Genomic DNA, 101,516 nt, shown 5'->3' with positions numbered 1-101,516 from the left:
AGAAACACTCAAAAGTAGACGTGTTGTATGTAGATTTGTTTTTAGGCATTGACCCCATTCTCATTACAGTCCTAAAACCAATAAATGGGAATGCTGAAAGTGGTCTTAGAAGTGACCTTCCAAACCAGTTTGGAAAACCTTGCAATGTGGTTTATGAGGACACAACCCATGTTCACACTTATTGGTTGCACTACTTGTAGAATGCAAATGCTGCAGATTCAAATTTTGTGCAAAACCTGTGATGATGTGACCCCATTAAGAGCATTCCCTCATACTGTAGAGCGCTTAGAGACTTCTGATAAAGTAAGTGTTAAGCGCTATATAAGCAAGTATAATTATTATTATTATTCCCGTAGCAACAAGACCACTTTGCATGAAGTGGTTCTGGAAACCAGTTCAGGGGATAGTGACGAGAATGCGACCGTCCAATCCGTTCTCCCGAATTGGTTCAAGAAAGTGGAGCGAGAACGGGGTCATTGAGTTGGTTTGTTTGTTTTATTTTTATTTAATGATAACAATATACATTATCAAAAGTACTTACATTGTTTGTTTGAGTGACCATGTAATTCCCCAAACTAGTTGTTGAACAAATTATATCAATGAATCTATGCCAAGGCTCTGAATGATTTTGATTGGTGGAGTGGTAACCACTATCTCCATCTTGTTTTCATTAGCTTGTCCATTTACATTCAGAATGGTGTAAACTTGTGATTATTAATACCCTACTGGCTCCTCAAAACACTCTATTTTCTCATTGATACCTTGCATAGACAATACACACAACAATGCACTATAACTTCTCTAGTGAATGATACACAATCTATTTTGCAATATATTTAATTGCAATATTATTTTATATAAACATTCCAACCAGTTTAATCTGAATGATCAAAATTGCAAATACATTTAGTAGTAGCGGTATGAATTCATAATGTGAATTGCATTTCAGGTCCGTGTTTATTACATGTATGTATGTTTCAAACACTGTTTTGCCTTCTAAAATGAAGTCTAAACACATCCTGAACCAGTCATTTCAATCCTTCAGTGTTGTGTATGCTACCTTGACTGACGAGTCAAGTGGATGAGTAATAGCTAAAGAGGGCTGCGGATTTAATCCATTATTCAAAGAAGATTCTTTCAGAATAAAGATGAATTTGTGCATCACATCAAGGTTTCCATCAACATACTTTATTCTTTGAACAATGAAAAGATGTATTGAGCATTGCAAAAATGTGATTTGTTCAAGAGTTTAAATATTTGCCCCTTTGCACTCATAAGCATTCGGGTAATTCTTAATCTTCTAGCAATGTCCTATCATTAAGAATGTCTTTAAAAGAAAGAAAGAAGTTGTTGCTCTAAAGCCCACCATGCTGATCTGGTGAATTAATTATTTTCTGCTCTTTAACTAGCCCACTATTTCACTCAAATTGTTAGCCCAAAATATTGTAGACTTATTCCAAGAATAGCCTGTGAAACCTAATTTAGCCTGCTCTTTTGCCAAGCATCTTCCTCAGACCAAAATGAATTAGCCTTATCCCATAATGGTATGCAGCACAAGCATCATAATGCATGTGTTCTGGACTTGAGCTTGAAGTTCAAACTTAATTTTGATGAAGACTTGATGCAAACACCAGCTCCCTTCAGCATTAAAGCAGGGTTGAGCAACCACTTTGTTCAGGTAAAGATATACCTTTGGAGAAATCTTTCATTTCTTGTGACTGGAACATTATCTGGATCCTTGACAAAGCTAGCATCTCAGGCTATCCCCATAGTCCCATTCTCTGACAAGGAATGCCTCTAGTGCTCTCCTAATTGCATCATCACCATTGTCCAGCTTGTGCATCATAAGCAGAGTTCCTTCCGGTTCCCTCATGGCATCTCCTTTCTCAATGGGAACTCTGAAGATGAACAAATTAAAGTTCAATCATGCCGCTGCTGCTAGCGGAAAAAGGGCAAGGTTTTCAAGAGTTAGGTAATAATGATGTGCTGTCCGTTTTTTCATGAATCATGATCATGCTTAACCTTCTCTGAGAGCTCATCTTTTCATAAAGATTACAAATAGACATAGCTCCTAAAAAACTATACAGTAGGCATAAGGGTAGGAGTACAAATATGGAAATTAAGAGAGATTGAAGGAGATGCTATTATCATTTTGTTTATGCACGTAGAGATGTTAGCACAATTGTAAAGGAATTGATATTAAAACTTTGTATTAACTTGCGTCAAACCTGGCAGGTCATCTATACGGTACTGCTCTCTAGGAATTCTACAGGAATAACCATCGTTTCTGGGGATTTATTTATCAGTTTCTGAGATTTTACTATCATCCATGTATTGGTGAGTGGAGCCAACACAGTTCAGCGGAACAACCAAAATACAGAGACTGAAGCACAATTGAATTTGTACAGGAATGGATATTAAAAGTATGGCAGGTCATCTATAAGATATTGCTCGTTAAGAATATACTTGCAAGTACGGTAACTTTTTTGAAATGAATGATATTACATACTGAATTACCTGAAATTGAAAAGTAAAAAATAAATCAGATAAAATGTTCACAAAGGCTACAAATGAGAGAGAGGTAGACAGAAACACTGCAAGCCAGATTTAGATTTACACAAACGACACAATATGTTTAATGTGTATATTTCTTTCATCCATCCCGAAGTATGGCCATCCTCATTCCAAATGAAAATTTTGCAGTACTTCATTCATTATTCAAGAAATACATTTTCAAAGGTGGAATTTCAGTTCACATTTCTTGATTTATTTGCAGTAGAACTAGTTTGATAGGTATGAAATGATTTTGATATTATAAATAAGGATGATATTCAAAATGAAATACACTCAAGATCCACAAATACAGTATTATTTATATTTATTCAGGGAGGGGACGAGGGGGAACTATCCCTCTGTTTCCACTGCCTACTTCTATGATGTAATTTGATCTGTTGAAAATGAAGTTTAAACCATGTCCAACCCTACAAAATGATTTGTTTTTCTGAAATCCCTTTGCCTTTGGAATGGTCATCTTGGTCAACAGAGAGATGCCATATTAAAGCAATCAGTGTTCTGCCAGTCATATCAATACTGTCATTCCAAATGTCACCACTGCTTTCTATGCAACCTCTACAGCAATTATAGAAAGACCAATGTCAAATGAGCAAACCACAATCACTAATTTGATTGAAGCCACATTGATACAGCAGCAACCCCCCTGCTTCCATCCTCATTAGAACTATCCACCATTCTCAAAATCATCCCACCAATCAGTGATAAAGATTGATGGGAAATAGGAAGCAGGTCAAATTTCTCTTTGCGTTTTTATTATTTATTCAAGTTTCCCTTCATACCTGTCTGCAAGTCTTTGTTATTATTTTTATTGTTGTGGGGAAACTTTGTGGTTGATCATGCACACCAAAGTCAGTCACTCAGTTGTTTATGTATCTTTTCCTTGCAATTCTCAAATATTAAAATAACAAACAAAAGTGTTGGTGATCATGCCCAATGTCATGTTATTTTGTGACATCAGAGACAAGCAGCTTTTCCAAAAAAAAAATAAAAGGGATTTTTTTTTGAGTGGATATATAATCAGACACGTCATTTCTATGCCCCTTCTTTATATAATTATTGGCATATTCCATTAAAATATTGAATTCATAGAATTCATATAACATGATATATGGGGGATCTGCTTACCACATCACAAATTAAAATCTTTAAAAATTCTTAACTCTCTTAGATGGATTTTCATCACACTTTCACCAATAATTTTCTCTTATTTTTATCTTTCATTTAAACCAACTTCAGTCATGGTGAATTTTCCCTTTAATGAGATAAGGCCTATCCATCTATTCACCAACATTCCCTTATCTTGTTCTCTCTCCCTCTCTCTCTTTCTCTCTGCAGACATATATCTGTCTCTGTCCTAATCTCCAATTACTCTCTCTTATCTTCTCCTAGTCATTACCCTAAGCTTTACAAACACAATTAGCATGTTAGCCTCCACCATGAGGACATACCCCCAGGGGTCACTCAGCCCTGACCTCATAAGGTCATATACCTACTAGTCTGAATTCAAGACCTCGGTAACCTGACTCCTTGATCTCCTGGAACCAGGTGGTGGCTGTGACCAGTTCACCATAGAAGCTCACTTGTTAGAATGGAAATATTTGTATTCCCTTGAAAATTGCTTTCATGTTTTTTTTTTTCTTGAAGAAGTGCTTGTTACTAAAAATGGTGTGGGCATATTATTATCAGCCATAAATATGTAACATATTTGTAATGGCTTGCCCAACCCTACAGACAATTGTATCAATAAGTGTCTGGTATTAAATGTAAAAAGCAGCTTGATAGGCCTACGTAACATGATTTTTATGCTTCCCTTGTTATCTCATATTCCAAAACCAAGTTTGTTTTGTATATTACTGATATTTTTTTGATTGTTATGACAATAACAAACTCCATCATGATTTTAGAGAAGGCATGAAAAACATACAGTCCTGTCTGTCTGCAGAATTTGGCAGTAAATCAGAAAATTTGAAGAGAAATAATTGTTTAATCTGTTGCAGCCAGGTGATCTAATTACATGACACCTTTTGTCACCTGACCAATCAAAACATAAAATTAAAAGCAATGTGTGAGCTTACAGACAGCTGGAATACAACTTTGTTCATTGGATCTGTTGTCAAGATATATTTGGGAGGAAGAAATTGACTTGGCAGTGAGAAATTTGAAATCTCAAGTGCCATTTTTCCTCAATTTTTTGGTACACATCTATTTCTACTTCTCCATAGATTCTTATAAAGCCACCTTGTAGTACCATTGTAAAGGAGTATGTTTCTTGAATTGTTGATGCATAAGACAACAAGGTACATGCAAGTCATATGTAGGACAAAGGTCAAGTTAGTTGCACCCCAGATGGATAGCATGCCAGCACATCTTCAAGATTTTAAAAAGGCACTCTTCATTTTCCACACTAGACCTGCCAAATATAGTATGATTATACACCAGTCAGTGGAGTGTATTTGATCAGAAGGTACACAACAAAAACTGTGGTGTTAACCGGTGTACACAGAGGACCACACCAGTTATTTTACACCAGTGTTAAATTGGTGGTGTTAGTTTTACACCTATAGGTGTTATTACAACACCTATGGTTGCTACATTTACACTCTTTGGTGTTATGTTCAATGTCTAGGGTGTTATTTTAACACCTCAGGGTGTGATCCTCTATTAACACCAATTGGTGTCAGTTTTAACACCACAGTTTTTACAGTGTAGGAAGGAAGAAGAAGGAAGATAAGAGACAATACCAATATAAGGAAGAAGGGAGGGGGGTGAGTCAGATTGTTTTTGTCCAGGTACCAGGCTATGTACACGAAGCTTTTATTTGTTTGGGTTTTTTTCCTCCTTTTCATTGGTCAACCTGTATCTTTTGTCAAGAAATAATAAAAAGCTACATGTAACTTCATGTATGGACAAGAGTAGTTTGTATAATGTTGATCACTTCTTCAAAGTAGGCCAATGGCAATTAGTCTTAGGAGCTTTTGTATCCTGATTAACCAAGATGGTTGACCAAAGCTTTGGGCTTACAACTGTCTTAAAGGACTAATCTTGTAGTAGTACATCTGCAGGTTGAGGAGTGAGGCTTATATAGGCCTTTTGTGTGTCCAGATACTGCGAGATGACTGCACACACCCCCTGATTAAAACTACACGCACTGTACACACAAACAAAGCCTGCATGCGAAACTGAATGAGGGATCCCTGTTCTATAGAGCGTCAGTGTTTTGGTCATTTCTTCAGCGAACAGAGGAGAGATCGAGAGTGACTGTGTGCACTGTTGTATGCAAAGGACGGTCATGCATCCATATGAGCTGATAGAGGAGCTTGCATTCGACGGGTGAAAGTATTTGGGAAGGAAGTTACAAATAGCGCGGTTCATGTTCATGGCCGGCCAGGCATTCTACATGGTGTAAAACACAGTTACTCTATCTAGGCCCTCTGCATAGGTAGTGCAGCTATAGACGTACTCTGCACACCAAAGCCAATCTGTACGGTATATGGAGGTGTAGGATGAGAAAGTGATCTACTGATGTAGCTTGTACAGCCATTGTGAATTTTGTGGATATACCTAGTGAAGCTGAGTGCTTCTTTGTGGTGAAATGAAGCTGTGATTTTTTCCTTCCTGTGTTTGCTGTAGGCCCTATTAATTGGAAACTTCCCTACAACAACATGGAGGAGATTAGTCAAACCAACGTTGAATTGTAAGTTTTAGGGTTCTTTTCTGTTCTGATTTAGTCTGCAAAAGGCAATTATTGTGCCTTGATAATAGTTTAGAGAATAACATTCAGCACAGTACTTGTCTTTTTTTACTACATTGATACAAATGATAATGTCAAAGGCCCTCTAGCTTTTCTCTGTTTTGTAGGCCTATAACTACTAAAGCTAGGGTAAATACAGGTTAGTATAGATAAGTATACTAATACTGACCCAGCAATATGTGTGAGTGAGGTAAATATGAGGGACCTGCAAAGTGTATTTTTTTCTGTGACAACTCAAAATTATATACCATAAAATGAACAATCAATATGTCAATACACCAGACGTTGGCCTGTACCTTGACCTGTAGCTGTAGAAGAAGAAGTCGTAATTGTTACAGTGTTACCTAAAAATGAAGACATAGGCCTGATTGTTTCTGTTATTTCACACCTAAAATGATAAGAAATAGCAAAGATTTTACAAGTAAAATTGTTTTTGAAATATTGTAATCATGAAATATAATAATATAAAAGTATGTTTTTTTTTCAATCATTGTCATCTCATCTTATTTCTCAGGGCTTAATTCAAGTATGTTTCTAGGCATTTTATAAATGGTGATTCTATTGAAATATATATATACGATGGAACTATAAAGCATTGCATTACACGTAAATCCTACCCAACTTTGCCATAATAGCCAACTCATTGATAGTGAGTATCAGCAGAAAGACAACAAGACAAGTTAGAAATAAGTCTGTTTCATGTTTTTTCTGTCATGTCATACCAGTCCCAGGAAAGAATCTTCAGAAGGTCAAGTCAATTTTCAACTAAAGATAATAATCAACCTTTTAAATGGTGGCCTCAACAGAAAGACAAGATAGCCATGGTGTAATAGGCAAAGGGGTGACACAACATTTGCTCTGGGCTTTATTTTGTCTAGTAATATATGTTTAGGTTTTTATTTATTTTGAGGTACTTCCTTAACGAATTACCTGCAAATATAAACTTGTCATCCATTGAAATGAATGAAAAACATTGCTTGCATATTATTAGAAATGTAAAGGCTTTATAATAATTTGGTGACACGAAAGTCCATGCAAAGACAATTTAAGCAATCAGCCTCCGGTGTCTTCGAGTGCCTGATTGTTTCCTTTTCCTTCCACCTTCACAGTTTAAAAAGAACTCCTTACTATTGTTATCCATTGTAACATATGCAAACAAACCAGTCACCCACAAAGCATCTTCAAAACAAGTAGCAAAGTCAACAGAAAAGGATGAAAAGAATTTTTAGTCAAATTGAAAAAAATGGCTCAATGATGCGTAGAGATGTTAATAGTTCAGCCGAAAGTGAGGTTGTTCTTTGTTGTGGTTTGGTGTGCTGTTTATAGGTAGAGAGGTTATTGTGTTATGGTTCCATAAGCATTGGAGTGTGAACAGTGCTATTATTATGGGGTGTATGGTGAGTGAGTGGTGAGTGTCTCATAATGTCTCTTTGTTAACAAGTGAGAGTAATACCTTGGTCACATTTGTTCTACGGCAGCCATAAGGCGAGTCGAAAACAACTGTTTTATCAATTGTTTGTACCAGCTACATATAGGTGGTTTTAGTAAAAATAAATAAAACGGCTGTTTTCGACTCGCCGTACGGCCGCCGTAGAGCAAATGTGACCATGGTATCAGCTATGGTAAAAGTGACATTTTTTGTAAATTTTAAGTTTGAAAAATAGTTATCACTTTCAGTAATTGAAATAGTGATACCTCATTTTAAATAAGTATAGGCATAATGTGAAGTTTTTACATTATTTTATAAATGTTACAGACAGTATATTGGCTGATTTATCTTTAAAACACATAAATGGAATTTAACCAGGACCAGGACTGATCCCTGTACAGAAGTCAATGGGGGAAATTTACCACCAGCTAAAATCAATTTTACGAGACTGATTTGGGATCTCTTGGAAAAAACTTAACTAGTCCCTTGTCCCTAACCCCCCCCCCCCCCCATAGTTCACAAAGACCCTGAAGGTTGTCTCACAAAGATGTTTTTTTTTTCTTCATTCATTGTGTTATATCCCTACCTCATAATACATGCTTGGTGTAGCCAGTAGCATAGTGAGCAACAAGTTTTGAGGGGGAATAACAAGGGCTTGGGGATAGGACCTGAGTTAGTTAAAATTTTGACCTTTTTTAAATGAAATTCCTATTTTGTGATAGATTTTGACATAATCAGAAAATTACCTTTTTAATCTTTTGTTTCTTCCTATTCATTATGTCCTCCCCCCTTTTTCTTTTTCTTTTTTCTGTGAAAGCAGTTTCGTCATGTTATACTTCATTTCCGAGAATAAGAGCATATATACGGGCTTTTAAGCAATTAACAGATGAATGAATTACTAGTAGTCTGTTATTTCAAGTACTGCCTAGTTCTTTAACTTTATGCAATAAGTGCAAATATTATGTCTATGAACATAGTTCTTGCAACCTGAAGTGCATGTGAAATATATTGTAAACATAGGCTAATTTATGTCAGCTGTACAAAGTCTGCTTAATTTGAGCGAGTAGACTTTGTTTTGTTGACATGCACTGATTCACGCCATAGAGTTACGTTTTATAACACATTTTTTTTCTGTTGGATAAGTTCAACATGTTCACCTGTTAGCCTTGTTCAGAAATGTTGTAACAAAGTTCAGCATAGAGTTTGATAGTGTTCAGCTGTGATGACACTAATCACTCTTCTTCAAGGACTTTTCTTTTTTCTATTATTCCTCTTACTTTGACCTTTTTGTGCAGCATGATATTTGATAGTTAGTATGGTTTGTTTTATTAAAGTTAGTTTTACTTGACCCAATAGTTTTACTTGACCATCTAACCAAAAAATCCGATGCTCTAGCATTGTGCGTTGGCGTGCCTCACCCCTCTATTCAGTGCAGGTGTGAATGCAGTTGGAAAAACACTCCGTCCATCGGAAAGGACACAAATGTTGGTCCCGTGTATAGGAGAGTCACAACCTATGCACTTTAACACCAATACACTATTTGTCAAAGAGTATGGTGTTCACCCTGTGTATTGCACCTGCCAGATCCCGGTACAATACTGCAAGAATCTTCAGGATTGAAGGAGGCAGTCAGTGTATCTTGAAGAATTTGAAAGAAGAAATAGGCCTGAAGTTTTTAGTTTCAGAGCTCTGATTGGAAATACTATATAGTATATGCCAAGTTTTTTTTGATGTGTTCTTACCTAGTCAGAAATCTGACTGACAGACATAGGTCAAAGTTCATGTTTGGCAAAGAGGTGTCATGCTGTTGTGAGTAGTGAGCGATTGGGTTTCCATCCTGTTGCACTTTCGGTGCTTAAGTTTTCTTGTAACTTCATGGTCCAACTTTCAAAACGCAGTGGCTCTTCAAATAGTACTTTCTTGTTTACAAAGTAGCCTGTTATTTCAGATAGCATTTCTTTTTTTTTTATTAGGTACATGTACTGTATACCAGTATCAAGAATTTTGTTGTCTTTATTTTTCATCCTTGACTTACATATGTAAGTGTGTTTGGGAAATCCACTAGGCACGTTGCTCAGGATAATAAAGTGCAGAATCTACCTTTTTCATCTCCTGATAATGAATGCTTTGTGTGATTGACCATAGAATAAACTTTCAAGGTTCTTGTCCTCTGAAAGGGAAACCTACGTGTACTCCCCCTTCCCCTTCGAACCAAATATGCCACTGATTCTGTATACATTCATAAGAAAGTTTGTATTAGATGACTGTCTTATAGACTTGTCTGGAGCATTGTGGCACTGTTGATTAGTCTTCTGCCTTTAAAAACAGAGGGTCGTGGGTTTGAATCCCTGCCATGGCGTAATTTCCTTCAGAAAGAAATTTATCCACACTGTGCTGCACTCAACCCAGGTTAGGTTAATGGGTACCCGGTAGGAAGAAATTCCTTGAATGCATTGAGCGCCTAGGCAGCCCAGCTAAAGCAGAGGTAATAATAATAATAGCAGGGCCTGCTGGGAGAACAGTTTTCGGAACTGAAGTGGCTTCCCTGGGTAAATATGCCTATATTATTGTTATTATTCTTGTCTCATGTTTGATGTATGTGGAGTAGTGGGGAAAGCACATCAAATAAAGATTAAAGAGTAAATATACATGGTAAAAAAGGTAGACCTTGGACACCTATTTGTACAAGTGGCTGTACAAGCCTACATTACATGTACATTCTAGGCCATTGTGAATAGATACAGCAGATGATAGGCAACATAAAAAGAAATGAAATCATGTTTAACTACCTGTATGGAGCAAAATCATTCATTATGCAGCCTAACCGTCTCTAGCTCAATCAAAGCCTTTAGATAAATTTGTTTTGTGAATAATATTAGCTTTGTTCAGACGTTGGTTCCCACTCAAAGAGTAAAATTTTATTATGCATGGATTAAAACTTCAAAGATGTTTGTCTTATTTCTTGACCCAGTGTCCACTTAGACTAGTATACCATGACCTCACACTCCCAGGGGCCAGTGCTATAGTACCTTCCGGAAGTGGAAGCACTGTATACATTGACCTTGTGATTGTTTCAAAATTTGTAATTTAAAAGAGAGCTAGACCCATGTTTTACACGAGGTCGTAAGGTCATAGATACTGTGGAGTGCTGGTACTAAGCACGTCCACATGGGCAATTTACTCTGACCAGATAGTTGAGATAGCGAGATATTCCTGGACAAAACCATCAGTATCTTGGTCAGAGGAAGGTCAAAGGAACTTACCCCGACCTCTGTCCAGACCGTCCTCTGTCCAGAACTCTGACATTTCCTCCGAATGGGCTTCCTCCAACCTTTCCTGTGACCTTACTCCAACAAAACAAAAAACCTGCATTTGAACAAGGCTATAAAGAAAAAAATAATTGTAAACCCTCTGTATATTTCGGGCATGATATTCTTCCAACTAAAATTGGAATTCCGATTTTTTTTTTCCAGATTTGTTTTTTACAATTTTTTTCAAATTTTCTTTTACATGAATTCCTTTGCCCAAGAACATTCTCATTTTATTTTTCACTGCTTTGTAAAGTGAAATGATAAAACTATCATGCAGACTCGCCTTTAAAAATCGCTTTCAATTTGTTTACTGTGCAAGAGCTTATAACTCTGACCGGGACGCCTTGGACTTCGGCGGTGACTTAGCAGCCCTTGGCTATTATTTTTAAAAAAATTCAGAGGGGAATATCATGCGTGATATTGAAAGAAGTATAACAGTTAGAATAATGTCATCCAGTAATAATGATCTAGTGGTTAAATGATCTGTAGGCAGTTTGGTCAATAATTTGCTGTTCTATAATATTTTTTATCAAAATAGTTGATGCTACAGTGCTTTGATGCAGATTTAATTTGTCATGATTTAAGTTCTGGTACAATACTTGTTTCTTGCATCATATTTGTCTATTCCTACATCATTGCTTTATCACAATGAAGAAAGGATAGTGGACTGCAATGATAAAAACCACCATATGGTTGATCAAGCACATTGAATAATGTCTATTACCGCAATGACAACAAAGTATGTGTATTGGAGTGTAGAACAGTAATTACACTGTCTGTAACTAATCAATCATGCATAAAAATATGTTTGTTTTATGGATTGTACTGAAACAATTTTGATTTAAGGTAACTTACAGACAAGGGATGTGTTAATAAAAAGTGCCTCAACAACCTTTCTGCTTGTAGAATCAAGTCAATTGATTTAGCCCATTTTAGTGTGATCCTTTCTACAAAATGACAATCATAGTTTATAAACAACAGCATATCATGGTTGAAGTTCTGAGTATGCAAAGACATACTTAGGCCCTACATATATGTCTTTATAGTCTAATAGTAATAATGCAATCAATAAGACCCTTGCATTGCTTTTGTTTCATTGTTCATATATACACGTATAATCACAGTTTTTATACACGTAGTACTCATAATTCACTTTCTTATTCATTCAGCACAAGATTCTGGTGTTATTCCCTTCCATTAGATGTACATAGATTCTCACATTCAGGAATGAATGAAAACCATCTCAGACTTGGCTCAATATGATACTGGACAGGAAGTTCTTGGATTAAAATGGGTTAACGTTTCTCAAATCAATTAATTCCTTAGCTATATACTCAGTGAAGCCAGACCATATCATACACATGAATCCTACATTGTACTGTATGTCTGTAGGCATATACTCATGTAGCTTATATTACACTGTTTATGAGCTTTGACATGAACAATCTATGTTGATGGTAATCCAGATTTTTGTTAATTATTTTTTTTATCTTGTCTACCAATTTTAGTGTTTTATAGATGAGCTTATAATTGGTATTTTCCAGAATTCTATTCCGATTGAAAAATATCACTCTTTTACAAAGTGACTGAGACCCCTGGTGTTCATGTAATTAGATATAGTTTCTGAAATGCCTACCAAGGGTTTTATTTCAAATATTGAAATAATATATTTGAATTCTGAACAAAACCTTGCATAACTTAGAATGGTAGAACTTAAATTGATATAAATAATTGCCCCAGTTTCCTTTGAAGTGCAACGCTATGAGCATCAGAAAAACATCCAAACCTTGAATGTGATTATCTCAAAATCATGTTTGTTATGGACCGATATTTAAATCATTGAAATATACTGTAATACTCAGGAGTCAATCCGATGTCATTATGTCAGTAGCTTTGAATTTGGCATCCTCCCCACCCCCCCCCCCTCCTGTTTTACTTGGTGCCCACAATGTAATTTTTAATTATCTTTCAACTAAAAACATATTAATAACACTTTAGTTAAGGCTTATTCTAAAAGTAGCAGAATTAAGACATCTTTGAATTCGTAATACCAAAGATTACATCACCAGCACTCTGGGGCCCATTTCGTGAAGAATAACAACTATTGTAAATTTCGATTATCTTATACTTGAATTTGATTGATTGCTGAGCCATAGTATTCAGTTCTGTGAAGTATTTTCAGTTTTCACATACATGTAGATTCACATCTAATATTGCCATTGCCTCTTTTCTATTTTTAAGATTTTCAAAACAAATAGGGCCTTTATACTGAAAAATGTAAATACTAGTATAGTAGAAGAGAAAAAGAACATTCAATGTACTGTACATGTACCTGTATGTATCCTTGAACTTCAGATTTTACATGAATATTGTGAATGTTGTGGTCACATAGACATTATGGCCCGTATTCTGAAGTCGGGTTTAACTTAAACTCAGGTTTAAAGTTGTGGTTTAAGTATGGAGAGCCAATTGTTAAATAAATCACTAACAGTAGAGATATCATACTTCAGCTCATTTGGCTCTGAAATCATTCAAAATTGTCCAGGAAGTATAAATACATGATTGTCTTTAAGATCGATGAATAAGGAAAGAGCACAGTAAACATAAGAAACATACAACTAAATAAAAATGTTGACACTTTTGGCTTCCCATAATTTTAGCACAGAGTTAGACCATGGTCTAAGTTAAACCCGACTTCAGAATACGGGCCAATAAATCTGTAAGCCTATGCCTGGCTCAGCTCAGGCAGAGGATGTTTATGTATATGCTCTTATGGCTCTATAATAAATTTCTGGTGTTAATTGGTTAAAACTTTGCTTGCCAAACTGACAGCTCGATTTATTCATCGCATCAATCAGGTTTGCTTCACAGGTGGTCACGCAAAAAAACAGTATTAACAGATAAAATAGTCTAATTATCTGTTCCATATATTATTTCAATGTCCCCATTCACAGGCACAATTAGATAATCCAGTGAATAAAAAGCAACTGATAGTTTGGATAAATTTCATAATCTTTTTGTTAATATTTTCATTAGTCTATACAGCACACTGATGTCCAAATCTTTCAAATGTGCTGTTGATGCTTACATTTAGCTCTCAGGAGATAGGAGATCCAAACTTTTTTTCAACTGTTTTATGAAGCACCCCCCCCCCTATGCGACCAGTTTTATGACACTCCCCTTCTCATTATTGATAGTGACATTAAAGAGAAATGCCAGTAGTTGCAGTAAACACTGATTTCATGAGAAAGTCTGTAAAACCAGGCTTAATTGTCAGAATATCATCGAGGATCTAGATCTGGTACATAAACTGAACTTTGTGAAATCTTGAAATCTACGCTGAAAAAATTTCACACTGTAGATCACCAACACAGATAGGCACACGTGGAACAGTGTATTATTATTGCTGGTATAAAGACCCGACGGAAGTGACAGAATCACCGCTTATTTTACTTATTTCACTTATTTCTCAGCAATTACACAATTTCTTCCAGAATCCTTTGGCACATATTTTTTATTCATACAAACAGACACTTGGGTGGTCATTATATTAGATTCTGTAAATAGTAATTTTGAGATTGTTACCAAAACTGGAATTTATCTTTAAAACAACATAGCCAAATATTTCATACATATACCTTCTGTTGCATTTTTAAAGGAATGTTACTATGCATATCATGAGCTATGCACTGTACTTGAAAGAGGAATATATTCAAACTGAAAAAAAAAATCTTAGAAAAAAAAGGAAAATCACAAAGGGTTTGATACTGTAATTTACATCAGTTAGGTTTTAGATTCTCTCCCAAATATACTAGCAATTTACTAACAAATCCATATTGTATGCATATAATTTGAATAATGATTTTTGGGGGACTGTCAGACATACCATGAAGCAACTTACATGTATGCAAACTGGTATTTAATAAAGTTGTAAGGTGTACCTTGTTATTAGGTTATCAGGAAAAAAGCTTCCATATACATGTATGTGAATCAGTTATTACACAGGACTATTGTGGCTTAATGAAATATTACATCAATAAATCGTCAAACTCTTGTATTTTGTTTTTTTTCTGTGACTTTCTACAGGGCTTACTCGTTAGTAGACTCATCAAGGGTTTCTACATTCCTCATATCAATACTACTCATTGTCTATGGAAGTTTCAGGTAAGCATACTCTTGATTAATATTAGTGGGGGGGGGTTCTCCACCTGGGCCCCATTGCATAAAGGTTACCATTATGGTAACTTTGCCATCCAGTGGTATCTTTCATGAAATCCTTAATTGTTACACTGTAAAAACTGCGGTGTTAAAACTGACAACAATTGGTGTTAATAGAGGACCACACCCTGAGGTGTTAAAATTACACCCTAGAGATTAAACGTAACACCAAAGAGTGTAAATGTAACAACAAAAGGTGTTGTAATAACACCTATAGGTGTAAAACTAACACCACCAATTTAACATGGGTGTAAAATAACTGGTGTGGTCCTCTATGTACACCAGTTAACACCACAGTTTTTGTTGTGTACCATGGTAGTTACCATTGGTTGGCAAATTTACTATAATAGTAACTTTTATGCAGCAGGGCCCTGGGGGTTTTCACAAAGATTGAAGTGTGATAAACACCAAAGTGAACATGTTAATGCAATCTGATTGGTGGATATGGAGTTGTGCATGTCCCGTACCCTTGAACTGGCCAACTAGACAATGCGTTATATACCACTTCACGCAACTGAAATATAAGTGTGAAGCTAATACCTCGGTCACATCTGCTCTATGGCAGCCTTACGGAGAGACGAAAACAGCCGTTTTATTCATTTTTTATTCAAACACCTATTTGTAGCTATTACAAAAAATGTTAAAACAGCTGTTTTCGACTCGCCGTACTTTCGCCGTAGAGCAAATTATGTGACCGAGGTATAAGTCACACTGAAATCTTTGTGAAACATCACCCAAATTATGGTGATGCTGGAGGTGGTGGTTTAAATAAATTTATCATTATGATGATTACAAAGGTAATTAAATAATTTTAATGATTTTTCTTGCCTGGATAGCAAAACTGAGACATTCATGTAGGCCCTGATTTTTCAGCAGCAGTAGCCACATTGAAACCTGAAACAAGGTTAAGTTTTTGAAATATTTCTTTTAAAATATTTATATGTCTTGGAATCTGGACGTACGGATAATCAATTTTCACTGAAAATTTGGCTGAAGTTTCAGGTCATGTGACCAAGATCAATGGTCCCAGACCATGTGTATCAATATCAAAATTTGAACAAGGTTAACAGTTCGACTTTTGAAGATAATTTAAAAATTATTCCTCACTATTCCATAATGGTCGCAAACCAGCAAATGAATTAATTTAACATCTGGGGCTGTCTTACAATGAGTTGTGATTGATCCGATCAATCGCAACTATGGAAAGCCAGTCATGTCAACATCTAAAATACATGTTTGTTCAAAATATTTTTTATGAATGACCATGTAATTCATATATTCACTGTTTTCTTGACAATGCAGTACAATTCTCTTTGTATTTAAAGGACAATGAGCAAATTTCCTGAAGAAAAATTATGGATTTCCATAAGATTGATCAGATCAATTGTAACTCTTTGCATGACAAGGCCTATGTCACGAGGAGAAGGTCAATGGCCATTTTGGGATCAAAGAATTAACCAAAGATTAATATTATTAATTTTCAAGATAATTCATGAATCATATGTCTTTATTTATTTTGCATGAAATAATAAACCATAAAACCACAAAATATAGTTCATAGTGAGGAGAAAGAAAGAATGGATCTCGTACTGATGTATTATGAGTGCATGTCAAACTGAAACTACCCATGTTTGTCAGCAGGTGTGAAGGAGACATATTATGAATACTTTATTGATGCTAAATCAGGGAGGCTCATGCTCATCTATATCATCTAATGATTTGCCCAGATGTCTAATTCTTAACCTTGACTAAAATGTGTTTTGTGTAAATATTGAGCTGATTGTCAAATTTACAATATAATGTGTAATGAACATGTTTTGGTTCAAAATATTGATTTTTTTTTACAAATCTTGTTTTACTCATGCAATGTAGTAAGTGCAAATGTGTGCATGGTCTTTTTTTAAACTGACTTTTGAAAGCAAGATTGTATTTGTAAAAAAAAAACCTTCGGCAAGAGCATAAAGAACAGGAAACCACAACCTTCTCCTAATTTCTGTATTTATGAGGCTGTTCTCACTACGTTCCTAAAACTAGTTTACTGGAAACTAGTTTAACGCGTAGTGAGAATGGTCAAAGCGGTCTTGGAAGCGATCTTCCAAACCAGTTTGGAAAACCACCTCGCGATGTAGTTTTCAAGATTGCTTTGCCTCGTTATACTGGTTTTAGCGTAAGTGAGGACACAACCGTTCTTCGGGAAGCGATCTTTGCATATTTTGAGCGCGCTACTCCACACGACAGGTCTAGAATGCCTATGCTGCGGTTTCGAATTTCGCGCGAAACGTGTCACCCCACTGAGAGCGTTTCCATAGCAACAAGAGCACTTTACGTGAAGTGATTTTGAAAACCACTTTTGTGTGATCAAGTGGGAACGCTAGCAAAGTGATCTTCCAAAGTGGTTTCCTGAATCGGTTTCCAGTAAACTAGTTTTAGAAAGCGTAATGAGAACGGCCTCTATGATATCTATAAAATTCATAATATGGCATGATAATTTGGAATAAGCAATGTTTCTCCAGAAATAGAATATGTCGTCTGAGATACATGGTTGTGGGGTTTTATGTCTTCAAGTTAAACCTGTTTGATATGACATGATTTTCATTAATTAGTGATTAATGAAGTTAGACTAGAGGTTGCTAATAAATAAACAATGAATGTGATGATACCATGGTGATATTGTGTACTGCTGATCAGTTATTATTATTCATTAGATACATGTACATTATGCACGCTTCTACTACGTGTGATGAAAGGGGGAGGTACTAGTCACATGGTCTCAATCAACCACTCACCTCTTGATATAATGATGTCTTCAGCTGCCAGCTGGAAACGTTTCATTTCATTAAGCTCTAAGTTTCATCTCCATGGCAACCAATGATCATGTCACCAAGTCTGAGACATGGATTAATGTTCATTTTAATTTGAGAGAAATGTTCCAATGGGGTTTCCTGGGAGAAATTTCTTAGATGATTATTTTCTGGGACTTGAGATTCGTGTGAATATTATAAAAGATACAGCGCCACCATTGACCACCTACCGCTGACCCGTCCCGCCACCAATTCGACGTCTGCATTCACTCCATAAGTACCCCCGTGCTCGTTTAGCATCCTTCACTCCTGAAGACGGACAGTCAACCTCCCCGAAACGTCAAGTAACCTCTATTCAAATTCATGATATATATTCATCAATTGCAAGACAACTGTTTCCAAGAGAATTATCTATGATCTAACTGTTCCATACACAATAATGCAGTCAAATCACAATCGTATCCCAAAATTTAAATACAAGTTTTCTTCAAAAATCATTCTAATTGGTCTGAAGCTGTGGAATTGTTTAGGTTCTGATATTAAAAGTTGCCCTACACTGTCTAGGTTTAAAATTTGTTACTCATAGGATAAAATTGTATACCCCCTGATTCTATTTTTAATTCATGAATGAAATTGTTTTTCTTTGTCTGATTATTTGTTTATGATCAATTAAATGTCTATATGTTGGGAACAAGCCATTGATAGTCCTCATGCTTTTGTTTGTCCCTCCACTTTTTGATTTAAAAAAAGAGTGAAGTGGATTTTGATTTATAAGATTATGTTTTTATGTAAATTACTTTTAACTGAGGTAAGACTGACTTTGAAGTCATCATTTACATGTAGCTCCTTTGCAAAATAACCATTGGAGTAGCCAGTCTCTTTCTTTTTTCTTTGTTTCTTTTTCTTTATTACCTCAATCAGAGAGCTTTGCTCATTTAAAGGCTTCAGAAATAAGAACATTTGAATAGAATGTTTTGTGAATTGCGAACGTTTACTTTTTGGAGTGGATTTAAACCCATTTTAATTCATAAAACTATGTTTTCATGTGAAGTATCTTTAACTGAGGTAAAAGACTGACTTTGAAGTCAGCATTGAGCTCCTTTGCAACATGACTTACTGGAGTAGCCATTCTCTTCCTTCCTTTCTTTCTTTCTCTCTTTCTCTCTCCTTTATTTCTATTTCTCTCTTTCTCTATTTCTATTTCTCTCTCTTTATTACCTCTCAGTTACAGATACTGAAGTTATTTTTGCCAACTTAAGGAATATTTCGTAAAATACAAATGATATTTTTATTCTAAGATTATGTTTTATCTTTAACTGAGGTAAAAGACTGACTTTGAGGTTAACATTTAGTTCCTATGCAACATGATTTATTGGAGTAGTCAGTCTTTCTTTTTTTCTCTGTTTGTTTCATTGGTTATTTCTTTTTTGTTACCTCGATCAGGTACAGATACTGAAGTTAGCTTTGCTAAATTAAAGATTGTTTTGTGAAATACGAACAATATATTTCGTCAAAGAGCAAAGTGGATTTTAATTCATTCAATTATGTTTTTATGTGAAGTATCTTTAACTGAGGTAAAAGACTGACTTTGAAGTCAGCATTTAGCTCCTTTGCAACATGACTTATTGGAGTAGCCATTCTCTTCCTTTCCTTCTTTCTCTTCTATTTCTCTATTTCTTTATTACCTCAATCGGTTACAGATACTGAAGTTAGCTTTGCTAAATTAAAGATTGTTTTGTGAAATACAAATATTTTTATTCTAAGATTATGTTTTTATGTGAAGTATCTTTAACTGAGGTAAAAGACTGACTTTGAAGTCAGCATTGAGCTCCTTTGCAACATGACTTATTGGACTAGCCATTCTCTTCCTTTCGTTCTTTTTTCTTCTATTTCTCAATTTCAATTTCTTCATTACCAAGATCAGATACAGATACTGTAGTCAGCATTGCTTATAATGTGAAGATTGTTTTCTAAAATACAAATAATATTTTTATTCTAAGATTGTGTTTTTATGTGAAGTACATGTATCTTTAACTGAGGTAAAAGACTGACTTTGAAATCATCATTTAGCTCCTTTGCAACATGACTTATTGGAGTAGCCATTCTCTTCCTTTCTTTCTTTATCTCTTTTCTATTTCTTTCTCTTTTCTATTTCTTCGTTACCTAGATCGGTTACAGATACTGTAGTTATATAGCTTTGCTAAATTAAAGATTGTTTTGTGAAATACGAATGATATATTTCGTCAAAGAGTAAAGTGGATTTTAATTCATTAAATTATGTTTTCATGTGAAGTATCTTTAACTGAGGTAAAAGACTGACTTTGAAGTCAGCATTTATCTCCTTTGCATTATGACTTACTGGTGTAGCCATTCTCTTCCTTTCTTTCTTTCTTTCTTTCTTTCTCTCTTTATCTCTTTTCTATTTCTTTATTACCTAGATCAGTTACAGATACTGAAGTTAGCTTTGCTAACTTTGAGATTTTTTTGTGAAATACGAATGATATTTTTGTCTAAGAGTGAAGTTGATTTTATTTCATAAAACTATGTTTTCATGTGAAGTATCTTTAACCATGTTAACTGAGGTAAAAGACTGACTTTGAAGTCAGCATTGAGCTCCTTTGCAACATGACTTATTGGAGTAGCCATTCTCTTCCTTTCCTTATTTCTCTTCTATTTCTCTATTTCTATTTCTTTATTACCTCAATCGGTTACAGATACTGAAGTTAGCTTTGATAAATTAAAGATTGTTTTGTAAAATACAAATGATATTTTTATTCTAAGATTATGTTTTTATGTGAAGTATCTTTAACTGAGGTAAAAGACTGACTTTGAAGTCAGCATTTAGCTCCTTTGCAACAGGACTTATTAAAGGAGCCAGTCTCTTCCTTTCCTTCTTTCTCTCTCTTCTATTTCTCTATTTCTATTTATTACCTAGATCGGATACAGATACTGTGGTTAGCATTGCTTATAATGTGGAGATTGTTTTATGAAATACGAAGGATATATTTCGTCAAAGAGTAAAGTGGATTTTAATTCATTAAATTATGTCTTCATGTGAAGTATCTTTAACTGAGGTAAAAGACTGACTTTGAAGTCTGCATTTAGCTCCTTTGCAACATGACTTACTGGAGTAGCCATTCTCTTCCTTTCCTTCTTTCTTTCTCTCTTTATCTCTTTTCTATTTCTTTATTACCTAGATCGGTTACAGATACTGAAGTTAGCTTTGCTAACTTTGAGATTTTTTTGTAAAATACGAACGATACATTTCATCAAAGAGAAAAGTGGATTTTAATTCATTCAATTATGTTTTCATGTGAAGTATCTTTAACTGAGGTAAAAGACTGACTTTGAAGTCAGCATTTAGCTCCTTTGCAATATGACTTACTGGAGTAGCCATTCTCTTCCTTCCTTTCTTTCTTTCTCTCTTTATCTCTTTTCTATTTCTTTATTACCTAGATCGGTTACAGATACTGAAGTTAGCTTTGCTAACTTTGAGATTTTTTTGTAAAATACGAACGATATATTTCATCAAAGAGAAAAGTGGATTTTAATTCATACAATTATGTTTTTATGTGAAGTATCTTTAACTGAGGTAAAAGACTGACTTTGAAGTCAGCATTGAGCTCCTTTGCAACATGACTTATTGGAGTAGCCATTCTCTTCCTTTCTTTCTTTCTCTTCTATTTCTCTATTTCTATTTCTTTATTACCTCAATCGGTTACAGATACTGAAGTTAGCTTTGCTAACTTTGAGATTTTTTTGTAAAATACGAACGATATATTTCATCAAAGAGAAAAGTGGATTTTAATTCATAAAATTATGTTTTCATGTGAAGTATCTTTAACTGAGGTAAGACTGACTTTGAAGTCAGCATTTAGTTCCTTTGCAACATGACTTATTGGAGTAGCCATTCTATTCCTTTTTTTTCTTTCTTCTATTTCTCTATTTCTATTTCTTTATTACCAAGATCAGATACAGATATTGTAGTTAGCATTGCTTATAATTTGAAGATTGTTTTGTGAAATACAAATTATATTTTTATTCTAAGATTATGTTTTATATGAAGTATCTTTAACTGAGGTAAGACTGACTTTGAAGTCAGCATTGAGCTCCTTTGCAACATGACTTATTGGAGTAGCCATTCTCTTCCTTTTTTTTCTTTCTTCTATTTCTCAATTTCTATTTCTTTACTACCAAGATCAGATACAGATACTGTGGTTAGTATTGTTATAATGTAAAGATTGTTTTGTGACATACAAACAATAATTTAATTCTAGGAGTAAAGTGGATTTTAACTCATAAAATTATGTTTCCATGTGAAATAACTTTAACTTAGGTACTTTTGAAGTCAGCATTGAGCTCCTTTGCAACATGACTTATTGGAGTAGCCTTTCTCTTCCTTTCTTTTTTCTTTCTATTTCTTCATTGCCAAGATCAGATACAGATACTGTAGTTAGCATTGCTCATAATGTAAAGATTGTTTTGTGAAATACAAATGATATTTTTATTCTAAGATTATGTTTTTATGTGAAGTATCTTTAACTGAGGTAAAAGACCGACTTTGAAGTCAGCATTTAGCTCCTTTGCAATATGGCTTACTGGTGTAGCCATTCTCTTTCTTTCTCTCTTTATCTCTTTTCTATTTCTTTATTACCTAGATCGGTTACAGATACTGAAGTTAGCTTTGCTAACTTTGAGATTTTTTTTGTGAAATAAAAACAATATTTTTGTCTAAGAGTGAAGTTGATTTTATTTCATAAAACTATGTTTTCATGTGAAGTATCTTTAACTGAGGTAAGACTGACTTTGAAGTCAGCATTTAGTTCCTTTGCAACATGACTTATTGGAGTAGCCATTCTCTTCCTTTTTTTTCTTTCTTCTATTTCTCAATTTCTATTTCTTTATTACCAAGATCAGATACAGATACTGTGGTTAGTATTGCTTATAATGTAAAGATTGTTTTGTGAAATACAAATAATATTTTTATTCTAAGATTATGTTTTTAGGTGAAGTATCTTTAACTGAGGTAAAAGACTGACTTTGAAGTCAGCATTGAGCTCCTTTGCAACATGACTTACTGGAGTAGCCATTCTCTTCCTTCCTTTCTTTCTTTCTCTCTTTCTCTCTCCTTTATTTCTATTTCTCTCTTTCTCTATTTCTATTTCTCTCTCTTTATTACCTCTCAGTTACAGATACTGAAGTTATTTTTGCCAACTTAAGGAATATTTCGTAAAATACAAATGATATTTTTATTCTAAGATTATGTTTTATCTTTAACTGAGGTAAAAGACTGACTTTGAGGTTAACATTTAGTTCCTATGCAACATGATTTATTGGAGTAGTCAGTCTTTCTTTTTTTCTCTGTTTGTTTCATTGGTTATTTCTTTTTTGTTACCTCGATCAGGTACAGATACTGAAGTTAGCTTTGCTAAATTAAAGATTGTTTTGTGAAATACGAACAATATATTTCGTCAAAGAGCAAAGTGGATTTTAATTCATTCAATTATGTTTTTATGTGAAGTATCTTTAACTGAGGTAAAAGACTGACTTTGAAGTCAGCATTTAGCTCCTTTGCAACATGACTTATTGGAGTAGCCATTCTCTTCCTTTCCTTCTTTCTCTTCTATTTCTCTATTTCTTTATTACCTCAATCGGTTACAGATACTGAAGTTAGCTTTGCTAAATTAAAGATTGTTTTGTGAAATACAAATATTTTTATTCTAAGATTATGTTTTTATGTGAAGTATCTTTAACTGAGGTAAAAGACTGACTTTGAAGTCAGCATTGAGCTCCTTTGCAACATGACTTATTGGACTAGCCATTCTCTTCCTTTCGTTCTTTTTTCTTCTATTTCTCAATTTCAATTTCTTCATTACCAAGATCAGATACAGATACTGTAGTCAGCATTGCTTATAATGTGAAGATTGTTTTCTAAAATACAAATAATATTTTTATTCTAAGATTGTGTTTTTATGTGAAGTACATGTATCTTTAACTGAGGTAAAAGACTGACTTTGAAATCATCATTTAGCTCCTTTGCAACATGACTTATTGGAGTAGCCATTCTCTTCCTTTCTTTCTTTCTTTATCTCTTTTCTATTTCTTTCTCTTTTCTATTTCTTCGTTACCTAGATCGGTTACAGATACTGTAGTTATATAGCTTTGCTAAATTAAAGATTGTTTTGTGAAATACGAATGATATATTTCGTCAAAGAGTAAAGTGGATTTTAATTCATTAAATTATGTTTTCATGTGAAGTATCTTTAACTGAGGTAAAAGACTGACTTTGAAGTCAGCATTTATCTCCTTTGCATTATGACTTACTGGTGTAGCCATTCTCTTCCTTTCTTTCTTTCTTTCTTTCTCTCTTTATCTCTTTTCTATTTCTTTATTACCTAGATCAGTTACAGATACTGAAGTTAGCTTTGCTAACTTTGAGATTTTTTTGTGAAATACGAATGATATTTTTGTCTAAGAGTGAAGTTGATTTTATTTCATAAAACTATGTTTTCATGTGAAGTATCTTTAACCATGTTAACTGAGGTAAAAGACTGACTTTGAAGTCAGCATTGAGCTCCTTTGCAACATGACTTATTGGAGTAGCCATTCTCTTCCTTTCCTTATTTCTCTTCTATTTCTCTATTTCTATTTCTTTATTACCTCAATCGGTTACAGATACTGAAGTTAGCTTTGATAAATTAAAGATTGTTTTGTAAAATACAAATGATATTTTTATTCTAAGATTATGTTTTTATGTGAAGTATCTTTAACTGAGGTAAAAGACTGACTTTGAAGTCAGCATTTAGCTCCTTTGCAACAGGACTTATTAAAGGAGCCAGTCTCTTCCTTTCCTTCTTTCTCTCTCTTCTATTTCTCTATTTCTATTTATTACCTAGATCGGATACAGATACTGTGGTTAGCATTGCTTATAATGTGGAGATTGTTTTATGAAATACGAAGGATATATTTCGTCAAAGAGTAAAGTGGATTTTAATTCATTAAATTATGTCTTCATGTGAAGTATCTTTAACTGAGGTAAAAGACTGACTTTGAAGTCTGCATTTAGCTCCTTTGCAACATGACTTACTGGAGTAGCCATTCTCTTCCTTTCCTTCTTTCTTTCTCTCTTTATCTCTTTTCTATTTCTTTATTACCTAGATCGGTTACAGATACTGAAGTTAGCTTTGCTAACTTTGAGATTTTTTTGTAAAATACGAACGATACATTTCATCAAAGAGAAAAGTGGATTTTAATTCATTCAATTATGTTTTCATGTGAAGTATCTTTAACTGAGGTAAAAGACTGACTTTGAAGTCAGCATTTAGCTCCTTTGCAATATGACTTACTGGAGTAGCCATTCTCTTCCTTCCTTTCTTTCTTTCTCTCTTTATCTCTTTTCTATTTCTTTATTACCTAGATCGGTTACAGATACTGAAGTTAGCTTTGCTAACTTTGAGATTTTTTTGTAAAATACGAACGATATATTTCATCAAAGAGAAAAGTGGATTTTAATTCATTCAATTATGTTTTCATGTGAAGTATCTTTAACTGAGGTAAAAGACTGACTTTGAAGTCAGCATTTAGCTCCTTTGCAATATGACTTACTGGAGTAGCCATTCTCTTCCTTCCTTTCTTTCTTTCTCTCTTTATCTCTTTTCTATTTCTTTATTACCTAGATCGGTTACAGATACTGAAGTTAGCTTTGATAAATTAAAGATTGTTTTGTGAAATACGAACGATATATTTCATCAAAGAGAAAAGTGGATTTTAATTCATAAAATTATGTTTTCATGTGAAGTATCTTTAACTGAGGTAAGACTGACTTTGAAGTCAGCATTTAGTTCCTTTGCAACATGACTTATTGGAGTAGCCATTCTATTCCTTTTTTTTCTTTCTTCTATTTCTCTATTTCTCTATGTAGCTTAATATACATGTATTTTAATATAGTTTTATTCAATATGTTTAGTACCAAATTAATACCATGTAATGATATATGTATATTTAATGTTTATCACAATGTAGCACAATACTTAGTTTAATGTAGAATAGTATTTTATTTTTCATTGAAAACCATATTAATAATTTGATCTCGTTTGTAATGGATAATTCTTTTGTTAAGCGCATAGAGATTACCAATATTATGCGCTATATAAGTACAATATTATTATTATTATTATTATTTCTATTTCTTTATTACCAAGATCAGATACAGATATTGTAGTTAGCATTGCTTATAATTTGAAGATTGTTTTGTGAAATACAAATTATATTTTTATTCTAAGATTATGTTTTATATGAAGTATCTTTAACTGAGGTAAGACTGACTTTGAAGTCAGCATTGAGCTCCTTTGCAACATGACTTATTGGAGTAGCCATTCTCTTCCTTTTTTTTCTTTCTTCTATTTCTCAATTTCTATTTCTTTACTACCAAGATCAGATACAGATACTGTGGTTAGTATTGTTATAATGTAAAGATTGTTTTGTGACATACAAACAATAATTTAATTCTAGGAGTAAAGTGGATTTTAACTCATAAAATTATGTTTCCATGTGAAATAACTTTAACTTAGGTACTTTTGAAGTCAGCATTGAGCTCCTTTGCAACATGACTTATTGGAGTAGCCTATCTCTTCCTTTCTTTTTTCTTTCTATTTCTTCATTGCCAAGATCAGATACAGATACTGTAGTTAGCATTGCTCATAATGTAAAGATTGTTTTGTGAAATACAAATGATATTTTTATTCTAAGATTATGTTTTTATGTGAAGTATCTTTAACTGAGGTAAAAGACCGACTTTGAAGTCAGCATTTAGCTCCTTTGCAATATGGCTTACTGGTGTAGCCATTCTCTTTCTTTCTCTCTTTATCTCTTTTCTATTTCTTTATTACCTAGATCGGTTACAGATACTGAAGTTAGCTTTGCTAACTTTGAGATTTTTTTTGTGAAATAAAAACAATATTTTTGTCTAAGAGTGAAGTTGATTTTATTTCATAAAACTATGTTTTCATGTGAAGTATCTTTGACTGAGGAAAGACTGACTTTGAAGTCAGCATTTAGTTCCTTTGCAACATGACTTATTGGAGTAGCCATTCTCTTCCTTTTTTTTCTTTCTTCTATTTCTCAATTTCTATTTCTTTATTACCAAGATCAGATACAGATACTGTGGTTAGTATTGCTTATAATGTAAAGATTGTTTTGTGAAATACAAATAATATTTTTATTCTAAGATTATGTTTTTAGGTGAAGTATCTTTAACTGAGGTAAAAGACTGACTTTGAAGTCAGCATTGAGCTCCTTTGCAACATGACTTATTGGAGTAGCCATTCTCTTCCTTTCTTTCTTTCTTTGTCTCTTTTCTATTTCTTTCTCTTTTCTATTTCTTCATTACCTAGATCGGTTACAGATACTGTAGTTATATAACTTTGCTAAATTAAAGATTGTTTTGTGAAATACGAACAATATATTTCATCAAAGAGAAAAGTGGATTTTAATTCATAAAATTATGTTTTCATGTGAAGTATCTTTAACTGAGGTAAGACTGACTTTGAAGTCAGCATTGAGCTCCTTTGCAACATGACTTACTGGAGTAGCCATTCTCTTCCTTTCCTTCTTCTATTTCTCTATTTCTATTTCTTTATTACCAAGATCGGATACAGATACTTTGGTTAGCATTGCTCATAATGTAAAGATTGTTTTGTGAAATACAAATGATATTTTTATTCTAAGATTATGTTTTTATGTGAAGTATCTTTAACTGAGGTAAAAGACTGACTTTGAAGTCAGCATTTAGTTCCTTTGCAACATGACTTATTGGAGTAGCCATTCTATTCCTTTCTTTTTTTCTTTCTTCTATTTCTCTATTTCTATTTCTTTATTACCTAGATCAGATACAGATACTGAAGTTAGCATTGCTCATAATGTAAAGATTGTTTTGTGAAATACAAATGATATTGTTATTCTAAGATTATGTTTTCATGTGAAGTATCTTTAACTGAGGTAAAAGACTGACTTTGAAGTCAGCATTGAGCTCCTTTGCAACATGACTTATTGGAGATTTGGATAGTCAACTATTGTGTGTTCAAACTTGGGCTCTTAGTTAAAATACAATAGGGTTGCCATGGGTACTGATACACATAGAACATTAAAATACAATTTATACATGTACATAATACTTAAACATTACAGAAACAGACAAAGGCATTATAAACATGTAAAATCTCCAGTGAAAGAAAAAAAAAACTCAAACCACCACTTGGGTTGGTTAAAGAAGAAAACTCTGAAAAAGATGGCAGTAACTATAACAACAGCATACTGGTCCGTGAACAAAGTAGCATCAAAAGTCAAAAGTTCTGAAGAAGTTCAAAACTGTAAGTCAGTCTTGAAGTCTAGAGAAAATCTACAGTTACATTTGTAGATCACTGATGAATATTCTTGAAATGCCTTTCTCTTTCAATTTGAGAACTATGTTTACTACCTGCACAACAATTTTGGTGGATACAAGTCTATCTTTATGGAGAGGAAGAAACATTTACCGTATCACAACCTCACTATCACTTTCAGAATTTGTCTAGCATTCAATGTTTTAGCATGAAATTTTGGATTACAGGAAGGTTCAAGAAACAAAGAAAATGGCAAAAAAAAATTTCAGTTTTTTTTACGGCTTCATGCTGTCTCGTGTGTGGTGGTATCTTATGAAAGCAATTAAGAAAGAAATAGTTGCCGCGTGGGCAGCGAAATTATTTTTCCCACCACAGTTGTGGAGATCAATATGAATATTCATGATTCCGTCTTCGGAATAAGACTACACATGCGCATGGTCTTGCCGTTTGACATAAATGAATCAGCACCCTAAAATTGCCAGTACCCTGTAGGCCTAGCCGAGGCCTTAGACCTAGATCTACATCTAGATCCAATTCTTAAACACTTATCAAATTGCCCTTAATGACAAGGCAAAATGTTAGGCTAGGCTATGGCTATAGCCTAAGCTAGGGCATTAACTTTATCTCAAACTTGTTTTATCTGCCTGCGGCCGACCAGAACTGGTAAGTTCAGAATTAGGCTAACCAGTCTGGTTAGCCTAATTCTGAACTTTACGTTTACTTACGTTAAACCGATGAGCTTGGTAGCCTTGGTTTGTGGGCTGTAATTTCATAACCGGACTATAACCACAACGCATGCTCTCACTCTAGCTTGGCTGTGACAAAATATTACCCAGTATGCTTGGCGTCTGTTTGGACTTTGCCAGGGAACTTTGCTACTTTGAATCAATGACTTGAGAATAAAGTTTAAAGCACTTTCATGAAGGTAGGTGCATAAATTTTATGGACAATTCTTGATTAAGATTGTAATAATCACTTCCCATTTACTCGCGGCTCATACCCCTCTAAACGACATTGCCCTTGGCGGCTACGCTTGGCCACCCAATGTGTTGTGAACTGGCAGACGTCTATGGTCCATGTTCGGAAGGGGTTACGACGGGCTGCTAATTATTATTAGAGTCTTTCTCTAGCCTTGTCATAAAAAATATGTTGGCGATATAAAATAAACCAAAACTGATTTCCCTTTTAATAACCTTCGTTTAGGGGGAAAAGGACTTGGTTTTTTTTTCAGGCCGACCTATCACCTTGGATAAACCGCACCCTACTTTAAAAAAAAGGTGCGGTTAATAGACCGTTACTTACTTACGGGTAATGATTATACAGTAACTCTGTAGTTATGGTACATATATCTATGTAGGTCTGATGATCCAATCAAGAATCAAGATTTCTATGGTATTTATTTAATATTGATAACAGAAAATTAATGAAATATGGCCTAGAAGTAGTGAAAAAAGGAAACGTCTATTTGTTTTCTTGAAATTGACATTTTACCATCCCATTTTCAATGAAATTGAGCCTGCCCCTTTGTTCATTGTGCTTTAAACACATAAGCAAGTTAATCAATTATAAAAACGAGGATATTCTTCTTTTATTAACACATTGGACTATTGTTTCTAAGCACTTTTATTCTGGTCATTAGAGTCTGGTTTACCTGTCCATGTATTTTTCTTGATCCTGAATTGTAAACAGTGCATATGACCTCGATCTCCTTGGCTTTTCCTTCCTGCCTTCACTTTACCTTCTTCCTGATATAGGCCTATAACTGTCTTCAATGCAGTAATCATTGACCATTCACTGGGGCAGCAAATATATTATACAGCTATGGAAATAATAAAAAAAATATTTGAAGTATTACTAATGAAACCGTTTAGTGCTGTACATATAAATGCCCTATGAATACAGTAAAATGTTTTTTACGTGGTGCCAGTTTGTGACTAGCATGTTAAAATGGAAACTTTCCTCCAAGTTTTTGAAGGATTATCCAGTAGACTCCTACTTCAAACGTGCTATTAATTAGTATTGATTCATGTACCATTTGACAAGACAGTTGAAAAGATATATTGCTAAAGTTGATATACCAATCTAATGTACATGTATTCATAGATTGTGATTACCAATGTATCTTTAATGGGAAATTGAGATTGTTCGGAGGAATTCAACATATGTCATCTATGGCAGCAATGTACAAGTAGTCATAATAAATAAATATGAATATAGAGAATCATTTATATAGAACACAATGTTTTGATTATATTTGGTGTCATAAAACTACATACTGAAATCGTTGCATTGTGGGTACATAATCTGCTTCGAGCTCAATTTGATACTTTTCATTATGGCTGTGGATTACAAGTATTCTTTACTTTTATTTTTCAGATCTCTAAATATGGACCAAGAAGAGAAAGATAGATAAAGTATTCTTTACTTTTATTTTTCAGATCTCTAAATATGGACCAAGAAGAGAAAGATAGATTACAGAAAGAAGAGAAGGATAACACATTAACGGGGCAGCCCCCAGGCAATCCACAGCAAGCTGAAAATGGTAAGTGGATTAGAGCCTTGCATTAGAGGTAGAAGAATTTAGAGATATCATTTCAATTCTAAGCTGGTAAAATCTTGTTAGTTGTTTTTCTTGCAGCTTTTTGTCAATATTAATGATGTTTTCCAATATAACAAAAAATTGCTATGGTTATTCTACTACAATCTAAATCATTTTCATTATTGTTTGTTGAACTCTGGACTAAGATACAAATCCTTCTTTTTTGGTAAATCTAAGATCATTTGAACTCAAAACCTGAATTTTGCTGGGTGGTAAATGTCGGTCAATTCAGATGCATTTTAGATACATTAAGGTCAGACTGTGACGGTACCAGTTTCTATTTCCAGATTTGAAAATTTGCAATATATACTTTAAATGGAATGTTGTATTTTGAAACATTGTTTGTAATTTGTCATTTTTTAAGGGAGATTTTATAAAAGCTTTTTATTATCTTTAAATTATTTGTCACATGCTTGATAGATACCTTTTTTGAAAAAAAATATTGTATGTGCTAGATTGACATACACAAGGTGCTACTTTTGTTACTTCAAAGGCTATTATGAGTTTTCATTGGGACAAATTTTCTTGAAAAACAGTGATCAATTTCTATATACTTCTCGAGTATTGGATGCGATACAGATTATGAGAAATTGTTGTTAAAGTCGAAACAGGATTGTCAACCATAATCAGTGTTGATCAGGTTGTGAAACTAGAGAAAGGAAATCCAAACTGCTACTGTTAAATTATCACAATTTTTCATCAAAGTCAGTAGAAATTAATATGATAGGGAGATCAGTGGCTGGTTTTTATCTTTTATTCTTTTTTATCTGGAAGATCACTTTTGTTGCGACAAAACACCATTTTGAAAATTTGGACTGATGGTGAAGGACACCAATAGCTGATCTCATTATTTGATAAAAGTATTTTGTATTACTTGCCAGAGAAAACCAAATTTCTGTGTAATTATTTGTTTGCAGAGACTAAAATAAAGCATCTTGTATCATGTATAAAATCATATCACACAAAGAAAAGTGATTGGCTTTGTTTTTTATGTAATTATGTGCAAATGCTTTGGAAACCGTAAGATTTCTGTATTGAAATCATTAGGATCATTGTCACGAACATTGTTTTCATCACCATAATTTTCTTCTTTGTCTTCATCGAAAGTTGGTCCAAAGTGCTGAACACATATTCATTAGAAGCTGCAAAATTGTCAGAATATTAATGATAATATTTAGAGTCATGTAGCACTTCTTTAGATTACAAGGTGGCTTTTATCAGTAGGCCTGGGACTTTCGGGTTTTTTTCTCTTCGGGTACCCGTGGCAATTTTCGGGCGGGTACCCGAAAATCATTTCGCTTGAAATATGACCGGTGGAAAAACCCCATTGGTGACGTCATCAAGCCAATGCGATGCAAGCCAATTATGAATGAAATTATAGCAAGCATGCGCATTGCAAGCCTCCCGTGCGCCACGCAGTATTCCATCGAAACAAGTCTGCAATACTCTGTCACCTCGTACCAAAATCGACCTAGAATTCCACTTTTCTATATTTTATATGAATTATGAAAGGTATTCTCAGAGGATCTATTTTCTCACCGATAGCGCACAGGTAAGCAAATTTTTATCACTTCTTGCTTTTCCGTCAAAATCTTACGAAGTAGCGTCGATATTACATCGTGTTCGTGAGTTTGTAGAATCTATCGCTACGTGAACAAAGTCAATTGATTTCCGGGTTTCGGAGTGTCAAATGCGCCAGCCAATCACGATCGTGTTACCATTTTCGGTTTATGATGAACTGAAAATGGTATCAAGAACGTGATTGGCTGGCGCCTCGTATGCTCCGAAACCCGGAAATCAATTGACTTTGTTCACGTAGCGATAGATTCTACAAACTCACAAACACGATGCAACATCGACGCTACTTCGTAAGATTTTGACGGAAAAGCAAGAAGTAATAAAAATTTGCTTACCCGTGCGCTAGCGGTGAGAAAATAGATCCTCTGAGAATACATTTCATAATTCATATGAAATAAAGGAAAGTGGAATTCTAGGTCGATTTTGGTACGAGGTGAAAGAGTATTGCAGACTTGTTTTGACGGAATACTGCGTGGGCTGAGGCTTGCAATGCGCATGCTTACTATATTTCATTCATAAATTGGCTCGCGTCGCAGTGGCTGGATGACGTCACTGCGCTGCAAAAGAAACATGGCGACGATTGAACGATCTCAGTCACATCATCACTTGAAAAACTAGTAGATATTTCGAGGGTAATTGGTGAGATTCAAAATGAGACTTGTGTACTTTTGTGATGAGTTTACAATCGTGTCTTACACTACGCAATACAAATCAAATGTACGTTATACTGGTGAGCAATTTTCGGGTATCGGGTATTGATTTTTCTACCCGGGTACCCGAGGCTTCCGGGCGGGACCCGGGTACCCGGGTTTTAGTCCCAGCCCTATTTATCAGCATGGTTATTGTCCCGGGGGGGCCACTTACATTGACGAGTGGATACCATGCGCGACCAAAAAAACACGTAAAAAGGATGTCTTTTTCACGACAGGGCACGTTACGTACGTAACGTGATTAGGGTGTCAAAAACACAAAATTTATGAAAAAAGGGTATCTATTTCGCTAGGAAAATTACGTGTTTAGGGTCGAATTTGCGGGGATGATCAAACAAAATTAAAATGTTTTATAAAGGATGTCCTTTTTGCCCCAACACTTCGTGTTTAGAATCCGATTTGCGCGAGGTGTAGAAGGTTGGGTTGTACTAAACCAAATAAGGTAAAACCGACGACCGAAGGACCCCTAACAATAAAACATTCCCGTACTTGTTTAGGGGTTCATTTCAGGGAATATTTGCCGAGAGTATATCGTTTTGTGTCCAATACTTGTTAAGGGTTGGGTTTCACACGCCAATACTTGTTAAGGGGTGCATTTTCAGAATATGGAAATTACGTGTTTAGGGTGCTTTTCGAGACCCCATGGTCGCGCATGGTATCCACTCGTGAATGGAAGTGGCCCCCCCGGGGTTATTGTACAATACCTTAGGGTATCATTATACTTTATTTCACAGAAGATGAGTCTTAATCAAAATGAAGTACTTAGATCTATCTTGCTTCAAGGTGGATTAGCTTCAGTTTGCATCACGTCTCCATCAGAAACTAAGTCAGACCCAAGTCTGAACTTTCAGATCAAGCCTGAAATTGGTACATATTCAAATGTGTGCAGCACAGACTTGGGGAGGGGGGAGTGAAACAGTTGTTCATCCCCCTCCCTGAACTTATGTTCATCCCTTGAATTTTGCCAGTGATTTTTACAGGATCAGTGTTTGGTCTGGTAAAAAAAGTTCGGAAAATGGCAGGCTCTACTTGTGAAGAAATTCAAAAGAGTTTTGAGTGTGCAAGAAGCTAGATCAGAAAATAGGCCTGATTCACTGCCCTTTCACACAGTAAAAAAATAATTTGGATGATCATTGCAGTGAAAAATATTTAGCACATGTGGAACCATACAAACTAGAGCCTGATCAGAATCATGGATGCTAATACACCTATCAATTGTAAGACGCACCCCTTGACCCCCGGGAATGGTGCGTCATGGGTGGGTCATTTACCAACAAATTAGTGACTCAGGGTACCGTCATGGAGGCAATTGGTCAGTCAGAGCATGGAGAATAGGTGCGTCATAGTCAGTCATTTTACCGGGGTGCGTCATAAAGCCTCAGCATGGTACGAACGGCTCTGTCCACGCACTTTACTCACGTCGTCGGGCGTTTGTATTTAAACCCTGCATGCTCATCGGGATGCTCATCCTTGGATTAAAATCTTGTCTTGAATTTTCTGTCACCTTGCATAAGAAGTTATTTCACTTTTCTTTAGATCCATTTTTATATATCCAGCCCGCAAGCCCGCACGATTGCTTAGGATGAAAAACAAGTTTTTCTTGCAGCGCGCGTCTCGTACGTCGTTCCTCTCAGATCAAAAACTGATTATCTTGGGGGGGGGGGGTGTTCTTTGCAAAGGACGTCTTTCGTGTTGCGGATTTATGATGCGCCGTAGGACATTGGTTTTTTTTTAATGCCTGCCAACATATTTTATTCATTTGTTGGTGAACAAAAACCGTTGCTTAATAATACCGTATTTGCCGGCGTAAAGGCCCCACCCCCATTTTGCGAATCATCTTTGAAAAAAAAATGCATGACAGAATACCCGGCGAAGTCGGAAAAAATCTTGGTTGGAAAATTGTTCAACAATCGCCGCGGAATGGGAAATAATAAACACGCATGCTGTAATTCTTCTTACTGTTTCATCTTTTTCGGAAGGCGACGCAAGGAAAATAATCCACCATCGACGTGAAGAAAGGGCCGATCGAGGTAATCAAGCGCTGCGGATGAAAACAAGAGCTGCGGAGGTAAACAAGCGCTGCGGAGGTAAACAAGAGTGGCGGAGATAAACAAGCGCTGCGACAGTAAACAAGCTCGGCGAATATATTTTATTTCTTTCAATTAACGTCTTCTTTTCATACAAATAAAGTTGAAGGTCAAGTCCACCTCAGAAAATGTTGATTTGAATCAATTGAGAAAAATCAGACAAGCACAATGCTGAAGATTTCATCAAAATTGGATGTAAAATAAGAAAGTTATGACATTTCAAAGTTTCGCTTATTTTTAACAAAACAGTTATAATATATGAATGAGCCAGTTACATCCAAATGAGAGAGTTGATGATGTCACTCACTCATTATTTCTTTTGTTTTGTATTGTTTGAATTATACAATATTTCAATTTTTACGAATTTGACGATTAGGACTTCCTTGCCTGAAACACAAAATGTTAAAATAATGGAATTCCACGTGTTCGGGGAGGAATGAAACTTCATTTCACATGACAATGACGAGAAAATAAAAATATTTCATATTTCAAACAATAAAAAACAAAAGAAATAGTGAGTGAATAACATCATGGACTCTCTCATTTGGATGTAGCTGGCTGTTCATATATCTTTTTTGTGAAATGAAGCGAAACTTTGAAATGTCATATTAACTTTCTTATTTTACATCCGATTTTGATGAAATTTTCAGTGTTATGCTTGTTGAATTTTTCTCTTTTTATTCAAATCAAAGTTTTTTTGGGGGGGTGGACTTGTCCTTTAAATAAATACGCAAGCACGGGCAGTGTTTCAATGTTTTTTTTTTTATTGAAGTCGGTGATGTCACATGAGATAAATAATCTACAAGATGTACTGACATGCCATTGATTGAGTTTGCCGTGCCCGTTTGGGCATTTAGCATTACCTGCCAACAATCCGCTAGCATTGAGTGGGTTCAGAAGAGGGCTCTGCGTATCATTGCCTGGCCAAATGTCTTGACATACATTTAACTTCTACAAAGTATGAATGTGTCATCTCTTAAAGACAGACGGAGTGAGCTTCTTGAAGGATTTGCACGCTCGTTGCTAAAATCGAAACGACATCACCACTTCTTGCCTGAAACCCGTAGGGTTAGAACTGGTCTTTCCATAAGAAATGCACATCATCTTGAGATTCCTCAGACTAGAACAAAAAGATACCAACAGTCGCCAATCCCCCACTTTGTGCAATTGTTGAACTCTGTAATATAATGTAATTTTATATGCAGCTTTATTTTTTTAGCAACTGTAACACTTTTTGTACTCCACTTTGTTTATCTTTAATCTTATTGATTTTATTTTATGTTTGTCACCTTTTTATTCCAATGTTCTTTTTTTTACTTACTTGAGTTCCACTTACATGTAATACGACTATTCGATATGTAATTCTGCCCAACTTCAATGATTTTTTGGTTCATTTATTTATTTTTTACTATAAAGCATATACTGTACCAGTCACATTTCTTTGACTACCTATTTGCCTGTTTCGGCCGGAGAACATTGGATTCATTGCACTGAATTTGCTGTTCTCTGGTTTAGGCAGGTAAACATGGTAAACGGGTGGTCAAGGGATTGTGACTGGTGGTGTACTATCTACAGCATATCACATGGTTAATTCCAGAAGTTCATACCAATTTATTGTAACATCGTATTTATTTCGCTTTTGTTTTATGACTGTCATACAAGGCTCAAACTAATTGGAAATTGCAATTATTCACAACATTGATTTGGTTTATATTTTTATAGGACTTATATATTATTTAATTTGTCTTGCTATTTACAATTTTTTATATCATGTACATATTTTTCTTGTTTTAAATATGATATTTTAAAAGTGTAACTTAATTTATATATGCTTTTAATACTTGCAACTTTGCTGATGTGATTTTGACGATGATAGTTTTACAATGTTATAATTTCAATCAATAATCTTTTTTTGAGATTGTCCAAATTATTTTCTCTGGCTTTATTTGTTGATTATTTGTCAAGCACTAGAATTGTGATGTAATCTTTTAATAATATACATGTACATCTTTACTTTGTAAATATGATAATATGAGTCTTCGGACTTTTGTCATGTACCATTTTCACAATAAAACCAGAATTGAATTGAATTGAATAAATAACGAGTGAGAGAGAGGTAAAGACCAAGTGAAATAAAGACATTGGCGGCGGAAGCCCAAAGAATTAGAGGGGGTCTACCTTAGTGATGGACAAATGTAAGTAAAATAATTTCACAAGCAAAAAAAAAAAGGTCATCAACCTAAATTTTAGGGGGGGGGAGGACAAGAGACATTTTAGGGGTCCACCAGAATTTAGGGAGGGGGATGCAGGAAACAAAATTGACAAGCAAAAAAAAAGTTATGAACTAAAAATTTAGGGGGATCGTCCCCCATCTCAATTTTTTTGGGGACCTGCCCCCCGCCTATGAATAAAAAAGATGAACCCCGGGGGGCCACTTACATTGACGAGTGGATACCATGCGCGACCAAAAAAAACGTAAAAAGGATGTCTTTTTCACGATAGGGCACGTTACGTACGTAACGTGATAAGGGTGTCAAAAACACAAAAATAAGGAAAAAGGGTATCTATTTCGCTAGGAAAAATACGTGTTTAGGGTCGAATTTGCGGGGATGATAAAACAAAATTAAAATGCTTTGTAAAGGATATCCTTTTTGCCCCAACACTTCGTGTTTAGATAGAGTCTGATTTGCGCGAGGTGTAGGAGGTGGGGTCGTACATTAGGTAAAGCCGACGACCAAAGAACCCGTAACAATAAAACATTCCTGTACTTAATTGTTTAAGGGTTCATTTCAGGGAATATTTGCCAAGAGTATCGTTTGTTTCCAATACTTGTTAAGGGTAGGGTTTCACCATGGAGCTAACAGAGAAGGGGTGCATTTTCAGAATATGGAAATTACGGTGTTTAGGGTGCTTTCGAAACCCCATGGTCGCGCATGGTATCAACTCATGAATGGAAGTGCCCCCCCCCCCCGGAGATGAACACTGATTCTTTCTTGGAAGTTTACGTGGCCTTGAAAAAGACCGTTATTAATTCACGCACAAAGCAATTGTAATTGACATACCTTGTCATGTTCCCTCGGTCTCTTTCAGCGGGAAAATATTGAAGGCGGCATGATTCTTTTTTATACTTACGCTATTTTTCCACCTGCAATAGAATATTAAATTGCATGCAAACTTCGTGTATCACCGTGTCATCTTTATCGTCGCAAAAAAATCGTGTATACTATCATCATTTACTATTGTCAACATAAACGTGCTCTATCATCATCATCTTCGTCGCCATCATAATAATCCATAATGCCTAACCAGTAAAAATCTAAATCACTCATCTCAATGTTGTAACTTTAATTATCATTTTATGGCAATTCGTTGACACAATATCATTGTCACCATTTGCATTATCATCACATAATTCATCCAAAATATTTGTATTCACAACCAACCAGCCAATCATCACCACTACCGCCATTTCCCGCAGCAGACCACAGCACACATCGCAAGGTAGGTTTTTATTATTATTTATTGGCCGATGAGACTTGGAGATGCAAAACAAAAGAAAAGATCAAAAGGTAAATATTTTCATTTTATTTTCCATTACGATCGATGACGATGTAAAAATAAATTTAAAAATGTAGAACGAGGTGCTGCTAATCTTCCTGGCTCCTGCAAGGAAGATAAAAATGATAACATGTTAAATCAATGTTCCACATAATTTCATAAATAGTAATGACATTCATTTCAATTAGATGGGTTGTTGTCATAAGTCTACCAATACATATTGCAAACGTACTATTACACATGCTATTGCCGGGGAATGCCGGCCCCAGACCCCCAGACAGAGTCAGATCGCTTGAGTTGCACGGTCTCTGAGCTCTGCTACGTTATATGGAAACAAATTTAGACCTAAATAGAATTTAATTTGAAAAGTAAGTTATCACGTACCGGTACTGAAATGTTTTCTTAGTTAAGTCATGCTTTTTACTATTTCATCCTATAAACGCGCTGTTTTAACTACCATTACAATGGAAGCGTCACTGTAGTCCCAAACGTACGCATACGTGCTGTGTTGACCACGTATTCAGTGTTGCCATCAATCTCCATCCCCAAATTTTCAATATTTGGGGATTTTGAGAAGCCTTTGGGGATGAAAAAAAATTATTTGGGATTAAAAGAAATTTGGGGATTTTTCATGCAATTTAGGGTATTTTTGAAGGTTTTGATGAAAAGCACCGATTCGTTATTTTTCAGTAATATGATGCTAAAATACATGAGATATATCACTCTTATGCTAAAATATGTAGATCATCCGCAATTCAACCGATGAATTAATTTTACATTGAACTTCATTGGTTGAAAATATGCGGTAAATGGTGGGGTTGCCAATCTACTTTGAATCGAAACCTAAAAAAAAGAAAAAAAATCTGCTGTGTGTTGTATGAACACATCAACTAATTTGGGGCAACAACCATGATAAATATCCTCACTTTTTCATAAATTATTGTGATTTAAATAATTTGGGGATTTAGGTTCCAATTTGGGGATTTTTCGAGTGCCATTTGGGGATTTTATTCAGCTCGGACCTAGTACTGGCAACATCACGGTATTCAGCGTTCGCGGGACACGGCTTTTGACTATCGTCACGTATAGGCCGCACCCCGACTTTGCTTCTTTTTCTCATCAAAAAATAGTGCTGCCTATACTATAGACGCCGGCAAATACGGTAGTTCATGATTAAAATGCGATACCAAAGACAGTCCTTTCAAAGACCCTCTCGTGCATTCGCCCCCTGAATGGGTATTATTCCATAGTACTTTGCAAGGTTCCTTCGCGAGAGATGTACGTACAGTACAGCGGCACGTTCGTGCCGCGCCCGCGGAGATTTACTTGACGGAGTGCGTCATAGAGACAGTCGATGGTCAGTCAAAATCCAGCACTGGTGCGTCATATTTTTTCGTCCAGGCACAGTCATCGTAAGAAAAGGTCCGTCACAGTCGAGACACACAGGTGCGTCATGGTACATGAAAATCCGACTCACATCTGACAAGTGACGCACCATCCCCGGGGGTCAAGGGGTGCGTCTTACAATTGATAGGTGTATAATCACAATCACAAATTCAAATTCTACTCCAAAACATCTTTTGGGGGGCGGAGCTTACATGACCTTTCAAGCACTTCCATAGATAATACAATTGTCATGCACTCATCGTACTTTGTATTTACAATTAATGTTGTAAGTTAGAGCAATTACGGGATCGGAGTTCGGTTCGGAAGTTTTGCTCCTAAAATCGGAATCGGTTGGGATATCGGAAAAAAAAAAAAAATACATTAAAATTTGTATGTGGCCAGCGCGTGGACAAATGCTGCACGCTACACTGATTGTAGAATTTGTTTTGATCTCCGACAAAAGCGGAGGAAGAAGATGATGAGTTGTTTTGATCTCGGACATAATCGGAGGAAGGAAAATAAGAAAATGACGTTCCAGCGCGCGACACTACCGCTGATCAACGATAGGCCTCTTCTCTACAACATCGTGGTGAAAGCGGAGTCCGTCGTGAACTTTTAGAGGCTGCATTACTTACCAAAAAAGACGCACTATCATCCAAAGTTGTTTACGATGATATTCACCTTCTCTACAATATCGTAGTGATGGCGGAGGTAATCGTAAACTCTAAGAGGTCGCATGACCTCCCGAAAAAGACGCATTATTATCCAAAGTTGTTTACCATGATATTCACCTTCTCTACAACATCGCGGTGATGGCGGCATCCGTCGTGAACTTTTAGAGGTCGCATTACTTACCGAAAAGGACGCACTACTATCCAAAGTTGTTTACCATGATATTCACCTTCTCTACAACATCGTAGTGATGGCAGAGATAATAGTAGACTCTTAAAGGTCGCATGACCTCCCGAAAAAGACGCATTATTATCCAGAGTTGTTTACCATGATATTCACCTTCTCTACAACATCGTAGTGATGGCGGAGGTAATCGTAAACTCTGAAAGGTCGCATGACCTCCCGAAAAAGACGCATTATTATCCAAAGTTGTTTACCATGATATTCACCTTCTCTACAACATCGTAGTGATGGCGGAGGTAATCGTAATCTCATAAAGGTCGCATGTCCTCCCGAAAAAGACGCATTATTATCCAGAGTTGTTTACGATGATATTCACCTTCTCTACAATATGGTAGTGATGGCGGAGGTAATCGTAAACTCTTAGAGGACATATAGTCAGATAGTTGTAAATATTACCGCGCATGTCAGCGTGTTCAACTAAATCTTATTTGCCTCCGCTTAAGATCTTTTCGTTGTTTTTCTTCCTCCATTTTTGTCGGAGATCAAAACAAATTATCACCAATTATCATCATCATCGTTTTGTTCTTCCCCGATTATGTCAGACATTATGAAAAATACAAGACATTTGGCTACCTCCTGCTCGTACGCACGGGCGTCCGTCGATATAACACATGATATTTTTATGAAAATATGCACCCTTTTTCTTAAAAGTTGATGGAGAGGGGGAAAAATTAATCGTATCAAGTCGGGGTATTCAGTAATGAGTACAGGAGAAACTATATTTCACTGATTTTCATGATTCATTCCATTTGATTAACTCATCTATTCGTGTTTTGGGGCTAATCTTTCCCTTACGCATTGCTTTTTGGCAGAAGTTCTATGGAAAATGCACCTTTTTTCACACAAACTTTGAGACACTCTGTATTCATTCCCCCATTGCTCGAGAATGAATGGGCAGTTAACGACGGGGTTAAAGATTTATTGAGGAACGGAATGTATATTTCATGAAAATGAAAGCCATTTTCCCATTGGATATCTTCAATACGTGTTTTTTACTAGATGAAGTTAGTTGTCGAATAGGCTGTCCTGGCATTTGAGGTCTCTATCGGTGACGTCACTCAGGATCGTCATGCCTGAACCATCGGCCGGGCAGGGGTCGCAATGGTAGTATGATTTATGGATAATGCACTCGATATATACAATAATCTTGTCCACCCGTTCAAATGAATGTGAAACTCATATAATTTTCATCAGAGCATTCAACATGAGTACTGTAGTACACATTTCTTTGTTATAAGTGAATTAAAGTCCCTCCAGTGAGTTTGATCACACCTTTTGCGAAAATGTATCACCCCTACGTTGTAACACAGTCAGCTGTTTGCACTCAGGGTCACTCCGTGACCTGTGTGTGCGTTCAAGAGTTGTACACGATTTTCTGTCTCATTTAGGCAGAAATCTTTCATAATGATCAAAACAAATCATAATCTTCTCCACCTGCCTTTCCGCTAATATCGGAGATAAAAACAAATCATAATTTTCTTCCCCTTTATCTTCTTTTCCTTCCACCGCTTTTGTCTGAGATCAAAACAAATCACCAGCGCATTTTGACAGCAAACATGTCGCCACATGTTTTTTTTTTGTCTTGTTATGTTTTGGTTTTTCCGATCCGATTTTTTCCCCACTGGTCAAAAATCGGAGTTCGGAAAAATGCAGAAAAAAGGGGAAAATCGGATCGGGAATTGGAATAAAAATCTGTTACAGCATTATTTACAATGCAAACTTTGATTGACAAGTCACCAAGGACACATACCACCTTTGCTCTGGAATTCAAATTACAGTGAGCGTGTGAAAGTTCTGATGATTCCAAAAATGAATTACAATCATTATTACAATGATGATTCAAGATTCACGTGTGAAAAGACCCATTCACTGATCAGGCTAATTCCTTGCATCAACAATAGCGAGCTAGGGCCTCATCTTCATTCTGCTGAAGATGAGTATGATTATCTTGCAAAACCCAAGAGTATAATCTCAGCCTCACTATAATCATTGTACTCATATTCACATATTGATCCAGAGGCAGTGCAATTGCAATTTTTCAGTTTCTCATATACAATTTAGTATCAAGGGAAATATCATGCCTTCATACATTATTTGCATCAGAGATTGGATACACTTCACATTATTTACGTTTGTTACACCAATGGTTTGTCATCATTGATGTTGAGAATTTGATTACCTTTGATAAATTATGTTTTAAATTGTCTTGATGTCAGTGGTAGATGCAGCCGGCCGGGTTAGGGGATTGCCACCCTCTCCCTTCCAAAGAAAAACTTGTAACATTTTTGTTTTTAGACGATAGAAAAGTATGTCAAATAGCCCTGCAAATTCAAACTATGCCATTATTTCTCTGTGCAGTTTGCTTGATTTCCCTCATGATAATAACATCCCTACATGTAGTGCTGCAAGTCGGGCAGCATGTTCGGGTTCGGTTCGGACTTTTGTGTCTGGTGAAACTGGGCATTGTGGAGTGAGCCTGTAATCCAAGCTACGTGGGGAAGTTACAAATTGATGCAGAGGTTTGAGGTTCGAACCCTGGTCACATCTTTCAGATGGTGATGTTAAAGGTCGGTCCCAGACGTAAATAATCATATCTGATTGATACACTTCTGACAAAAAAACCCTCAAATACACACTCTCTTGGTGATTTTCATCTCCTTGTCTTGTGTGTTACATAACACAAAACAGTTAATTTATTTTTTACATTTGATTTATTTTTTATGATACCCGTCATATGCAACGTAATCTCATAATGTATCATTTTATTTTCTCTCTCAGTTCACAGTATAGATGCAACTCAAGCGATGTTCCTACCTATAGGGGCTTCTTTCTCTCTCCTTGTTATGTTCTTCTTCTTTGACTCAATGCAGATGGTCTTTGCAGTCTGTACGGCAGGTAGGTCAACTCTTGGGATGTTGCTTTTAGTTTCAAAGAATCCCTAAACATGCATCACCTTCTTACTGATGAGTAGCGAAGCTTGCAAACAAAGCAAATATTACTTCCAAGTGTTTGTAAAGGTTGCAAGACAGTTTGTATCAACAGTTTTTATTGTCAAAGGGAATACTACTTTAATTAACTTTGATTAATATTGATATTTTGTTCATTATTTAAAAAGTACATCTCTAAGTGTCAAGGATTTAAATAAATCCAGATAGGCTGTGCATACAGTAGTGACCAGCCAAATTTTTAATTTACTTTAAATCTTAAAAGACTCAAATTCATATCTCTTAGATTTATATTCAAATGGACAAGGGTTAAATCTTATTCTAATATTCGACTGGTCACTATTCACAACCAATTTGGGTTTAAATCCTTGACATTTAGAGTGTATTTTAAATAAAGTTAAATGAACTTGTGGGAGATTGTTATTTGATATTACAAATGATACTAAATAATTAAAATGTTTCCAAGTGTATGAGTATGATCTTGATATTGATATTTTATCATGGTTTCATAAAACTATCATATATTCATTTCCTTATTCCTTAAAGCTGTTATGTAAATGAACTATGTGTCAATTCAATTAGATGTTTGTACATGTATGCACATGTATTCACATGCATATTACTTTAGATCTCCACATGTTTCAAAGTTTATTTCTGCATTTCCGTAAAAAAGACAATTTAGAGCAAAAGCATATCTCTAAAGAACCCCCCCCCCCCAAAAAAAAAGATATTTTTTGAAAGCTTAGGTACAAAAAATGACAGGGTACACCAGTGATCTACAAAAACTGAAAAAGCAATGAATACAATATACATTGTAAAAATATGGTGAGACCATAAGAAAGAATAGGAGAAAAAAAAACACTACAAGCAAAAGATGAATTCAAGTAAAACAAAGAAAATACATGAAACAAACTAGAACAAGTGCTTTCTGTTATTTTACAGTTATATATCGAAATTAAAACACTTGAAGTAAGCAAGATCTATCTCCAGTCCAAACACCTAAACTTCATCTAATAATCCTGCTTTCAAGATCATGAACCAAATCCATCTAAAATCAGGTCCGTTTTTAGAACAAACTTCCCGCCTCATGCCAAGCTTATACAGATTGTGAAACAAAAAGAAGAAATTAGGTTATGGTGGATGTCTGGTAAGTGGATACTTAACAAAGAGCCTATCTCAAGGCATGTGACACTTGCATAATATACCCAGTCCATCAACTTATCTCAGCTGTTCAAATCAAGCACCAGATTGAGTTTCACTCCATTTCTATGTTCTTCTTGTGTGGTGTTCACGTTCTAACCTTTCTCTCACACATGTCACAGATGCGTGTCAAATACCTTGTTCACATGCCCTTCATTTAAGTTATATCTGGTTAACTATAAAGCAATAAGTACAATTAAGGCCTACATGAATTTTTCAATTGTTTATTAAATTAATTTTAGAGTAACATAGAAGTCTATTGCTTCTGCACCCCAAATATATTTAAGTGAGATCCCCCTTCTATATATTCTTTCAGGACCAGAAGGTTTAAAACAAGTTCAGCTTAAAGCTCTTGAATCATAGATGCGTCCTTGTAATATTTAAAATGTAACTTTCAAGTTTAATCACTGACCCTATGGTTTATATCTGTGTGAATCTCACTTATCCAGCTTTAAGCAGAGATATGTCTCAAGTTTCCAGATAATATGCATTCAGTATGTGTGTGACTGCCTTTTCGTTCGTAAACCCTTTCAGACCCTTCCCCTGCCCCATCATAGTCATACATAACACCATTTGTTAAAGGTAAAGTGCCCCCCTCCCTACTTTCTGTACCTTGACATTGGTAGCCAGGTTGTTAGGCATGGTAAGAAATTAATACTAAGTTTACTATCCAATATCAATTAATAAGTGTTTGGTACCACAAAATCATAAAATAGCCTTAAAATGAGACATTCTGAAGCTTTTAGACATGCACTCATCCTAGTAAAATTGCATGAATGACCAGGGGACTGTTGCAGAAAGAGTTGCGTTTAAAAGCAAGTCAAAAAAATCAGTCGCAAGTCCTAAATGCGTGCTGTTGATTGGTTGAAAATCATGTTGCGATTGATTGCAACTCTTTCTGCAACGGGCCATTCAAATTCTTCATTGTGGAAAGGAATTTAATGAAATAACATGAATATTTGAAATATTCAGATAGTATTCCTATAAAGAAGTGATTCTGTCTGTAGAAGACAATTGTTCATGTTCATGAATGTGTCTGAGTGAGAGATGGTCCAATTGCCTTTGACACTTGATAGACTGTACTATTTGTTGGTGTATTAGTACTAGGTGTTGGAACATAGTGCAGTTGCCATTTCATGAATGTTAGATGATTCATCATAGTCAGTTCACATGACGTTTTGTTCCTGCTTCCTGCCACTCAAGTGATCCTCTTGATGAAATAGCTTTTTTGGGAAAAGGTCAAGTGTCATTGGGTTTATGCTGCTCACAACTCTGCCTTGATGGTCATTTAAAGAGAAATTCCATTGATATAATGAGAAAGTCTGTAAAACAAGGCTGAATTGTCAGTATATCATCGAGGATCTAGATCTGGTACAGTTACATTAACTGAACGTTGTGAAATCTTGAAATCTACGCTGAAAAATGTTCACACCGAAGATCCCCAACACAGATAAGCGTACGTGGGACAATGTATACTTATTGGTTAGAGCGTCGGGCCCGATGCTCTATCTGAATCCTGTGCTTATTTGCTGATTTCTCAGCAATTACACAATTTCTTCCAGAATCCTTTGGCACATGCGTTTTATTTATACAAACAGACACTTTGGTGGTCATGTCATTGGATTCTATACGAACTCATTTTGATATCGTTACCAAAACTAGCATTTACCTTTAACTATGATGGTCATTTTCTTCCATTAGTGGTTAGCAATTTATGTGAGGGCTTTTATTAAAGGAATGGTCCAGGCTGAAAATATTTATATCTTAATACATAGAGTAGAATTCACTGAGCAAAATGCCGAAATTTCATGAAAATCGGATATCAAATACCTAGTGAAAACAGTCGTCATGAATATTCATTAGGTGGGCTGATGATGTCATTTTTTCATTATTTCATACTTGTATGAAGAATATGTCCCCCTTATAATGAAATTAGTTGCAGCAATAAATATCTAATGAACTAAGTCAGTTGTCAATCCAATTTTTCTAGTTCTTGGAGAAAAAAATTGACTAAACCAAATTTCATATAATAAAATACAAAAGAACAAGTGGAGATGTGACATCAGCCCACCTACTGAATATTCATGACGACTGTTTTTACAAAATATTGCTAAACTTTAAAATTCAATAACTTTGTTATTTTTTATCCGATTTTGATGAAATTTTCGGCATTTTGCTCAGTGAATTCTCCTCTATTTATTAAGCTGTAAATACTTTCAGCCCGGACCATCCCTTTAATGATTTACTGGTGGACTTATGGAGAAAGGGGGGGCATTGGTTTCAGCATCGATATTGCCCTTCTGGCATGACAGACAACATAGTGTTTTGTTTAAATCATTTATGGTGAATAATAATGTTTTACAATCTTCTCTAGATAGCACAGGTTTATTTGAGACATTTATAATTCTTTAAAGAGACTTGAGTCAAAAGTACTGACAAAAAACGATAAGATATTTTCTTATTTATTAGGAAATTTTGACGATTGTAAGCAAATAAAATGTAGTTGCTATGAAGCTTCTTTTTTAAATATTGTTTATTTGCCATTTTTATTTCTCTTTGTAACTCTATAGCTGTGTCTGTGAGTGTGTGTGTTTGTTGCTACTTTCTATCTCTCTCTCTCTCTCTCTTATGTTTTGCGTCTCATTTCTATCTTATTTGGATGCCAAGTGTAGACATGCCTGCATACCAAGTACATCCAGTGCCTATCAAGCAAGCACGGCTGGATGATTACCGCCATGTTGCTTATCAAGTATCCCCGGGGGAAGCGTTCTTCCTCTCTCTCTCTCATATTAGACCGGTGTCGTCGTCGTGAGGTGCATACTAGAGCACATCATCATCCAAAGAGATTGCTTTAACAGTATAGCACATGGATGTCAGATGGAGTGAGCTCCATTCCATATCCACTTACATACGTGTATATTTAGCCGCTGCCATGCTGGGCATATTTTCTTGACGTTGCTCAAGAGTTCAAGGTTTTAAATCACTATCCTATGGATTATGGTTTTGAATCCATAATAGATGCAGGAATTAATGCAGATGGATATAACAGTTCAACCCATTTCTCAATTTAGAACTTTGCTGTTTTTAACTTTAGATTAAGAATTGATAATAACTTGTGTATTCAAAGACATGCTACTGTTCTTGGTCTTGGTTTCATCCCACTTTTCAGTGTATGATTTTAATTTTCCTTGTAACATTGTAGCTTTACACCCTTTTTTTCAAACTATTAATGGTTCATAATTTCTGGAAAGAATTAAGGTATACACGTGAGGTATGTCGATTACCTTATTGGCTATTGGGAATTTGGAACTGGCTTTTTATTTCTGGAAATTGTAGTCAAATCTTTATTGGTAGACATTGTCATGCATTAATTTGAAACATATACATTTCATATAGGGATTTGAGGTATGGAGGTTGGTTTTAACTGCTTTTTTTTTGTAGATGAATGCATTTCACTCCAGAAAGTGCCTATTAACACTTATTATGCCATAGTATTCTCTGGCACTGAATAGTTAATCAATATTGCATGAGCATTTCATATTTGTATTGTTACTCAAAGATGCATTTTAGCTTGAGGGTGTGAGGCCAATCCAGAGTTTTACTGGGCGGATATTTTCAATGCTAACAGATGACCTGGAATCTAAGTAGGTACTTCCCTTGAATACACCTAGAGGCTGAACCAATTACAAAATGGATGGTGGGGTCAACAACTCAAATAAAAAATGAATAGGAATGGTTACATTTGAGTTTCATTTATAACCTTTTACAGTTATTGGCAGCTTCTTATTTATTCATTTTGTATTTCAAAACAAAAAAAAACTTTTTAGCTTGATGTAAATATAGTGTTCATCAAAGTTACTGATGTATATTCCGTGATGCTTGCTGTCATCGTTAGCTTTTTAATTACCCATACTCAGACATGCACTGAGGCTGCACTTTACATTTTTAGTAGATGTCTGCAACTACTCTATTAAAATGTGTTCCAGTAATAAACCCACAAAAACAAGTAACAGGTGTGCATATGATCAATTTTCTTATGCGCACAAGAATAATTATTATTCGTGATATTGTAGTTCTTTGCATTATAGTTCTTTTTATCATTAGTAAAATAAAGAAGTTGGTATCTTTCAGTGATTCAGTGTATGTAGAGAGAATCAGTGAATTTCATGAAAATATTAATATTGTATAAATAGAAAAATTCAGGGAAGAAAATGAGAGGGAGAAGGGAGATGATTAGGGACAAGGGATAATTTTCAAGATGGAAGGTAAATGAGGTTGGAAAAAAAGAAATATTACTGAAGTATAGAGAAAGGAGGTAGATATAAGCTGTATAGATGTTCACATGCTGGGTAGGAAATCATTTTTATTTTGGGGGGCTATTTTTTTTTTATTCGGGCAATTGCAGAATGGGCGGGGGTATTTCTTTCATTTTAAGGGCTAATTTTTAGGGGATAACAAGCAATTTGGAGTAAAATTAAGTATGATTATTCTGCCATAGTAATAGAATTTCATTTTTAGAGTATTGATTTTCTAAATCTTTAATAATGTTTGTGACAGATCGTGGGGCGACTCTAGAAAGAATGGTCGCCCCCAAAGCATGCACTTTGGGCTGTTATGAGCGTGACATCCCCCCTCACCATGTATTTCCTACGCTATTTTCATGTTTCTCTGGTACTGGTGGGGATGAAAATGGGGGAAGGATAGGAGGTAAATGGTTGATAAAAGAGGAGGTAAGACTTAATGTATAATCTATGGTCAACATGATCCGTGTAAATAGCTGCCCTGCTGACACATTCAACATTATAATGTGGTAATAGAATATGATTTTTAGTAGGTGTGGGTGAAGGCAAGGATGTATCTAACTTTCTAAGTCTAGCCCGTTAAGGGTTATCATTTGGAGCATTACATGAAGGACACACCTAGCCGGAACTTAGGCACTTCCTTTTACCTCCCGACATCTTGTAATGGATGCTTGTCATTCAAAGCTTCCTATAAATCCAACACTGTCATTATAATTTGTCATACTTATTCCATTTCATATAGCTTAAAGGTAAAAGACAGTATAGTTGCAGCAAAGAATTATTTCGTGAGAAAGTCTTTTAAATCAAGGTTAATTGTCAAAATGTTTGATTAAAATAAAACGAATTAACATTCTATGGAGTTACAACCGTAAATCTAAGGGGGTGTATAGATGTTTTTAATTTATTTTTAATTCTACCTAATTTGCTTCAAACTTGCTTCCTTTTGGATGTGAACAAAATTACTACTTGTTTAGAGAAAATCTGAATTATAACAATGTAAGCCAGGATTAGATCAGAGGAAATGTGCTATGTTTGCACATGTTTTGAACTACACATACATGTACATATATTTCAGTATATACTGACAATCAGTATATTTCACAGCACTGCATACAACTGACAAGTTAATGTATGGAGATAACACCAACGTAGTCGCCTGTACTTTTATGGATGAAAGTGAAGAAGATGCGTAGGGTACAGTAGAGGTTTCCTGGTGAATATTTATTCATCTCCACATCTGATGTATCTGTATCATGTCTCTTGGGCGAGGAAACCCATTTGTAATTCCATATGCAGTGAACGGCTTGGTGGTTCCCAGGCGAAATACCCAGCAAGGGAAATAGATGCCTTTATACATCATACATGATTGCTATGAACTTGCCCCATTTACATCTAATGGAGGGATCACACCTATAAGATCTTGGTTGTTATGATGTCAAGGGGGATATTAAATGTGGTCTCACTGATGTGAGTGATTATTAATTTTGATGCATTGTTATTAAGCCTTATTTGGTGGGAAGTGAGGTGGAACCCATTTTCAAAATATTTAAAACTATCATCAAAGTACTTGCAATGCTTGGCATACAAAAAGGTACTTCTTGGGGGAGTGCAAGACAACCCTTTGCCCCCTCCCCTAGACCATCTCAAAGTTCAGATCAGTAAGACCACAGGTTTTCTGATCAGGAAATTTGCTCTGATTAACCCGATCAGGAAATACCAGGTTATTTTGGCAGTGTGAAAGCAAATTTTGCATAATATCCCCGAAAGAAAATATCTGCTAAATAGTATGTACTTGTCAATCTGGTCAAAATAACGATAACTTTCGCGGGATATTTTCCCAAGGTTGCCTGTGTTTTGGCAGTGTGAAAGCAAATTATGGGAACTTTCCTAGCCCTATGTATAGTTGGGCACGGGCGCTGTGGGTGGCTGCTGAGCTCGTGATTTTTAATCTCGCACCTAGTGCGCATGAATTGTAACTTTGAGAACTTACCCAGAAAGGGTCATCTTTGGGTCAGTATGAAGGCGGAAAAAAGGTATTAGGTATTCTGAGACCTGGGGCGGTATTCTGAGGTCATTTTATCTTTAAAATATTTTATTTTATCTCTTAAAATGAAATTGGTATTCTGAGATGACATTTTATCACCGAGGTAAAATTGTCAATTTTATGTTGCGTATAAATTTCATCTTGCATAACTGTAGATGATACGCAACAGAACAGTGCTTGCGTAGACATACCCATCGCGTATCTGGGTATTGCAACGTGGATGATGTGCTTGCGCTCATGTTACTTTGAGGAAAAAATAAAATAAACTTAAAAGAGGGTAGGGGCTATTTTATCTCCGAGACGTTGATTTCACCAATATTTCTAGGTGAATTAACCCCAAATTTTGACATGAAAATGAAGAAAAAATATATATTTATTGAGAATAACACCTTAATGTTATTCCTGTACAATCAGAAAGTATTCCAGAGGATATATCTTGACTAATATTGTCTTTGAAGTGATGCTTGAAAAGATGCGATGGAGACTTCGAAAAAAGATGAGAGTATTGTCCTTTTTGTTTAAAAGAAATCTCTGTAAAGACGCGCAAGCGTATAGTGCAAGCGTATTTTAAGTCAATAAATTGACGCAATCTGTCCCCTTTGACACACCTGGCAGAATGGATTTCAATTGGTTGAGTGACACAAGAGAGCTATAAAAGCGCGTTTCTAATTGGATATTGATTAAAAAGTAGGTGTGTCTCTTACAGAGATAAAATGAAGATAAAATTGTTCTCAGAATACCAATTTGGAGAGATTTTAAGGGTATTTTATCTCACTGATTTTAACGGAGATAAAATATTTTATTTTATCTGAGATAAAATGGATCTCAGAATACCACCCCTGAACAACTTCTTGTAAGTTATCAGATACACTGGTGATGGAGGCAGTCTGAATACATCTGATATATATGCTATATGCAAAACTGAAATGCAGCCAACAATTGGTTATTGATTAGGATTGTGTACTCCTATTTTAACATGTGTTAGTGATTATTAAAATCTATAAATGGAAAATCTAAAGGGGACTACTGTATTAGTATTCAGTCATGTGATTCTAATAATTTAGGTTTTATGTAATTGTTCATTAGGGAATACTGACTAGAACCTCTTTAGTGTGGAACTGTAATAAAAGCTGATTGATAATGTGAAACTTGCAATCCAGCATATGGCATTCATCTATAATGAGGCTTGTTTTTCTGTTTTTGGTTTCTTCATATCAATGGGGGGGGGGGGCAGGTGAAGGGATGAATATTGATCAATAATGCTCAAAACTCCATGTGTGCTGCCTTTACCTGGGTTCCCTCTAAAAAATAGTAAGAACAACACCATTCTATTATCAAATAGGCCTATGTCTATGATAAAAGTTTTATTTTTTGTTTGTACATATTGCCTATTTTAGTGTCTGGTTAGATAACAAATGTTACAAGTTGCTATCTAGATAATTGTTGAAATGATAGATGGGCACTTGGACAGAGAATCTACTTTACTATGCCTATGATAGTAATACCTCAGTCACATTTTCCCTACGGTGGCCATACGGCGAATCCAAAACAGCCATTTTAACATTGTACCAGTTACATAAAGGTGGTTTTAATAAAATGAATAAAACGGCTGTTTTTGTCTCGCTGAAATGCAGCTGTAGAGTAAATTTGACTGTACAATTTACCTAAAGCCTCGTCACACTGCCCGAGCGTTGTTGGAGCGGAGAGAAAAAAAATCATCACCGCTCGCTACCGTTCACCATTTTCAATTTCGCTTTTTTTTTTTTTTTTTTTTCAATTTTTGTTTTCAATTTTTTCCCCAATTTTGTGAGCGATATTCGACCCTCTCCCTACCGCTCCAACAACGCCCAAGTGGTGTGACCAGGCCCCCCGCTTGTATTATATATGAACTCGTGAATATGGAAACAGCCTTAAGTTTCACTGCAAGTTAGGATTATTATTCCTATGGAAAAGTTATTCCTAACATTCATTAATCCATTACTTTGAAGGTTTGTGATCAATGATGCTTCATGTTATTGTGATTAATGAGGTTTCTAATTATGATGAACTTTCCATTACAAGTAATTTAGGCCTACAGAGAGCACACTGAAACTAACTTGGTAATCACATCATTATCCCTGGAATAACTAGAAGTCAATATTATGAGGCTGAGAGGGGCATTAATTCATATCATTCTATTCATATTTCAGCATCCTTTTCCCCAAAACAAGGCTCTCAATCAAAAAAAATCAACTATGTATTTTCAGTTCAATATAATTAATATTTTCGCTTTCTTATTTGTTCTCCTTGACAGTACTAGCTACAGTAGCTTTTGCTTTTCTTCTGCTGCCAATGTGTCAGTATTTATTGAGGCCCTGCTCTTCAGGAACAAAGTAAGTAAAACAACAACAAAATTACTTTCTACCTCTGCTATTCCCATTAATCCCTGAACCAAAAAACATTTCATATAGCATACACATAATGTTTTATATAGCTCTTCTTATAAATCATAGATTATCAATCGCAACAAATTATTTTTAGCTGATCCGGCCAGAAGGGCAAGATGAGCTTATTATGTGAGGAATATCGGTCAAGAAGGATGAATAATTGTTTTAATATATCATTGTTCATTTTGTATTTATAATCTAATACTGTAGACGGCAGGCCTATACTTTTAATATAATGTCAAAATTGAATTGTTTGAAATGTTTGTAACCCTAGTCGCAAGAACCCTCTCCCATTAATTTTTTTTTATTTACACCAGTGTATCTGAATCTTGTCAAAGGAAAAATTATGGGGATACTGGTGATCATGATAGTGATAGTAATGATGATGATGATAGTGATAGTAATGATGATAATGGATAGTGATAGTAATGATGATGGTGATAATAGAAATGGTACTAATGGTTGTGATAATAGTAATGACGGTGATGTCTGATATTTTCTACGCAGCAGAAATGCTGTTCGAAATTTATAGAGGTCTGTTTGCTATATAAACCTCACAGTTTAAACATGGTCCCTACTAAAAATGGTTTAAACAACCATGCACCCCATGTATTATGAAAGCAGATTTCATAATCAAGAACTTTTGGTCTAAAGAAATAAGTATTGCATATCCTTTGTAGGAATGACTATTGAAATATAATTGGAGTTAGTTGTTGGAGTATAGTTACCAGAACTTTATCTGTTTCTGGCAGGTGACTGGTGTGAATATGTGAAATGAATTATTTTATATTTAGAAACCTGAACAATTTTTTTTGTGATTTACGAGTACCAGTATTGTGATTGGATGAATGTTTTGTCTCTGGAGGGCAGTAGACTTGAATGTGAATATTCCATAATGAAACATCTCTAGGGTGATTCACTTCAGCCAAAAATCTTTTTTTCTTTTTTTTTTGCTTTCATATTAATAAGGGAGAGTTACAAAATATGTCTAATATTATGATTATAATAATATAATCTGTCTTGTAAAGAAGGGGAAATAGTATCTTATATTCACCCAACGAACCCTCCTAACCAATCCTTTGATCAAGTTCAGTTGATAGTTCTTTATACCTCCATGCAGCTGTTACACTGGGATAAAGTATCTCAGAAAACAAATTATTCATAGGACTCTTCTCAAATTCAAAGGTCAACAGCAAGATGGAGAAACAAAAAATCCTTTGGGAAGATGGGACTGTTTGTGTGACTAAAACAGAAGCGGTATAGTGGTTTAAATTATCCATGGTATCTTGCATTTCCTTCCTTGTTGTTAAAGGGAAAATACAGTAAATGCCTTCCCCACTCCGAATAATGATTAAAAAATATGAATAAAAGAATGAGCCAGTCAATTATATCTATACAAATGAAAAGGTAAATAAATTGGTGAATCTATGATTCCAACAAAAGTATCACCAAATCAATACATAGTAAAGACATATCAAGAAGTTTCATATGAGATTGACATTGTAGACAACTACAAGTCTTTGCAAATCGTGTATTGCATTTCACCTTGCCTATTAAATCTAGAGGATTTGATGTAGTGTCTCCCTTTGACTCAGACTTCCTGATTTACAAATGAAAGTACAAATTGTCTAAAGGATCTCTTGATTTGAAAGCCAATATTTCAGATTTGTTATTAAATGTCCCTGTGAAACCAAGAGTGGTTTGAATATTATCTAAATACACACCTTTTCCCTTTATACATCTTGTATTATTTTGTATGTGGGGGCGTCGTGGTCTTGCGGTTAAGACTCTCTTCTTTCGATCTGAAGGACTGTGGGTTCGATCCAAAGCCATGGTATGTTTTCCTTCAGCAAGAAATTTACCCACATTGTGCTGCACTCAACCCAGGTGAGGTAAATGGGTACCGGCAGGAAGTAATTCCTCAAAAAGCTGTGAGCACCGCAATTGGTAGACTAGCGTAGCTGGGATGATATAGGAGCACTTTGAGCACCTAGCAAGGTGGATACACACACTATACAAGTCCTAATTTTTTTTATTTCTTTTTAATTATTGTTATTATAATGTATCCATAGAGTAGAATGGGTCTGTTCAGTACTAGCAATGTTAAATGATATTCTCATCTTTGTAATTCAGCATGTTTGCTAGTGTGCTTATTATACCTGCCATATTCACCTCCTGTAACTGATTTTATTGGGAAGTGTAATTATAATATCAATGATTATCTTCTATATTGTTGCATATATCAATTACATATGAAATTCTATAACAAATTATGTTCCTTGTAAATGTTCCACGTAGTGTTACTGTTGTTAAGTTCTCACATTAACTCTGCCCTGTTATTGGATTTTCTTTCAACTTGTTGGGGTTTTTAAGGGACATCCGCAAGTTCTCAGTAAGATTCATAATGTATATTAATATTCATACGAGGCTTCATGCATTCAAATTTTTTTTTCAATTTTCCCCCAAGAATGTAAGGTTTTAGATCGTATCTCTTTCTTTCTCATCGCATTTTTCATGATTTTATGCTTTCATTTATCTGAAAAATAAATTATCTGTAGATTTACACAAAATGATACGGCCTTTAGTTTAAAGTGAGATACACTTTGAAAGTTGATATTTTTGTTCAGGGGCATTGGCCTGTTCTGCAGTCAGGTAGGGAAAAAGACAGAATGCTTTGATGGAAATAAAATGACTATAAAAGATTTGAAAAAGAGGACAACCTGGCCTACAAGCATGAAAATGGCTGACGGTAATTAGAACACAGAATGAGTTATGAATAATTGAAGATGCTCAACCCCTTTTTGGTATAATGGGGTTTTCTTTGTGAAAGTCTTCTCACCATACCTTTAGGAGATGTTTTAAAAGAAATATTTTCATATGCAACTGAAGACAGTTATATTAGGTATTGAGGCTAGTCTTCATTGCGTATCAGATTCTCATTGTGTTTTTTTCAATCTGTTGATAATTGAATTATTTCTAAGTAATTGAAGAATCCATCCTCAAAGCAGGTACCCAGGAAATTACATTTAATCATTTATTTTTATAAAGGTAGGATGGGGGAAGCCGTTTTATATTGTATGTTTTCAGGGCATTTGGGAAATGATGAAAATATTGATTCAGAGATATAACTACTAGACTACATTGATAATAAACTGAAATTATATATCCATTGATCTTTGATCATCTTCATGCATGCAGTGCATTCAAGGAAATAATTTCATTTTAGATGATACCAATAGATATATTTAGTAAATACTTTAAAATTTGTTTGTGTGCACTGTGTTTGATATTTGTTCTTCTTCATAAATTGATTCCTCTTAATGTACCTACTTGAACTGTTTTTTGATACCATAATTATCTCAAAATACCCTTAATAAACCAATGAGACTAACCACATCTTGAACTTGAGGAGTTGTTTGTTTTTCCACTGACGTATAAAATCACCCACTTTCCCCCTTTATTCTAACTAAGAATAAACTTGTTCTCTATTACGATACAATTTACATGTCTATGTATCCTGTGGCTGACTTTGTATGAGTAAAATGGCAAAAGTAGTCTGAATAATGTAGATTTAAATGAGATCTGGGTATCAATTTAGAAAAATTGTTTATAATAATAACTTCATAAAAAGTAGTATACATGCATGATGCATCTAATGTGACTATCATTCATGGGTTGCAATGATTCGACTCATTGTCATGGCTGTATACAGAATTTTTTCAGGGGTCAGGACGAGTGCAAATTTTCAATGAAGCTTGAAATCAAAGGAGAGAATTTCCTAAAGTGAAATTGACGGATTTCTTGTACACTTCTGGTGAATTTTGTGAATAATTTCGGGGGGGGGGGGGTGGAGTGGGGCAACTCCCCTGAGGAATAGAATTATATTCCTGTAAATAATGGAAGATGTCTGTTAATTTTGCAAGTTACTTATTTGTGTCTATGGTATGACCTGATATTATTCTAACCTGCAAAGTTGTGATAATTAAACCCTTTTGCCACCTAAATCCCTAGTTATAAAACTCTGAATCAAGAGCCATAAAGAAGTAAATTCAGGATTAATGTTATAACACATTTCTTGGTCTCAGTCTACGGTCTAGAATTATGTAGAAAGGCCTTTAGTGGCATTCATTTGAAGTGGCATAATGGCCTTTTGTTTGAAAACTCTGACATTAGATTTGATAATCTATGATCACATTTCAAAATAATATTCTGACATGTGTCTGTGTGGTTTTAGGGTGTACAGTTGAACTCTTATTATTTCTTTGTGGTTGTACTTTTTGTTATATCCTTTAAAATTGTTTATTAATAATTGCTTTATCAGAATTAATTCCATGATTTCTTATGGCAATAAATACTATTTGAAGTATTATATTTGAATGAATATTAGAAATAAGTCCATTCTCATCCCTATGATTCTTTTGTTTTAAATGCTTTGGTTTGCTTCTTTTGTTTCCAATCGCTGCCAACAATGTTACCTCTTAATTTATGATTTCATTTAAATTTCTTATACAGTAGTCAGAATGATCTGGTGTAATAAAAACACATTTTGATATTGATATAGTAAAAGTTGACATGGTTATGATTTATAATGCATTTTTTAAAGAAAGCTCTTGAGACATTGTTTACAGGATGTTTGTAGCTGTGCAAATGAAAAGGGTTCTTTTCTAGCGAGCTCCAAATGAATTCCGATTTTTTTTTTTTGGTAAAGGGGAGGGATGATTCTTAGGGCGCAGTCATATATCTCCTACGGCAGCCATACGGCGAGTCGAAAAACAGCTATTTTAAACTATGTAAACATTTTTTTGTACCGGCTACATTTAAGTGGTTTGAATAAAAATGAATAACACGGCTGTTTTTGACTGGCCATACGGCCATTGTTGGGAAATATGACTACAGCATACCATTTAGGTGTACTGTACTCTACTCACATAACTTTATTGTATTTTTTATGTACCCCCACTCCCACTGTACATAGTTCAATACTTATATTCAGGGAAGTGAGCTTCTTAGGTTATATTTCAAAAAAAATATTTAAATCACCTCAATTATAATTAGTCCTTTTAGGTTTCAAGAATAACCTGTCAGAAATTCAACTTCACCCTTCTTCATTATTCTTGTATTAATGTTATTTAGAGAAGTGAATCAATCAGATATCAAATCTATTAACTGACCCCGAAAGTCACCATTCAAAAGACTTGTTGCATTTAGTTAGTATCCAGTTTTGTATTCCTTGTATTTGTTATTTCCAGCTGATATGAGTTAATAAATGTTATATCAATAAGTTGTCAATTATACATGATGTGACTTGGCAGGTCCAAGTGCTTTATTATTACTCAGAGATCAAGATTGGGAGCTCTTCAATACAGTTTATTATTATCTTCAAGTCATACAACATAATATTATAAACATGAAGCAGTGTGTTTTATGAAGGAGAGGATTTTAAATAATGGAAATTAGGAGCAGTTGATGTCAATACAAGTTGCTTCGAAATGAGGATTGTAGATTTTATCACAAGAGTAAATGTTCCAATAAAAAAATTTGGTTATGGTGGTATTTCAGCGATGAGGTCTCCTGTATTACGCCTAAATGTGAATAATTTTTTTTATGTGATCTTGTCACTTGAACTGCTTATAGGGAGGTTTAGGAGATGTTTTTCATTTCCTGTACAGTCTTCGACTTTCCCGTAGCCACTAAATCAATGCAATCCCTTGATAAATTTAAGGCTGCTCTAAACTAATCAATGTCGCATCTGCACCCGACCACAGCATCATGGAACTTTCGTTCTGTTGCTGTGTACCTGTGATGATAATGATGAGGATTTTGAGGTATATTGACATTTGTATTGCATTTAAGTATCAAATAAATTGATGCACTTAGTCTAATACACTGCACTGTTGACCGATATAAGTAAAACTGTCTAAAATAAATTTCAATAATTAGAAATCCTAATCTTTATTGGAAAAAAATATATAAGAAAAGTGTATGTATTTAGGGCTTTTTTGTGTTCCTTGAATGAGTTTGTATTGTGGGTTGTGAGCCTGACATTGAAGGTGGTACTGATGATGCTTGAATGAAGAATATCATTGAGATGAGTATGCTGGGATGGAGACTATCATGACACCACTGTCATAGCATGGACCCTACTAGGTCCATGGTCATAATATATCAAGTTGAGATGAGTGTAGGTCCACCTGAACATCAGGCAAGCAGAGGAAATAGAATAGGGTCATATCAATAACATGATTAAGGTTTTAGGCAAGATCTACCAAGATGCTTTCACATCTCCCTCTACGGAAATAATCCGTCATATAATTATATGAGAATATAAAAATGTAGCTTTAGTTTTAGTAAACAGGTGTGTTTGCTCAGTTGGTAGAGCATCCATCTCACAGCCGGGAGGTCGGGGGTTCAAACCCCAGCCATGTCAGACTAAAAGACATTAAAAGATGGAAGTTGCTGCTACCCTGTTTAGCATTCAAAGATGAAAGGGATAGAGCCTCATCGATCTGGCGCTGCACAATGGCTGCCGAGTCCACGATCAATTGGTCAAAGCAAATTTTTGGAGTAATTCATTTCATATCTATTTTGAACAATAAATTATGGATTTTCATCATTTTTCATTTTCAATAAATCCCAAAAATTGCATGTCACTATTTGAATTCATTACTGAATTATATGAATGTTTGTCCCCCAAAATGGTATGATGTGAAGAATATCTATTTTTAAAAATGTGTTCTATTGGATCAATTTACCCAGATCAAAATTTTATTTTTGTTGGATGCCGGTGTATCACTCTGCAACAGGATTTTTTTTCAAGTGTGTACAATACTTTGCTTTGAAACCAATTGGAGTTAAATAACTGCATGAGCTTTATTAAGAATTGGGATGTGTGAAAGTTGCTGCTTGTAGAGTGGGAGGATGATAACCTTCCCTGTGGTTTGGTTCTTGGTCAATGTAAAGTCTTTCTTTGACTGCCACTCATAGGTGATGTTTGTACCTTCTCTTCATCCATGAGAAAAACGTGTTGTTTTTTATTTATTTTCTTATGTTTGAATGCCCCATCCCTTTCTCTCTCTATTTCTCTCCCTCCCCATCTCTACATCCTTTCCCTTTTTCCGATCCAATTCCTGAAATTTTTATCAGTCAAAACATCTTCTTAACTCCATTTTCTCATGACATTGACCTATATTCACTTCATTGTAGGCCTAGTTTGTTAGTTTTGTGCATGTTCAGTTTATGCCTTCGTGACCTTTTTTCTGTTTTTTTACTATTTTATTACATCCACCATCCTTGACACACATCAATGATTCAATGTTAATGCTCTAAAACATTCAAACAATTGTTATTCTTAAGTGGATGTTTTGCCTTGATAGATGTATATGAAAGTGTTCAGGAGAAAACTAATTTGAGCCACGAAAAGTTGAAATTCAGACTGGTAAAAGTGATTGCATGGCTTCAAATTGGAGTTTAATGATTTGATTCATTGTATTCTTCCCTTTCATGCAAGGTGTCACTATACTCCTTCTAGACTAGACTATTTCCCTCTCTTCTTCCTCTTCCTCTTTCTATTTCCGCTCTATATTCAGTCATATCAGTATTAACATTTGTGTCAAGTTTATCATACATTGTATCCCAGACAAGTGTATACATACTGTATAAAAATTTGTCAAGATTTGTTTAGGATACACCCAACTTGCATAGAAAATGGAGTGCTTATTAGCATTTATTTAGTGTTCTTGTTTAGATTTCACTGAATCTGTACATGAGTTAGGATGTATTTTTTTCTTTGCAATTTATATATATATCAATTCAAATGGGTTTCCTTTTTGCTAGGACACACTGTATTCTGTCTGTACTTGAATTTCCTGCTACATATGCTGTTGTTGGTTTATTCACGTTTAAGATTTATAATGTTTGTGCCGGGTTTTTGTCATGTTTTGGCCCTCTTTCTAGGTCATTTCACAGAAATCTGTTCTCTATAAAATGACTCAAATGTTGCTTCTTAAATGCCTGAACGTATGTTTTATCTCTACAGCCTTCATGTTTGAATGAATGTCTGGTGTAGAGTGTATTGCAGGTCTTTTTAAAAGTTGGAATACCATGCATTTAGGATATGTAAAAATAATTCTTTCATAATTATAGTAATAATAATTATTATAAATGGATTTATATAGTGCTTTTTGCATGTGGGATACAAAGTGCTTGCTCTTATTACTGTGGCTTTAGCTCGAGCTACCATCACCTGCGATCAGTGCATGCAAGGAATTAATCCTGCCAGTGGGTACCCATTCACCTCACCTGGGTCAAGTGCAGCACAGTGTGGATTAATTTCTTGCTGAAGGAAAATACACTTTAGCTAGGATTCGAGCCCACAACCCTCTGTTTGAAAGGCTAGAGTCAGGACCACTAGATATACATGTATACTGGCATTATTCATAGTACCTGCTTTTTTTATCTGAAAAGTATTGGCATTTTTGATAAATTGAACTTGATTCCTTGCCTCTTGTAAAAAAAATGTATATGTAGGAAATCATAAAGGCATTGTTGGTAAAAGCTAATTCTTTATTTTCTTTCTCTTTTATCAATTATCTACAGAATTTCATTTGGGTGCTGCGGGAGATTTACTTCAGCGGAAATCATGTCATTCTGTCTCTCTGTAATGCTTGTATTCCTGTGGGTAATGACAGGTCATTGGTTACTAATGGATGGTAAGAAAGCTCTCAATTTAACCCCCCACACACACACACACACACCACCCCACTCACACACACACACACACCCAGACACCCCCATGAGCCCTGCCATGACTGGTTGTTACTTCTGAATGGTATGAATTACAAACCATATTTTAAAGAAACATCTTCTTTGATTGCTCCCTCCCACCCTGTCTAAAAGACAAAGAAACTCACACACCCTCGCCCACATACCCTCCCTCACACTAGCTGGGTCATTTTGGTACAACTCATTGAGTAACAGTACTCATGGATAGCAAGATTTGCACTCAAAATCTTCATGAATACACTTGCTTTTTTTATTATTACCTCCCACCTCATCTTCACTCACACCCACACTCATAAATTAGCTGAGATAATGTCATCTGGCTCTCAATCATATTTGTATTCTGTACAGGTTATTTGTTACTCATGGATGATAAGAGTTGCATTTAGTATATGCCAAAATTTACATCAATAACTGGGATATACCCATTTGATTTGCTAGTTCATTACGATGAACCTGCGTGCCGAATATAGAGTACACAATTTTTCCTGCGCGCGCGCTGCATCTCCCTACCAACGCACTATCCCAAGATCGTCGCGCAATTTGGCGTCCATTTCCTCTTTTACTTTCGCCTGCGGTCGAGTGCAGTCGCAAGCTAAGTACACTCTCAAAATTGCATTTCTGTTTTCCGTTTGGATACTTTATTGTGCAATTCTTCCCTTATTTCAATCTTATTTTCTCTCATCTAAGATTGTTATAGGATTATCACGTCGCGCGGAGCTTCCGTGATATTATTTTAACGTTTCTTGTCCCTCTTCGTGAGTTTGTTTTTTAAAGATACGTTTCTCACAGGCGGGTTGTCTTCACCTCTCCGCCCCATAGCTCCGCGCCTTCCTGCTCGGGCGTTGTCTTCGCTCCTTTTTAATCCTTTTAATTCTTTTTATTCACTGACTTCTTCGTTTATACGACTCGTCGTGAATTTAATTGATTTATTTCTCCACAGATAGGTTCTGTAGGACGTTAGGAGCGTCGTATTCCAGCCTCGTTTCAAGTTCTTTGTCTCTTGTTTCGAGTTAGTTGATTGTTCTTTTGTTTCAATCAATCCTTTGCTCTTGTATTTATTAATTGAATTAATTGGTTAATTGATTAATTAATTAATTGATTGATTCTTTTAATTCTTGACTTGCTCCTTTGCCTCGATTCAAGTTCTTTGTTTCTTGTTTCGAGTTAGTTGATTGTTCTTTTGTCTCAATCAATCCTTTGTTCTTGTGTTTATTAATTGATTAATTATTCAATTAATTATAAAAAAAAAAAATATATATTTTCTTTCCTTCACAAGAATACTTAGAATTTTTTTTAGGAAGCCGTCTCCTGTCAGCGTTCGTCGCCTTTGACTCGGCCTTCCTTCTCGGGAAAGCTATCTTTGTTTTTCCCCCCTTCCTTTTCAAGTCAGCTACCGGTCTCTGGACTTATAATTTTTTTTTTTTCTTAAACTTCTTGTTTATAAAAAAAAAAAAAGGGAATCTTGCTCCCCTTTTTTCCTTAGCTGATCCTCACCTCAAGAAAAATTATTTTTTTTCTTTTGAACAGGTGGACACAACAAAACAACAAAAAAAAAAAAAAAAACTTAGTGTTTTCTTCTTTTTAGATGCTTCCCCCCTTCCTTCTTTTCAGAATTTTGGCGGAAGCAGATTCTTGTTGTGATAATCAAATAATTAATTTTTCTAACGGACTTCAGGGACAGTGTCTCTTAATAATTCTTAATTATTACTGTTTCCTTTGTTCTGGGATTTTACCTTGTATCATCCTTGTGAGATCCGTTTTTGACTCTCAAAAGTCCGCTTTTTGAGGTCCTTGTCTTCTGGGTTGGGGTTTGTTACCCCCCCTACCCCCTTTGCTTCTCTTTTTTTTCTATCTTACTACTAGATCACCCTACGGCAATAATGAGCCTTTCGGACTCTCTTTCTGAAGAGCCTCAGGCGGCTGCTGTTTCGGGGCCCGACACTGGGGTCTCATCCCCCACCACAGGTAGTATAGATAGCGAGAACAGAGTCAGAGCCCCGTGGGCTCTCAAAGGGGTGGAACCGTGGACGCGCGTTCACGTGCCCCGCTTAATAAGGGTGGAACCGTGGATTTGCGACCACGTGCCCGCACGGTGATGGCCAAGGCTTCCGTCCCGGAACCTGAACCTTATTGGGGAGCGTCGCACTAGTACAGAAAACGGCGACTCCTCTAGGGCTGTCAGACCCACCGGCCATCGGGTCACCTAAAGTCCGGGGGGAGAGCACGGGTCTCTCCACCCGGCAAAGACTAGGCTCGATGCCGTGTAAGACCCCTCTAGGGAGCGTCGGCAAAGGGCTACCAGCCCCTAGTCGGAAGAGGCACCTGAGTCCGACCGTGTCGGACTCTCAATTCAATCTGACGCCGTCAGATTCGGCCGACGCCTCCTCTCGCTCGGCTAGCTCTCCCCGTGGGAGAGCTAAGGAGAGGAAGACAGGCGCAGCCCAGCCTCTTGTCCCTTCTTCCGCTCCGGCGCCGGAGCAACCGAAGAAGAAGAAAAGAAGAAGAGGAGAACCACAGACGTAAGCCCCGCTCCGTCGGGCGGTCTGTCCTCTGATTCTTTTGATGGCCAGGCCTCTCAGCTTCTCAAGCTAATCTAGAGTGCCCTCCAGCACTGCGGGTTTTTACCCCCAGGCTTGCCTGCTTCAGCCGACGGTACTACCAACCGAGCGGATCAAGCAGACACCGGCCATCCAACACACCTCGGAGAGTCACCGGCAATATCATGTTTCGCCGGCTCACGCACCTGCAAGGGAAATTCCCGCTAATACACAGGTGCTATCGACATACGGGCGTCGCCCGCCATTATGTCACCAGACTCCCGATCATTATACCCTCTTCTGCCCCCCGGCGGGGGCCGCATAGAAGAGGAAGAAGAAGAAATTCTAGGTCGCTAACCCCGCTGTGCGGATAGACCTTCCCTTCTGATTCTTGTGCCGACGGCCAGGCGTCGTAACTTCATATTACAACAGAACGCCCTCGAGCACCACGGATCTTCATCCTAATGCTCTCTGTCAGCTAAAACCGCCGTGTCGAGCACCAGGCAGGTCAAGCAGACAGTCGCCGTCTCGCACCTCGGAGAGTCACCGGCAATATGATTCGCCGGCCCACGCACCTGCAAGGGAAATCCCCGCTAATACACAGGTGCTATCGACATACGGGCGTCGCCCGCCACTATGTCGCCAGACTCCCGATGATTGTTCCGTCTTCTGCCCCCCGGCGGGGGCCGCACAGAAGAGGAATAACAAGAAGAAAGTCTAGGTCGCTAATCCCACTTTGCGGGCAGACCTTTCTTTCTGATTCTTGTGCCGATGGCCAGGCGTCGTAACTTCATGTTACAACAGAACGCCCTCGAGCATCACGGATCTTTATCCTAATGCTCCCTGTCAGCTAAAACCGCCGTGTCGAGCACCGGGCAGGTTAAGCAGACATTCGCCATCTTGCACCTCGGAGAGTCACCGGCGATTTCATGATTCGCCGGCTCACGCACCTGCAAGGGAAATCCCCGCTAATACACAGGTGTTATCGACATACGGGCATCGCCCTCCATTATGTCACCAGACTCCCGATATTTGTGGGTCAGGCGTCGCACATACTCCCATGAGCAGTGCGGGTAATTCACCCACGCTTCATATCAGCTTCAGCCGCCTTGCTAAGCACTGTGCGGCTCAAGCAATCACCTGTCCTCTCACACCGGGCATTTATTGAAACGCTGTTCACCTACACGGTGACCCCCGTTTCTATGCAGGTGCTTCCGACATACGGCTTTCAAGCATCAATATGTCGGCAAGCTCTCGGTGACCGACGGCTGGACTTTGCATCCGTTCAGGCTGCATCTATGCGTCCCCGAGCATTACGGGTTCTTATCCTCGTGTTCTCCGTCATTATAAGACCGCCGCGGTCTTATTGCTGGCGTCGGGTATTGAGCGGATTGAGACTTCTCTCGCCAACCCGCACTCCGGGGAGCCATCGGCGAGTTACCTGCATGGGTATTCCCCTTTTTATGCAGGTACTCCCGAATTCGCCCTCTACGTCAAGCCCACGTACGGCGACGACTCCTTCAGCGGTAACTCTCTCCATTCTACCCCCTAAGCGGGCCCGTAGATTGGAGGTAAGAATCTCTTACATACCGCATGCCGCACTTCTCTCGTGAGAATGTTTGGCTGCTTTGAGGGGGCAACCTATCACGTCCTCGGTCCGTCCGCCCAGGCGACGGGACCGTCGGTTTCTGGCCTGAACCTCACTTTCTATTCGAAAGTAAGGGTGCCCTGTCTTACTTAGCTCCTACCCTTGCAAGGCCAGAGTCAGGGCTAGTACAGACACCCGTCCTCCAGCGATCGCCGCTGAAGAGAGGGCGACTCCGATATGAGCACCATCACCGCTCAGCGGTATGTCTCACTACCTCATAGCTCTCCGAACTTATGAGTATGTATATCGGATCTGAATGTCACGGCGATTTAAAGTTCTCCTGTGCTTAGTAATCGCTACGCCTTCACCACCCGGTGCATTATGGTTATGTTAACCTATTGTCTCGTATTCGGGCGGCTCGTTCGAGCCCTGCCCGAGCTGCCATCACCGGTCGTCCAGCCGGACACCGCCGAAAGCACCCGCACCGAATACCTGGAGGGAATCAGCTTTTCATATGCTAGATATCCCTCCTGTTGACATTCACAGCTGTTCCCCGAGTCCTTCCCGGTCGGGTAAGCATCATCTCGGAGGAAAGAAACCGCCGTACATCTCATGAGATTATTGGCTATGTACGTGCGTTCAAGCTTGTTTAAAGCCCCAGACTTCTCTGTCGGCATTCTATGCCTATTTTCTGGGCACACCCACCGTACCGGGTCGGCGAGTTTACACCAAACAGTACGCCTTCAGACCATCGGTCGAGCTCTTACAGTCTATGTTATAGACTGTTCTCTATGTGGGTCAAGCTTGCGGGCGTCTCCGCCGTTTCCTCCTTGTGTGGAGTGGTCTACGGTGGATGTCTTACCGTGCCCATTTGTCGAATCGTCTTCTTATTTAGAAGCTTTTTCACTCGGCACACTCGAGTCGCCTCGCATGCTGCTTTCATCCTCCCTCCATGCAATGCATGTGGCCATGGTCACCGCACGACCGAGGATGATGTAACCGTGGATGCATGTATGCTTATGCCTACCTAACCACAATCACTACGACCCGCTTTTTCTCGGGCCGACTGCGGATGAGTCTCTCCATGTAAGTGATTTACTTCACTGGAGTTCTTTTAGAAACTTAGATGCTCATCCCCCACTGCTTAGGGCGTCATTTTTGCCGCCCCCCGCAGCTTTTTGGAACTCCTTATTCTCCGATATCGGACTGTTCCACGCTGCCGCAACCGGCGCCGGCGGTGCTTGCTCTTACGATCACCTGAGAGACCAGGCCTTGTGGCTGTTTTCATAAACAACTGGTTCTCACCGCAGACTGATGGAAATTTTTGTGTTTATTTTCCTCAAGTCTCCCTCCTCCTTCGTTTGTTTCTTCAAGCGAGGACATCGACACTCTTAGCCAGTTTCCGTCCCTAACTTGATAGGACAGGGCCGTTGCTACCTCATTCGATTCCGTTGGGAACGTACTGTTGAGGTATCATATCTGGCGATGTCTGTTCGTTAGAACATCTCTTGATTGTCGCCTTCACGTAGGATCATGACAGAGACTTCGCCAGCTCGCTCTGGCGTACACTTGCTGCTGCTAGGGATTCCCCCGCCCGGCGGTCATCCATCGCAGCCTAGCCTCACGGGCTCTCTCGGCAATGGTGGCTTGAGCCAAGCCACCTCTTCCACCGCGGGCACTGCACCCTCAGATGGGTGCTTCGATCAGTACGGGAGAAAGGATATCCTGAGTTCTCTCTCGATCACTCGGTCTATCACACTTTTGTCGTGATGTGTACCGCGCTGTTTCTCTGACACGCCCGGTTGAGCTATTTTAACCAGACTGCTTTATTCTACATAGGCAGCAGGTCCGCGGTATTTCTTATTAAAAGGATGGCACTCAGTCGCTTTCTCGACCCTTGACTGCCTTACGAGCGGTTTTCTTCTTAAATCCCTACTCTCCGTCGTTCCTAGTCCCCTTCGGACCGCTAGTAACTTTCTGCCACAGCTCTCTATCAGAATTCTGCAGATGTTCTGCCCTCACGCATTTGAGACGGATATCGAATTCTGGGCGCTTTCTCCCACGCGGAGGCTTCTGAGATCTCTCGCCTTCTCAGATTGTTCGATGGATCACTTACTGAGCCTTAAAGCTACAGTTTTCCGATCACGATTCTCGTTGAAAATTTCAACAAATTCCGAATTTTACGCTCTAGTCAGCTGGTGATGTTGTTCTCCTGACACTAGGCCGAGGGCCCATGATACTTAGTATCATTCTTCTTGGGCTCTTTCTTGGAATCGTCGTTCACGACTTCTCAAGGTCCGTCTATTGACGCCCCTCTTTCCTTCTCTCCTTGCTCTTAAGGACTTCTTCACATGAGGCTTTATCGCCTCCCCTGTCCGTAAGGCAACGGCCTTTGTGTCTTCATCTCCCTATTTTAACGCACTTCTTAGTCTAGACATGCCTCCCTTCACGTTGAATCCGTGTTGGTCTAGCAAATCAAATGGGTATATCCCAGTTATTGATGTAAATTATGAAAATACTTACCATGATTTTCTTATTTACGAGATAACTGGATATACCCATTTGAACCCTCCCTCCTACCCCTCGCCTTGTGTGACAACATGTCTTGCCCGCAGGCTCATGAGAGGAAATGGACGCCAAATTGCGCGACGATCTTGGGATAGTGCGTTGGTAGGGAGATGCAGCGCGCGCGCAGGAAAAATTGTGTACTCTATATTCGGCACGCAGGTTCATCGTAATGAACTAGCAAATCAAATGGGTATATCCAGTTATCTCGTAAATAAGAAAATCATGGTAAGTATTTTCCAATACCCTTGATGATTCAAATACCCCCTCCCATCCCCCTCCCCATACACACACACACACCCACACACTCACAATAGCAGAGTCACTCAGGTCTTGACTGACTTGTTACTCTTTTAATGGTAAATATTAATATTTAACATCTTCATTAATCAATCTCATCTTGGATTGCTTTGATTACTTCAACCTAATGCAGATTGATATTTATTTTGCTGCTTAGATTGGGTATGAATTAAAAAGGCCTTCAGTTTGTTTCTCATCTCTTATAGTCAATACCACAATAACTAATTAATGCTCACTTAGCTTTATATAAACTGTAATTATTAATAGTGTAACTATGGTGTTATGTGATTGCTTCTAGGCATACCCAATATCACCTAAGTAGATTACTGCTGATAGAGGATAAAGTCATATAATATTCATTGATTGATGCTCTTTTACTCATGTCTAAGGCTTTGTTCACACATAGGTATGTTAATATAGACTCATGAAATCAGATTATTATGTCATCTTAAACACAGTTAATGTTTGGTGCATACAGCACCAGTTACTCTCTCAACATCCTATGTTTGTTGTTCTTCTTTTTTTGCAGAAATGTGTTGCAAAAAATGATTTATCAAAAGCTGTTTTTTCTCCGGAATTTGAGCATACTGTAGAACATTATAGAAAATATACACACTGTAAAATAATACAATTTATGTTATACTTTTTTTCTCATTTCCTCTGACTACTATAGCTCTTGCAATGGGTCTATGTGTTACTATGATAGCTTTTGTTCGTTTGCCGAGTCTCAAAGTCTCAACATTACTCCTGACCGGACTGCTCATCTATGATGTGTTTTGGGTCTTCTTCTCTACATATATATTTAATGCTAACGTCATGGTCAAGGTAGCAACCAGGCCTGCAGATAATCCTGTAAGTAGTCTTTTTACTGAGATACATTCTCTGTAAGAGAGTCCAAGTTGATATATATATTGATTCTGATAAAAGCAGACAAATTGAAGGAAAATATCATTGAAGATTTGATGAAATCCATCATAGAATAAAACTGAATATGAATATTCAAAGACGATATTTTGCGTTGTTGCGTACAAACAGCTCCCCATATCTCTTGGTTCAGATTTCAAAGTTTTGTATTCCAGTCATTGTATAGTGATTGTTTGTAAAATTACAAGGCAATTTGTGAAATATCCCTCAAGGACAATAATGATTAATATCTACTGTCTTCCAAATGTTACTTTTAATCATTGTGAAAAATTACTTTAGCTAGATCATTTTCACATCCATGTCAACCAGGGTATTCTAAGCCCTCAGCAGTAATTATTAAAATCTTAATCCTGATACTATATATATATATATATTGACAAAGTAAACCTTGAGCAATATTTAAGGGGAAATTTGTTTGTGGGTTGTATGTATTTAATCTCTGGATAATAATTGTTGTCATGGATTTTGGGGGGGACACGTCCAATATGGAATTCCATGAAAAAAGTCAAATTTGTTTGGTACAAATCGCCAGGCTTTAATCAATTACTAAAATAGCTGATAAATCATAATGTCATTTCTTGTGTAATAGGAAACTGCTCTCATCTAATTAAATATAACAATTTAGGTAGCATTTAACAGCCATTGCAATTTGTAATAACATCAAGACCTGACAGAACCACAGTTGGTATGAAAATAATGATAGCCTATCATTTTGGTATAGGACCTTTCGCAAAAGTAGAAAATTATTGTAGCTTGTTGGGGTTTCTTATATTTGATGGCATTGTGTATGTTATAAGAGTTTAAGTTATATATTACATAGATTATTTTGATTTAGATCAGTGATAGGTCAACATGTCATCATGTGATCATAGCTGCAAGGATCACATTTCTTATGTTCTTTGTTTTAATGTCACTTCAGTGAATATAACATTGGTAATTAATTGATAAAATATGGAGGAATATAATATTCAATTATTATTCCATCAGTAAACAAGTCTAAGGTTTGATTCATTAAGTTTCTTGTCAATATTGGATGCCTAAGTTTTAAGACTAATTTTTTCTACTTAAATACTTTTCTACATCCACAATAATATACTTTTCTTCATATTATGTTTGAAATCCTTACTTGGTTTATTTTCCTTTTCAATTGTGTGCATTCCCTATTTGTACATATTTGCAATGTTTTTATATTATTGTGGAAATAAATGATTTGAATTATTCACAACTTTATGCTTTACTTAATGCACAAATTTACACATATGATATGTTTTGTGTCTGAAAGATTATAGCACTACCAGAATTTTAATCTGATATCATATTTCAGCAATCATATTGATTGAGAATCTAATTTGGTAGACAAGAATAGGTCACCAATCTTACTGAAAGTCATTTCTTGCATTACTTATAAACAGCTTTATAAAACACAACCCTGGCATGACATGAGTTCAAATCTTATTTTCTCTAGCACTGCAGGTGAAAATAACGCTTGCTAGAATTAAGGGATCCACTTTGCCTGTAGGCTAAGAGCAATGGAAGATTTTACATTGGTTTTAGACTCAATTTTTTTAGATGATTATTGAATATATCCACCTGCCATAGAATAGGTTTTATGAACAATACTGATAATACAAAAAGGCCATTGGTTATGAAAAAAATAGATGCCCTGGTATTGGTCAAGTTAAAGTGGTACTTGATCAGAAAGCAAGTTGTATAATTAAATCAATGAAAGGAGAGTAAGGATCATCCCTAAAACTCTGAAAACTTCAATTTTAAAGGAATGATAGTTTTAAGAGCATTGTCAACAATAAGTGTATGAATTGTTTTACCGATTAAAGTGAAGTTTAGCCCAGCAAAATGTCCATATAAATCATGATGGCATTCTCTTTTGCTCTTCCTTTCTCTGCCCCCCTCCCCCTCTCTCTCTCCCTCCCTCTAATATTTCACTATTAGGTTGGTATCATGGCTAAAAAATTCAATATTCCTGGAGTTGCTCGTGATGCACCTCAGCTCTCTCTCCCTGGGAAACTCATATTCCCAAGGTAAATATAATTAATGTTTGTTTCTAATCATTTTCATTATTTCATGATGTAGAGGATTGGATGATGTAATGGTCATATGGCTGTCTAATGGTTCACCTTTCCTCATTAAATGGGAAGAAATTAATTGAAATTACTCTCTTAAAGGTATTTCCTACCAAATCAATTACCAGATTTTCTTTTTTTTCTCCCCTCATGTTTCAGCAAGAATGTTGAAATTTAAAGCAGTTCATTTGTGTGAAGCCTTTACTTTGATCAAGATAATAATGTGAAATAATATTCTGAGGAGTAAGACATATTTTGCTCTCAGATTTATCATATTCACCAACCCCCCTCAGAATAAAAAAAATATATAATGAATTGAAGAAAACCATGACATTAGAAAGATAATGGTATGGAATTTTAACTCAAGGAAGTTAGTTAGGATAGGGGAAAATGATTTGACCTTGTCCTCAATTTTCAAGGCATACTTTCCTGAGAGGTTATAGTAAGTATCCTTGTGGGACAGTTCCTCCTGCTGTGTTCACACAGATAAGCTTTTCTCATGTGAACAACAATCAGTTCCATTTGAATGTCCTGGTTTGGTGAACAGTGTGATCATGCTTTTAATGGGTTTGTGATTACATTTTATTTATTCACTCTCTTTCTCATACATAATACATTCAAGATAGAGATGAGAAGATGGCAATAAGATGATAGTAAATCCAGAATGTAAATTAGAAGACAAGAGGTGTGACCTTTGATGGTTATTGAAGCTGAGCTCTCAAGTCAGAATTAAAACTCCCTGACAGTTAAACGATATTAGGCATGAATAGATAATTGTCTCCTGAATTTTATATTGCTGATTTAGTTGATTTGTAAATAAAGAAAAAAAAACATCTCTACCAGATTGCTCAGTAAACCTTAATGTTAATTTGAAGCTCAAGATATTGTTGAGGCAAACTAATCTCCTGCTTTTCTATGCCTTTACTTCCAACAAGGCTTCAGACTATGAAGATGGGTGAATCCATTGTTCTATGCCACCACAGGGAAATTGTGTGATAAGAGTTGACTTGGGTCACCCAACGATATTGATATCATAAACCTAAAATGGCCATCTATTACTCAACCTCCTAAAAAATAACCTACAATCTTACGATTGAAAACTCCTCATTGAATGTAATGTTCTCAACTTGAACCATCTTTCTTCCATTTCCTTTGACAGTATGCACAACTCGGGTCACTTCTCCATGCTTGGTCTTGGTGATATTGTAATGCCTGGTCTTCTACTCTGTTTCGTCATGCGTTATGATAATTACAAAAGGCAACAGACTGATACCGTTGCACCTGCTCCTATCTTACCACCAAACGGCATCACTCAAAAACTTACATACTTTCATTGTTCTCTCATCGGTTACTTTGTAGGTAAGTCTTAAAAGATATTCACCATAATTTTAAAGGGGCATGAACTAAAGGACCTGTAGCACTTAGTAAATCTCCTGCCGTAATAGTTTCCTTGACAAAAACTCTCTTTCCTTTTCTAAAGTAACTTTAAAAATTCATGGCATATCCTAGATTACATATACATTTAATATGTTCAATTAAAGATGATGTGAATCCTCATGGGCAAATTAAATGATCAACCAATCTTCCTTCACTTTATGAACTCGTTAAGCTACAAACATTTGAGAGCATGACAACTTTTCATAAGAATTAGACGACATAGAAAGCAGGAAGGTCTCACATACAGGGGATGGGACATGCATGCTTGATGGAATTGGCATCATAAGTCTTTACCAGTACACCCTTTACCTTTATCAATTAAAGAGAAATGCCAGTAGTTGCAGTAAACACTGATTTCATGAGAAAGTCTGTAAAACCAGGCTTAATTGTCAGTTTATCATCGAGGATCTAAATCTGGTACAGTTACATAAACTGAACTTTGAGAAATCTTGAAATCTATGCTGAAAAATGTTCACACTGAAGATCACCAACACAGATAAGCGCACGTGGGACAGTGCATTATTATTGCTTTGAATGTCAGCCCGACGCTCTACCCGAATCCTGTGCTTATTTCTTCCAGAATCCTTTGGCACATATTTTTTATTTATACAAACAGACACTTTGGTGGTCAATTCAATTCAATTCAATTTTATTTATTTCACTTCCATCAAACAAAAACAAATTGTATACCATATATATAAAAATAAGTATTTGTATCCAATGCAAAGAAACAAAAATAATAATACATATGTTGTGGAAAAAACTTACACGATTTGGGCAACACATTGGAGGTTTTAACTATTTTTCAATAGAAATTAAATTAAGATGGAAATGGAGGGACCCACTAAAAAGCAATGCTTGTACAATGTGGGCCCCTCAAAAATAGATAACAAAACCATTAACAGAGTACAAATGCAGACATATGTAATCAAATGAGAAAAAAAAATAATAATAAATGAGAGAGAAATAATACTTACAAAATATAAAATACGAAGATATAAAAAAATATAGTTTGTATAGGATAAAACAAACCGTCCTGAAATATATCCAAAAATATATCCACCCTTCCCACCCCCCCCCCAAAAAAAAAAAAAAAAAAAAAGAAAAGAGAAAGGGGAGAATGCCCTGAGAAGATGGATGGGTGCTGCTAAACGTAGGTAGAACACATGCCATCGTGGACTCAAGCAAACTGGATTCAATGTGTATAAAAGGAGAAAAAAATATATAAAATGACCTGGAAAGAATAAAATGCGCGAAAAATGTGATTGATGCCGTAAATAAATAAGCGGTAGGAAAGCGGATAAGCGGACAGGAAAGAGAAAAAAGATGAGAGGATAGACACAAATAATATATGAGGTTAAAAACCGAGCACAATTGGGAAGGACTTGTGTCAGATTTTTTTTCAATTAAAAAAAGGGATGATTTATGTTTTAATTATAGTCTTAGTAAAAATGATGACTAACCTCTTGACAGAGATGATGAATAAGATTTAATTTGAGGATACATTATAAGATTTTAATAGAGATAATTTGAATTTAGTCTTAAAAGAGTTCAAAGATTTTGCAGTTCTTATATCATTATGAAGTGAGTTCCATAACTTCGGTCCCTCATATATAAATGTGTTCTGAGCCAGCAAAGTTCTTAGAAGTGGTAAATGGAATTCACCCAATCGCCTTGTTGGATAGTTATGAATGGATTGATTTTTTGGAAACATTGAATGAAATACATTTGGGACGTTGTTATTGTTATAATTGTACATAAACTGACCGAGATTGAACAAATACAAGTCTTTAATTTTCAGTATTTTATGTTCCAAAAATAATGGGTCAGTATGAGACAAATATGCTTTGTGACATATGACACGAAGAGACTTCTTTTGTAATAGGAGTAATTTGTCTAAGAGTGTTTGATGTGTGTTGCCCCACGCTAAAATTCCATAATTTAAATAAGGTAATATAAGGGATGAATATAATGTAAGCAGGGACGATAATGGCAAACAAAATTTAAGCTTGTTAATTATACCAATGTTGCGTGAAATAGTTTTACATATGTTATCTATGTGGAATTTCCATGAGAGCTTATTATCGACTGTTATTCCAAGAAACTTGATATGGGATACATTTTCCAAGGGAGTTCCATCCAAAATAATATCAACAGGAAGTGTATTAATAGAGTTGCTAAACAACATATATTTTGTTTTTTGTAAATTTATTGACAATTTATTTGCTCTTATCCATTGGGTGACATTTTTTAGTTCAGAGTTGATTGTATTAGCAAGGTGAAGAGGATTTTCATGTGAAAAAAATAAGTTAGAGTCGTCCGCAAAGAGAATGAAAGAAAGAACATCTGATGATCTACAAAAATCATTAATATAAACTATAAACAAAATCGGGCCTAAAAGACTACCCTGTGGAACTCCACAATTATTTTTTTTCATTTGAGAATTGCATCCGTTTAAAAAGACATACTGCTTCCTATTCAAGAGGTAGCTCCTGAACCACTCCAAGGCCTTCCCACGCACTCCATAATGATGTAATTTGTTTAGTAAAATATCATGATTAATGGTGTCAAAGGCCTTGGAGAAGTCCAGGAACAAACCAATTAAATGAGAAGATTTATCGATTGAATGTGCCGCTTTTTCAATGAAACTCAATAATGCATGTGTAGTGCTATGCTTTTCCCTAAATCCAAATTGGGAATTTGAAAGTATATTATTTGATTTGAGAAAATTAATAGTTCTTTTATAAATAATCTTTTCTAGTATTTTCGACAATGTAGATAACAAAGAAATTGGGCGGTAATTATTTACATCTAATTTGTCACCCTTTTTAAACAAAGGAATGACTTTTGCTATTTTCATGCTCTCGGGAACAATGCCGTTAAGAAGTGACAAATTGAATATATGAGTTAGGGGATCCGCAATTGACGATATTACCCCCTTAAGAAGAAAATTATTGATGTCATCATGTCCTGTACTTTTTTTAGAACTGAAATCAGAAACAATATTAATTATCTCCTGATTTTTATAAGTTGGAGCGAGAAACATTGAACTAGAATTTGGTGGTCCTAAAAATTCAGAAAAGTGTTTTGCTGCGGGAGGAATATTACTTGCAAGATTTTCCCCAATTGAAGAAAAGTGATTATTCAGCATATTGCAAATTTGGCGAGAATCTTCAAAAATGACATCGCCAGATCTAATTTTTGTAATATTGGATTTATTATTTGATATATTCATTGCTTGTTTTAAAATTTTCCATGTATTTTGCATATCACGCTTGTAAAGTTGTAACTGAGTAGTAAAATATCTTTTCTTTTCTAAACGTATAATCTTTGTCAGTGTATTTTTATAATAAGTATATTTAAGTTTGGATTGCTCAGACCGTTTCATTTTGTATTTATAATATAAGTTATTTTTTCTATTTATCGAACGCAAGAGCGATTTAGAAATCCATGGAAGCTTCGGTGATTTTTTGTAGTTAGATGGCTTATCTCTAAGTTTCGGAATATAAGTGTCAAAGTGTAGATTAAAAATATTCATAAAATTTTCAAAGGACAAGTTAACGTCATTACTATAAAAAACACAAGACAAATCAGCATCGTCAAAACTAGCACCCAGACGAGCTATATTTTCGTGTGTTATTCTTCGTTTTAGTGGACGGCTATTGTTATTGAATCTGTCTTTTAAAGAGAAATTAGTCGAAACAGGGAAGTGATCTGTGATATCAGAGAGTAATATGAAGGAATCGGGTGGGGGAAGAATATTACAGAAAATATTATCAATAAGAGAAGCGGATTCATTGACTATGCGTGTTGGTTTAGATATTAAAGGTAAGTAAGAAGCGGATAGAAATATTTCCAAAAAATCTTGTGTAACATTATTTTGTTTTAATAAATCAATATTAAAATCGCCCATTATAAAGCAATTTTTACTATCAAAAATTGGATTTTTAACCAAGTCAGAGAGATGATCTAGAAATGATTTGATGTTCGAACTCGGAGGCCTGTATATAACACCTATGATAATGTTTTTGCTGTTGGGGATAGTAATTTCAATAAAAAGAGATTCAATTGTATCAGTCATGCTGTTAAGCTCGTCTCGAACTACATAATCATATGATTGTGAAATATATAACGCAACGCCCCCACCCACCCTATTTTGTCTGTTGTTAACTAAAAGATCATATCCATCGAGAGCTAATGGAAGGCTTGTATCATGAGAAAGCCATGTTTCGGTTAAACCTACTACTGAGAATGTTTGCATGGTGGGATTATTTAAAAGTAACCGTAATTCATCAAAGTGTTTGTTAATGCTCCTAATATTAAGGTGTATAAGAGAAAAAGATGAGTTATCATAATCCTTAACAACATTATTAAATTGGTTATGGGTGATGTATTCAGAATATGGACTTTGAAATTCGTTATCAGTGTCAAAATCATAATTCAACTCTTGTGACGAAGAATTAAATTTGTCTTTAACATGGTTTTCAAAGGAGGTAATATGAGGACTTATGTCTGATTCACTCATGTCATTGGATTCTCTATGAACTCATTTTGATATTGTTACCACAACTGGCATTTACCTTTAAAGAACAGTATCAAAAGTTACATGATAGATGATGCAGTTACTGAGTATGTCATGAATATTTTGTCTCATTTCTTGACATAGGATTATTAACAGCAACGATATCATCGGAGGTCTACAAGAACGCCCAGCCAGCATTGTTATATCTTGTTCCATTCACGCTACTCCCATTGCTTATAATGGCTTATCTTAAGGTACGTCATAATCTTCATCGTCGTAATGTTCGAGGGGACAGATCCTTAGGGGGTTGGTATGTTATCATATTTCTTCAACATCTCTCTCAAAGCACATTCTCCTGTGGTAATGTCTCTTCTATAGAACTGAACGTACCTTTTACACTTGGTACTAAATATATCATAAATCCACAGTGTTAACTCCGTAACATTGATCTAATTGATCATCCTAGGATTAGCAATCCTTGTCTTGGTGAGCCCAATCCAAGTCGTTCAGACTTTCTTTCTGACCATCTCTGAATATGTTGTTCAGTTCAGACTTTCTTTCTGACCATCTCTGAATATGTTGTTCAGTTATTATGTTGAGACTGCTTTGAAATAATGTCATTTCTGTTTGTCTCCCTCTCAGGGTGATCTTCGTCGCATGTGGCATGAGCCATTTATCAAGAGCACACAGAACAAGTACATGGAGGTATGACAGGAGAGCAACAAACTGCACGTTGTGTGAAATGAACTCAGATCGGAAATGAAAGAAACTACGCGCATGGAAAGTGAATACGATTGATGGGAGATTCCATCTTGGATTCAGAAGAAATGTTTGCTGGAGTAAAGTGAAATGTTGATATGAACAGAGCGTGAAGATAGATGCACTTGTCAATGTTGCTGGTCATCGCTAGTCCTTGATCAAGAATGTATCTCTGTATATTAGTATGATCAGAGATCGGACGATGATGCCATATCTAAATATTCTTTAGTTTCACGTTTACAAGAACCATCGCTTCGCTTCTTGCTTTTGTCTCAAAAACTTGACTCAGTAGCCACACTTCAGGGAATGTCTGGATCTGTTGCAATTGGTTGGATGTAGTTTTAGAGTCTTCTGGCCGAGAAATATTGAAAAAGGGCAGGGAAAATGATAGTGGTCGGTTTGAATGCTTCAAGTGAGAAAAACATTACAATTGAATGTTTGCGGACAGTGAGAAACATTGTTTTTAATGTTTGATGTAGATGCTGTGACGGGTACGACCATGGTTTGCTTAACTGAAATAATATGAATTTAATAGAATGCGTTTGAAAAGATTTTATGAAAGAGTGATGGATCATTGTTGGGAAGAGGATCATGGGAAGGAGAATCATGACTAGCCGCCACCAGTGATGTCATCATCTATCAGTGTATATGCAAGATAACGTAGAATGATTTTGATTGGTGTATGCTAAGCTTTGATTAGCTCATGGTATTGGTAAAAACTTTAATTGGGTGCCTGTGTATTCAACGGTCAAACTATGTTACATTGGTAGAGAGGTTTATGGGCAGTTAGCGAGAATACTAATCATACCAGATTATAAATACAAAGAGCTTTTGAAATATATGTATGAAATTATGTTGGTGTTTCTTATGTGAGCACCGTATGATGTATAATCATTGTGGCATATAAAAGTTACTGTATGACAATCTGGTAGCCTCAGCTTCAGTAACAGTATCCTGAATTCATAAATGAGGTTCAAATCCTGGAAAGTATCAATTTATGTAAGTGTACTAAAATAAGTGTTAATAAGAGCATTATGCTCATATGTGTGTGCTGAAATCAAGCCGATAATTGGACCATAACATGTTAATGAGTGCTCTTAGAAAAGACTAAGTATTATTTGAATTAACATCATTTTAATCTTATTTATGAATTCAAGCTCTCGATCATGGATGTCACTTTATGTAAAATGATTTTGTAAAAGTTTGATCGAACTGTTTTCAAATTCTGTCATCCTTAATTTACTTTTCATTCTCTGATTACGAGAAATTTCAATTTCTCTTTCTTTTTTTCGATAAAAATAAAAAGTTGAATTATTACCAAATGATCAAGCTACAGTTTGATTGACAAAGGTAGTGAGACAAAAGTAATATTGACTTTCTCACCCTTATCATGACATCATAGCATAAAATCTATTGGTTAGAATAGGTTTGATTGATAGATGGAATGCATTAGTGTATCGGCAATCAAAATCAAGCTTTACATATTTTCTTCCTATACTATTGTTCCTTTCAAATTCCAATTACCAACTCATGATTGTGCTTATGTGTGTTTGTCAATTGTGGTTATGTAATTAACTGGTGAATGTCCAAAGGTAGTAGAATTAGCTTAGAAAAGATTACAAAGTCTCTTAACCCACTATCTTCGCATCATTGATTAATTCCAAAGAATCAATCATTACTGTCATAAAAATCTGAACATGAGTACTTTCTTCTTACATGTAGGTACCTTTATGCTATGGAAAAAAAACAATGATCGGTTTAACCTTAGATTCTATATCTGCTTCCAATTGAAAGAAGCATTATAAAATTGTAACGATGGTTTGAAATCAACTGATTCATTGGTTAGGCTTTTGAAAAGAAGTAAAACAGTGTTGATCGGTTTTACAACTATCAACAATCTTAATCAGCTGTGCAATGTATTTTTTTTTCTTTTTCTTTGTTTTATTTATCATTTACTAAATCAAGAAGTTATCACTTTATCCATGATAGCCTCTTTGATAACTCAACATAAATCATGCTCATGGTTTTGTCACTAGTGTGATTCCAATCCAGTAACCATGACTGACAGAAGATTGACCAGAGGGGGCGCACTTTTCCACAAAACTTGACAAGAAAATAAAATATCACTGCTCAATGGCTATGTTTTCCCATTAAATAATATGACAATTAAAAAATGAAGAAAGAAACATCTGTGGGGGGGGGGGGTGCGAAGGCTCACTGCTCCTCCCCCAGGATCGTCTGATTCTGCTTCTCCCCCCCCCCCCTCCTTATTCTCTCTTTCTCCTCTCTCACCTTCCCTCATTTTGGACAAATGAATGATGTGTTATTGTCATTTGTTTCATTGGACAGACATGTTATTGCCATCTATTTATTTGTATTATTAAATTAAAATGTTTAGAATATGAATGTTTTAAGAACAGAGCAAGACTTGGAGCATTTACATTTTTACTTTTCTTTTCTCCAATTGGTTTATGGCTGTTTCTCATAGTTTTACAGATCTTGTTCAGATTTGAGAACATTGTATCTAACTATTGAATGGATAGTAGGGGGCTTCTCTTTTTCTAAACACTACCAAAATGTGTATTTCCTCTGCTTTTATCATATATTCACTATTAATTCATTAGACTTATTTCCTCAAAATGCATTATTTTACTTTGATTTGTTAGATTATGTTCTCTGTAAACTTCTAATTCAAAGTTCAGTTGCATCAAGACTCCGCTCAAAAAAAGAGTTGTGATTTAGCCAACCAATTTTAACTATATAGAAAGCCATTGATGTCATAATTCTTCCTGTATATGCACCGTCTGTATGTAAACAAAGAAGAGAATGGTTATTGATCAAAACAATGACACAGTACAGGATGTTACATTTAGAGAACACTTTCAAAGAACCTATGTATTCCAAGTTTGGATTAGATAAATCATAACTGCTTGTAAGACAGGGTACAGTAAGAGAAAATCATGTAATATTTCATGCAAGATAATCCGAACATTGCTCATCATTCTCTTCTAATGTTTTCTCTTAATGCTTATGGGTTTCATTTCTTTTCAGATTTAGATCAAGGTAAAACCTACCAAGCCTTGAAGAAATGTAACAGAGATGTTTATCAATCATACAAAACTCTGTGACATGTTGAACATACATGAACAGTTTTAATTGATTCAATATGATTGTGACTATCTATCAATGGCTGCTCTACGATAGAGTTTGCCAGCTTGAGATTTATCTGGAATTAATCACAACTCTTTAATATTTTGGAGAATCATGAACAATCATGTTGATTTGAATGAAAATGACTTTCAGGCTTCTCTATCAATCTGATTTGATTCAATATGGTAATATTCTAATCATGTTGGTGGTGAATAGTTAAGCACTAAATGTTGCACTAGTGTGAATCTCAAGTAGTCTTTATCTTGTAGTTTTTGTACTGTATAAAATATTTAAAGAAAAAATGATGGTATATAAATAAATCCAAACTCAGCAGTATTTGTGGATGGAGATCATGTAATCGAATGGGTATAAATATTTTTTTTCTTTTATGATCATTGTTGACAAAATGTGGTTGTGTGCAGTTTATATGCCCAAACTTACATACACCCAGTGAAAATAAAATGCTGATCTTGAAAATGTGTCACAAAATTACGAAATGGCCATCTTGCTTGTTTAGTTCAGTCTTTGTTTCACCCATTAAAGAAAACAAGATTTAGACAGAGAAAGATGATATGAATATTAAAGAAGGTAGAAATGGAAGATGAGAGACATGTGGAGTGGGGGACGGTAAAGTAAGAGAAGTGGAAGGTAGATAGTATAATAGAAGAGATGGATAAAAAAAAGGGAGAGGGAGAAATGGGAGGCATGGGGTAGATAAATGTAGATAAATTTATTTTTAAAACGTAGTTTTTCATGTACACGTGTGTTTGAATGAACGACTAATTTATTTTTCGAATGAATGCCCTTGAGTAATGAATTTACTTAACTGCTTTTTATCCTAAATTTAAATAAATGGAAATGCTTTTGGCATTATTGGTACCTGATAGTATGCAAGTCAAAGTCGGATTTCCATGACGGATGTTACAAATAACTCATCCAACGAGGCTCAAGGTTTTGTTCCCCTTCAAATTTTGAGATTATTTTAGTTTTATTCCTCACTGCACAATCGTCAATGTGAATTTTAGTATGTGTAAAGTTCACAAACATATGTATATTAAGCCCGTCTCACACTGTGCAGTCCGATACGACTTAATTTATTTTCTAAATCACATTTTGCATTAAATATGAAAGTTCCAAAAATAAAAATTACTTTATCTGAAGTTTGGCATAAGGATAAAGGATAATTAAATCATAATCTTGCGATGCGGCAAGCCCTGTTGTCGGAGTAAAGTCAAAATCGGCTTCAAGTTGCAGCCGATGATGACGTCATCATGATTTGGAACTGAATTTGCTTTTATTCTTACATTGAGGCTCGAACTACATTGAATTTTGATTTCAGTAGTCCTGCAACTATTCTGACCTCGGATAGCTAATACTTCATTGGTTGGATTGTTCATGTCAAATGTTATTATGATTTCTTTGAAAATCGGATCGCAACAAATCACATAGCGTGAGCCGGGCTTTATATGTAGACCTAATATATATATATATACAATGAACATAATTTAGGAATTCATTCAATTGTAGAACAGAGTATTTAAAAATAAAGAAAACGTTCCCTTGATAAATAATACCACTGAAAAAAACTTGCTTTAAAAAGCAAAAAAAAAGAGGCATAGTAATAGTAAGTTTTAAAAAAATGAAACATTATTGTACACGCACATTCAAATTATTAGAGTAACACAAAATAAGACACATCTGATGAAAAAATAGAAATATCAAATAATAGTAATTACAGTCAAGAGGGAGCTTTTTAAGAGATTTTCAAAAATGAAGTTAAATTTATGTGGTCCTGAAATTAAAACAGCAGGAAAACTAAAGCGTAAAGTTTGTTTAATTAAGGCTGAAGAAAATTTAAATGAATGAAAATCGTTATTATGTTCGAGTGTTATGTATTGCTTTTATCTGAAACATCTTTAAAGCAATCAAGGTTAATAAATTTTAAAAATAAAAAAATGTATGCAATCCTCAACATTCAGAGTGTTGTTCGTTTTTGTTTTTTAAATCACAAGCGAAGGCCAGAGCTCCTTCACACAAATGCAACACAGTTATATTTGATAAATGGCTCGTCTCTTTTACAAATTGCACTAACAACAGTGATCCTGATTGGGTATTGCATCATGAGCTGAAGGTCGTGGGTTACATCCCTGATTTATAAAAAATTATTTAGTTCAGTTTATTCGTATTTCATTCAAGTTCATCTTGTCAACATTAAACATTCCATCGAGAAAAAATAAAATCGTCTATATACACCAATAGGCCCTATTAAAAAAAATAATGCGAAAAAGTCTACTGAAAAACTAAGCTGTATAACCTGCCAAATAGAAATTTGAATACAATATATGTACATGTATGATTAAAAACAAATAAATCAAAGCAAAGCAATTAAATACAGAAAAACACTAAATGTATTTACACGATATACAAATATATACATTTAAGAAACGCTCAAATTGAAGAAATTTCAAAGAAGACTCAATCATTCCACTATACCTACTTCATTCCGTCAGATAGTGAAACATGGAAGGAAACTAAGTGGAATAATTGAGCCTTATTCAACTTTTTATTGCATATATTTTCTTATTTTCTTTCCATGATGGAGAAAACCGGGCCTTCTGATAGAGCATTTTCATAACTGGCTACCTGGCTAAGTGAATTATTATTATTGCTATGATAATAATTATTATCATTATAAATACTGCAATTAGTATTATTAATATCATTATTATTATTTTTATTATCATTATTTTTCAGGGATATATGGCACAATAATTGAATAACATATCCATTTCATATGCTTTAAAACTCCCGACCAAAACAAGAAAAAATCAGATAAAAATAGATATTGCTCATGTTTGTTAATTGTAAAAATAATTACATAAGGATTCGACTAAGTGTAAGTCAATAATAGAATAAACTTTCATAATCTTAAAATGCGAGACTAAAAATCCACTTTATGTCACGTCTAACTAATCTAGTGAAGTTGTCAAAGAAGAATCGTTCAAACAGCATGGTCATGATCGTAAGATTCGAGGACTACTTCATTAATACTATGTGAGCTTGTTTTCTTGACCATCCCTAGATCTCCTGCCGATTCAATAGAATTCTCAGTTGTCAATGGTCCGGGATCAGCGGGACCGTCAACGTGCTTGCCTTCGATGGCGCGCTCGTAGAAAAAGCTTGCTTTGTCGACGATGTCGGGTAGAGCTGAAAGATTCACCTGTGATAATAAAAAGATTGAACAACGTAAGAATCAACTCCACGTTGTTAGAGTTGTCATTTTCAGAAAGATTTTGTTTCCTGATCAGTTATCATGAGACGGGTCATGAGAAACACTGGTGAACAGACGAGTGCATGGGGCAGGCCCATTGGGCAAAGCCCCCTAAAAAAAAAGAAAGAACGAAAATACCGATAAAAGGTGCGGAGGTGAAAGAGAAGGAAGAGGGGAAATGAGAGAGGAAATAGAAAGATGAGAAATATTTTCTGGATATCCAAAATCTCTCACAAAATAAGATTTTCATTTTTAAGAAAGTTGTTGCTTACCCTGAAGAATCCATTGAAGGGTGAGTCGAGATCAGCGACCACGTAACAGAGGATAGTAATACTAAATACAGTCATTATACACATAGCAAGCTCCATGCGATACGATTCAGCCTGAATGGAATAAGAAATCATAATAATCAGAAATGTCATTATTAAAAGGAATCGGATAAAAACAACACATCAAGAAGACAAAGTACTGATCCCATATTTCTGTCATAATTTAAAAGTTCGAAAATTTGAGAATAAAAAGTCTGGATGATGAGGATTTTAAAAAAAAAGAGAATGGAAATGTAGGCAGAATTGACCGACAAAAAAAGAACCTCCCAAGACTTACAACAATGATAGATTATCAATTTCTTGCATTATTGGAAAAGCAAGTTATATATAAAACAAATTGCAAAGTGAGCGAAATAAGAGGATTTAATAAGCAAAGTTTTGATATTACATCAAGAAGAAGAACACCGAAGAAAGCAAAGAATCCAAGAGCTTCAAGGAAGAGCCATTTCAATGGATGAATCCGGGTCATCATTACTTCATATCTCTCTGATGAATCCGAGTTTAATCCAACCACGTGATCCATTAAACTATCCTAAAGAAACAACAATAAAATGAGACACGAGAACAGTTAAACAGTATAAAAAAAAAGATAAAATAAAGTATTCATAGGATTTTTTTTAGAATACGATATAGGCTTAATGCATGACAATGACGAATCCCTTTGGTGATAAACCCCCCCAAAAAAAAAAAAAATTAATCAAATCATTAATTAAACAGATAAATAATGAATAAATTCATGGATGAAATTATGAATGATAGGCCGATGAAAGCAATAGAAATACAAAAATAAACATTATCAGAAAAGAAGTTAATGGGTGAAACAACAACTAATTATGAAAGTAAAAATGAAAAACATTGTGTCGACTATACGACAATGAAATGACTTGTAGTGACAGTCTAAAGAGGCTTTAAGGCATACAGGCAAGGTAACCTGAATAAAAGGAGATGTTTTTTCGGTGAGAAGAGCAGGAATAAGAAAGATGTCAAGTACAGAAGATTTTTTTTTTAAGTCAGAAAGAGAAGTGAAAGAAAGAATATGGAAAGTGAGAAGATAGAGCAGAGATTGAGAAAAATAAAGACTAAAGCCCCAGAGTACAGATTAAAAGCAGTGCGAGAATGCTCAGTAGGCCTATATTAAACAAAATAGGCCAAGTGGGTGTTTCATAAACCTGTTCGTAAGTTAAGATCGACTTTAAAAACGAGTCACTGGTGAATCTTTCTTACGCGCTTAACCATCGCCAATGAATATAACATTTACCACAAGAAAGGATCACCAGTCTTTTTTAAAGTCGCTCTTAACTTACGAACAAGCTTTATGAAACACCCACCAGCATATTTACTCACCAGAATATGTCTGTCCAAATGCCACTTCTTTTGTCTTGCTCCAGAATTCCTTAAGATAGGAACGATCTATAAAATGAGAAATATCATGATGATAGGCCAATGGTGATCTTGTTCGACCAAATCCAAGCCACATGAGGCTTTTGACGTAAAACCTTGATGATTTTGTTTTCAATCCTCATTTTACTTTATTAGAGAAATGAAATTCTTTTTTTTTTCTTCAAGAAAAATTAACTGTTCAAACATTTCCAAGTTGATTTTATTATTACGAGTCAATCTAAATAAACGAAAAACATATTCACACACGTGCTAACTAATTTGGAATATGGGTTCTATTCCAACTCATTTTATATAATTGAATAAACTAAGTAGACATAAGTCTTGGGCCAAACTGATATCTCTGCGAAAGGATTGCCAAGTGACGTAACTTGGCAACTATATTTGCATTAATAATCATGGAATTATAGTATGATTTTCAGGATTTTTTTGTCTTATTCGACAAAATACCCTTTTCCAAACATTTACTTTTCATAGCCTTTATCTAAGCAGCTGAAATAAAGGTCGGGGAAGGTGCTTGATTGAGAAGATTGGATCTTCGGATTTTGATGATTTGATTGACTTGTTTAGTTTGACTCATTTCACACAATGCAGCGAGAATGATGATAATAAAAAAAAAGAAAGTCTGAATTAAGTAATAGAATACAAAGTATAAAGGCGGACTATCCCAAACAAAATCAAACAAACAGAAGCCAACGCTGAAAATGTCAATGAAATCGGATTTTAAACATTGTATGTACCTGAAAACTCAGAAGACTTCATTTTTGGCAGATTTGACAAAGAGGACTAGTCTTCATTGAACAGGAATGTTGCAACATAGTGAAAGGTGTGACGTCATTTCTCTCATTAACAAAGTGGAAGTTTTACACTGTTAAAGATTCGCTTAATTTCACAAAGCAATAATTCCTACAAACAAGCATTAGAATGCCCCTCTTCAGGTCTAAATTTCAAAAAATTTCAGCTCGCGCTTCGCGCTCGCATTATTTGATTAGTGAGATGCGTATGATATACGACCCACGGTACGCCACTGATCTAATGCACTAAATCAGTTGTCAATCCAATTTTCTAGTTCTTGGAGGAAAAAAATTGAATAAACCTAATTTCATATAATAAATTACAAAAGAACAAGTGGGGATGTGACATCATCAGCCCACCTCATGAATATTCATGACATGTTTTCACAAAATATTGCTAAATTTTAAAATTCAATAACTTTGTTATTTTGTATCCGATTTTGATGAAATGTTCGGCATTTTACTCAGTGAATTCTACTCTATTTATTAAGCTATAAATATTTTCAGCCCTGACCATCCCTTTAATATTTTCAACCACCCTCACCCTCCAGATTTGTCCACTGCAGAGGGCGCCCTCGTAATCTTCTGTGCTTCCTTTACAAACGCCTTGAATCTGACGAATTATTGTGACTGCTTCATCTTTCACATACCGATAGATCTATATTTAAAAAATAAAAAAAAATGATGATGTCAATATCAAGGTAACACTCTATGCAACTAAACTAACAATGTTTAGACCTTGACTGATTTGTTAAATTTTCAATTTTATTATTTCTATTCATTTACATTAGCAATAGTTTTATTTTAATTGTTATCATTGTTATTATACTCATACTGCACATTTTTCTAGTAGACCTAAAGTGCTTACAAACAAAATAATAGAATGCAATTATGTTATTTTAAAACTAAACTGTACGAAAGAGGTTGATTTTTAGAGCCTTTTGGAAATTTGCTAGTAATAGAGTACAGTATACACAAACATTTTTGTATTTGAGGGGCGAAAAATGTATCTGATTCAAAAGTTCAATCCCTGATTTGACAAATAAACAAGTTTAAAAAACTTAAACATTAATCATTCAAATCAATAAATGTTCATTACATACCAGTGCCTTCTCCTTCAGTGTGATATACGTCAGATGTGACGTCATAACGAGAATCTGGTCGAGTTTGGAGACTTCTCCCGAGACGATGCTAACGAGTGAACGTTGTTTCTCCATCGCAGATTGGTAAGAAAAACCAAAAGATGTTCTGCCAAAACAATCAGGGGCGTAAGGTACCAACAATAATATGAGTGACGCAATAATATGGCGAAAAGGGAAAAATGTCTTAAAAAGTCGTGAGCGAGAAAAAAAAGCCGACCTTTTCAAAATGAAAATCTAATTTTGCGTTAGAAAAGGAAAAAAATACCGTTTATACTCAAACTTTTCTTCCATTTCTATTTTTTTTCCGTTAGTCTTGGAAATTGTGGGTATCCATTACCCGCCCCTCCCCATCAGCATGTTATATGTTAGTGTATGAAACGATTAAGAGTTGGTAGATTCTTGTCGTAATCATTTATGGGAGCGGCAGGTGTAGTTGACTTGGGATCTTAATTTTTGTGAAAAACTTTTACAAAATCATAAAAATAGTTTTTATCATACGTGAATCCAATCAGAGGGCGTTAATTAAAATGTCTTTACAAATTTATTTCATATCCGCATTAACATAAAGTATTGCATTCATCATCGCATAATCGTTTAAACTTAATGTCACTCAGTGATATGTATACATTTCACTTATAATACACTGAGTTACAATATTACATTGTATTTTCTTTTTATGTACTTATTTTTGTTTTCCTATATAGCATCAGAACATTGCGTTTATTTTTTGCCAGTGATATTTAATAACTCCGATTTACTATCACATTTATGAGTTTCATGATTCCATTGTTGCTTTTGGAATCATGTTAACAAAGCATTTTAGAGTTACCCTGTATAAAAGCAAAATTATAAACTTACTTTATCACTATTATTATTATCATCATTACTGAAGCCTTGTACTTACGCATAAACCAAACCGGCAGGCATGAGAAAGCAAGCTATATATGAAATGGGGAAATAAACAGAAAGAGCATATTCATTCATCTATTCTTTATTTTGGCTTTCTAATCGCTATACTTCTTACAATTTGTATCATCTCTTAGAAATGGTTTTTCTTGTACTCATTTTTTTTTTCATCCATTCAAGGCTAAGTTAACAAAAACATGTATGTAATGATATTACATTTGCTGTACCACAATCTCATAATTCATGGGGGGGGGTGATCATTCTAACATGCTGGGCCATTGTTATGAATTAAACTTCCAAAAGACATCCGCAATATTTCTTGTCTCACCACTTTCATATGTTCTCTGAAAACCTGTTTATTCACATGAGTTTTTAAGTAATTATTATTCCCCCTCCCCCTTTAGTAGGTTTTCAATTTCTTCTTCTTTTATTTATTACGCCAAGAGCATCTTTTAATGATGGATACCTGCATATTTAATATGGAATAATAAAATAGCTTAAAGGCTTGTTTGGTAAGTATGAACAATGCCCCCCCCCCAAAAAAAAAAAAAAAAAAAAAAAAAAAAAAACATTAAACATTAGATTCGTGATGAAATGGCCTATATTCCTTGTATTTCTCCCAATTCAGATTCTTGTGTAACTAAAATGCCAACAGGAACGCATTATTATATTCCCAAAAAAGTTTGGTATATATTATTATTTTGAAACTACATCCATTATTAAGTGTCATGAGAATTGCATACATTAAAATATTAGGATATGGAAGTGCATTTAATTAATTGAATAAGAATAATTTATATCGTTTATGATTCAGAGAGGTAAATAAAGATATTTTCCTTATGATGATGGCGGTAGTCTTACCGATGGCGTCATTGATGTCGGGTACGCCCTCGGGAAAGTCCCCCGGAGGCCAGAAGAAACGAGCAACAGGAGAATAGATGTAAAGAACAAGTGGGCAGAATGCTAGAGAGAGGAGAGCAGGTAAGGCTATACGACACAGCGGTAGAGGGCGGTTGAAAAACAACTCCATACTATGGATCGTATCGATGTCAGACATACTCAAAACTGAAAATAAAATACAACGATTTTCTCTTGTTTTTATTGCTATTTTTAGATAAAGGAATGTTAAATCGATTTCACGGCTAATCACAAAGACCATGAAGACCAAGTCCAATGAAGATAATAGTATACCAAATATTCAATTTTTATGAGTGTGCAAGTTTTTTTTCTCCTTCTTTCTCTAACACACACACACCCACACGCACATCCTCCCTCATCCCTTCTTTCACAATCCCCTTTTTATCTCCCTTTTCCCTATCTATTTTTCCCCATATCAATCTCTGTCTTTCGTTTATCTAAAGTAGATGTAAAGATATCACAAACAAGTCAACTCGAAGAAGAAGAAGAGGGTAGAATCTGTGGCTGTATACCCCCTCCCTCCCCCAATAGATCCCCTCACTCACTCTCTTTCCCACACTCTCTGCATGCTCTCTGTCATCCAAATTTTATATCCCTTCATTTTAATTTCTATCCATCTAACCTTTATCTGAAGTAGATGTAAAGTTAGAAACAAAACGAATAAACTATATGAAAATAAAGTTTAACCCTCTACCGTCTTTCCCTTCCATTCTTCTCATTATCGTGTGTAATCCCTTTCCCTTACTCTATCACTCTCGTTTTGGTATCACTTCTGTTGATTCCTTTCCAATATGGCATGCATACATCACGTCTGACCCCCCCCCCCCCCCTCTTCCTCAACCCCTCCCTCCTTCCTGACGCTGCTTAAACATTTTAACTATTCTTGCTATTACAATTATCTAAATATCGTAGAATCATGACAATATTTTTCTTACAAGCATATTTAGCTGCTTCTCTCATCTCTTGAACTCCCGCCATCTCAGCACCCCCGAATCTTGCGGATAGATCCCGGAGACTGGGCTGCGTAAAGTAATCTTCAGTTAGTTTTCTTTCTGCATAACGGTCTCGTCTTAATTGTGCCTTTATCATGAGTACACCCAGACCTGTCGAAATCAGAATAAAATAACTATAAGGTTACCCCCTAGCCACCACTTCCACCTTCGCCATCACCACGACAAGATCCGCATTTCCAGTTGCGAAACAGAGGAAGAGATGAAGAAGATAGTTTAAAGACGAATGGGGAATGAAAATATGTATATATATCATTCTTGATCTTGCTTATCATTGTCTTTTCACTTTTGAAAAAAAATTTGATAACTAACAACTCTATAGAATAAGGACGTTATACATGTATTATCTAATCCACGATCAATTCGCTCGCGGAAATTACCCCCTCCCCCATAGAAGTTGCTATCAGTATCTGAATCAATAGGCCATTTAGCATTAAAAGGTCGTCCAGTTTAGTTCAATGTGACATCGCAAAATTACGATTTCGAATTACAGAATAGGCCTATCAAGAATGTTTTCTTTCTTACCAGTCATAATGACAAGCATTAGAATAAATGGCGGAATAACTATCTCTGCGCCGCTTGGCGTACCGCCTGCTTCAGAATAAGACTGTGGTTCATCTTCGGGTTCCGCCGTCGGCCCTTCGGCTTCGGCTGTCGGCTCATTCTCGGGCTCACTAGTCGCCTCGGCAACGGGTTCGGATGTTGGTTCGGGAGTTGATGCTATGGCAACAGGTAATGTATCGAGTATGAGGAATACAATGAGCGGTGTTGCTATCAATAGTTTCCATGCGTCCAACCGGATGAGTAAATGACGTAATCGCCAACTGCAAAAACAAAAACATAACAAAAAATATGTAGAAAAATGAAAAATTGAAATTATAATATTATTGAATGTTACACACAGTCATGTTCCAACCATAATTTGCCAAATGTTACAAACACTTGTGTATAGATGGGAGCTTGAGGAACTGGATCCTTTAAAGTTCCACGACCGAGAAAAAAGGGGAAAAGGGATAGGAATATGATGAATTATTGAATAGTTTTTAAAATGATATATCAAAATCTATGACCAAATTAGATTTTCATATGAAAAGGATTGAAGTTTTTGTGCGCTCACGATTTAAAAGAAAAAAGGGAAGAAAAGAAAAGAAAAGAAAGGGAAAGAAAAGAAAGAAATTTAACACATACACCGTGTTTAGACCCTATTTATTTATCTTTATTTTATTTTATTTTGGGGGAGGGGGGGGGGCTATCCAGCTCGACTGAGGAAGACTCCCTAAGATTTGTCACGAAATCCTCACCGGCCGGTCAAACAAGCAGGGTATGACCCAAGTGCCACCAAAATATATCACCAAGTATACATTGGCGGATCAATATGGGACCAACGCCCTATCCTCCGCCACCTGCACGTTGGAGTCGCAGTAAGGAGGGGAGAGGAGGAGGAAGAAAAGTAATATGGCAGGGTAATAGCTATTGGACAATCGAAAGCTTACTAACATTCGTGTTATAATTGCCAGTTAAGTCAGTTCATTCTGTTCAAGAGAATTACATTCGATGCAGTATACAAAAAATATCTATGCTCGTGATTCTTTTGTTTAGTGAGAAACGCAGCCACACCCTTCCTCCATGAACCCCCCCCCCCCCCTGCATTTAGCTCTTCAAGCTGCTGAGCGGACAGTTTTATAATAAAAAACAACCCCATTTGTAAAAGATGTCTAGGTCTGCCCATTGATTTATATATTTTAAATCGTGTGTTTTAAGATAATCAAAAAATTGATACCGATCTTTATGTAATGAAGGGCAACATTTCGTTATCGGGGGGGGGGGTGCCCTATAAAACAAAGCTTAACTTCTGCCCTCCCCCCCAAAAAAAAAACACACATGATGAAGAGAGAAACAAATCTTCGTTCGGGGGGCCGTTTTGGTCACGACCCTAATACCCTAGGTGTCAAAGTTACAAAATGAATCGATGATATGAGAACTGCAACTTTCTGATGGTGATAAAACTAGTAACCACACGAGACTTAAATAAGAAATTCACAATCCACATCCTATTCACAGTCCAAGACTTGTCAAATCTGCAATATTGTGACAAAATAAGTCAATTTTTGTTTGCTATACTGTATTCAAGGTACAAATACTGTACATAATTGTTAACCATTTTCCTTTTGCAAGAATAATGTCATAATGAGCTAAAAACACAAGGGTCGTACTTGCATGAGAAAAGTTCAAAAAGACATGTTAAAATATCAATTATTATTTTGTGGTAGTTTGACTTACTTGAGAAGATATTGTCAAATAGTGATATGGATCGTCATCAAATAATATGCTGATATGCATAACGCGACCAGTATAATGCTTAATTGCCGGTATTAATGATTTATGTTGACCACTCATGGGTTTGAGATGGTGACGGCTCATCAAATATAATAGCGAGGATTCACATCACATTGCATAATAGGCCTACATCATTTTGCTTGGGCATTGATTTGATCACACATTCTTGCTTTCTTTGAAATAGTCAGAAATTTTTGATTGATTGATTGATTTTATTTGGCAAGTCACCATAACATATATACAGGCTTGCACAGGATGACCCACGAAAGCTCGAAAGCTTATTTCCAGTGGGGTCCTCAAAACTGTTCCAAAGGTAGCCCGTGCGTGTGTTCTTACTAATGCCATCTATGATGCTTTTATAATAATTCTTCAACTTTTTGGCCCAAATTTTCTTGATTTTTTCCTCTTTTTTTTTTATTGATGGTGGAACTTTTTGGAAGCAAGTGCCGCCATGGCGCACCAGTGCAAGCTGATACGATATTTTCCAGGAGGATAAAAGGTGTTTAATTTCTCATCAAGAGCCCTTACTAAAAAAATCTTCTATCACCTTCACCATCACCATAATCATCGCTATCTTCATCATCACCACCACCAGCATCTTCATCATTACCACCACTTACTGCGGCAGCCCGAACACAGTGACACTGTCTAAAGACGTGTCGAGGTCCCCAGGGCAATACAACCACCAGCATCTTCATCATCATCATCTTCTTCATCATGATCACCAGCATCTTCATCATCATCATCATCATCATCATCACCACCACCACCACCACCATTATCATCATCATCATCATCTTCATCATCTTCAACATCATCATCATCAATATAACATCATCATCACCGCCACCAAAATCATCCTGATCATCAACTGCATCATCGTCATCACCACCACCAGTATTTTCTTCATCACCATCATTATTTGCTGTCATTATCATTATTTGACATTTGATTCATCATCAGTGTCAGCGTCTATAAACGGGTACCGTAAGGGCACTAGTATTCAACCCGTTTGGAGAGTTTCCTCAAATATATAGAAATATAGAATTTACCTGAATTTCAGACCCGTCTTATTTCGAAGAGCAAATGCTGATAATTCTTTTTCCGTTATTTTTTTCTTCAACCAGTCGACTGTGTGCGCGGGCGATCGAATTATACGGCGACGGTTTTTTGCACTAGTATTCAACCCGTCTGCACTAGTATTCAACCTAGCGATGAAAGATGGTCCTGTCTCTCAATCTGCCCTTGTCCCATCCGACTATGGACTAGGCCATTTGAGATGAGACCAAACAGGGAATTAATCAAAGCCAGATACTTACATAGATCTAAATCTAATTTAGCAATATAAACCCTTTTGAGATTTGCTATCTATCCTCACTAGGACTAGGTTGAATACTAGTGCAATTCAGTGCAAAAGGCCATCGGCGCATAATTCGATCCTACGCGCATACAGTCGACAGATTGATAAAGAAAATACCGACAACAGATTACCCTGGAAATAACAAAGGTATGAAATTAAGATAGTTTCCATATTTCTAAATATTTTTGGAAATATGTCAAAATCTTTGAATTCTGCCGGGTTGAATACTAGTGCCCATACGGTACGGTACGGTAACTTAATGTTAGCCTAAATCTTTTATTAAACTCTTCTTACCTTAGCGACATTGTAACTGTAGAAATTAGTATTCAGCTCGAAAAAAATGTCAGTTTCGTCTTCTACAAGTTCTAGCTACCCAAATCCGATACCGTAAAGATACAAGCCCCAAATGACAGTTTTCCTTAAAAAATATCAGAAGCAAGATGCTCTGTGATTCAGACAGCTACGGTTTGCATTTTTTTTTTCATTATTCGGATCGATTTGTTAATTTGTGCGCCTCGCGTTAAATGCGCAACTTGAACGCACCACGCATGTACGCGCAACTAATAACAACGCGCATGGTGAATATTTTTTTCATAGAACCCCACCACCCCCACCATCCCTCCCCCCCCCCCCCCCCCCCGCTCCTGCCATGCAAATTCTTCCGGTGAGATCGATCCTGTAGCAGTGGCGTAGCTAGGACTTTTTTCCCGGGGGGCACTGGGGGGTCCTTGCTTTTTCAGGGGGGGGCACCGGCCATTTTTCCGGTGTGTATGTGTCACAAGGGCGGATCCGACTTGCGCCAATAGGGGGCGGGGCCCGAATTTATATTCCTATATTTTCCCCGATCAGTCACTTCTTACTTTTATTCTTATTAAACAACATAAACATGAAATAATCTCATAAGCCTTATGAAAAGTGCGAGCGCGAAGCGCGAGCGATTTTTTTTTTCTTTCATGTATTTTTTCCTGAAAAATTTTATTTTCTGGGCAATGTTATGTGTGATCCTGAACAAGATTCGTATGTAACTAGATGGTTACTGCGAACGCCATTATATTTCAATAATGCGAGCGCGAAGCGCGAGCAAATTTTTTTGACATTCCGACCTAGAAATTGGTCATTCTAATTTTTGTATTAATAAATGGCATAGGTATGTAACTAAACAATTGATGCGAGCGCGAAGCGCGAGAGGAAGAAAATTGAGATTTTAGACCGAAAATTATCATTAATAATGCGATCGTTAATAATGAGTAGATGTGAAACTGGATCATTTAAGTACATTTTAAATAAAGAACATGCAGGCTATCGCGCATCATGTTTTAGATTTAGATCTAAAATCAATCTGGGCATTCTGAATACATTTGTTTAATGGAACATTATGGAATACACGTAGACAATATGAACTTGGCAAATTAAACAATATAACCACGCAGGGTGAGCTTAAAATCCTGATATGTAGACCATAAAACGGACATTTAACAGACCACTTGAATTTGTAAATGAAAAAAGTAATGAAAACTCGATGTCCGAGCTAAAATATGTTTTGTATATTGACTTCAAAACTTGTTCATATCAGCCTATTGAACAAGATATGAATCTCATCGAACAGGCAATTCTGGCGCGAAGCGTAAGCAAAAATTTTATATGGTAACATGAAAGATTTGTTTTTTAATTGCAAGTCTTCCTCCTCTTATTTTCCTCTTCTTCTTTTTTTCTTCTGTCTTCTTCTTTTCCTTTTCTTCTTTCTCCCTTTTTCTTTCTTTTTTTTTGCTCTGCCAATTTTTTCTGGGGGGGCACCTGGGGGGGCACGCCAAATCTCAGGGGGGGCACGTGCCCCCCCAGGCCCCCCCGTAGCTACGCCACTGTCCTGTAGTAGCCCCAAAGTCTCAAACTGCATGTGCATCCGATGTGCACAATCCGATTTTCAAAGAAATTATTTGAAGGGGTCCCCATGTCTGCGCGTCCAAAAAAAAGCAAATCAACATGAATTTCTTTTTATTCTACAAAATTGTTAGTTGATAATGTTCCTTATAAGTATGCAAAAAAAATCTCATCAAAATTTAAAGGAAATATATGATTTTCTTTTTCAGATTGAACATTTTTTTAAATGAATTTAATTGTGAAGAACCTGGCGAACTCACCGAATACCATGATTGCAACATCTATTCAAAGATTTGTTTAAAAACATTCTATGTAAGCCCTATAGCTAGGCTATATACGCCCAAATAAATACATGTAGAGTGAAATTCACAGAGCAAATGCTGAAATTTCATCAAAATCTGATAATAAATAGCACAGATATTGAACTTTAAAGTTTAGCAATATATTGTGAAATCAGTTACAATTATGCACGTGGTCATAAATATTCTTTAGATGGGCTGATGATATTCTGTTTGTTTGTGTTTCTGTTTGTGGTAACTCCCGTAGGAACTCGGCAGGACAGCATTTTGCTGGTAAACGCCAAGCTGGTATAAAACCAATTACCTATATGAAACGTCTAGGGTAATCAGTCATAGTGGCTGACGTTATAGTCGACAGATATCACTCTCGGGCCTTTTTATCAAAGTGGAGACAATGGCAGAGTTGGGATTCGAACTCACAACCTTACCATTATGAGTCCAATGCTCTAACCACTGGTCATATCCCCATATCATATCGTCATATCATATCCCCACTTTACTTTTTCTTATGTTATTACATAAAATCATAATTGTTTCATTGTTTTCATACATGTGTGAATGATGTGTCGCCCTTATAATGGAATAAGTTGCAGCAATGAATATCTAATTCACTTAGTTGTTATTCCAATATTTTGGGTTCTTAAAGAAAAGAAGTTTAATGAACCTAATTTCATATAATAGAATACAAGAATAACAAGTGGGGATATGACATCATCAGTTTGCTCATGGAATATTCATGAAGACGTGCCTAGAACTGTTTCACCGAATTGGTTATTAGACCAACAGATAGAGTGGCTGTAGACAAGTGGTAATAAACTGATCATCTGGACGATCTCTTTGAAATTATTTTTTGAAGATTAAATATGAATTAAAAACTCGGATGAAACTAATCACAATATCGCATTGAAAAATATAAATTCTCATACCACCCCTGTAGCGGCAAAAGCGGGGGGGGGGGGGCTTTGGACGAAGGGTGCATGGCTTTGCCTATAAAAAGGCGACGTGACAAGCACAGATGTTGAAGTCACCCACCCTTTCGGTCCAAGCCAGATTAAAGGTCAAGTCCACTCCAGAAGAATTTTTTGATTTTGTTTTATAGAGAAAAATCTAAATAGCATAACACTGAAAATTTCATCAAAGTCGGATGTAAAATAAGAAAATTATGACATTTTAAAGTTTCGCTTGTTTTTTACAGAACGGTGACATGCAAATGAGACAGATGGTGGTGTCCTTCACTCACTACTGTATTTCTTCATTATTATTTCTTTTAGCATTACACCATATTTCATTTTTATAGATTCGGCAATTTGACGAATATTTCATAGAATAAAATACAAAAGAAATAGTTGTTGGATGACGTCATCAGTCTCCTCATTTGCATACCGACCAAGATGTGCATTATAACTTTTTTTTAGTAAGTAAACGAAACTTTAAAATGTCATAACTTTCTTATTTTTCATCCGATTTTGATGAAATTTTGAGTGTTATACTTGTTGGATTTTTATCTTTCTATTGAAATCAACTTTTTGTTGGGGTGGACTTGTCATTTTAAGATAGAAACCTCAAAGGATGGAGTTTGATTTGCATTGGGGCTGTGCCATGCAAAAAATACAAAAAAATAATAAAGGCAACTTATTTACATACACAAATCACATCGTACAGATAATCATAATATTTACAAATTAATAAATAAAACTAGGTTCAGTTTATACACAAATAAAAATCAACAAATGCATGGTTAAAGCTATACACAGATATTAGAATACTATGAGTTAAGATATTACTCAAATAAATAACCAGGAACGATCTTTAATCACTTGATGATTACCAGATTCAGTCTATGGCTTGTCAAAATTTTAGTTTCTTTCCCTTATCATTTCTCTTTCCATTTTGCCATATTTTAATTCATATCCTTTGCTCACACATTTATTAGTATTTCGGGATGATCTCTTCTTTCTCAAATGTTCTTATAGCTTATTTCACCCCCCCCCCCTCTTTGCGTCCTTTCGTTGTTTTTCCTGTCCCTTTATTATTCTTTCTTCCCCCCTTTTCCAAGCGCGGTTCTAGGTTATTTTTTTGGGGGGGTGGGATGCTTCTGGGGGCTTGAAAATTTTTCGACATTGTTTTTTTTTTCAATACAATGAAAATGGCATATATTTTGGATAGCCTTATACACACCAAACAGCCAGTTCCCCTCCTATAAAAATATTTCAAATATCGTGCGAGGGAGCGTAGCAACCGGGCAAAAAAATCACATTTTCAAAATGCTTAAGAATTTTTCATCTATATTATGCATCAGGGCCTGATTTGTGTTGAAGATGTAGATGAGGGCATTTAACGTTAAAAAAGGGGGATAGGACTGGTTATCAGGAAATGCGTTTGTCTTGTTACTCTCTCTTGATGCGTTTTTAAGACTTTGAACGTAAAATGTATAATAGAACATGGCAGGGTTTTTATATCAATGACACTTCTTAAAAATATTTCGAGGGAATGTGGTGGCCAGGGAGAAAATGTTTGAAGTGAAACCTATAGCATTTGGAGCACTTTATGTTCTTCACAAATAAAATTAATGTAGGCCAATACATCAGCATCATCGTTAGATTACTGAATGGGATACTCATTCAACATTCATAAAGGCTGCAAAAAAAAGCTACCCAATGATCACTGCCCTCAGTGTCCTTGTATAACATAAAAGTATACACATAGGGCCTACTGAAGAGAGAAGAGTCAAATCATACATCTTGCTTCTATCATCATGGGGTAGGGGGCGATCGCCATGAAAATAAGAGGGGATGCGGCAAATATCGATTTTCCCTGCCCAATGATTTTGACAGATTAAAAAATTAAGAATCAATTGCAAAAAATATGGTTGACAAACATCTGAAACCGCTATAAAACCATCAGACTTGATATGAAAAGAGTATTAAACATATAAAACTGTAAACTTTTCGGTGAGCCTCACGTGCAAAATTCTGCATAATAATTTGGCGCGCAGAGCGCGCTGAACTATTTTGGACA

General features: G+C 35.8%; 2 protein-coding genes across 2 annotated transcripts; one reads left to right on the top strand and one right to left on the bottom strand.

Annotated features, from left to right (window-relative positions):
* Positions 1–5,628: 5,628 nt before the first annotated feature.
* LOC121409313 (signal peptide peptidase-like 3) lies at positions 5,629–81,586 on the top strand. The gene is made up of 11 exons (XM_041601238.1): positions 5,629–6,268; positions 15,152–15,229; positions 30,902–31,005; positions 44,075–44,191; positions 54,080–54,158; positions 62,808–62,920; positions 70,657–70,835; positions 72,858–72,946; positions 74,148–74,347; positions 79,092–79,201; positions 79,590–81,586. Exons 1-11 carry the CDS (start codon positions 6,237–6,239, stop codon positions 79,656–79,658), a joined length of 1,170 nt encoding a protein of 389 aa, XP_041457172.1. The 5' UTR covers positions 5,629–6,236; the 3' UTR covers positions 79,659–81,586.
* Positions 81,587–81,645: 59 nt separating this feature from the next.
* On the bottom strand, positions 81,646–93,445 carry LOC121409312. The gene is made up of 10 exons (XM_041601237.1): positions 93,150–93,445; positions 92,550–92,717; positions 91,558–91,761; positions 90,695–90,728; positions 89,752–89,896; positions 89,193–89,306; positions 87,801–87,866; positions 86,845–86,988; positions 86,400–86,510; positions 81,646–86,076 (listed from the first exon to the last, which is right to left on the bottom strand). Exons 1-10 carry the CDS (start codon positions 93,166–93,168, stop codon positions 85,858–85,860), a joined length of 1,224 nt encoding a protein of 407 aa, XP_041457171.1. The 5' UTR covers positions 93,169–93,445; the 3' UTR covers positions 81,646–85,857.
* Between the last annotated feature and the right edge of the window lie 8,071 nt (positions 93,446–101,516).

This window comes from Lytechinus variegatus, chromosome 2 (genome assembly GCF_018143015.1).
Source record: "Lytechinus variegatus isolate NC3 chromosome 2, Lvar_3.0, whole genome shotgun sequence".
Lineage (NCBI taxonomy): Eukaryota > Metazoa > Echinodermata > Echinoidea > Temnopleuroida > Toxopneustidae > Lytechinus > Lytechinus variegatus.
The sequence above is the reverse complement of the archived record's forward strand: the minus strand, read 5'-3'. Positions and strand labels throughout refer to the sequence as shown.

Coding starts and splice junctions, on each gene's coding strand:
- LOC121409313 (XM_041601238.1), top strand. CDS start 6,237: ATGGAGGAGATTAGTCAAACCAACGTTGAATT. Junction 6,269..15,151: donor AGTCAAACCAACGTTGAATT/GTAAGTTTTAGG, acceptor GACTTTCTACAG/GGCTTACTCGTTAGTAGACT. Junction 44,192..54,079: donor CTTTGCAGTCTGTACGGCAG/GTAGGTCAACTC, acceptor TCTCCTTGACAG/TACTAGCTACAGTAGCTTTT.
- LOC121409312 (XM_041601237.1), bottom strand. Junction 90,729..91,557: donor CGACATCAATGACGCCATCG/GTAAGACTACCG, acceptor TTTCATATATAG/CTTGCTTTCTCATGCCTGCC. Junction 89,897..90,694: donor CCTGCCGGTTTGGTTTATGC/GTAAGTACAAGG, acceptor TTGTTTTGGCAG/AACATCTTTTGGTTTTTCTT.